The sequence below is a fragment of the Schistocerca americana genome, unplaced genomic scaffold (genome assembly GCF_021461395.2).
Source record: "Schistocerca americana isolate TAMUIC-IGC-003095 unplaced genomic scaffold, iqSchAmer2.1 HiC_scaffold_46, whole genome shotgun sequence".
Taxonomy (NCBI): domain Eukaryota; kingdom Metazoa; phylum Arthropoda; class Insecta; order Orthoptera; family Acrididae; genus Schistocerca; species Schistocerca americana.
Genome location: NW_025726192.1, coordinates 2,936,804 through 3,080,982, shown reverse-complemented (window position 1 = coordinate 3,080,982; position 144,179 = coordinate 2,936,804). Strand labels below are relative to the sequence as shown.

The following is a 144,179-nucleotide window of genomic DNA, read 5'->3' as shown; positions in this document are numbered from 1 at the left end:
TGCTGGCCGACACGGTTGACGTGAAACACATAATTCGGCACTTGTCACTTTCTGTTTCTTATCACTTGCGAATCGGCATTAGTGAGAGTCAACCCCACGACGATCAGGGGGACGTGCTCACTCGTCATACTCCAGTGAATTTTACCGTTTACAACTCACTCGACCACCATTCTTGCCCGTCTTTCCTGCTCTACTGCTCACTTGACACTCTACCATACTACTGCGCACTCAGCACTAGTCTCACTGCCTACTGCAGCGCTCGACAATCTACTCCTGTCCGCTATCGACCTGGGCGTCAGATACTAGCATCTTTGTTTGTGGGATCACGGATCCCTTACAGTGTTCAAGACAAGTTCTTTGGACCTTAATGATCTGTGATGATTCTTTTCTTTCCTAAGCTAAGGTCAAAAATCTGTTTTGTCTGCAGAAGTGTGCAATATGAATATTACACAAAGTTGATAGGAACATCTCACATAAATCTCCTCAGTGGCTGTAGATTTCACAATCTTGCAGGAGTGGATATAAGGGGAGGTCGTGGCAATGGTGAAAACTACCACCCACTTCCCAAACAACATATTATACTGGGGTGCACTTAAGAAGGCAGCAGTGTGGTGCATTCTGTGCAGAAAGAGATGGGGAATGCTTTATGGTGCTGTCTGTGTGTTCTCTCTCTCTCTCTTTCTCTTTGTCCCACGACTCACATTTCAGCCACTTCCAACCCTCGTATCTGGCACAGGCCACTGTGTCTGCTTCTGACTCTGCCTAGTAGAATTTATGCGGTCGGAAAGCTATCGCTGTTGCTTTCTAATGTAATACTTGTCATGTTTCCTTTATGCCAGCCATTGTGAACATTAATGGCTAAGTAACCTCATCATACCTAAATGCCTTGTATCGTACACGCACCCCAAAATGCACACTACAGACAGATGTGGCAGAATGACACGATGTCTTTATATTTCATACTTCACCAATTTCCAAATGCACACATAACTTTTGGAGAAGGAGGTAGCATGGAAACAGAAGTGTGTCAAAAATGCCAAGTTCTTCCAGCAATGACAAGCTACATTTAATAAAGGACACTTTTCATTTGCTCGTGCTAGGGTCTGCCCACAAGGACATGCTTTTGGTCTGATTGACAACATTCCAGCCGGGTAAAGCTGCACACCACTGGGTTGAACATACCAGCTGTCAACAGATCCGATACAACAACAACAGAAAGAATGACTTCCCGAACACAGTTGGAAATCACTGATAGAAACAGTATTCCCCTCATTCACATGTGTTTGCAGACCTCTGTTCAGTCATAATGTTTATTGAAATAATGATGGTGAGCACACACTCTGACAGAGTTCAACTTCGTTGTTACATGGTTGTTCAGCTTTTTCCTTCTTTCCTCCTCCCTTTTCTCTTCCCAAAATCTTTTCATTCTTTGACTGTGTTCCTGTTTCCTTTGATATGTACATATTTTCTCTGTTTTCTTCCTTCCCTTTACTTCAAGTTTTATGTTCATAATTTTGGTTCTGAATTTGTCTCTTTCATTCATCATTTCCATTCTGATTCCTGCTCGTTTTGGCATTCTTCTATCTCTTTAAACCAACTGGTTTTTTTGATTAAGGCATTTACTACATCCTAAATCCCTTTGTGAATCTGTCGCTGTTCATTGTGTGTATGTGTCCACAGAATGTTAGTCGGTGTTTTCTGATTGTGACTGAATCTGCCTCTGTGTTCTTATAATTCTCTGGTTGATCTCTTCATCCATATGCCATCTCTGTGCACTGCTCCAAAAAATTTTCTGAGGATTTTGCATTGTATTCTTTCTGCTTTGTGGTGCCTGGTCCACAGATTGTGGTCATTTCTGATGCGAAGAGTGCTTCTGATACTATAACTGTATTATAGCGCATGTGTTTGCCTTGTACTGAAATGTTTCTTTTATTACAGTGTGTCCATGTCAGTTTGTACACTTTATGAAGTTCTTTTGTTTGTTCTATGTTTTCTTCCTTCTTTGATCCACCTATTTGTATTGTTACTATTATATTGAATAATTTAATATATTTTTGTGTGTTTATTATTGTTATTAAAATTGTAGATGTCTGTCGTATGCTAACAGCGAGGTTGCTAGCGAGTTGCATTTTTGAGGGAAGCTGGGTGAGGGGGGGCGGAAACAATAACAAACTGTCACTCCCCCCCCAAATAACCCAACCCTGGATGCCAATACATTTGCTCTGTATAGGTGTTTCTGTCCAGAAGTATGAGTCAATTTAGCAAAAAAAAGCAAAGGAAAGCTTCATGTTCTGGCCCACATAAAAACCAGATGACCAACCACAGTGTAATCCTCTGCAATGGCATCACTGAAAGCAGTATGGTGGGAGGGGGAGGGGGGGGGGAGTCAGCACACCCTGTTCTGGTCACTGCCAGCTTTCTTGACCTCAGAGTCACTACGTCTCACTCCAACAGTTCCTCAATGGGCATCACAAGGCTTGGTGCACCTCGTTCCAGTCCTCCCACCAAGGAAAACCTCGGGCAGTACTATGGGTGAGTCGCAGCTGAGCAGCTGCCTTCCCCCTGTACCTGCAGTAGCTGCGAGAGGATATTTGTGTTACACATACGCTAAAACTGGTGTAGATGCCACAGGACACTCTTTGGAGTGTCACCTACAAGCACACGCTGCTACACACTTGACAGTGCTAGGTGGCCATGAGTTCTGGCTCAAAGTTCCTGCAACTGTGGTTGGAACTTCCCCAGTGTGACTCTCCCATTCTTTAATAGGGTATTTCAGTGTCCGGGGCACGTTCACATTGGACAACACTGTCCAGTACAGGCTGCTGTCTTCCACCCGTGCTCTCTTGCACTGAGCATTGCATCTTGCACAAGTGAGTCATAAGGACTCCCCTCTTCTGTATGTACACTAAAAAAGCAAAATTGTCTTTTCAGACGAAAAAGTAAAATTGTCTCATATCCACATTCTATCCTTAAAAGTATCCTTATGTCTGGGAGACGCAGATTCACCAAGCAGATCCCACCCGACGACCCGTAGCAAGACTGCAGCACAAGAGGCAGGAGTGCCATCTGTTCCCTTTGACGTTTCTGTCTTGCTTTGCCACCTATCAGTAAGTGACGAACCAGCTAAATCTGGACTTTGCTGCCACAAATCAAGAAGCAATGGCTCGGAGACAGCATGAGCTCATTGTCCAACTGACGGGTGGAAGCAACGCAACAGCAACAGCAACACCAACACCAGTCACACCACCAGTGAATATACTAGAGAGGCCCTCAATACCACCGCAGTAGTCCTCGAGCTGGAAGTGACAGCTCCGTGGAACAAAGATGGACCTTCGAAGCTGGTGGGTCCAAAATGCAATCAGCAGCAACATACACGAACAACTGAGCCTACTGACTCACACGGCAAATGCAGCGTGCTTTTACCAACACCAGTTCTGAGCATCGGTAATATGAGGGACCATACAAACAATTCTGCAGCACCTCAACTACACAACACTACCCCAGCCGCTACGCAGAACACTACACCGACTGGCTTCCCACTGGTCATAATACACAATTACACTTGCCCCGGCAAGCTAAAAAAGACATTTGTAGAATGTCACTCCCCACAATATACCAAACACAAAACTCACAAGGGACCATGTATCACTGTATGTATGCAACAAAACAGATTGCACAAATCTCCTGAAAATCGTCAAAGCTGGGGGAATTGAGTATCATAAATATAACACCCAAGGGGGGAAAACTCGAATGTACATCGTGAAAGGAGTTGACACCACAACCCTCAATGACATTCTTCATGGTATAATCACAGCTCTCAGCTGGGACTGTGAGAGCATGAGATGAATTCTTGGATTCGTGACACACAGATTGCAGCCAAACTATTTAGTGGAGTTCGATGACACAGCTTACTCCTGCAACTTTCTGACGCAGATGCTCCTGCTTCACATGGTCGTAGTAGAAATATACACACTTCCGTGTGTCCCCCAACAGTGCCACCACTGCCAGCAGTTTGGCCATGCGGCACCCGATGTGATCTGGCACACGGTGCCGCAAATGCACTGGTAACCGTGTAGCACGACACTTTAAACTTGGTACAACTATCAAATGTACCAAATGTGGAGGGGTCCATGTGCAAACTACAGATGGTGTGCAGCATACAAAGAAGCTCTAAGGTGCAAAAGTGCCAAAGACAGACAAGTGGTAACCAGAACAGCTCCAAGACACTCCCCACCCCCCAACCAGTAAGGTGTGGAATCTCTTTTACTGGCATTGTCAGTGGAAGTGGATGAACTGAGGATGCACAGAGCTCCACAAACTCACGGCACACTCCCACAACAACAGAACCACAACCCACACCCGCAATGCTAGAAACTGCCCCTGTACTGATGACAACACTGCCGGTCCCAGGCAACACCAAGTCAACTCTGTCTAGGCCAGATTGTGACACTTGTGATATCACAGAAGACACACCCAAACTAGGGCAACCACAAACACACGAAATAAAACAGAGGTACCCAAAAAACAAAAGAGGGGACACTATCACACCACAACAAATACACCAACAACAGACCAGACAAACATAGGAACACATTAAAAGGAACAATGTAACCGTAACTCACACTCTTGCCCCCCTCACCACAGCAATAACACAGGTGACCCCAGATGAAATACGAACCATGAATAACACACAAGCCAGCCCATCCAGTACACCAACATAAGGACCACCAGCCACCAACACCACTGCCAGCACCTTGGCTGACATAACAAACATTCTCACCACAATCAGAGGCATAGTGGAGACACTATATCCCACTCACATGGCTTAAGATCCTCTTGAGGCTCTTCATCGTAACACATGCACAAACTCATGACGGCTACACACAGCCAGTGCATGGCTGCTATACAAACTGCTATCACCACACTGCCCACACACTTCCATAGATAATACACCACAAAACACAAACAACAGTACTTTGACCTAGATGCTATTCTGGAATGCAGATGGGATTGGCAACAAAAGGGCAGAGCTAGCTGCATTTATGGAGGAGAAGGGAATCTGGAATGCTCTCATGAACGAAGCTGAGCTCCAGTTACACAAACAACTACTCTTCTCAAGATATTACATCTACTGTACTGACCACCTGAAGGCACAACTGTGGGTGGAACAGCAATCTTCATATATTGAGACAAAGAATACACAAATATTAAGATCCCTGAACCTGAAAGACTAGAAGCCACAGCTGTTAGGGTCAAGTCAATTGAGTGAACACTACATTGATATTGATATACAATTGATCTGGTAATATCATAACAAGCGATATCAGCACAATACTCAACATAGCATAGTGACTAATAGCCACTGGTGATGTTAATGCTAAACACTCTGCTTGGAACTAACAAAGATCAAACACCAATAGCAAAAAAACTATGCGAACATGCACTGCGCCCAAACTACATTACACTAGTGCCAGCTGAGGTGACACTTAAAACAGGGAACAGAGACTAAATGCGATAGACATTAGATGTGATAGGCATTATAGTCACAATCAACATTGAAATTATACATGATTTAGCCTCATCAAACACCTGTAATACTTTACTCGCAAGAAACACAGCAGTATGATGAATCTCACAGGATACTGAGCTACAAGCGTGTGAATTGGGCATTGTTCAAGGAAATGCTTGAAAAGTCGTATCCCACTAATTCCCAAAATTACACAAAGCAGGAAACTTGTTGAAGCTGTCAAAGCCCTTACCACCACAGTTCAGGATGCAATAGCAGGTACCATTACAGTACTTACACCACAAGAATGCTCAATGGCCCTGCTCCCAGAAATACAGGGGCCAATGTCAATGAGAGATCATCTCGGGAGATACTGGATGTACAAACAGCATATTAGCATTCTCCAGGGGATCATACAGGCTAAATTAAAACTTTTAAAACCACAAACTGGGACAATAGACTCGCAGGGCTGCACACCACATGACCTGGAGTGTGGCAAATAGCTGTCCACTCCACCAAGAAGAAATACTACACACCAAGTTTACAAATACCTTACAGACCAGCATACTCCATGGAGGGGAAGCATGAGCTGATGACCAGAACACTAGCAACATCATTCACACTGAATCTGGCTCCTTCCAATCCAGCACTGCTACTTGAAATGGACCAGGAGGTTACATGGCCTGTAACCCAGCCCAAGTGCAATGTAACAATACATACTGCTACACATGAAATTACACAGGTTATTAAGCACAAAACAACTAGAAAAGCTCCTGGTCCCAATCACTTTCAAAACCATGTCACCCAGGAGTTCACGAATAAAGCTATAGAGCATCTCGCACATATGATGAATACCATTCTACAACATCAACACTTCCCTGTCCTGATGTTCAGGAAGCCAGGGAAATACCACTCCCTACCACAAAATTATGGCGCCATCAGCCTGCTGAGCTCCCTAAATAAGATTGTTGAGAAGATGATTCTCAAACATCTTACTATGCACTGCAACACCAATGACTCGCTGAGACTGGAGCAATTTGGATTCAGCAATCACCACTCCACAACACAACAACTCCTCCGTGTAGTAGAACATATTACACACACCCCCAACACCATAAAGCTACAGGAGCACTGTTCCTGGTCTTCAGTCATTTACGGAACAATTGTCTCATTCGCAAACTCTGCACTGCTAGTCTCTCCGATGAGCTCGTACACCTTACACACTCATATCTCACTCACAGAAGCTTCAACACCGACATTCAGGGCAAACAGTCAACACAACACAGTATACAAGTGAGAGTACTCCAAGGCAGCATCCAAGGGCCCCTCTTGTCTAATCTCTACGTCAATGACTTTCCAACTGAACAAAACACAATGGCAACCATCTACGTAGATGACACTACCATCCTAGTGCAAGACTGGAAACCATCAGGCATAATTCGCAACTGCAAACAAAACTGCCTAGCTGGAACGACAGTGTGTTAAAGCAAATGCTGACAAGTGTGAAGCAGTTCTGTTCACTGACAAACCATAACAACTGCACAATCATTAAGTGTTCTGGCATACCCACAAGCACTGGAATGAAAATTAAGATCGCAAGAGCAAAGAAGGCAGTGAACACACCGTCAGCGAATAGCCCACTGGCAAGGACCACACCACAATGGGAGCAGGCCCCTAGACAAAGAGAATACAAGTGCCACTCCTGCCAGCCTCGGCCACTCAGTATTTGGACAGGATTAGGACAGTATACGGACAGGCCTAGCGCAGAATGCTACAATAACAGTTATTAGTGATCCACAAGCTGTGTGTCAAACTTGCACGAACATTGTATATAGCAAAGGACTCGGATTTATACTGCATGTCGCCTATTGCTTGCGACACCATTGTAAATTCCAGGTCAAGCATTGTCAAGCTTCTTATTTGTAATAAAAACTATTAATGTTGTTTGCTTGAATTGTTGTATAGCATTTTGAGAATGCAGCATCCTTTAGGCACCCTATATGAGATGAGTGGGAAGGACCCCACATTAAGACTGCAGACAAATAACACTACACACACGCCCAATATGTTTCAGTGTGAAAGTCAAATACTTCAGTGACAGGCCAACTGAGCAAATGCAAGGCTCAAACAGTGTTACTCTAAGCTCAACAGGTAAAGCACACTGAATAGGAGGATATCGAGGTCCGTGTACATGATACTGATTAGACCCATGATGATACATGCAGCTGCAGTCTGGGGTTACGTGGCTCTGACCGCCTGTGCCGCCTACAGGTGATACACAACGAAGTGCACCACAGTCCACACACACTGTCGACCTTCACAGAGAATACTGCCTTGAGACTCACACACAGATATTCAAAAAACAACCACACTACTGTACAGGAACTTGAGACACTCTGACAATCACTTCATTCTTAACCTGGGAAACTACGACCACAACCACGGGTGAAAACACAACTGCTGAAAAACACTTCTATCTAGGGACAATTAATCACCTGTGGACAGCACAAGCTCACAGACAAAATAAACACTGGTGAATCCCTGCATTACAGCAAAACTAAATGGCATTGCCAGCTGCAAATATCTAGCTGACCAACTGGCAATACGGGAAAGCAGTATTGCACACTAAACATAAACATATCCAAACAAACCTCTTTATGGCCAATTGACCACTCGTATAACGACCTTGGCATGTTCCAAGTACAGATGCTGCAGGTGGCCCAGGAGACACTGAGGTGCACAGCCCAGGAGTACCCCTCCTCAATAGGACTGACACCCGTAAAGAGCTTAGGGCTAAGAAAACTGTTTTATATTCAGGTGCAACACCCTTTTAACATCTCCCAGCCGAAATTAGGAGCAATCTGGAAATCCCCAAATATTCAAATTTAAAGTAAAAAATGTTTTATTAGCCAGTCCACCAATAATTTACCTGGATATGTGAATTTACCTACCTGTCCCACCTCAGATACACAACGCACAAACACTTTCTAACAGAAAACCATATTTAGCCATGCAACATATTCTCTAGGAGCAGACAGGAATGGTAGATGGTTTACTCCACAGAGGGAAGCTGGCAGCAGCTTTGGAATGCCTTTTGAAGTGGTGATTCCATCATAATAATAGCCTATGTGCAGGTACGGTTGGTTCTCCACGGAACAGAAACTACTGTACTGGTCCCAACGTGGCATTGACAGCATAAAGGACATTGCACAGGAAGGAAGTATATGAATTTATCAGAATAAGTTTAGATGACAGTGTCCTGTGTAGAATTAAATGCCCATTTAGCATGAAGTATTAAATCAAAATAGTGGCAGAGCAGTTTAAGTAGCAGAGCATTGGCTTTTTTCAAGTAGTTGCTTCTCTGTATATTTATAAAAATAAAATGATGTAGAACTGATCCCCTTGAATAATGATTAATGTGAGCAGATTAGTAGTAGATGAAAATGGTTGTTAGTAGTTCAGTGGCACTTCTCACTTACTCGTTTTACACCCCTGAAGGCTCTCATCGGTGATGGAGCTGTTGGAATATTACATGTGAATGAATGGCTGAACTCGATAATTTTCAAGGTATTCAATATTCTTGTACAGTGCATTCAAAACAAAGTTATATAAAAATGAAGAGGGATGTGTACTTCATAAACTGGCTTGACAACAAGTACACAACGAAGCAGTGTGATGTAGCTTACTCAAGCACCTCAGTTTCGCAGGAGACCCTGAGGCAACAAGTACACGCATCATGTTTGCTCACTGTTTTTTATTGCCTGTGCTCAAGCACAGTATGAAATGTATTAATTTCCTTCTCCAATCTGTGGCTGCTTCCCATCTCTAATTAATTTGTCGTTAACAGGATGTTAATTGTAATATTCCCTTTAATGAACTCATTTTCAGCAAATTGCTAAGCTGGTAATCTTCCTTTTTGTATTGAATAATAATAGTAACTCTGACATTTACATGAAGAGGCATACCAGCAGCAGCAGTTAGCTGTCTTTTAAACTTCATTTGATGCATCCACAACATTGGAGATATACTGCAACGTCAGTAGGACATATTTACTGAGAAAAATCATACACGACACACTTGCCTCCACTGAACGCATCCACACCCATTAATGTACAGGCAAAAATCCACAAAACCTAACATTCTAGAAGTGGAACAAAATGAATAATATTTTTCAAATACAGTGCTTAAAAAAGTTTCACACTGCCCCCACAGCTTGCATACTTTGTTTTTAACCCATTTGTAGGCACATTTTTTGTAGCAGCCCTGTAAAGTTAATTGTTTTGGTATCATTTTAGAAGTTTCAACTAAATTTAATTTTTGATTATTTTATTTTTGTGATTTAGGAGCAAAAAACTATAGTAGTAAGTATACTTCCCACTGTCTTTAGTAAGCTGTTATGAGTTACTACTACATGTGAAAAAAAGGAATTTTCTGTTTTTATTTGACTATCTATTTTACAATCCTAGAAACTTCATTTAACACTGCTTAAAGAAACAAGCTGAGACAAGTCACAATAGCATATATTGCAGAATGAAACAATGTGTTCTGTTGTAACAAGTGACAACAGCACTGATGTCATGACAAACAGACACCAGTTGTTTAGCATATTATCACAAAAGGTCAACCACATCCAGAGGAGGTACAACATTTTCCCAAGAGCATAGTAAAACAACTAAATTAGTGGTAAGTATGGTCAGTTGGTGGTAAGTATCTTTTCTGCAGTCCAAAAAAGAAATTAATTTTGTGGTAAGTATATTCCCCTTGTATCACGGAAAAATTACTTTGGTAGTAAGCATACTTCCCAGTGGCCTTCAAAACAACATTATTTGGTGGCACGTATATTTGCAACTGCTTCTGAAAGGAACAAGTGACATTTAATGACAATTAAAAGCTACATTTCATAACAGACAGAAAGTTCAGCTGGTGCAGCAAACTAACATCAGGTGCCAGGTGCATACAGAGCTCGTATGATGTGTTCTCAGGAATACAGTAAAGAAATACAGTTGATGGTAAGTACACTTCCCACATCCTGTGAAATGGTTAAATCAGGAACTTCTCTCAAAATATATCGAGCGAGGTGGCACAGTGGTGAGCTCACTGGACTCACATTCAGGGCAACTAACAGTTAAAGTCCATGCATTACTCTCCTGTGGCAACCTGTTCATCTCAGAGTAGCCCTTTCAACCTGAGACAATGTAGGTCGAATGAATGACGATACAGCTACAGTAGTTTGGTGCGTGTGGTAAACTTAGCAGTTAAGCTTTACCACGTAGTCATTGCTATGCGTCAGGCTCTCCATCCATATTTATACTAGAGAGCCTTTTTCACGTGCGTCGTCTGGTTTGAATTGATTGCTTATTTTTCTTTGATCTGATAAGTGCCGTTCTCTTTGTTATAGGTGTTTCCGTCACTCTAAGCTCAAAACGCATTATCATACTGTGCCATGCATTGTTTGTCGCATTCTGATTATGCGTGTTTACGGCCTGTCGCCGCTCGCGGGATGGCTTGCTTTTGCGCATGCTACTGCCGCTTACAATTAAAAAAAAAAAAAAAAAGAGAGAGGAATCATGTCATCAGTGAAACAATGGCAAGAGACTGCTATTTGTTGTTACTTACACTGCTGGTTTCTTTGATAATGATCAACAAGAACCATATAATAGACTGCATATGATAGATGTTCCAAACGAAAGTTAAGCGAAAAATTTTCTCCGTTTGAAAATTTTTGCAGACGCCTCTTTAGTGCATTACATTCTGCACAGAAATTAGAGCCATCTTAGATTTAAAAATCTAGTCAGTTGCCGTGCTTCACTTCTGACTGTATCACTATTCAGCATAGGAATAATACGAATATAAACATGACATGATATATATATTCCTCCGCGTTTGCTGTTGTCTGACTTTAGTTTCATAGTTTATTAGGAAGACAGGATTTAAATGAGATAGCAGGAAACATGTAGGAATACATGGCAAAATGTTTACATTCGAATTATTCTTATGGTGAAGAGAATACTGGATGTGATTCACAATTCATAAAAGTTGCTATTAACAACCATCTCTTGTCACAGGTAGGACAAAAATTCAGAACGTAGACTTGGCCATATTGACAAACATCCCAAACAGTCTTCCAGTCAGATTTTCATAGTACATTGAAAGGCTGCAACATTCGGAGATGAAGAATACGGAATTTGTATTTACTTCGTTGGATAAAGTATGGAAATGCAGTGGTTGAACGTTGGGGCAGAGAAAAAAGCTCGTCTTCCACCCCCACCCCTGTTTTTTTTTTAGTTTGTTTACTGACGCATAGGTTTTGGCGCCAGTATTTATCTTTGTGCCTGCAAAGCATGCCTGTGTAGTGCTACATATATTCGACGGCAGAAGTTAGTTGTGGCAGCACCTACCAACATTTTTCAGAACTTCCGCTTACTTTGCACTTGATTCTAAGCCGCAGGCAGTGTTTTGGATTACAAAAACCGGAAAAAAGTGCAGCTTAGATTCGAGTAAACACAATTATGTCTTTTGTGAATCTCGGGAAGCATACTTGCCAACCACTTAGTGGTTTTACAAAGCTTTTGGGAATATATATTACCATCTGTAGATGTACCTGGTATCTTGTGATAGTACACTGTACCAGATGCATAAAAATTGCTACAACAAACAGTTTTTGTTTATTGTCAGATCATTACTATCGTCACTTGTGTAGTTGGAAAAAAAAATTGCCTCATTTTCACAGAGGAAAATAGCAGCTCACAAAAGGGCTCTAGGAGAAATACACTACCACTACAGTTTTTGTACTAAACCACAAAAATAAAATTACAAAAATAAATAAATAAACAAACTGATCACATGTCCAATATAACATCAAAAAATTTGACGTTGCAAAGGGATTAAAGCGTTAATGCTTAAAGACTGCCCAGGCATTGTTACTTTACAGTAAGAATGCTTGTCAGCATGGAAAGTTACCACACAATTGGCAAACGCTACAGCGACATCAAATGAACATTCCACAGCCTTTGCAGTAACAAAATGTTAAAAATCAGCACTACAGAGATTGCTCAGAGCCAACAACAACTGATGACTGCTAACTTCAAATTATAGCTGCCAGGTAATACCTCGGGAACTTACTGTAACTGCACTGTGACTTTTTTTGCAGATAATGGGGAGAGCTGTGTTGACTCACACGGTACACAACCATCTCGACACATTCAGTGGGGTCTCTAGGTGTCCATTATGTACTACAGTACAAACCCCCGAGGAATGTAGTGCACAAAGAATCGTGGTGTACATGGAAACCGGTGGATGGCAAGCGACAATCTTTTTAAGGAGCACTAGTGAGAAAATTTAGAGAAATGGCTGTTGACGCTGACTGCAGAACAATCTACTGCGACTAATAGGCATATAGACAAGTCATTTTGCCCTCACTCTGTTTGTGGTGCAACAGGAAAGGAAATTACTAGTGGTGATACAGGGTGTCCTCCAGCGGAACTTGGATCAGTGGTATTGTATTCCTTTCACAATAAGTGAAGCATTTCTTTGATACCTGATGATCCTTGTAGAAGGGTGCGGAAATGGCCAGGTACCAATGCATGTCTCAAGTGTGAAGACCCACAGATTCAGCACATAGTTGAGTCAGTCTGGTTTTGGTCTGGTGTCACCTATGGATATCAAATGCCTCTAACAACTAGTAAGTATAATTTGAGAGCTGTGCAGTATCAGAACTGAATCCTCCAACCTACTGTCTAGCCAACATAATGTCAAAATTTCAGCAATGGGTCTCTCGACTAATAGTGCACTATGGCATAGGTCCTGTTCTTAGCATGCATTTATTGTAATTTCCTGCTTAATGCAAAGTCCTAAGCAATTGGAAAAAAGCACGGTAATTCCTGTATATAAGAAGAGTAAAAAAATGGACCCACAACATTACAATCCAATATCCTTAACAATGGTTTGCTGCAGAATTCTTGAATGTATTTTCACTTTGATTTCCACGAGACAGAAAAGCTTCTGTTCACAAATCAGCACAGATTTAGAAATCATCGTTCGTGTGAAACTCGACTTGCTCCTTTCTCACAAGATATCCTGCAAATCAGCGATGAAGGGAACAGGCAGATTCCACATTGCTGTTTCCAGAAAGTGTTTGCCACAGTGCGCCACTGCAGACTGTTGATGAAGGTCTGAAATTACAGATTAGGTTTCAAGATATGTGAATGGCTCGAGATGACTTCTTGTGTAGTAGAAGCCAGAATGTCGTCCTTGATGGTGAGTGTTCATCAGAGGCAGGGGTATTGGGGTTATTCTCAGGAGTGCTCCGGGGAAGTATGATAGGATCACTCTCATTCTCTATACAGGGTGTTACAAAAAGGTACGGCCAAACTTTCAGGAAACATTCCTCACACACAAATAAAGAAAATACGTTATGTGGACATGTGTCTGGAAATGCTTAATTTCCATGTTAGAGCTCATTTTAGTTTCGTCAGTATGTACTGTACTTCCTCGATTCACCGCCAGTTGGCCCAATTGAAGGAAGGTAATGTTGACTTCGGTGCTTGTGTTGACATGCGACTCATTGCTCTACAGTAACAGCATCAAGCACATCAATACGTAGCATCAACAGGTTAGTGTTTGTCAGGAACGTGGTTTTGCAGTCAGTGCAATGTTTACAAATGCAGAGTTGGCAGATGCCCATTTGATGTATGGATTAGCACTGGGCAATAGCCATGGCGCGGTACGTTTGTAGCGAGACAAATTTCCAGAACGAAGGTGTCCCGACAGGAAGACGTTCGAAGAAATTGATCGGCATCTTATGGAGCACGGAACATTCCAGCCTATGACTAAGCGACTGGGAAGACCTAGAACGACAAGGACACCTGAATGGACGAGGCAATTCTTCATGCAGTTGACGATAACCCTAATGTCAGTGTCAGAGAAGTTACTGCTGTACAAGATAACATTGACCACGTCACTGTATGGAGAGTGCTACGGGAGAACCAGTTGTTTCCATACCATGTACAGCGTGTGCAGGCACTATCAGCAGCTGATTGGCCTCCACGGGTACACTTGTGCGAATGGTTCTCCAACATTGTGTCAATCCTCATTTCAGTGCAAATGTTCTCTTTATGGATGAGGTTTCATTCCAACGTGATCAAATTGTAAATTTTCACAGTCAACTTGAGTGGGCTGACGAGAATCTGCACGCAATTGTGCAATCACGTCATCGACACATATTTTCTGTGAACGTTTGGGCAGGCATTGTTGGTGATGTCTTGATTGGGCCCCATGTTCTTCCACCTACACTCTATGGAGCATGTTATCATGATTTCATACCTGTGCTGCTAGAACATGTGCCTTTACAAGTACAACACAACATGTGGTTCATGCACGATGGAGCTCCTGCACATTTCAGTCGAAGTGTTCGTACGCTTCTAAACAACAGATTCAGTGACCGATGGATTGGTAGAGGCCGACCAATAGCATGGCCTCCACACACTCCCAACCTCAACCCTCTTGACTTTCATTTATGGGGGCATTTGAATACTCTTGTCTACGCAACCCCGGTACCAAATGTAGAGACTCTTCATGCTCATATTGTGGACGGCTGTGATACAATACGCCATTCTCCAGGGCTGCATCAGCGCATCAGGGATTCCATGCGATGGAGGGTGGATGCATGTATCCTCACTAATGGAAGACATTTTGAACATTTCCTGTAACAAAGTGTTTGAAGTCATGCTGGTACATTCTGTTGCTGTGTGTTTCCATTCCATGATTAATGTGATTTGAAGAAAAGTAATAAAATAAGCTCTAACATGGAAAGTAAGCGTTTTCGGACACATGACCACATAACATATTTTCTTTCTTTGTGTGTGAGGAATGTTTCCTGAAAGTTTGGCTGTACCTTTTTGTAATATCCTGTTTAGACTGGTGGTCCAAAACATTATGACCTGCTTAATAGCTTGTTTGTCCATCTTTGGGACAAAATACATAACTGATTCTGCATATCAGGGATCAGACAGCTTGTTGTTAGGTTTGAGGAGGTATGAAACATTAGATGTCTACACACAGGTCTTGTAATTCACGTAAATAACATATCACTGATTTGCATACGTGGTAATGATGCTTGATAGCGATCCAGATGGGTTCTTTAGGTTTACATCAGGCAAATTTGGCCACCAAGACATCAACATGACGTCACTATAATGCTTTTCAAACCTCTGTAGCATGATTCTGGCTCTGAGACACAGACATTTACACTGCTGAAAGATTACATCGCTGTCGGGGAAGACATCAAGCATGAAGGGACATAGGTGATTCACAGCTGTCAGCATGTCTTCGATTACTACATGCAAGTGCAGGAGAATGTCTCCCAAGCATAATGCTGCTCCCACCAGCCAGCATCCATGGTGTGCTGCACATTTGGAGCTGCCATTCACCTCAATGATGGTTTTTGTGGAGACACCTACCAACCTAGTGTAGCAAAAATGGGATTCACCCAAAGAGCCAACATTTCCATTGATTGATGGTTTAATCCGAATGGTCCTGTGCCCATTGCAATCACAACTGATGATGTTGTTGGGTAGACATGTGAACATGTAGGAGTGGTCTGCTGCGGAGCTCCGTGTTCCAGAATTTACAATGAACTGTGTGCTATGGAACACTTGTGCGTGCACCAGCATTGTGCTACAAATCACCATCTATCCACATTGCAGTCAGACATGCCTCCAAACCCCAAGTACTGTGAAGAGTCATGGATGTCTAACCATTTAGCACCTAGTGATAGATAGCTCATGAACATTTGACCAGCACTGCCGCTTTTGAGATGTGTGTCACAGGCTCAGCATAATAATAATCTGCCATTTATCAAAATCACTTATCTCAACTGATTTCCCCATTTGCAGCCCATATCTTCCCTAAAGTGAGCCCCCATCTGCGTCTGCTCTATTTACATATTTTTGTTACTGCATCACATGCCCCCAATGCCACCAGGCAGCATTCAACTCGCAGTGGGCAGTGGTCATAATGTTTTGGCTAATAAGTGTACATTAAGGATCTGACAGCCAACGTGGCCAGCACTATGAGGCTGTTTGCTGATGACGCTATTGTGTATGAGCAAATGTCGCCATTGAGTGACTATAGGAGGATATAAGATGACTTGGACAAAATTTGTGATTGGTGAGATGAATGGAAGCTTACTGTAAATATAAAAAAATGTAGGTTAATGCAGATGAGAAGGAAAAAAAAAAATCCCATGATGTTTGAATACAGCATCAGTAGTATGCTGCTTGACAGTCATGTCAATTAAATACCTAGGCATAATGTTCCAAAGCAGTAAAACATGAAACAAGCAAAATTGGTTGTAGGGAAGGCAAATGGACAAATTGGTTTATTGCAAGAATTTTAGGAAAGTGTAGCTTATCTCTAAAGGACACAACACTAGTGTGACCCATTCTTTAGCATTGCTTGAGTGTTTGGAATCTGCACGACATTGGATTAAAGGAAGACATTGAACCAATTCAGAGATTTGTCACCAGTAAGTTTGACCAGCACATAAGTATTATAGAGATGCTTCATGAACTCAAATAGCAACCCCTGGAGGGAAGATGATATTCTTTTCACAAAACACTATTAAACTATTTAGGTACCTCGTACTTGAAGCTGACTTTAGGTCGATCCTACAGTGACCAATTTACAATTCATGTAAAGGCCACAAAGACAAGAGAAATTAGGGCTTGTACAGAGGTATATAGACTATCATTTTTCCTAGCACTATTTGTCAGTGGAACAGGGCAAGAAATTACTAAGGTGGCTTGTGGGGTATGTACGTAATTTTAATCAGCATGATAGATACATTTTTGTACATGTTTACTTTCAAGGAACTTTGTTGTGCTGTTCTTTTTTAATAAAAACAAATACAAAGCTCGTGTGGGGTATGTACATAATTTTAATCAGCATGATAGATACATTTTTGTACATGTTTACTTTCAAGGAACTTTGTTGTGCTGTTCTTTTTTAATAAAAACAAATACGAAGCTCGTGCTTATTCACTCCATTCCTGGCTGATGAAAGTATCTATTGTAATTATCATCTTTCTCATGTTCCCAGTACCTCGGAAACTCTCTGTCAATTCCATTTCTTTTTATTTGGCATTTATGGTGTGGACATCTTGGAATTCACGAGCATCTATTCTGTTATCAGAAACATTACATTCTCTTCAGACCATTCTGCTGCTCAAAGATCTTGAGTTGAAGACAAAAGTTCACTGATGAAACACCAAAATTTAGCTCTTTCTCTCCTGCTCTCACCAATGCAGAGATGATGGAGACTTCGTTTGACAGTTCATCGAAGGACTGATAATGGGCAGAACATGAGTGAACACCTGTGAATGCTAACCAAATGCAACAGAATGGTGTCTGCTTGTGCTCAGCTACTGTTCAGAGCCACAGAGAATTCTTGTTCATTTGTGTCCGCTCCAGTGAAAAATGAGTTTCAGACCTGCAGTCCAGTCTTTTAAGTTTAGCAGGCAGATGGATCAGTCATGTTTTGGGCCAGTATGGTATACAGATGTCTGACACATATCATTTCTAATGAGGCTATTTGAGGGCTGTGCAATTTGATGACAGGATCCTCGAAACTACTGACCTGTCATATAGTCGACATTTGGATGATCATTGGTTGTGTTTCAAGATGACAATGCACAAGTACACCATGGGATATGAATGATGGAGGAAATCAAAGTCAAAATGAGGGCAGCTCAGTCTGTATTATTGTAAAATATTAGGAGAGAGAGAGTCACGGACATGATATGCGAGTTGAGATAGTAATCACAAAAAGAAATACTTTTTTGCTGTGGCAAGATCTTTTCACAAAATTCCAGTCTCCAACTTCATCCTCCAAATGCAAAAACATTTTAATTTTCATAGCACTCACCTTCATAGGGAAAAATGATCGTTATAATAAAACACAACAAATCAGAGATCACACAGAGCAATTTAAGTGTTACTTTTCCCCACACATTGTTCAAGAGTGGAACGGTAGAGAAACAGTATGAAAGTGGTTTGATAAATCCTCTGTCAGGCACTGATTTGTGAAATGCAGAGTAGTCATATAGATGCAGACATTTCATATCCCATAAGCACGGTGGTTGTGGAGGTCTAGTGGGTAGCGCACTAGACTCCAATCAGGAGGTCCTGGGCTCGATTCCCCATAAAACATAAACGTGGGGATTTTTCCTTGTTCCAGTGACTGCAGGATCGCCCCAGGTGACACCAACCTGCTATCAGATGACTCCTGGGGATGTTTCCCAGGGGTAAAAGGAAGCTGGGGTGATAGGCCATAACCCTCTCCCTGCTAGTGCCACGGTGAACAAAGGCTGCACCCTACCTGCTGTCAGGACAACAGCCCAGTCACTGCCTGCCATCATAGACCTTACTTTAACTTTTATGTTGTATGCGTCTGAACAATTACTTTAACACAGAACAAATACAGAAATGAACAAGACCAGAATAATTAACATATTCTGTTGGATTTTCTGTTGCGGCTATATCATAAATTAAACAACAACAGAAAGACATCTTCAATCAATTTTCTAAAATTCATGACATAAAAGTATTGTATAAATCATTAAAACTCTACTGTACTCTATCGAAATTGTAATACTCCTGGGTAGATGCCAACGTTAGCATGCAGCTAGAGCCAGTGTTGACATGATTTTTAGGCTGTTGTCCACATCCAACTAGATGAACAGCAGACTGGTATGCACACCCCACATCAGTTACATGATCCTCAAACATTTTGAAAACATTCTCACACTTTCACACACGATAATATTAGATACATACAGATACAGGGTACATACCTTTCACCCTGGTGTGGGTTGGAAGGTTGGGGGGGAGGGGGGAGGTGGCATGGAAAGGGCATCTGGCCACAATTTACCACTAATACTGCCAAATCCACATTAACATGCTGAGACTGTGATAGCAGGGGATAAAGACTAAGAAAAAGAAAAAGTAAAATGTATCAAAGTTGTGAGGTAAAAGTCTGTGCCCACTGCCAGAAGAAAATTCACTCCAGATTTAATGTTGCAACAGTGCATATGGAGTACATGAAATGATCACATTTACAGATCAATACTGCAAATGCTTCTCAGCTAGCATGTATCGACCCATGCCAAAACACACACATTAGTATGTGGTGTAGCCCTCACTGTTGACAATGCAGGCACTGACTATAGCATTCAGTCGATAGTACAGATGGCAAAAACTGTCCTGAGATAAATTATGTCACACATGCTCAATCTGTTCAGATAGTTATGTAAGAGTTGTTGGTTGACAAGTTGCACGAGTCACTTCTCATCCCATGTTCCCACATGTGCTCGGTTGGAGACAAACTCGTAGAACATGGTGGCCCGGGAAGTCACTGTTCATCTTTCTGAGAACACTGAGTTTTGTGGGCATTGTGTGGGTCAACACTGTACTGTTGGAACAGTACATTACCTTCCAGTTGCAAGAATGCAAAAATAACGGGTGTAACATCATTCTGTATGTACCAAGTGCAGAAACACCACAGACGAATGAGAGTTGTAGTTTATCGCCTGGGGTAGGGCCACTGTATCTTGGACTAATGCACTCTACAAGAGAGTGCTCACCAGATTTATGTCATTTGCTGATACGACCATCACTTGTCTGCAAGCGGAATCTGCTTTCATCACTTACAACCATGGCGTGCCATGCCATCCTCAAAGAGATCCTCTGATGGCACCACTCGAGCCATGCATGTCAGTGCTGAGGCACGATTGGAAGACGGGATAGATGTGTGCACGTCCGTAACGCAACTGGCAATAACTGCTTCGCAACAGTTTGTGTTGACACATCTGGGCCTCACAAGACCTTTTATCTGTGCTGTGGTAGCCGTACGATCTGCAACTGCTGCCCTTTCAGTACAACAATCCTAGTGAGCATCTGTGCTGTGTGGATGTCCAGAACCTCGACTACGTGTGTGAGAATGTTCACGTGACTACTGATACTAGCAATGTTGCATAACTGACGCAGCACATCCAACTTGTGTGGCAATTCCCCCGAAAGGACCATCCTGCCACTCGGAAGCCCACAATTTGACCCCTTTTTAAACTCACTCGTTGGCTATAAGAATCACGAGTGTGCCTTCCTGGCATGGTTGCCTGCTTGCTTCACATGTCTGCATCACACTGGCTGTGAGCATTTCCTATTAAAGGGTAGACACATATAGCACTCTGATAGCTATGCCATTACACTATCTGTTGGCGGATGACACTGAAACCATTGCCAGTACATCTACTATTCCCAGGTGACATGTGTTGTCATCAGAACAAAATTGACATTGTGTTTCCAGGTGTACAATATAAGCTGTATCAGCAGAAACATGTGACTAAAAAGATGCTAGCCTTACATTATTCTTGCACATTATCATTATCTTTGATGTTAATATGACAAGAAACATGAAAAATGCAATATTGAAAGTGAAGTTCATGGGAGAGATCTATGAACCGTTCAAAGTAAAGACAGGAGTGAGGCATGAGGATGGCCATCACCCACTCTATTTAACTCAGTTTTGGAGAAAATAATCAGGACATGGGACAAAAGAGACAGATGGGTGAAGACTGAACTGTCGCCCTCCAAGTGCCGTGCCAAACAAAGACTGCACTCTACGTGTAGTCAGATCATGTCACACACCACACCATGACTTTCGAAATATATATGCACATGTAGATAAAATGTCTGGCCTTTGCTGATGATATAGCCATCATAACAAATAACAGAAAAGAAGACAAAAAAGCTCTACAAACTCTTTATCAAATCTCAATCAAAACGGGACTCCAAATCTCAAATGAAAAAAACTTGTACATTGACACAATGTAAAGAGACAGACACCCACTGGTAACAAAGTATGGGAAGATATCACATGAAGAAAGTTTCCAGTGCCTGGAAGAGATTACACAGAAAATAAGACTGAACTCAACATCCAATGAAAAAAGAATCACAAAACTACATAAGGTATTCAGACTTATATGGAACAATTATAACAAAAGAAGTTTTTCCATCAATGCCAAATTAAGACACTGTAGTACAGTAGTTACCACAGGCCTTGTACACCTCAGAACAACAGCCATGAAGGGAAAAACAAAAATCAAAGAGATGGAAAAACAGAAGGAAAGATCTACAGGCCAGTTCAGAGAGAGGGGATCTGGATAAACATATTGACAAAAGAACTGTACAAATACAAACAGAGGATTAAAAACAGCACCAGGTAAAGAAGGACAAGGTTCTAGAGACACATACAAATTATGCACAAAAACAGACTTACCAAGAATATTTTTTATATAGTTATGACTAATAAAGTGAAAACCAACTGGGTATAGGAAACCATGGAGGACCTCAAGAAACAAAACATCTCCACAGAAGACATCACAGACAGGAAAAAATACAGAGTAAAAAACTGGAAAACAGAAATTTCAGCAGATATTGAAAGAGAAGAAAATGGGGAAGAACGGTACAGAAGAGAGGAAGAGGAATCACAATGAATATATGAGAAGTTTTTGAAAGACAAATGAAATATACAGAAAAAAAGCCTTGAAAATTGATGGTGCTCTCCTTAAGGGGGTATTAATTAACAATAATTCAATATAATAATAATAATAATAATAATAATAACAATAACAATAATAAGAAGAACTAAAAGAAAAATATAGACAAAGACTAACAGAAATACTGAAAACAGAATTGACAGCAAGAAACAAGACAAAAGCTATAAATACTTATGCCATACCAATATTGACCTACTCATTTGGAGTAGTGAAATGGAGTAACACAGACCTAGAAGCACTCAATACACTTACACGATCACAATGCCACAAATATAGAATACATCACATACATTCAGCAACAGAAAGATTCACATTAAGCAGAAAGAAAGCAGGAAGGGGATTTATCGACAGAAAAAAACTACATTATGGACAGGTAGACAATTTAAGAAAATTCTTTCTAGAATGAGCAGAAACTAGCAAAATACACAAAGCAATCACTCATATAAATACATCGGCTACACCACTGCAACTTCATAACCACTTCTACAACCCTTTAGATCACATAACATCAACAGATACGAAGAAAGTAAATTGGAAAAAGAAAACACTTCATGGCAAGCACCCGTATCATCTAACACAGCCACACATCGATCAAGACGCATCCAACACATGGCTAAGAAAAGGCAATATATACAGTGAGACAGAAGGATTCATGATTGCAATACAGGATCAAACAATAAACACCAGGTATTACAGCAAGCATATTATTAAAGATCCCAATACCACAACGGATAAATGCAGACTTTGTAAACAACAAATAGAAACAGTAGATCACATCACAAGCAGATGTACAATACTAGCAAATACAGAATACCCCAGAAGACATGACAATGTCGCAAAAATAATACATCAACGGCTTGCCTTACAACATAAACTTTTAAAACAACATGTTCCTACATACAAGTATACACCACAAAATGTACTGTAGAATGATGAATACAAATTATACTGGAACAGAACCATTATAACAGATAAAACAACGCCACATAACAAACCTGACATCACACTCACCAATAAAAAGAAGAAATTAACACAACTAATCGAAATATCCATACCCAATACAACAAATATACAAAAGAAAATAGGAGAAAAAATTGAAAAATACATCCAACTGGCTGAGGAAGTCAAAGACATGTGGCATCAGGATAAAGTTGACATTATACCAATTATACTATCAACTACAGGAGTCATACCACACAATATCCACCAGTACATCAACGCAATACAGCTACATCCAAACATATATATACAACTACAGAAATTAGTAATTATTGACACATGTTCAATTACCCGAAAGTTCCTAAATGCAATATAACACATACCATACAGTTGAAAGGAAGTGACGCTTTATCAAGGTCCACGTCACTTTCCATTTTTAACCAGACTTAACGTCTGAGGAAGTAAAGAATAACAATAATAATAATGACACTGTCTCTGTCTCAAGAAATTGATCTTCGAAGATCAGCTGAAGTTATCTCCCATGTCTTACTCTGCCTCTGTCCATGTGAATAACAGTAAAATTTAGGCTTATTTGGGAAAACAGCATCAAAGAAGTTGTTTATTACAAATGGAACAACAGTATTATAGATTGCACATGACAAAGATTTATTGTCACAAATTGATGTTATCACCACTCTTGATAAATCCTGTTAATACAGTACAATAAAAATAACAACACCCGATAAATCTCTGTACACACGCCACATTACCACAAGTGAAAACTACATGGAGTGGAAACAGGGAGATACTACGATGCAAAATTGTTTCCATCTTATGACCTTTTTGTTGTTGCTGTGGTAGTCTGAAGATTGCATTGCTGCAGCTCTCAATACTAATCTATCCTGTGCAAGCCTCATCACCTCCACCTCTACATATCTATTACAACACCCACCCGTTTAAACCTGCTAGTTGTCGTGAAGTCTTGATCTATTTCTACAGTTTTTATACCCCTTCCCTTCCAACACACACACACACACACACACACACACACACACACACACACACACACACACTAGCCACCAAGGAAGAGCCTACAGCTTTGATTCAACCCCCTCCCCCCCCCCCCCCCCCCACCCCCCCCAGTCGTACCCTCATACCTCCCTAACTATGCTTTGTTCGATACTCCATCTTCCACAATCACAACGAATTCCTCCATCCTCCATGAGATATATGCATCCTAAGCACCAATCCTGTAAAACTGTTGTCAACCTTTCTGCCACAACTCTTAGCCCTGCAGACGTCTTGGTACTTTCTAAAGGCCTCACCTTTAGCCCAAAACCTAAATTCAAGTGTGCTGGACTTGCAAAGGACCTTCTTTCCTTACCTAATCTCTGCAGCTGAAATTTCTTCAATGTGCGTTATGGAGGTATGAGGGTATGACTGGAAGAGGCGGGGGGGGGGGGGGGGGGGGGGGTTGAATCAAAGCTGTAGGCTCTTCCTTGGTGGCTAGTGTGTGTGTGTTGGAAGGGAAGGGGTATAAAAACTGTTGAAATAGATCAAGACTATGCTCCAGACTGAATGCGGAAAGGCATAATCAGTCTTAAATGATGATGATGATGCATCCCACTAATAACAGCCAACAAAAACCTCACATAGAACCTTGCTTAAAACAGTTCCAGCCTCCCTCCCACCCTGAACCTCCCATTCCAGCCAGTCATCTCTTGGTTATCTTTCAGGAATTCATCACTTCTAACCCGGCCTTACTTTCCTTTCCTAAATCCTCCCTAGTGAGACCAACATCACTCCTATCTAACACACAGCTACCCATATCCTTAAAATCAATCCGTGCCTTATCATCTTTCCTACAGATAAAAGCTTCATCACAGTGTTCATGAATCATAGTGACTATGTGGCTGAGAGTCTTCACCAACTTTCTAACACCTCTGCATACAAACCTTACAACCATGATCACATCCGTGAATTCCAACAAGACTCCAGCAGCTCTCCAAGACCTTAAGTCCATCCCATAACCTGACTCCTGGATCTATCTCCTCCCTCACACCACTCCTTCCTTTTTACCTATTCGCCAACCCAACTACACAGGTCTCTCCACTTGCCCAACTGTGGCTGGGTACAATCCTCCCACTGAAGATCACATGCAAACCATTGTCTGTAACCTCCCATCCTACAGTGAAGACAATGCTTACTTCCTTCACCGCCTTTCTGCAGTTCCTGTTTTGCTACCACATGACTCCTTGCTGGTTACTATGGATGCAACATCATTTTACAACATCCCCCATGCCCATGGCCTCACTTTCCAAACATCCTCCTGATACCAAACCCACCACCTCTTTCCAAATCCCCTTCCCCAAACACATCCTGACTCACAATTATTTCACTTTCGAAGACCAAGTCACAGGGTGAAATGCCTAAAGCTCGCACCACAAGTATGAAGTGCTATTGATTTGCGGCTTTGACTGAATGGATTGGTAGACAGGGACTCATTACTGTTACCCAATCAACAGATTGTAAAAATCCTTTCTTGTGCAGATGTACACTTTTTAAATGAAACTGTGCTTACTGACATTAACAAACTAAAAATATGGTAAATCAGAATGTCAGTGGGGTTTGTTGCAGGATTCTAGTACAGGTTGTCAATGAGATACAGTATTTTTAAAAGTTTCCACACCAATACTAGTTTGTGCCACTCAATCTGGGTAGTTGCTAGGTATGATGTTGTTTGCTTACAGTGTGTTTGTGTGTGTGTGTGGGTAGTTGCTAGGTATGATGTTGTTTGCTTACAGTGTGTTTGTGTGTGTGGGTAGTTGCTAGGCAACCTCTTCAACCAGTTATGTGGAAGTCATAGCCTAACTCTTAGCAACATAACAGATGAAACAAGTAGTTGATCCACATGTTACCTCTTGCACAATCGCATGTGGAAATGGCATTAATCGGGCAAGTGTCCTATGCATTCTCCATTGATGTAGGTGTATCCCTTTCTATAAAGAGCTGCATGGAATTGATCAAGAGAATTGTGTTAACTTCCATACATGGGCATTAAGACAGGATACTCCAGATGTATCATGTATCTTGTTTAGCGGTGAAGGAAATTTTAACAATCGTGGCCTCGTAAAGTGCTGAAATAAGCACAATTGGTCTGTTAACAATTGTCTTTGGCTGTGGCAGGTGGAATCTCAGCATCCTTGGAGTGTAAATGTGTGGTGTGAGGCAGTGAACCATCAGCTCATAGGCCCGTTTTTCTTAGAAAGAACACTGAATGCGCACAAGTATCACAGCCTCCTAACAAATCATCTTCCACGGATGCTAGAAGAGATTCCTCTGCAGACTAGGAGCAACTTGTGGTACCAATACGATGGCTGTACAACCCACAGTGCACGATGTACAACATGGCTTCACAAACTGTTTACAAATCATTAGATTGGATGCAGAGGACCTGTATCTTGGTTGATCCATTCGCCAAATTTCATGCCTGGAGCCTTTTTTTCTATGGGGAAAGCTGAAAGACTGTCTACAAGGGCATACCAACTACATCTGATGATATGCAATGATGTATTACTGCAGCCTGTCAGATTGTCCCTGCTGAAATACTGGTATGTGTGCAGCAGTCTTTCCATACCAGAATGGGAGCATATACTGGTGCTGCCAGTGGTCATTTTGAACACAGCCTGTGATGGTCAATTGTCTCATTACTGGTCACAATCCACATAACTAGTGTATGGACTTGGACTGTTCTTTGGTTTGTGCTACCGCAGCTAATGTACAAGTGTTGGTGTGGGAACTTTACAGCTAATGTACAAGTGTTGGCGTGGGACCTTTTCAAAATATGATATCTCATGAATGGCTCACACTAGACTCCTGCAACAAACACCGCTGATAGACTAATTTACCCTACTTTTAGTTAATACCGATAGGCATAGTTTCATTTAAAAAAGTTTATGTTTGCACAAAAAATGCACTTTCTAATATCACTACAACCTGTTGGTTGATTACTAGCATAAGCCCCCAACTACCAATCCATTCTGTGAAAACCACACGTCAATAGCACTTTCCATTTCTGCAATGTTTGTGGTGCAGGTTTTAAGTGATTATCCCTGTATAAACAAATCTGTAGTACTGCCATGGGTACTCGCATGGTGCCATCCTATACCAGCTTTTATATTGGCCATCAGGAGAAGTCCTTCCTATCCTGTCAACACCTAAAACCCATTGTCTGATTCAGAGTAATTGAGACATTTTCATGATCTGGACTCATGGTATAGACTGCTTCTTCCATAACCTAAAAACCTACTCCCAAATCATCTTAACCTGATTATTCTCAACTCAATGCGCCATATCACTAGACATCGATATCCATAAATACATGTCAAGTGGACCAACCACCAACAGTACCTCCCTCCACTTTGACAGCCGTCACCCATTCCATGTCAAAAAGGCTCTTCCATGCAGCCTTGTCACACGTGGACTCCCTATCCCCAGTGGAAAGCAGGAGTTGTCTAAATATGGCAATAGCACTACCAGAGCCACAGTATCCTATCCGTCTCATTCATAAATAGATCTCCCGTGCCATCTCCTCATTTCACACCTGTAACCCTGCTAACCAGACAATGGTCAGCACTCATCTAATCACCCAGGCCTTGAAAAGCTCAACCACATCCTTCACTGGGGCTTTGGCTATCTCAGATGGGGTATACTGTACTCAAGATACTACCCTATTCCTGCAAAGTAATGTTCCACTGCCCACACAATCTAGAGAACATCCTTGTCCGCCCCTAATCCTGTGAGTGACCCAGGTGCAAGACCTGTCCCACAGATCCACCCACCACCTCCTACAGCAGTCCAGTCGCAGGAATCTCCCACCATATAAAAGGCACGATCATGTGCAAAAGCAACCTGTTAAAAATCAGCTATGCTGCAATTACCATACAATTTTCCATGTAGGGATGACAAGTAACCAACTGTTCACTCGCAGTAATGTCCAGCACCAAACTGTGGCAAACCACAGACTTGACATTGCAGTTGCCAAGAGGCTGTACACCACTTCAACAACTGCTTCACTAGACATACCATTTGGATATTCCCTTCCAGTGCAAGTTTCTCTGACCTACACAGGTGGAAATTGTCTCTCCAGCACATCTAGTGCCATCCACCTGACCTAAACCTCTGCTAATTTGTTTCCCACTGTATCACTTCACCTTTTCCCTTCTCTCTTCTGTACCCACCAATCTTTTCCCATTCAGACAATGTACTGTCTTCTCCAATCACTCTGCCCCCCCCTCCCCCCCACCCCCCCCCCCCCCAACCCCCCCACCCCACCCCGTGCAGCTACTGCGGGTGTGTACATTTGGGTGTTTGTGTGGTTTCCAAACTAAACCATGTGCATTTTAGATATGTTAGATCCATATACTTTACCTGAAACTAATTCTCTGAGGTACTGAGACTACTGCTTCCTGGCTCTATTTTCAGCTAACACAGAAGTATTGTCTACAAACAAAAGTGTATGGGACAGGATATTTACCAGTGAATCATTCACACGGGACACCAAAAAGACTGTTGTGTGGCATGTAGACAACCCCCGAGATGGTCCACCAAGGCAGTGTGACTGCAGGAGCATACAGCAAAAACTCTACACAAAAGATGGTCCAGCACTTCTCAGAGCTTACAGTCAAAAATTATCAGGCAATGTGTCCATATTATGCAAATTAACGTAGGATTAACAAGTGACAAATGCAGTTACCAAAGCAAATTAGATGATGAGCATGCCGTCAGTATTATAGCTCTATAGGAAATGCATTTAGGTGATAATTCAGAAGCTACATGCAAGATTACGCAATATAAAGCAATATCAATACTCCTCTCAATTGTTAGGTGCTACCACAATAAATGAAAAAAGAAACAGCTCTTGGATTATGCTGGCTTAAGCTGTCAGAAAATTAGTGATGTAGAAGTAATTAGAATAAAACTCAAAGGCCTGGTTATTACATCAGTCCACAAATCACCTAACGGAAAGTGTCTGACACTAGTCTTACACACAGCAACTAGACAGCACGTATATGTTTAAGATTTTAATTCCAAAACACAACCCGGAGATACATAAATAGAGACAAAAATAGAGAACCATTGTTCGAATGGATCAACACACAAGAAATTATCTAAGTTTGATGCCAAGGAATTTAAAACGTTTTGGGCAGGCAGATGGAAACTGATACAAAACCTTACCCATCCATCTTTTCCACTGATGAGAACAAATTACCACTGAATCACTCAATAGTAGTACTGAAACATTTTTCAAGGAGTGTACATTGGCTCACAAAAGTTATCATTGGTGCTGAAATATCAGTTACAAAATACATTGATAAACCCACATGGAAATTTGAAAAAGCTAACTCGATACAATACACCCAGGAAGTGGCGTCGAGTATGCAAGCAGTAGTAAATCGTGCCGTAGAAAATCGTATTACATTTAGTTTAAAGTGCATAGTCTGCCAAAACAGTATTCATAGCGGTATTTGTTTGTGCTCTTTTCCACATATATGGATCCATCTATTGTGTATGAACAACAGAAAAGTGATAAATCCGAATTGTGTATGTGGCTTTGTTAAGTGCAGTGGTCGAAAAAGTGCAGTCAAGATGTATAATGCTGGTACTGAAGAACTCATCTCTGATGTGCTGAAAGAAGAACTCGCAATAGCTAAAAAATATATGAATGACATCGAATCGTTAATTAATTCTTTGAATGTCGATTTTAATCCTTTTGTGAAAAATGTACAAAGTGAAAACTACAACACTCTCAAAGAAACCGTTACTGAAATTCAAAGTGCTCCAATATCTGCTATAGTTACGAAAAACTCGTTTGCGCCCATTGCACAAGAGAAACACCGACAAATGAAATTATTGAGAGAAGACGAGACAAAACCAAAAGTTTATATCTTTGCAGACAGCCATGGACGAGATTTAGCCACTATTCTTACGAATATGCAATCTAAATTTTCCGTTACTGCCACAGTAAAACCCGGGGCTCCTTTCCAGCAAATAATTAAAGATTTAAGCCCTCAACCAAACGATGTTTGTGTAATTATTGCTGGAGCTAACGATGTTTATAAAAATGAGTCGAAAAATGCAATCACAGCATTGCGAAATGCACTGGAAAGAATCTCGCCAAGAAAAACAATCATCGTTAGCATCCCATATAGACATGACCTAATAAACAGTTCATGTGTAAATAATGAAATCAAATTCACAAACAGAATGTTTCAAAAGGTATGCAAAGCATTCAAGGACGTGAAGTTTTTGGACAGTAATTCCGAAGAGAGAAACCATTTTACTCGGCATGGAATGGACAGGAACTGGCTAGGAAAACGTGTACTCGCTAAAGCATTATTAGCAGAAACATTCAAACTATTTGAAAACACCACTCCTCCAATCATTCTAAAAGCACCTGTGCCCATTGAAACTGTACCATTGGAAGAAATACATACAGTGTCGTCAAAATACTCCTTCAAACCTAATGGAACAGCTGAAGGGAAGACTTCATATGCAGCAGCACCTGTATGTGAATCAACACAAACAGGTCTTTTATACAAAAGCAAGACAGCACCAGCAGTTACAACTCAAGTGGGAAACGTTAGTCCACCGCCAACTTGTGAAGCAGCAGCATTTAAGGAGGAAGAACAGTCATCAATAGCAGAAACAGCAACACCAACCCCCACAGGATCAAGTGTACAAGCCGACAGTGTAGAAACCTCACCAACAGGAGATCCACCCTCTATGGCAAAAAGGAGCACAGTAGTGACTGCAGCTGCTCCACATAGGATGTGCCTGAGATCAAGAAAGTCCTCAGCTGCAAATGGGGATTTTTTATGGTACTGGGGCAGAAGGGGGAAGGTTCCAATCAGAATGTAAGTAATATAGTTAATAACAACAAATGTGGGTGTTACCAGCACAACAGCTCCCTCTTCCCTGCAGAAAACTGTTCCTGTAATACTGGTATATCAAAAGTAATAAAACTCAGTCCTAGCAATGGTAACACCACAACTAATCATGTAATTAAAAATGAGCTCAAAATTTTTCACCAAAATATTCAAAGCCTGCTCTGTAAGTTAGACCAATTTATTGTAAATATTGATGAACCAACAGGCGCAAATTGTGCTCATATTCTCTGTCTGACAGAACACCATATCACTTTTGGCATTGAAATGCTCAATATACCAAATTATGGTTTAGCTACCTCATTTTGTAGAAAGCATATGTGCAAAGGTGGGGCAGTTATTTATGTGAAAAACAGCCTGTCCTTTGATACAATAGATGTAGAGAAATATTGTGTAGAGAAAGACTTTGAGGCATGTGTCACAGAAATAGTAGAAGGTAACAAGAAACTGGTAATCGTAGCAGTATACAGGGCTCCATCTGGTAATTTTAAAGTATTCATGAAACAATTAGATTCTGTGCTATTGTATCTCACAAGAAAAAATAGGGACATTATAGTGACTGGAGATTTTAATATAGATTTCCTAGGAAGCTCATCTTCTAAGACAGAGTTTGCAAACTTAATGCATACCTACAACCTTGTCTCCACTGTCAGTTTTCCCACAAGAACTACTGCCACTTCCAGCACTCTAATAGACAATATCTTTGTAGATATGAGTAAAACTAATCACATCAAAGTTGAAAAAGTCATAAATGGACTCTCTGATCATGATGGGCAAATACTCACAATTGACAACTTTAATACAAATCAGAACAAAGCTAGTGCACAGTGGAAAACCATTAGAAACATGAATGAGGAAAATATCCAAAAATTCAAATTATGCATTCGGGAGACTGACTGGAGGTATGTTTATCTTGCAAATGATGTTAATACAAAATATAATTTATTTACTGATGAATTATCAGATATATTTGAAAATGTCTTTCCAAAAAAGGTCTGTAGACTACAGAACAGGCAATCAAGCAAAAAACCATGGCTCACCAAGGGCATAAAAATATCATGCCAGAGAAAAAGGGAACTGTATATAATATCTAGACAATCCAATAATCCCCTGCAGATGAAATATTATAGGACATACTGCAAAATCTTAACTAAAGTCATTAAAAAATCTAAAAGTATGTGCATGCAATCTAAAATTAACTGTTCAAACAATAAAATCAGAACAATTTGGAATGTAATAAAGAGGGAAACAGGTACTTCACCATCTGACAATGAAAAATCTGCTGTCCTAAAAATTAACGATTTGGAAATAACTGATAGTAAACAGATAGCAGACACATTTAACAACCACTTTCTAAGTGTCACCTCTCAAATAGGTTCAGTGGTGACCTAAGAGAAGCTTTAGATATTCTGAAACTTAACCTCCCACAATGTTTTAATGATATAAATGTAACACCCATAACTGTTAATGAAATAAAAAAAATAATTCACTCATTGAAAAGTAAAGGATCTTCAGGTATAGATAACATCTCTAATAAACTGTTGAAAGCCTGCAGTAATGATGTAAGTGTAGTACTTGCTCACATTTGCAACATGTCTCTTTATGAGGGAGTTGTTCCAGAGAGAATGAAATATGCCACTGTGAGACCTCTTTTCAAGTCTGGCGATGCTACAGATGTAAAAAATTATCGTCCTGTCTCTCTCTTAACAACATTCTCAAAGGTTCTTGAAAAGGCAGTGTATAACAGGATTGTGGCACATCTTGATAAACTTAATATTATTAACCACAGACAGTTTGGTTTTCAAAAAGGGGTTTCCACAGAGTGTGCCATATATTCACTCACAAATGATGTCTTGGAGTCTATTAATAGTAAGAAGTCACCAGTTAGTGTCTTCTGTGATATTTCCAAGGCCTTTGATTGTGTAAACCACAAGATACTCTTGGAGAAGGTCTATCATTACGGAATCAAAGGGCCTATAGGTAACTGGCTAAAATCATATCTTCAAGACAGGAAACAAAAGGTGGTTCTACATGGCTGCAACAAAGGATCTCCTAATCTAGTGGATTCTGAATGGGGCAAAATTCAGCATGGAGTTCCCCAGGGATCTGTCCTTGGACCCTTGCTGTTTTTAATATATGTTAATGATTTACCCCTGTCCATTAGTAAAAATTGTGAATTCACAATGTTTGCTGATGATACAAGCATTGTCGTTGATGGTCAGTCTACTGCTGATATGGAGACTGATGTTAATGATATACTCAGAGAAGTTACAGCTTGGTTTTCAATTAATTCTCTTTCAGTTAATATTAAAAAAACTATTTTTATACAGTTCCACACAAAAATAAAACTCTAGAAAGTATAGTAATTGCTCATGACAACCAGGAACTAGAACAGGTGCAATCCACTAAATTCCTGGGGGTTCACATTGACAGTAGGCTCAACTGGGAACAGCATGTGTCCCTTACTCTAAAAAGGCTTTCATCAGCAACTTTTGCTCTAAGAATAATTACTCATTTTGGGGACATCAACATTTTAAAATCGTCTTACTTTGGGTACTTTCACTCATTAATGAGTTACGGAATAATATTCTGGGGTAATTCACCAGCCTCAAAAAAAATCTTAAATGCTCAGAAGAGAGCAGTCAGAATCATGTGTGGGGTTCCTCCACGAACCTCATGTAGAAAACTTTTTATACAGTTAGGTATTCTGACCACAACATGTCAGTACATATACTCTCTGATGAATGTAGTTAATAAAGACTATGCTCAGTATGAAACAAATTGTTCATACTATAACTACAATACTAGAGGTAAAGATGATCTACATGTTGAACTAAAAAATTTAACACTTGTACAGAAGGGAGTAAAGTATGCGGCTATAAAGACTTTTAATGCATTGCCTAATTATATTAAATGTACAATAGAAAATGAAACGCTGTTCAAAGGTATGTTAAAAAAATACCTGCTCGACCATCCACTGTACTCGTTAGATGAATTCTTTTCCAGAAGTAATGCCCTCCCTTAATAATAGATGTATTTAGTTATTAGATGGATGATACAATATTATGTTAATGTTATAGTGTTAATGTTATAGTTATAATGTTATGTTGAGAATTGCTATACTAGTTTAATGACAGCTTGTAATATCTATATCATTGAATTATATTACTATTCTGTAGCATTAATTGTATTTGTACAATTGTATTGACATGTTCTACATTCAGGCGAATCACTCGCATGTACGGATCTATGGAATACGCATATCAAATAAAAAATAAAAACAACTCGCACTGGACACCTCAAAAGGCAGAACATTGGGAATTATTGTAGATGTAGCTAAATGGAATATCTGAAGGGAGGTAACAAAATAATGTGTACTAGGATGGGACAAACCTGCCCAAGTCCTCTACAAAGGATACCAAGGGTCTAAATAATGTTTTGATAACATTTTGTATTTAAAAATATTTGTGTGTATAAATTGTTCATGTTGATGTAAATTTGACAATTTAAGAAATGGTCATGCTTAGGAACAATGTAAGAAATAGGTGTTATGTAAAAGCCAGTGTGCTTTTGTTTGAAACGAAAATAGCTGTGGGGAGTGGAAAAGGTGCGAAAGGCGAATTGGCGTGCTACCTTGAGCAAGTGTGGGAAGTAAGTCACACAGTCTGTAGGCGGCAGTGATTGAGGTAACTCCTTTGTGGAGCCGAAGCTTTGCCTGCAAATTTCCATAAAAATGCCTTGGTTGAAGACTGCAAACAGCTTACAGCATAGCTGCGAGTTGTTGAGCTACTGTATGTAAAACTGAATGAAGCCAAGAAGAGAAATTGAGCCCATACAGCAAGAAACTTGCAGGCCATAGTGTGGGTAGTGTAGCCGTCATAACTGTTCGCCAAACCCGAGCATATAGCCACCAGATAAGATTTTTTTCTATTTTTACCTTTGTACAGCATGAACCATTAATTTAAACTGTGATTTAATAATCATTCTTGAAATTTACGGAAACTGGCTCACCCTGTCATTTCATCCTAATCATACATCCGTATAGGGTTCCTTCCTGGTGTTTGATTGATCCGAGTGTCCTGTTTTACAGACTTATGAAGTGCCAAGTTAATATAAAGAGGAACCATTTAAATTGCTTTAGTGTAAATAATAAAAATGTTTTCTTAACTATTGCAAAGTGTTATAGTTTGCTTACATAAAATTCAATCAGAGTGAAGTGCCAAGTTAATATAAAGAGGCACCATTTAAATTGCTTTAGTGTAAATAATAAAAATGTTTTCTTAACTATTGCAAAGTGTTATAGTTTGCTTACATAAAATTCAATCAGAGTGAAGCCAAGTTACTAGAACCTGTTAGATGGCTATACAGAATTAGTTCAAAGAATAATAGCTTTTGAAAGTAAATTCCACCAAGAAAGAGGTTTTCTTTAAGTGAAATGTTCAGTTAAAAAGTGTGTGCTTTAGTGTCTAAGTATTTAAGTTTCTTGATTATGGAAAGTGCTTTTCTAAAGGTTGTTCCCCCCATCCCCGGCTAATTTTTTTTACCTTCCTTGAAGTTATCTACTGGGCTTTTTCTTTTTTTAAATCATAATGTATAAAGATGTAGCCCAAAATTGTTTAAGTGGGGTAATTTATTCGAAGAGCCAAACTAAACAGTAGCAAGAAAGTAGGCAAAATTCACATTTCTGCTTCTCCAATACTTCACTATTTCATTGCCAGGATAGGTTGGTGACCATTAAGTACATGTTTTAAACCACTAAATGAACTTGGAAATGAGTTGTCCTAGCTTCAGTATATTATTATTCATACTGTGTTTCTATCTAGCCACTGGGTAAGATCTTAGGAAAAGAAGTGAATAGTCCAATTTACTTATCCATTAGACGCAACACACGGTAAATCCTGTAAGAAGGATAACTCTATTGATTATCTTTTCCTATAAACAGGACTATCCGTCCACAGTGTATTTTATTTGGAAACTAAACTAAATTTTAGTAAGAGGGTTATACGTGGCAACATAGAGACAGGGTTTCTGTTATTTACATAAAAGCTTACTAATATCATAATGGTAATGTTACAAGGTCCTATTAATGTGTGGTCATCACATTTGTTAAATGTCTCACCACATTCCTATTGAAACTATTTACTCTTCTTGTAAATAACACCTATGACAAATTTATACAAATGTCCACTAAGACTTTGCTCGTCAACTTTCATTTAGGTAACAGCGATCTTTTAGATGTATTTAAATCAGTACTGTTAAGAAATACTGACTAGCTTTATTTTCAAGAATCTCAAGTTTAAGTTATACATACTGTTATCCTCCAATAAGAATCATTGGCCGATTCTTCATCTTTGACAGGTTCAGCATGCCTGCAATGCAAAACATTACCTTTTGTATTAACACATGAAATCCAATTTTTAAATTTAATAAATGCTTATACAAACATAAAGTTTCTTCAAAAAATGTATTTCTGACAACTTCCTGTCACAGATAATTTTCACTGAATGTTTCAACCCAGTTATATTGCTGATGAGAAGCAAATGTTGATCTTTTCCCTCTCTTCCTTCACCATCTCCTGTTTTGTTCACCTTGACATATTTCTACCAAACAGACTACCCCAATGGATCCACTGCTTATATTTAACACACACTAAATTCAGTGCAAATATTTCCTTAACACAGGATGTGCATTGATGAGCTTGAATTAATCAGAAAAATATAAACAGATACTAACCATTCCACAGCTCTTACAAAATACTTGCATTAAGTAATCATCAAAGCTACTTTTTGTACAGCAAGAGGACTAAAAGTCAAAATGGTGCTACATGCTACAGGCAGTGCAATACAATTTATTTTACTCATTGCTACAGCAATAAATGTACTTATAAAAATATTCAGACTTAGACTATAATCAAATACAGAGAGAGAAAATATTCTAACTAAAGAGATATAGCAGCCATAGGCAGAAACAAATAAAAAAACTGATACTAATCTTAGCTTTGAGGACCAAAAGTTTCTTCATCTGGAAAATGTAAAAAGAGAAATGAGACTGTTCAAGAAATAAGGATGATAATTTAGGATCTTGAGTCATGGAAGATGGATGGTTAAATGAATGAAAAAACTAGACTGGACATGATGAAATTCAGATGCGAAAGAGCAGCAGATGATGTAATTTTAAATGCTGAGAAATAAGATCTCTTCAAGAGGAGCCACCAAAAGGTCAAATAAGTGAAGAACAAGCTGAAAATACCGGTAAATGGGCTAAAATGGCGGCAAATAGATAAACGAAACAGAAAGATAGTGCTGAAGAACAGGCAACCAAACAACAACAACAACAACAACAATAACAATAACAGCACATTGTAGCAATATATAATAGCAGTCCCACAACATCTGGAGGAAGATTTTCCACTAACAGAACAATAAATTCATGAAGCCATCAAATCATTCCAAAACTTCAAAGCAACAAATGAAGACTCCACTACAGCAAAATTATTGAAATAGTCAGAACACACAAATGATCTACAACTGCTGTTTGAGAACATTTGGAAAGCTGAAGAGATTATTGAAAGCATTAATCCACAGCTATGAAAAAAAGGGGACACACAAAATGTCAACAATTGCAGAGATGCCTGACTTCTGCCAGTGGTATACAAAATATTATCAAAAATTCTCTGGACAGAGTTGTAGAAACTTTAGACAAATAACTGGGAGAATCTCAAGGAGCTCTAGAAAGGGAAGACCCTGCACAGAACAGATGTTTATTAGAAAATTGATAATTCTCCACAGACTGTTAATCACCAAACCAATAATAGTATCACGTATTGGTTTCAAGAAAACATTTGATTTGGTAGGCAGAGAAATTATGGGTAAAATCATCAAAGAATTTTGTGTTAAAGCAAACATAATCCTCAAAACACTAGCAAATAGGGTGACTGAAGCTAAATTTATGGGAGAAGTATCTCAACCATTTGAAATAAAAACTGGTGTTAGACAAGGGGACAGTTTATCACCTTTACTGTAACACTACATTCTAGAAAAAATAGAAAGTTATTGGAATTTGGAGAAAAAAATCACAAAATTGAACCAATAGTTTTAGGACGAAAAACAAATGGAATTAAGGTAAACTGCCTGGCTTCTGCAGATGATTCTGATATACTTTCAAAAAATCTGACAGACAGTTATTAAAACAAATCTTTTGGAAGAAATAGCAAAGAGAGCTGGTCCCAAAATTTCAGCCAAAAAAACAACATTGATGACAATTTCAAACAATGCATCAACATTCTTAGAAAAACAAAAATGTAAAATAGCATTAGTAAGTAAATTTAAATATATTGGACAAACTGTACAACAAAATGGACTAGAAGAATTAACAGTAGATGCAAGAGTCAGCAAACTGGAGAGAGCAAATCGTTTGACAAAGGATATTTACAACAAGAAATGTACAACTAAAAAAAACAAATTTAAACACTATCCCACAGTGGTATGACCAGGATGTTTACATGGATGAGGATGCCTAATGATGAACTATAAGCTGGACAGAACAGAGGTTCCACAAAGGAGCATTATTAGAAAATAATGGTTGTAATACAAGCTACAGATGGCTGGAAAATGAGAAGTAATGAGGAGATATACAAAAATTTTGAGAAAATATCAGAAGTAATGGCTAAAAGAAGATTAATCTTTTTTTAGAGACCTCTACTGAATGAGTAGTTCTGGAAGAAGGAATCAATGATAGCATGGATTACAGAAATAAGAAAGAAACAACATCAAACAATCAGAAATAATAGAAAGAAACCTTTTTACAGATAACATACTGAATGTAAAAGGATCATCACCTCTCCAAGATCAAAATTAATTTCATCCCTCTCAATAAGACTGTGAAAACCGGAAATAAATTTCATAAATATGATACTGCGAAGCTCAAAATCAATCAAAACGTAATGGAACAATGCCACCAGTAACTGACAGTTGAATCCCATAAATGGGCAGACATTGCCTCCATGATCCAACAAGCAGCTAATACTACAATCCTGACAGCTAAAAAGAGGAATCATACATGGTGGAATGAGGTTTGTGGTGAGGTGGTGGCCCAAACAGCAAGTGCATGGAAATAGTGGAACTCTACCAGGAGACCTGATGATTTTGATGTATTCCATGAAGTTCAAAAATATGCAGCCAGAACTCTACTGCATGAGAAACAGCAGTTAGAACAGATCGATCAGCGTTTCCAGATAAACAATGTCAGAGACTTCTATCAGACGTTCAAATCGAATTTGAAAGGATACCAAGCCCCTAGTTTTTGTTTTAGAGACGAAAATGGAAAGCTCAGTGTTGTGTACATAGTTCCGCGTATTCAGCGCGTACACAAATTTCCCACTAGAGTGCGCCCCGCTAAGCACAACAGCGCAGGCGCAGCACTCGTCCATCTCCCCACTACGAGATGGCGCTGCCATAGAGACGGACCAAATTCTGCTTCCGCCGATCCGCGTATTAATATGTAACGCAGCCAATGAGATTGCTGCTAACATAGAACACTTTCTCCTCGCGCATCACACTCACGCAGTGATACATGAACGTGCGAGGTATTATAACGGGTGTAAAGATCTTCGATCAGTCAGTCTGCATTTGTCTGCACCAGTCTGCATTAGTCTGTACCAGTCTGCATTAGTCTGTACCAGTCTGTACGAGTTCTACAATTGTCTGTGCCAGTCCATAGTCAAGATCCAGTCTGCGCCTAATAAGATTACCATATTCCTGTACATAGCCATGAAGATAAATGTATAGACACTTTTGTCAAGTATCCGAGATATATGTAAGAATAAGATTAACGTACCAATACCAAAGGAACTTCAGATTGTCAATTGTAAATAGCATCCAGAACCAAGTTAAATAATTTTTATATTTGTTATTATTTTAATAAATGTGTGTGAAAATTAATCAAGTTCTATTTAAAGTTGGTCACCATCAATCTGCTACTCTAAGTGTGCAAGTGGCATTTCTATCGTCTGACCTAATGGCAGAAGATAAACATGCCATGATAAGACCACGAGACATATTGCTGACACTCGCTTACTTCGTTAGAGCAACAAGTCAAATAATCTGATGGTGTGTGTACTGAAGGTCTTACAGTACGCACACCACACTCGGCCTGACCAACAAAGAGAACTGCAAGATAATGTCTCGTTACTTTGAAAACCTACTTAATTGTGATGAACCGAAAGAAAGATTCCCTGTATGTGCCCCAATCCACAAACTACCCCTCATCTCCATCTAGTAAAGAGGAGACCAAAGAGATCATCAACAACTTTAAGAATAATAAGGCAGCTGGAGAGGATTCAATAGTGGTGGAACTACTGAAGCTGGCAAATAATGAAACTCTAGATATACTAGTCCAACTTTTTGAGGAGATCTGGAGAGCTGGGATGATACCAACTGAATGGCAGTCAGCTTTAATCCATCGTATACACAAAAAAGGTGATAAATAGAATGTCAATAACTATAAGGGTACCTCATTAGTATCTGTTCCATATAAGATTCTCTCCAAAGTGATACAGAATAGAATAGAAGATCATTGTAACCAACTGATTGGGGACTATCAAGCTGGTTTCTGAAAGGGCGATTCTTGCGCAGAACAGATCTTTAACTTGAAGAACATGATCAGGTACAAAAAAAATTGGAAAAATAACTATGTGGTCATATTTGTTGATTTTCAGAAAGTATATGACTCCATCGATTGACAGGCAGTAATGAATATTTTGGAAAAGTTTGGGGTGGATAATACATCAAGAAAGCTGATCAAACAAACTCTTACTAACACAGTGTCAAAAATTAAATTTATGGGTGAGGTATCTGAACCTTTTCAATTGTGTCTTGGAAAAGGTCATTCAAGAGTGGAGAAAGTTATTAGCCCAAGGAGAAACAAATGAAGAGTGGTTCAGACTTCGTCCTAAGAACAAAGGGGTGTGCATTGGCTGCTTAGATTTTGCGGCTGACCTAGCCATTTTTGCTAACAACATAGAGTCAGCAGTCAACAAGATAAATAGGCTGTCAGAAATTGCTGAAAAAAGTTAGACTCCAGATCTCTATTCAAAAGACAAAACATATGACGAACATCTGTGATGGACCTGAATGGATGATAACCAACCTGGGAAAAAATTGGATGAGTTAAGAATTTCAGGTATCTCGGTGAAGTCATCCACCTGGAGAATGGATTAAAAGAAGAAGCAATTGTCGGGATGAGGAAGTTAGACCAAGCATACCAACTGACAAAGAATACTTATAACAAAAAGGCTATGAGTATATGGGCCAAGTTCCAACATTATAATACAGTTGTAAAACCTGAGGGCTTATAAGCATCCAAATCTTTGACCACGAATAGACAAGGTAAGCTGAGCGGCTGGAAAAGCGTGAGTGTAGGATATTAAGGAAAATCCTAAGGTAATAGATGGGTCGATGGACAATGGCGAATGAGAGCAAATGAGGACTCGTGCAGCAAGACAGAACCTATCACAGCATCCATTACGAAGAAATGATTGTTATTTTATGGTATCTCATGAAAATGGACGGTGATCGACTAACAAAAAGAATATGGAGTTTCATCCCATCTAAGAAAACGAGGCCGAGATGGTTCAAAGAATGTGAAAAAGATCTTAAGCAGATTGGTATCTCAGAGAGAAATTCCTGAAAGGAACAAATTTAGAAGATTGGTGACCAACTACCAAGGTTTTAACATGGCATCAACATCCGAAAGACAGTGAGGACCATTATCTGAAGAGCATAAAAAGGCACTTCTTGCAGGGGCTCAGAAGATACTGGCAGGAAGTCAAAGCTGGAGCAAGAACAAGACCTGGACACTAGAGTGAAGTCGGTTGTTACCACGCAGTCCGTAGAGACTCACCTCAATAAAAAAATAAGTAAATAAAAATAAAAGGCTTTCAATGCAGAAGAAATAGGGGATTGAGAACAACACGAATAGAATAAAGGGGGAAAAACATGAGGAGGAGATGGACGAGTACTGGAAAAACAGGAGACGACAAGGGAAGAAGAAGAAGTGAAGTTATTACATGATGAGAGATGGTGATTGGATTTGATTTGATTCAGTTTTCATTACATACACCGAAAAAATGAGATGATTCTCGAGGGTGTGGAACATGTCAGAATGTATAACACAAAACATTTTAATATAATGAATACTACCCTGATCATTTGTCATGAGATTGTCAAAATAGGTGAATACAATACAATAAACTGGAAAAGCTAATATTTACAGAATTAATACGCTGTCAGAATGAAACATTGTTATGCACTATTAATAAATTTATCATACACAAAATACTTAATATTGACTGTTGCAACCAAGTGCTGTCAAAACTTATATCTAACATATTTTTACTTAAGCTGGCCTAACAGTCTCTGTTAGGATATTCATCTATAGAGTAGAAGGCATTGCCTATCAAAAAGTCATTCAAACTCTGTTTAAACTGTGCTTTATCTGAAACCAAGTTTTTAATGGTTGCTGGTAATTTATTGAAAATGTGTGTTCCTGAATATTGGACCCCCTTTTGGACCAACATAAGTGATTTTAGGTCTTTATGTAGATTTTTCTTATTCCTAGTATTGATAATATGTATTGAGCTACTTGTTGGAAATATAGATATATAACTTGCAACAAATTTCATTAAGGAGTAAGTATACTGAGAAGCAATGGTTGGAATTCAAAGTTCCTCGAATAGGTTCTACACGATGTTCTTCAAAGACTGGTCCCAGATACTCCATTGCACCATTCACCGAACCTGATAACCCCGAGCCGTCAGTAACAAAAATTAAGTCTTGCTTAAGAGATTTACAACACTACATGCACTTGTTACCAAAGTCTCATTTACTTTTAGAGCTATCTGTTCCACTTCCTTTTTGGCCCCACTTCTCTCTGTCTTCACTATATCTGAAACAGTTCTTATTTTGTTGCCCGATACAATTATCATTTTCTCTTAATAAAGCTACTTCGATTTCTGGATTACTTGATTCAATATTTTGCAGTATTCTTTGTAATGCATTACAATTCTAATATCAGAAACGTTCCTAGATAGTAGATACAGTCTCCTTTTTGCCCCACATGATATCTTTATTCCTTGTATAATCCATGGTTTATCTTTTGACTTCTGTGTGATCTGAGTTACCTTTAGGGGAAAACAATTTTCAAAAGAGGAGGTAACTTTATTAATAAATGCTTTGCATTTTCCATTTGAGTCAGGTAAACATCTCTCCAGTTCATGTCTTTGAGCAATTTCCTGAATTCCTCAATTTCTGGCTTATTTATTATCCTCCTGTACTCAGATTTAATATTTTTTTATCCTGACAAGTTTCAACATTTAACACAAGATGCTGCACGTCGTGATCAGATAGTCCATTTACTATTGGTTTTGTGATATGACGTCTTTCCCCTAGATTTGTTCATAAAGATATTATCAATAGCAGTCTCAGAGCATTTACATATCCTAGCTGCAAAGTTCACAATAGGAACTAAATTGAATGATAATGTTAAAAACACCAGCAACCACTATTTCCCCTTCTTTTGTTTTTTACACAAGCTATTCCTTTCGCTTTGTGAAATGAAGCACTGCCTAGTTCCAAAACACAGGACTACTATGACAAGGTGAAATGTTCTCAGAGTGCTACATGTATGATAGTAAATGTAATCAGCACTATAGTTGTTTTCTGAGTAGTTATGCTGTGTGTGTTTCATTCAATCAGATGAAATGGAATAAAATCATCAATTTATTTATTTGGGCTCTTTATCACCAAGATACATTCAATGTTGGTTGAGGTTTATCTTTTGAATTCACTCCAGTGTAGATTGTCAAAATTTTATCAGTTGTCAATGTACTTGTAACACAGTTTCCGAATTTACTGCCATCCAGGAAAGTATCGCACTCAAATTATTCTCAGAGACTGAGAGATGGCTGAAACCGAGAGCAGAAAGCTCTGACATATTTAGTGATTAATGGAATATATATCAGAAAGGCAGGTTAGACACTGTAGGAGAGGGAGTGTCCATTGTCTCTATTGAGGTCAAAGCTGATTGTGACAGTGAAGTTATCTGGTCGCGTATAACAAGTCTAGGTGAAATCACGTTAATTAATGGATAATCAGCCACCCAGTTCAGCTATGACAGTTTTGGAGCCATTCACAGAAAGTCTACAGACAGTAGCACGTAAATACCTAGATCATGCAATACTAGTTGGAGGTGAATTTAGTCTACTGAGTATAGATGGTAGCCTATGGCTTCATTGCAGGGGGTGCAGTCAATCTTGTGAAGCACTTTTGAATGTGGTTTTCGAAAATTGTCTTGAGCACCTAGTTTGCCATGCCACATGCAATGGAAATATCTTAGACCTTGTAGTTACAAACAGGCCAGATATCATCAATGACTTCAGCATAGAGATGGGGATTAATAATCATGATAACATCATAACAACTAAGGTTACAAAAATTAATAAATCAGTCAAGAAGGCTAGGAAAATGTTCATGCCAGAAAGAGCAGATAAGCAGATGTTAGCATCTTACTTAGACAGAACTGACATCACTTAGTTCCATTAAGATGGACGTAGAGAGATTATGGTCAAAGCTTAAACAGATCGTGAATTGCACTCTCAACAAGTCTGTACCTAGTAAACGAATTAAGGATGCAAAAGAGCCACTGCGGTTTAACAATGAAATTTGGAAAATACTGAGGAAGGAAAAGCTACTGCACTCTTGGTTCAAAAGAGAATGCCAAATGGCAACAAGGAAAGGTTACTACCACTGTCATACCTCAGCAAAAGATCTGGCTGAGAAGCAGGGGAATTTATTGTCCTATGTAAAATCACTAAGTGAGTCAAAGAATTCCATCAAGTCACTTGACCAGTCTGGTGTGGCAGTAGGAGATAAATGTTTTAAATTTTGCATTTAAGAAATCATTCATGCAAGAGAATCATATAAACATACCGTCATTTGACAATAGCACAAAGACACCTAACAACAATCACCACAAGAGGCCAGCACTAGCACAAGTTGTTCACATGATATTCGTTGGACTGTTGCCTGTAAACCCGTCCCATGTCAGTGCTCTTGGAAGAGAGCTGTGGCAGTGACACGGCTCTGTTGTTGTTCCTGTGCAGTGATCTGCAAAGACGCGACGGTACGGGACGGGGGGTCGGGTCGAGATTCAAGCAGTGATTAAATACTTCATAAAGAAAGGTATGAAAGTGAAGGACATTCATGCCGATTTCCAGAAAACACCAGGGGACTCTGCTCCTTTGTCTTCAACTGTTGCCAAGTGGATAAATGAATTTCAATTTGGTCAGGAGAGCTTAGATGATGATCATCCATGAATAGGTCAGCCAAAACGTGTCACTACTCTAGAAATCATTGCAAAAGTCCGCATAATGATCAAGGAGGATCACCAATTTAGAGTGCATGAAATTGCTCACGCTTGCCAGATGTCATCTGAAAGGTATTCACAAGATGGGTGCCGCGACTCTTGACGCTGTGTCAAAAACGCATGAGAATGGACATATCACAACGATGTTTGGCCTGTTTTAGGAGAAACAAACAAGATCTTTTGTCCTGGTTTGTGACCACGAGGAAACTTTGGTTTACTACTATACCCCAGAGACAAAGCAATAATCAAGGCAGTAGAAATAATGCTGAATCTCCGCCGCCAAACTCCTTCAGCGGGGAAGGACATGGCGTCAGTGTTCTGGGATGCGCCACCAAATTCCTTCAGCGGGGAAGGGCATGGCATCAGTGTTCTGGGATGAGAAGGGGATTCTGTTTGTACATTATCTCCCCACTGGGCAAACAATTACTGGAGAATACTATGCTAACCTTCTGGACAAATTGCAACAAATGATATGCGAAAAAGGCCAGGTTTAATAAGGAAGAAAGTCGTCTAGCATCAAGCAAATGCACGCTCGCATGCATGTACCATCGCCATGGTAAAATTACACAAATTAAGGTATGAATTGTTGCCACACGTGCCTCTTCCCTAAACTTAAAATTTTTCTTTGTGGATGAAGATTCACTTAAATGAAGAATTGATAGCCTGAGTTGACAACTATTTTATAGGCCTGGAGGAAAATCATTGTCGAGATGGGATCGAGGTATTGGAACACTGTTGGACCAAGTGAATTAATCTACAAGCAGGGTACATTGAAAAACAAGAAAGTTTCAGTGACATAAGTACATTTTTTCTATTCTGTTTCAAGAACTTTTCAAACCACCCTTGTAAGCATCCCCGACGCCTGAAATAATTAAAAACAAATAAGTCGCCAGTTGCAGATGGAATCTCAATTTGGTTTTACAAAGAGTGCTATATGGCACTGGACCCTTACTTAGCTTGTATTTATTGTGAATCTCTCACCCAGCAGAAAGACCTAGCAACTGGGGAAAAAAATACAGAGGCGTCTCCTGTATATACGAAGGGCGAAAGAACAGACCCGCGAAATTACAGACCAATACCTGTAACATCAGTTTGCTGCAGAATTCTTGAACATATTCTGGGTTTGAATCTAATCAGTTTCATAGAGACCAGTAAGTTTATGTCCACAAATCAGTACAAAGCATCGCTCATGGGCAACTCAGCATGCCCTTTTGTCATACGACGTCTGTTCAAAAAATTCCAAAACTTTGTCCACAAAATTTTCTATGCTTATCTTTTAATTACTATGGATTGTCTCCTTCGAATTACTCTCCTCCACAATTGATACACTGCTCCCAATATCATTTCCACTTCCAGGAGCAGTCTTGACACACCTCTTGCTGGGTCGCATAAAGTGCCGTCTGCGAATTTTCTTTTATCTCATCTACCATTGCAGAACTTCATCCTTTTCAACTTTGGAAATAAAAAGAAGTCTGCAGGGGTCATACTATTCTCGCAAGGAACATCTCATTCTCATTTGTGAGATCCAAAAGTTTTTTTGGTCTTGACTCATGAGCCGTGGAATGAACTTGGCGGCAACACAATGCATTCCAAGATGCTGTGTCATTTCATAACATGATCCAATTGAAATGTTACATACTTCTACAATCTCTCAGACAGTGTATCTTCGACTGCCACACACAATTTCTTTGACGTTCCTGACACAAGCGTCATCAGGGGACATCTAAGAGCGTCCTGAACAAGGATTATTTTTGACTTTTGTAAAGCCATTTTAAAACGTGTGAATAATACATAACACCAAGTATGGCTTAAGCACTCATCGCTATAGGCTCCCAGCATCATTTGGTGTGTCTGTGTAAAGGTTTTCTTGAGTTTCACGCAAAATTTAATGCAGATGCATTGCTCCTCTAACTTTGCCATCACAAAATTCACAAACCCAGATTCCATATTTCTTGATTTCCGAGAAGCATTTGACATAGTGCCTCACTGCAGACTTTTAACAAAGGTACAAGCACATGGAATAGGTTCCCAGACATGTGAGTGGCTCAAAGACTTCTGAAGTAATAGAACCCACTACATTATCCCGACGGTGAGTGTCCATCAGTGACTAGGGTATCATTAGGATCATTCCAGGGATGTGTGATAGGAGCGCTATTACTCATATTTTCTATGTGCATAACTGATCTGATGGACAAAGTGGACAGTAATCTGTGGTTGTTTGCTGATGATGTTGTGGTGTATGGAAGGTGTCATCGTTGAGTGATTTAGGAGGATAAAAGATGACTTGGGCAAAGTTCCCAGTTGGTGTGATAAATGACAGCTAACCCTAAATGTAGAAAAATATAAGTTACTGCAGATGAGTTGGAAAAACTAATCCATAATGCCAGAATCCAGCATTAGTAGTGTCATGAATGAAGTCACATTGTTTCAATATCTGGACATAACGTTGCAATGTGATATGAAATGGAACAAACTTGTGAGGGTCATGGTAGGGAGGGCGAATAATCATCTTTCGTTTGTTGGGTGGATTTTACTACAGTGTGGCTCAGCTGTGATGGACATCACATATAGGATGCTAGTGTCTGGGATCCACAAGGGGTCGAATTAAAGCAGACATTGGGGTAATTCAGAGGCAGGATACTAGATTTGTTAACAGTAGGTCGAAACAACATCATACAAGTATTATGGAGATGTTTCTGGAACTCAAATGGGAATCCCTGGAGGGATTTTGAGGAACACTGTGCTGACTGCAGAACAATTCTGATTGCACCAACATACATTATGCGTAAGGACCACGAAGATAAGAGACGACAAATTAGAACTCATAGAGAGGCATATAGACATTCACTTTTTCCTCAATCGATTGGCAGATGGAACGGAAAAGGAACTGACTACAGTTGAAATAAAATTACTTGATAGTTGGCACTTCAAACGCCAATAAGAGTAGTCAGCGTCACACTTGAACTGTCTGCTGTTGCCAAACTCCACCAAAATTGGCCAGTCACTTCCAATTCCTGGTTCAGCATTCTTTCTTGATGTATTTGTATCCCGAATTACGAGCCCGACACTTTTATTATGTATTTCATGACACGCGATAGCTACACCAAAAACAACACACATTAACAATGCTAATGAAAGACACACATTTCATTCATAGCACTAACCAAACACTACTGAATAACTCAGCACAAGGTGTGATTCAGTATCATACATATAGTTATCATATTCACAGAGATCATCTTACATTAGATAAGCTTTTCACTACATTGTGTGAAACTGAAATTTTTAAGGTTGCAGTTCATAGTTGCAACTGGGTCACTACATTCACATATATAAATACTTCATGCAGTGCTGTGGCATAGCACAATGGTTGGCAGATTAATCTAATGTGTAGCATGTCGTAGGTTTGAATCTCATCAATGTAGCAAAATTTTTATTTCTAAATCTAACCAAAAGAGTGTGATTATTATTTTCATTCAATTAATTGGTTTAAATGTATTTTTTTATTTTTAATACTTTGCTGCATCATTTTTCATCATTGTTTTGACTGTTCTATTTGGTCTTATTTTTCTTCCTGTCACTATTTCTTCATTTGGAATCTGCCTCAGTCATCTATAATCCACGAACAAGTGCCCACATGGACTGTTCACTGGTTTCTAACATGGCAGCATGTGCAGCTAGAGTAAGGATAGTTACAGGTAACAAATGAAACGGAGAAATTTTAATTTGCTTTCAGCCCTGAAATTGAGTTTTTGTTGTCTTGAGTTTACCCTTAAGCGTTAGCTTTAATCGCCATGAACAAAGCGATCATGATATTAGTACTGCTGCAGACTGCTGACCACAATTTTCTCGGCTGGGTTAGGACACAAGTTTACAGTCAGGGATACAAAACGGGTCGTCTTCCCCAGTTCAGTCACTGGTCACTTTAAATCAATAGTCGACAGAGTATCCAACATTTCTGACATACCTTGCACCAGTCACTAGAAAAATTGCTCTGTGTTAAACGTTTAACATAATTTGTGAAGTGAGCCGCTTGTTTGTTGTCAACTGTAACCAAACGGTAGCTGGTAGCCAATGTGGCAACATTGTTGCGGCAAGTGATTGATGTCAACTATCAAGTAATTTTATTCAGACTATTGTAGTGAGACAGGGTACCTTCTGCCATGCACCATATGGTGGCTAGTGGAGTATGTATGTAGATGTGGAATCAGTCTTTCCTTCTCATCCCATCTGGAAAGTCTCCCCTGATCTGCAGTTCTGGGTAACTTTCTCAAAATCTACAATTTTTCCTAGACCTATCCTTCACCCCTCTTCCTTCCACTTCAACCCTTCTGCCTGAAGAATGAGCTACTGGCTCTGAAAGCTTGCCTAATTATAATCTTCTTTTATGTGTGTGTTCTGCCGCCACTTAGCAAGTAGATTGTTTATCTATCCAATTCAATTATCATGTAATCAAAAGCTGCATTTAACATGCCAAGTCTCTTTTACCAATCACTTTTAATATGTCCTACAGAATGTACTGTCTATCCTGTCCTTTTTTGAGATTACTGTTTTGTTGTACTTTTCTACAGGCATCATCTTACTTATTAGGAGTCAGTTCCTTCATGTTGTTGTTGTTGTGGTCTTCAGTCCTGAGACTGGTTTGATGCAGCTCTCCATGCTACTCTATCCTGTGCAAGCTTCTTCATCTCCCAGTACCTACTGCAACCTACATCCTTCTGAATCTGCTTAGTGTATTCATCTCTTGGACTCCCTCTACAATTTTTACCCTCCACGCTGCCCTCCAATGCTAAATTTGTGATCCCTTGATGCCTCAAAACATGTCCTACCAACCGATCTCTTCTTCTAGTCAAGTTGTAGAGCTGCATGTACTCGGGAAAAATTACGGCTGTAGTTTCCCCTTGCTTTCAGCCGTTCGCAGTACCAGCACAGCAAGGCCATTTTGGTTAATGTTACAAGGCCACATCAGTCAATCATCCAGACTGTTGCCCCTGCAACTACTGAAAAGGCTGCTGCCCCTCTTCAGGAACCACATGTTTGTCTGGCCTCTCAACAGATACCCCTCCGTTGTGGTTGCACCTACGGTACGGCCATCTGTCTCGCTGAGGCATGCAAGCCTCCCCACCAATGGCAAGGTCCATGGTTCATGGGGGGAGTTCCTTCATAGTCAACAGTTAAGGAATGGGTGGCTGAATTCATATGTAGCATATGTCTCTGTAAGATGACTCATGAACAACTTCCTAGAATTACAATCAAATATGAAAATGCTGAGAAAGAACACAGTGTGATATTGCAAGATCAGTAATTAAAAAGATGTGCAAAACATTTGATGCCGTGGCCATACCAGAAAGTGAGTGGCATGTCTGTTGAAGCCTGACTACAACCTAATGTGAAAAACAATTTGGGACAATCTGACACACAACTGATTCTATGCACCAATCTGTTCCCGTGGATGAAATGAAACAGCAGTTGCACAAAAATAGCCAAGGTGACTTAATCGGAGAGAAAGAGTGGTCATTGTTTTCTAGGATGCAAAAGGGATTTCTATTTTAGATTAGCTTGCAAGACTGAAACAATACCTCACAAATACAATGCAAGTATTCTGACTCAACTGGATGAAAAAATATGGAGCCAAGACCCAGGGGGAAAAAAAAAGTTTATTGTCAGTGAAATGCATATGGTCACAAAGGCACTTTCACAATAGGAAAACTGGGAGTTTCAAGTGTGAAGTCTTCAAATATCTATTCCATTCTCCAATTTTTTCACATTCTGACTTTAGCTTCTTCTTCTTTTCTTTTTGTATGAATGATTCACTTAAGACTACATGCGTCACAGCTCAAAACCGTTTTGTGAGTCAACAACTGGATATGTTTTCACTGGTCTGTCTCTTGTAACTCCGTTGGACATGGAGGTAGCAAATGAGGATGTAGGATGTCCATGACATACTGCTGTGCTGTCAGAGTGACCTGAAGTCATATCCGATGCTGCCCCACACGCCCTCTCCCTATGTCGTTGTCATACTCACTGACAACTGTCATCGCGGGTCTTGCAGAATGTCTCACTGCTGGTCACATGACAGGTGCAGGTGTGAAAGGGTTACTATGTGCTCGGCGTACATTACAGCAATTCTCCCATGGGCTCGTCAGACACGGTAAACCGGAAGCTTGCTGACAAGCACACCACCCTTACGTTCCCAAGCAGTCCAACATGGGGCCACTACCACATCTGAATGACTCACAAATCTGCATATTGCATAATTCAATCAGCCTGGCAAATGGAGACACCCAATTAGGCCCCTTCAAATTTTGTTGCGTGCTGATAATGCTGACTCACAGAAGTACAGGGCATCTGTGTCCTTCACAGGGATCACTCAACATCTTACACTCTTCACATCTCTTATAGCTCCTACCATTCTTGGTAACAATCCGAGACACAAACAAAGCTAATGCAATCTGGTGGCCTTTGTATCCATTTCAGAGAGTTGCGACTCTCATAATTTACCACTGGTATGCACACTCGTGAAACTACGTTGCTTCAGGGAGCTTCCCTTTTTTTTCTTCAAGCTGTTTAGTTCTTTGAATCCATTTTTCTTGTAGCTCAGAATAATTATTTTATTGTGTAGCAAACTTACAGACTAGCATTCTGGTCTGAGCTGTCGGAGTTGGCGGTCATGTGTGTGTGAGGTGTTGTGGGGCGGCGGATGTATAAGTTTGTAACAATAATAAAAAATCTGATTGCTGGATATATGCTTGCGTGTTGAATCAGTTTCTAGCTTTTAGAATGTTGTTATTGCTGTCTTTTGCCGTTCTCAACACTGGCTCTCTATTTACTCCGTGACCCCCAGAAAGTGATTTAATAAAACTTGGAGCCAGTAAATAGATATCCTAGTGCCCACTTTGCCTGAGAATGTTCTTATAGCTGCAGCTTATAGCTCTGAGGAATTAGGAGATTGTCCGGGATTTCTAATCAAAAACGGTTTTCCAAAATATTTGAGTATATTATGAAATTCACTAATAAAAACCACAAGTATCCCTACAACCTAACTAACAGAGCAGTTCAGAGTCTAATGCGCTGATGCAACTATAAATGTCCGAATTAAATGTTAAAAGAATGCTCGCCATAATTTGATGAAAATATTTCATCAAACGCCACGCTAAATATTTGGTAGAATGTCTGTCCCGCGACGGCACGTGAAAATACGACAATACGCAAACTGAAGCTAGTTAATGAAAATCATTCCAGAATTAACACTTCACATGAAATGTTCTCATGGTTCCGCGTATCTCTAGTAACTTAATACGGCACCCGAGGCTGTTTGTAGCAGATACACTGATGCGACGCGACTACCGACACAGATGGCGTGTCATTCAGCGTCTGGAGAGAACTGGGGCCTTGCTTCCTCGTGCAGTGTTCTTATATATAAAGCCGCGGTGCGGACGGCTGAGGGAACGCCTGATCAAATCCGCTATCCCGACTAGCCGCTGGGCTAGTAACGCACCACTTCAAGTTACATAATAATTTATAGCTTCTTTGGCTGATTGCCGAAGAAGCTCTTAATTTAAACGTGCATTCAGCACGCAGGTAAGTATTGATAATAACATTTTGACGTGGCTAAGTTAAATACTTTAGGCGAGAGAATTAATTTAATTGCCCTGCACGCACTAGATGAGCTCTGAACTGGCCCTGTTGAGATCCGCTATCGCTATAATTTTATAGGTATTAAAAAGAAACTTTACACATCTTCATAATCATAGCGGACCTCCAACCTATTTAAATCTAAACAACCTAGCCTTATTTATTAACCTACTTAATCTATCTCGCTTCCTTCAGTTTTGAGACGAAAACCAGAAAATCATGAATTTCCACTAAAATCTTAATATGTGAAATCCAAAGTACTGTTTTTATTAAATCATTATGAAAGATGAATCTAAATATAAATTTTGAAGTCTCTAGCTCTGTTCTGTTGCGCCAATGATTTTTCCAGAAAAACGTCCAAATCTCGGAAATGGCTGAAGTTATCGAACTGATATTTAACACACATTAATTTAATATTATTTCTGACATGCTAGAAAAGTTTTAGTTCATTTGCTTGATTTTTAAGGTATTGCGCAACATTTATGACGTCAGAGCTAGTTACAGCAGACTGGCTGACACTCAATGGAAACTGATGTGAATTTACTACAGCGTGAGTAGGCTGCTTCCCTACATCACCCTCTACTTAAATTTTTTGCTTATGAATGTTAATGAATGAAAAAAAATTTAATTACAAAAAGGGAAGCAAGAGTACAGTTTAACTCCCTATGAAAATTCAAAATTGAAATATAAACCTGTAGAAACATTAAAGAAAACTGATTACCTAAATTAATTATTTAAATTGTAGGCATGTTCACTGCCTTTTAAACAATGTCATTACTCAAATTTTTAAAGCAAAGTCATGAAATATTTTGGCATACATATTGCCTTAGACAAACAAACACATACAAATTGAAAAATTATGAAAATCTTAGATCCATTAAATACATTAAATACATCTTTACATACACAAATTCAAAGAAAATAACATGACACATAAACAGATGATTATCTCTTAGCAGTCTTTTTTAAACCTGAAAGAAAAAGTTCACAAATAATTTTTACACACGTGGTTGTAGCCGCTTTGGCTGGCGTCCTACACTTCCATTCACAAGGGTAGAGGAGGGGAAGTTGCTATGGTGTGCGTCCTTCACGTTCTCTCTAAATTACATGGGGAAAGGGGAGGGGTCACTGTGAGTTGTGTCCAAGTCACTCCACGCTTTCACGCAGCTACCAGGCTGCCATTATCTGGTTTGTCCTGTAGAACAAACAAAAAGAGTGCCTCAGACTCTGTTCACTTAATATCTGTGGGTGGGTCACAATGAAATGGGGATATATACATTTTATCCTTCAACATTTTTCTGGAACAAAGTTAACAGAACCTTTTCAATTTTACTCTCGTGGTTACTTAACTGTCATAAAATCGTTAAACAAATGGCTCAAAACGCCTTTAGTCATGTACTAGAGAAAATCTATGCTCAAGGCATACAGTGATGAATCATATTTAATCTGAATTTATTATTTCTGGGCCGGAACACTGAACCAATGCTCGGTACATCCTTGATACATTTGCATTTTAAGCACTTAACTGACTCATCTTTGATTACTTTATTCTTAGAGATAGTATGAGTATGATTAGTGGTTGTTTTCTCAGCTTCTTTGTACATGTGAGTAACTTTTGGTAATAGTACAGTTTTGAGTGTTCAAAACACACTACGTTTAGTTGACTACAAAATCCACTTATTGGTCCTCTGCTGTTGTCAGTTCCACATCTGCAATTAGGTACTTACTTACTTTGAAGTGTATTTATGCTGAGCTAAAATAATGTTTCACGTCTGTCAGTATGTTATTTATTTATTTTGCTAGTGTATGTACTTATTTAACACTCACTCTATTAATATTTAAAGCATAGGATAGCACATTTATTTCATATTCATAGTGTATTGCAGCTGATTAGTTTGCTCACGTGGCAATCCATTTCCACTCAATCGGACGCTGAAACCACAGGTAGTCTCTTTCAGACCTACCACTAAACTGCATCAAATAATTATGGACGAGCGTAATGCTATATTCCTTAAACCTATAGGACACCATGAGCTGCTCTGTCTCATTTAACATAAGGGTACCTATGGTCGCATTCACGCCTCCAACTCATAACCTCAATACGTGTAGGTGTATCCTGTCACACACTACACTAAAATAATGGCCAGCTCCAACCTTATAAATACTTCAGGGTCGTGTCCTTCACGTCTCAACCACAAACACTGTTCAATTCTATTATACTGCCTTTCCTTGCTACACAAGGTGAGTTTATCCTTACAACTTATCTGCATATATTTCATACCACTAAGCAATCTCTTTTACTATTTATTAGTCAGCTCTAAAGCATACACTAGGTCTCATTGACACTTCAGATGCTGCTTGTACATGAATTCATACATCTTTTTAAATTACTGTTGGTGGACCATTTCCAATAAAAGAACACTTTGTAGTTACTATATTACCAGGGTACTATACATAATTGTTACTCAAATACATTTGTATCTTAATTACGTCATACTTCCCTATTGTTTGTCACTATTAGGTTTGTCACATTAGGTATTTTTCTTCACTAATCGGTAGATAGAATGGTTGCATAACTCATGGCTTGATAGCCATGACAGAAAATTTTCATGTCTGGAAAGAAAAGGTCGAAAATTTTAGTGGATAGGAAAGAGGAAGAATGAGTGAGACCTGAAAGGGAAAGAAGATCTCACACAGCTGGGACTGCACAGCTGCCACACTGTGTAGAGGTTACAGAACAACCTCCTCCCTACAGCATTCATTAGCTTAATGCTGTATTGATAATTATACTGGAAAATTTAGTATTTGGAAAGAAAATGTCGAAATTTTTGAGGATAGGAAAGATGAAGAATGAGTGAGACCTGAAAGGGAAAGAAGATCTCACACAGCTGGGACTGCACAGCTGCCACACTGTGTAGAGGTTACAGAACAACCTCCTCCCTACAGCATTCATTAGTTTAATGCTGTAAAGAAGAGTTAGAAATTTTAGGTGGATAGAAAAGATGAAGAGTGAGTGAGACCTGAAAGGGAAAGATCTCACACAGCGGGGACTGCACAGTTGCCACACTGTGTAGAGGTTACAGAACAACCTCCTCCCTACAGCATTCATTGGCTACCTATGAATCTGCCAGGTCGATCTGAAAATACTTTATGATGCCTTTTTAGAACCTGTCTCAGTTCTTCCTTTTGATTGCCTGAAATCCTATCGATTTCCTGCAATTTAGCTTCTATTTTGTCTAAAATAATTGCTTCTTCTTCTTCTTCTGTGTTCAACTTATTGTTATTAAGATTAACATCCTCGTCCCAATACCTCCTGTTTTTCAGAACTCGTATAGGCAGCTCCCAAGTTTCATGATCAGTTACTACATGTTTATCACTAAAAGGTACTATAATTACTCCGGTTATTGGCAAGACCATTTTTAACTGGCTTCTTTCAAAGTCAACAACACTCTGATATTTCGACAAGAAATCTATGCCAATTAAAACCTCAATACTGAGATTGTTTACAATTAAACATGGATGATCAATTACATTACCATTTATGTTAAAGGGTAGCAAAGCTTCTTGCTTTACTGTTTTTGACACCTTGCCAGTAGCACCAATTATTCTTAGTCCTGATACCCTCATTACAGTAAGTTTGTCTTTACCAGGTAATGCATCAAAGAAGGACTGAGATATTGCACTCACCTCACTTCCACTGTCTAAGAGACAACGTACATTGATACCCAACATATTCACTATTATTATAGGGTGGCTTATTCTAGGTTGTACAGGTGGTTCCTCACATTCATCTAGTAGTTCCTTTTGGATTTGTCTCCAACTAAAGTGATCAACATCTGTCTTCATTACATTTAGGTCACAGTGTGTAGGGGTTTCCTGAATTACATTTTCAGCTGCCTTTTCCAGTCTGTCTATTAATTTTAAATCGAAACACCGCATGACTTCATTACATTTAGTTTGCTGAACATGACCCAAATTACTATAGTCTGAGCGATTCTGCGCCTCCAGACCGGGCATAACATTAGTTACAGCTAAACCACTTTCACCATTATCGTCGGTTTCCTTCTCAAGTGACAACTGGTCACAGCTACTGGGTTCATTGACCCCAAACAGCCTACCCTCTACATTCCTACTTATCTCCTGTCCTAAATCTATTAGTACATTATCAACATCCTGCACAGGCACTTTAGATAAGAGCACATCATCCTCATCGTAAATATAAGCATGAATTTCTTCTGCTTCTTCACCTGTCAATTCAGTATTTTGTAGCTCATCCCTACTGTTACACTGCTGCGCCTTCTCTTTCTCTTCCCACTTAGAAAGCGTTTCTAACACGGTATCTATCAAATACTGTGAGTGATCTAATATTTCTGTTGTATCCTTAGGTGCTACCGACATTTCATCCATCTGTTCAGTTTGAGTATTCTGATCTGTCTTACCCATTCCCTTAACTACTGGCTTAGGAAAAGTAACCGCCTGGTGAGCGCCAGTGTCCTCATAGACGGGAACTAGTTTTCCTGCCTAGGTCTACTACTGTTTCCTTTATTTTCATTATAGTTAGCTGGCATAGCCTTACTTTCCGTACTGTTGTTTACATGCATATTTCTGTTTGGAACAAAATTATTATCCCTTGGACGCCATTGTTGGTTCTGATAATTATTTCCCCAATTCCTATCTCTCTTAGGATGACGAACACCTACTGTTCTGATGTTTACATTGCCATTTTGCTCGTTCCTAAAATTACTATTATTATTATTGGCATTACGGTTATTACGTGCTTGCTCCTCATTGGCAGCAACACGTTCTACACGTTCCAAATATTCAATGAAACGATCCAGATTGTCTCTAGGGGCTGATATAATTCTAGTTTGCCAGTACCATGGCAGTTTGACTTCCAGACCTAGTATAATCATTTCTGGTTTTAGCTTTTCCGCCAAATGTGACAAACGTGAAATCCATGACCTAGCAAACTCTTTAATAGATTCCTTGCCTGCATTGAAGCGTTTTCCACTCCAAAATTCTCTCAACACTTCATTTTGCTTATTGCTAGACCAATATTCATTAATAAAAGCTGTTTTAAATTCCGCTAAAGTTTTACATTTCAACATAACATCAGCTGACCAACGCATGGCGTCACCTGCTAAATGGCTTCTAATAAATGAGATTTTCTCTCGCTCAGACCAAGTTGGTGGAATCACATCTTCAAAATCGTTCCAGAAATCTAGCGGGTGGATATTTTTATCTGGATCGAACTGCAAGAACTGCCGACACCCGATAAAAGCAGCGTTTGCAGCTACAACTTGTTGTACACTACCATTACCAGAAGTTACTGAAGCTACTTTACTTTCAATGTTAGCAATGTTAGTACTGATATTTTCTACTTTCATTTCAACATTATCTACTCTTTGTACAATATGAGTAGTGTCAGTTTTGATTGCTTCTACTTCTGCTTGACATATGTTTACTTTTATATTAACATCTTTAAATCTATCTGAGCACAGTTCAGATTCTGCCTCGATCTTTTCTGTTAACTTGTGCTCCAGCTTCGCATCTTCCATTTGGAAGTCTTTGCGAACCTCAGCAACTTCGGATTTAACTGTTTTATACATTTCAGAAAACTGTTGAGCAACCTTTTTCTTAATATCCTCATGATTGCAATCAATTTTACAATTCAAACTGTCAAGATCCTTTTCAACTTATTGCAACCAGCCTTGAAGGTATCGTCCATTACCTCCAATCGTTTATTAAAACTAGTTTGGCTGGCCACAATTTCATACTTTAATTCAGCATTATTGGATTCTAATTTATTGTCCATTGCCTCAAACCGTTTATTAAAATTTGTTTGACTGGCCACCATTTCAGACTTTAATTCAGCATTGCTGGCAGCTATTGCTTGTAATATAACATTTAAATCAACAGCCCCAGCATCTTTGGGTTGCTCACGAGCTGGCTTTTTATCACACTCAGGTGACGAAAAACTAGCTCCAACACCAGAATTATCAAAACTAACTGAAACTTCTGATTGATTAGTCATATCTAACTTCTCCTTCTTAAACTCTACCATCTCTGATGACTGTTTCATTTTTAATTCATCAGAGAAACTATCATCCACTAAATTTATCATTTCTACTTTCCGCTTTACTACAGGAGTCTCTATTATTGAATCATTGCCCCTTCCCACACTACTGCCAGGAGACAATACTTCATATTTCACCTTAACATTACTACTTTCATGCATATTTACACTCGAACCGTTGTCTGGATTTACAGTTCCCTCAACAGACATAGGTTCTGATTTAAGTTTAACCTCAGTTTCTTTTGACGGTTCCATCGCCGACAGTCTTTTAGTGCAGGTTAGTAAAATTTTTAACAGTTTTTCACTTAACTTAGTTCCTTCTGCACGACGTATGGCGTTGCCGGCGCGGCGTACCAGGATTCCTGATGCGACGTGGCACGTTAAACTGCAGACGGCTCTCCGACGGCTGTTGTGTGTTAGCGTGGCCCGCAATTGCAGGCTCTGCGTCGGCTGCTCCAGCGGACGACTGCGGTGCGGCGAGACTGGCTTCTCGCGATGCCGGCAGCACCGCTAGACTCAGTGCCAGCTCCGTCAATCCAGATGCGTTGTTAATCCAATTGCGTCGTCCACATGCACACGTAACACATTCACTGTTCTATACTCAGTTGCGTGTCGCATTTCACTCGCGAATCCGAATAGTTAAAAATCACTTTCACTTAGTTGTTTCCCGGCCGATGCACCATATGTGGGGCGGCGGATGTATAAGTTTGTAACAATAATAAAAAATCTGATTGCTGGATATATGCTTGCGTGTTGAATCAGTTTCTAGCTTTTAGAATGTTGTTATTGCTGTCTTTTGCCGTTCTCAACACTGGCTCTCTATTTACTCCGTGACCCCCAGAAAGTGATTTAATAAAACTTGGAGCCAGTAAATAGATATCCTAGTGCCCACTTTGCCTGAGAATGTTCTTATAGCTGCAGCTTATAGCTCTGAGGAATTAGGAGATTGTCCGGGATTTCTAATCAAAAACGGTTTTCCAAAATATTTGAGTATATTATGAAATTCACTAATAAAAACCACAAGTATCCCTACAACCTAACTAACAGAGCAGTTCAGAGTCTAATGCGCTGATGCAACTATAAATGTCCGAATTAAATGTTAAAAGAATGCTCGCCATAATTTGATGAAAATATTTCATCAAACGCCACGCTAAATATTTGGTAGAGTGTCTGTCCCGCGACGGCACGTGAAAATACGACAATACGCAAACTGAAGCTAGTTAATGAAAATCATTCCAGAATTAACACTTCACATGAAATGTTCTCATGGTTCCGCGTATCTCTAGTAACTTAATACGGCACCCGAGGCTGTTTGTAGCAGATACACTGATGCGACGCGACTACCGACACAGATGGCGTGTCATTCAGCGTCTGGAGAGAACTGGGGCCTTGCTTCCTCGCGCAGTGTTCTTATATATAAAGCCGCGGTGCGGACGGCTGAGGGAACGCCTGATCAAATCCGCTATCCCGACTAGCCGCTGGGCTAGTAACGCACCACTTCAAGTTACATAATAATTTATAGCTTCTTTGGCTGATGGCCGAAGAAGCTCTTAATTTAAACGTGCATTCAGCACGCAGGTAAGTATTGATAATAAAATTTTGACGTGGCTAAGTTAAATACTTTAGGCGAGAGAATTAATTTAATTGCCCTGCACGCACTAGATGAGCTCTGAACTGGCCCTGTTGAGATCCGCTATCGCTATAATTTTATAGGTATTAAAAAGAAACTTTACACATCTTCATAATCATAGCGGACCTCTAACCTATTTAAATCTAAACAACCTAGCCTTATTTATTAACCTACTTAATCTATCTCGCTTCCTTCAGTTTTGAGACGAAAACCAGAAAATCATGAATTTCCACTAAAATCTTAATATGTGAAATCCAAAGTACTGTTTTTATTAAATCATTATGAAAGATGAATCTAAATATAAATTTTGAAGTCTCTAGCTCTGTTCTGTTGCGCCAATGATTTTTCCAGAAAAACGTCCAAATCTCGGAAATGGCTGAAGTTATCGAACTGATATTTAACACACATTAATTTAATATTATTTCTGACATGCTAGAAAAGTTTTAGTTCATTTGCTTGATTTTTAAGGTATTGCGCAACATTTATGACGTCAGAGCTAGTTACAGCAGACTAGCTGACACTCAATGGAAACTGATGTGAATTTACTACAGCGTGAGTAGGCTGCTTCCCCACAGTGTGCTTGCTTGTGTGAATGAATGGTGTGTATTTCTATTTCTTTTTCTGATGAAGGTTGTGGCCAAAAGCTTATGTGTAAGTGTCTTAACTGTGCCTGTCTGCATTTTAACGTGCCATCTTTATGGTAATTAGCACTCTATCTTTTCCTACACTGCTGATATTCCAACCTGGAGTTTCCATTGTTTGAACTTACGGTCTACTGTTTTATGTTGCAGTGCACTTCTACAAGTGTAATACACAAATGTTGCCTTAGGAAAGAGTCACAATAACATCCATGTCTACCGTTTGCTATTTTTTACGAAATAGCACATCACACTCGAAATTTAACTTAGCCAATGAAATAAGTTTGAAGATTTATTGTGTGTAAGAGACACGAGGGCCCACTGTGTGGGAAATGTGGGAAGTTCTGTGCAGAGATGGAGTTATCCACAGACGCAGTAAGTCTTGGGAGCTATACGGGTGTTTATACATCGACACCTGCTGGGATGAGGGGCCACTTACTCTGAGGTGGCGCTGTGCCAGCAACGAGCTCGACCCATTGATTAGCACCACAGATGACAATGAGCAACCAGCTGCTTCTCTGTGCAGAGATATAAAATTTATCGATTTTGGACATCTTTTGACAATCTGTCACATGGAGAACAATGTTTACTCTGGCAATTTTAACACTAATCTAGTGTTCTGCAACATATTAATGTGAAATGTTGTCTATGATGTTGAAGCGTGTAAGTTAAACTGATATCTGAGAATTTGTTGTTTTTGTGGCATTATCTGGAAAATGGCCTCTCTTGCAGCTCCAAGCATAAATGTCAAGTGAAGAAGAATGATTAGCACAGCACACTGGAACCGAGTAGGGATCCGGTTTACTGCTCGGCCACTAAATTAGCATATCGTGAGTACACCAGAAGAGACGCTGTACACACTTGCATATACTACATACACAAGTACAAGCATCGATCAAGCTACTGCGAAACTGCACTCTGTGTGACTCATCACTACATCAGAATACTGTAAATGTGGTGATTCCAATTTCTTAAGGTCTCTTCCTGTTTGTTTTCATCAGTAGGATCTTATTTTTCAAGTATGTGGGAATCCAATGAGCTGCCTGTTTGGATACATTCTTTCTGTATGTCCCACAAGTTGGATTCCTTGGAGACACATTGTAACAAGAGCTTTTAGGAATTTGCCTGGAGATTTCACACTGGGTTCTGTGTGATGTATCCCATCCTTTATTCTTGGACCTAAGATTTTTACTACAATTTTACATTCTTCTAATTCAGTTTGCTGTTTTCATGTCTTGTGCTGGACAAAGAGTCTCTCTCATGCATAAAGAAATTCTAATTTGATCACTGTTGTACAATGTTAGATTTTAGAGTTCCAGGAAAAATACTTTTAGTTAACTGAGAGACAGTTTGTACTTTCTGAAGTCTGGATTCTATGGCCTTCTTTTCATTATGATGTTCAGTGGTCTTTTTCACCAAATTATTTAAACTATTTAACACCGAATACTATGTCATTGCCTATATAAGTTCACCCAGTGCCATTTTGGTATCAGCCAAGAATTTTTTCTCCAGGTGAAATTAGTAGTCCAATTTTCCTAGCTTGCTCCCTTAATATTTCAAATTGCTTTAGCATATCAGTGATGTCTTTGTCAATTAGTATTATGTCATCGGTATAGGTTACACAATATAATTCTATCTTTAAGTTAACGTTCTAGTCAGTGTAATAGTGCACCTGCTCTTCTCCATTATCTTACAATTTTCTTAGGGGCATAGTTGAATAGCAATGTGATATGCCATCCCATTTTCATATTCTTATGTCTGTCTTAAATTACACTGCTTGAAAAAAAGTGAGACACTCAGAAGGTGGGGAGAAAACAAATTGAAACATAGCTAATTTAGAGGGTATGTGATGTTATTTCAGTGATAACAAAACAGAGTCAAATTTACACAGAACTTATCAGTTTGAGCCCACTTATCAATACAGCAATGCACCCTGTCTGGCCTGGACAGTGCGGGAGGATGTCGTAAAGCTGCTGCATACCCTCCTGAGAAAGGTGATCCACAACTGTTGTAACTGGACATTGCAATCATGGATACAGGCAGTGGGATGGAGTTGACGTCCATGTTGGTCCCATAATGTTATATCAGGGACAGATATGGGGATTTTGCTGGCCACAGGAGTATATCAACATCACACAGACAATTTAAAGAGACACATACTACATGTGGACAAGCACCGGCCTGTTGAAAAATAGCACCACAATACTATTACACACTGCTGTACCATCAGAGTTCCCACGGCCATTACAAGCCGTGACCTGAAGTCATACCCAATGGCTCCCCACACCATGGGATTCCTTTGTGACCCACCCCCCCCCAAAATGTGGAAGAATGGGACCTCTCCCCATCTCCCCGGGTCACTGTCAAACTTCTCCACGATAGTCATTTGGAGCAGTGCAGGACTGGGACTCATCAGTGAACATAATGTGACGCCATTCATTAGCAGTCCGTACTTCTTGATCATGGCACCACTTCACATGCAGTCATTTGCTTGGGTGTTAATGGCAGCCTATGCGCAGGACGGCAATTCCATAGTCTGGCTGCTCCTAGCTGTATGACACAGCATGTTGCAAGGAGACTATTACAGTGAACTCCTGTTTATCCGAAATGATCAGGACGGTGGTCAGTTCCGATAACGAAAATTCCAGATAAATCAAAGTCCCCCTGTTTTCACATGTGAACACTCCAAATTGCGTCAATATTGCGAAATACGATCGTAAAACGTGCGTAGGGTATGTAAAACATTACTGATATGGTTGCAAATAACCCTACACTTTTTTACTGAAAAAATTGTGTTGACATGTTAAAAAGGCACCAAACTATGATTGAAAACTCAAAGTTTTTAAATACTGTATAACAAAGCTCGTTTATTTTGCATTCTTACAGAAAAAATCTCCCTTATTTGGCAGCAGGAAAAAACAGGAGTTTTAATTTTATTACCTACTCTTTTGAATAAAAAATAAACTACTGAACAAAATTATGAAACAAATCTAGAGATTACTCAAAGGAACGAAAAGTCTGTCCAGAGGAACTTTCAAGAAAAGTATAAAAAAAAAAAAAAAAAAAAAAAAAAAAACTTTTTAAGTTATGGACATAGAAGTTCTAGGATGCTTCATTAGAGTTTATTTTTTGGTAACGAAGTCACGAATGCCTTTTTTTCTTTTTTTTTTTTGCTTGAGAAACTATTGCTGCAACAATACATCTCCAACGTTGAAATCAAACTATTTCAGGATAAATCGTCTCCTCCTGTTGGCTGATGTACTCCAGGGCAGTTTGGATCACTTCGTAACAGAATGTGTGAGGAATATTTTTCTCTGATTCATCATCAGAAACATAGTCTTCTAACGCTTTATGATCGGTCACAATTTGGACGATTTCATCCTCAGTCACATGAAAAAATGCCATTTTCCATCCACTCTTCAATGTCTTCGAAGTGTGTGTCTTTACAACCAGCTTCTCCAGTAAATTCACCAAAATTATGTCAGCTTGAGTTTCGGTGTTGTCTCCTCCTTCCCACCACTTAGGTTGCCTTACGATCTAAGAGTTTTTCCAAGACCTAACAAGAGGAACTGGAGGAATTAGATTCCAAGCTTCAGCAATCAATGAATGACACTTAAAACATCAATTTTTTTAAGAGCTTCCACAAAATCATCTGCAGCATCAATCACACCTATTAAGTATTCCAGCATCTTGTGTCTGTAATGTTTTTCCATCGCCTCAAGAATACCTTGGTCCATCGGTTGACATAGAGATGTGACATTTTGTGGAAGAAATACAACTTTGATATCCCCATCTTGCAGATCACCTGGGTGAGAAGGAGCATTGTCCACAAGAAGTAGCGCTTTTCAAGGAAGTCCTTTTCCTTCCATGTAATTTACTACAGCTGAAACAAACTCTGCCTGGAACCACTCTCTGAAGATGGCACGGCACTGTTCATACATGCCTTAAGACTGATTCGTGTACCTCAGTGGGAAAGCTGGTTGGTTGGTGTCTAAATGCTCTTGGTGTTTTGGATTTGCCAATTAAAGTAAGACACAGTTTATGATTGCCAGTGGCATTACTGCAAGCGAGGACAGTAAATCTTTCTTTGATTTTTTTGTATCTGGAAGCCATTTCTTCTTCTTTAGAGGCAAGGGTTTTCGTTGGCAGCATTTTGTAATTCAACCCAGTTTCATCACATTTGTAAAGTTGATTGTCAGTATAACCTCCTTTGTCAATGATTGTGTGCAGTTTCTTCTTAAAATCAGCATAGCAGCTTCATCCCCAGATAATGATTTGGCACTGATGGCAATTTCATGGATGCCATGCTGCTTCTTGAAATGATCCTGCCAGCCATTACTTCCGAGGAATTCTTGCTTCTTTCCTTCTATCAGCTCATTAGCTCATTTTGACAAATTAGAGGACCTGAAACTGACACACCTTTGGCTCTTATTTATTCGTGCCACAAAAATAATGCCTCTTCTAACTGAGGATGTGCACCTTTTCTCATTGTTTTTCAAGATTTCACTGCGCTGCCCAATGCTTGGATGGAACAAAAATTTTTCAATTCCTGATCGATTTGTCTTCCGATCAGTAATTGTACTCCTACTCTGCAGCAACTTTTGTGGGTGGCTCACCAGCATCAATTCTCTGCAAAGTGTGATGCTCTTTTTCCAACAAGATCACATTCATTTTATGTTATGTGCCCTTAGTCACGTTCAGTGTTCTTTTTACAGACACTCGACTGAGTCCTTTATGGTTTTTGGCCCCTTTTATCTCTGGACACTTTAAGGCACATAGTGGGAGCACAAAACCTCAAATCAGACACACACAAATGCACAACTTGACAACACTCGAGATGCCCTAGACAAACTTTTGATTTTTGAAACCAGGCTGTGGCAGCCATCAAATGAAAGCATTCGATACATCTATGCCATTTCCTCTGTTCTACCCAAGCCCACGTGGCAACACAACAGGGTGTTGTACGTTCACTGTTAAACACTCAGCTTTGATGTACCGACAACAAGTGGAAAGAGTTAGGCGGCGCACTCTAATTGTCAGTTTCGACAGGCCTACGTTGCGCTCCATAGAACAATACTGTATGTACTGTACTTCCAAGGAGTTCCAATAGATGGCAGTGGCATGAAACCATGCAATACGAATAAGAAACGCACTAGAGCTTCAACCAACACACGCACGAATTGACGATACTTGGACTTTTGACACGCACCAGTGCACTGATTAGCAGTAGATTGCCAAAAAACACCAGCAAATGCTTGGCTCCAGGTGCACGCAAATTGAAACTTGTCAAGTGTCAATCTAGCTAGCCAAAAGTGTAGCTGCACAAGAGTTTACTGTACTTGTTCTCAGATGGCAGTCACAGACGTGAACAGGTTACAATGTACTCAGTACACTACACAGTGATGCTCCCTTGTAGTGGTCTGATGTAGTCAACTGGAACATTGATGATGAGTAAGCCCTTACTTTCCAACATCAGGCCACTGTCAGATCCAAATACTCCAAAAATACAGATGTTGCAAGGTTTAACCAGGGGACCAAATGGACATCCACAATGAGGTTTCTTTCAAACTCTCATCAGATAATGCTGTCTCACACCAATATGCAGCACCTTCATATCCTCCAGAGTGATGATTCAACATCTGACGCTATTCACATCCCTTATATACCACACGATGCTTGCTAAACAGCAATAAAAAAAAAAAAAAAAAACACTAATGAATAATGAAGGAAAAGACAGACTGTTACTTACCATAAAGAAGATACCTTAGGCTGCAGATGGGAAGAATTAAAAGACACTTACATAAAGCTTTCAGCCACAGCCTTCATCAGTAAGTAGTAATCTGTCTTTTCCAACATTGTTGATATTCCTACTGGAGTTTCCATTGTTTCAAGGACACTGATGCTTTTCTGTGAGTGTTTGCTTTATGATGTTTTCTGCATTTTAGCTTTTTTTTAAAAAAGAAAAAAAAAAGAAAGAAAGAAAAAAAAAAAAAAGATTTGTTGCTGGAAAACTTCTGAAGTCCAATAAAGGAGTTACAACAGCCATATATGGCTATCTGGTGGACCTTGCAGAACCAAATTCTAGGGCTGAAATATACTGTTGACCAATGGGCATTAATCAGAATGAATACTAAATAAAAAATTAAATTCAAGTTTACACAAAAAACACAGGTTCTATCACTGTTGCTTTTCATTCTATTTTGCTCTTATGTTTGCTATGACTTGTTAAGCAGAAATTTTCTTTCTATCTACAGAGTTACATTTGCTGTAATGTATCTTACCTCCATGTTGTTTCTTCTTTCTTCTCACTGCTGCCCCAATCATGGAAAGCAAGTCATCCTCACTGCATTTGCTTCGTATTGCATCTCTGAAACAACAGTTAAAACACCCGTTAAACAGTACCAGGCAATTACCACACAGTGAAATGTTGGTACACTAAAAAGGAAGAAAAACTTTGCAGAAATCTTCAACAGTAATCTTGTAGTCTGCAGTAGGCAACAGCAGGATAACAAACCCACTGGACAAGAATGGGAAAGTCATGATAGAAGTTACTTTTATTTTTATAAATAAACAGGTATCTTACACAAATGCTCAAGAGTATACATAGGATCTCGGGCTGAAGAGGTGGAGCAGAAACTGACATTAGTTTTGTTGAAGAGGGAGTACTGGAACACAGCACAATTTCTTGCAAAATGAAGCCAAATTTATTGATAAACTCTTAATTAATTGCCAAGCTCACTAATGTGACCATTTTATAACAGGTACTTACTGCTTGGAGTATATGTGACTTTTCAGGCTTGCCTAATAGATCTGTTGCAAAAACACTTTGGGTTCCCCACCAGATAACATTATGCAAGTCCCTCCCTCAATATTTCAGTGACACAACGTTTTGGCATCTTCAGGTGGTGGTGATTTCCACCATCACTGCTGCAAGATGCAACTGGCAATTTCCACGTGACAGCTTTGAAATTTATCATGTGGATGACTATGACCATCATATTTAGAATTCAGAGGATTTCATAGAATACCTGAAGATGCTTAAACTAGAACTTTCAGATCTTTTAGTTAGCTCAAATGTTATATCATTACTTACAAAAGTGCCCCTGCAGCCCTCATTAGAGGTTATTAGCAGCAAGTTTGAGAAAGAAATTGTGATGCTGTTTAAACATGTGCATACCTCATCCTATTTCTTATGTAACACCAACTACTTTAATCAAGTGGACAGTGTTCCCATGGGAGATCCTCTATTTCCCTTAGTAAATATCCAACATTCCTCCTTCTGGCAGAATGCTGAAGAGACATTTGTGGTGTGGCCCACATAATACAGACACTACCTATGTCCCTGCAGCATTTGCACTCGCTCCATCTGAATATTCAGTTCACTGTGGAAGTACAAAAAGATAGCAGCTTACCATTCCTGGATGTCACGGTTAGAAGAAAAGCTGACATAGCACTGGGGCTTAGTCTCTACTGCAAACTGATACACGCAGAGTTATATTTGAGGTCCAAAAGTTGCCGTCACCCTGCACAATGTGGTAGTGTCTTACACTCCCTGGCACATAGAGCACACGTGATTTCAGATACCGACAGTCTGCCTGGTGAACTGTAACACCTAAGAACAGTGTTCCAGCAGAATGTTTATTCTTGTAAACAGATTTGCAATGTGTTCTGAGCAAAGCAAGTTCAGTGTAGGGATGTAAATGAAGATACTTAGACAAGCACTGCAAATGGCTTTCTTGCCATATTTCAGTGGCATGTTTTCAAAATTAAAAGAATCGCTAAGAGAAACAGAATCAAGTGTGTTTTTCGTCTACCAGCAAAACTAAGGAATCGTTTGTGTTCAGTTAAAGACAATTTTGACCTTAGAAAACACAGATCATATATAAGATCTGATGCCATTATGGGAAACCTTATATAGGGCAGACACCTCACATTGTGCAAGAACACTGTGTTCAACAGCGCTGACAAAAATGCCACCCAGTAAATTAATGGTAGCAGAGCACTGCCTGAATACAGGGCACCACACGTTTCCCAAGAGGACTGAAATTGTATCCTCAGCATCATCACTCTAGGACTGTGTTTTTAAGAATGAGGCATGTATCCATACGGTGGGCAATCTTACCAACAGGAATATGGAATTTTGACTAAGCACTGCCCAGAATCCAGCACTGACTGCCATGAAATTAAAACAGTAGAAACCAGATCCTCCGATGTATGACCTGATGCAGTACCTTGCAGAGAGTTAATTCAGCTCTTAACCACACGAGTGTCCAGAAGTGCAGTCATTGCCCACAACACATAAGCAGAAGGCTACTATGAATGGCATTTCCATCCAACTGGGAGTGCCTGTCCACACATTCGTGCTCCTGCTTCTAGCCTGACAAATTTCAATTCTGCTGTGCGAATATCACCAGCCACATCTTGCAGCAGTGATGACAGGACCCACCACTACCTGAAGATGACGAACAGTTGTGTTGGTGAAATATTGTGAGGCTTGGACAAAGTTATTCAGTGGCAAATCTGAGAAGATTTGTATACACTATTTTTCTGTGACGCAGGTAATGTGCAGCAAAATGTGATAACTTTCTGCATTTTCCTTTTTGTACATTTCAAAATACCCCAAAAATTGGTGAGAAACACTGAACATATGACATAACCAGATGACACACCCCACAGCATGTGCAGCAGTCGGGGTTGAGTGTAAATGAATGATTGAGCAGTGCAATACTTTCATTTGAGTAAACAGAGCAAATTTCGAAAACATTTTGTAAATATGATCTGTTGTAAATGTAGATGTTAAAAATTATTGTCCCTGCTGTAATCAAGCAAAAGCAGTTCTGATTTTGTGTTTATTGCTTCTGTCCCTTCTCTTGTTAGTAAAGAAAACATAGGTCATTTAATGGCGATGATGCTATTCTGAAGTTTATACTCATCTACTTGTTATGCAATATGGTAGGTTTTCATTGTACTGTACTTTGCAAGAAATCAAGGAAACTGCAAGACCGGTAAATAAAATAATAAACTTCTATATATAAAAATAAAGATGAGGTGACTTACCGAACGAAAGCGCTGGCAGGTCGATAGACACACAAACAAACACAAACATACACACAAAATTCAAGCTTTCGCAACAAACTGTTGCCTCATCAGGAAAGAGGGAAGGAGAGGGGAAGACGAAAGGAAGTGGGTTTTAAGGGAGAGGGTAAGGAGTCATTCCAATCCCGGGAGTGGAAAGACTTACCTTAAGGGGAAAAAAGGACAGGTATACACTCGCACACACGCACATACCCATCCACACATAAAGACACAAGCAGACATATATATATCTGCTTGTGTCTGTATGTGTGGATGGATATGTGCGTGTGTGCAAGTGTATACCTGTCCTTTTTCCCCCTAAGGTAAGTCTTTCCGCTCCCGGGATTGGAATTTTACTATCATTACTTTTTTTTTTTTTTTTTTTTTTTTTTTTTTTTTTTTTTTTTTTTTTTTTTTTTTTTTTTACTTGTACCACACATATTCCACACGGTTCATGCTCACTCCTTCAATGATACTGCCCATCCTTCTCTAGTGTGTGAGTTGTCCCTGCTTTCCTGCGTGTTTGTTGGTTTAAACACCCTTGTTTCAAAAGAGAGTGACAGCTTAGATACAGTCTTGTCAACATTTTGTATTTTTATTTAGCAATTATTGTTTGAGCCTTATAGGTGAATGTCACAAGATATTGTCAACCACTGCATTCACTAGATGGGAATGGGGTTCATGGGGTTCATTTTTTAAGTTGCTGTTATCTTTTTCATCCTATCTTGGACTAGCTTTTCCATACTCCCACTCTATTTTACGTAGCCAAACAGTTATCCGCCCTTGCAAACTTGCTCCTTTACTACCAAGTCAACTAATACTGGGCAGCATAACAGAAGTTCCAATATCCAGTCTTTCACCACAATTCACCTACACACACTTTTCACTCACTGATTTTCTTTTTTCAATGTCATAAATATTTTGCTTTCACAGGCTGCTGTGCTTTGAACATAAAATTGTAGGAACATCTGCCTCACATGTCTTTTTTTTTTTTTTTAATTAAAGAATATGTTCCTTGCTTACTCCTATTTGCTTCTGATACATTTCCATTCTCACTTTTATTTTGTTTTGATCCATTTCTTTTTTCTTTGATAGACAAGTCAAACAACAATGGCAATATGTTGCAGCCCCCTGTGTTTCACCCTACTTACTATGAACTTACTTTTCTTAGCTTCCAATTTTATTAGTCATTTGGTTTTTAAGATACTTAAATTAATTGTTTGACCCTGTATTTTTATATCTTATTTTACCTTCAGTTGATAAAGGATTTCTGGTATGCTCACAAAGAGAGAGCTGATTCTTCCCACCCCTCACCCCCCTTACCATGTCCTGAAACAAACTTATCGCCAAGTCTTAGTCTAGTCATCAATTTAAAAGTGTCAGTTGTTGGTCCCATTGTCTAATAATTTGTACATTTATACACATGAAGTTCCAATTTTTATTTGGAACATATAGACTCTGATAATCATGAATCACAGTTGAAATGGCTCTGGGCACTATGGGACTTAACATCTGAGCCAAGGCAGGATTCAAACCTGCGACCGTAGCAGTCGCGCAGTTCTGGACTGAAGCACCTAGAACCGCTCGGCAACGGTGGCTGGCGAATCATAGTTACCATCACATGGACAGAAATACTGTGTTAACTTTAATACAACACAGGGACATAGCCAAAAATGTCTTTACATAATTTCCAGTTCTGATTACTTTCCTTTAATTTAATCTCACAAATAGGTTAGTGTAACATGATGCTGACAGAGGCAAATTATATATACTCACAAATTATTTAGCTAGAGGTATCTGGTTTGTATGTCTGGGAGGGAGGAGGGTGCAAGCTGAAAACTTCAAGAAAAGATTACTCATTTCATACCTGCTGGATTTAACTGCAGTTTATCTCTTCCATATACCAACCACATACCTAATGTGCATGCCAAACAGTTTGAAAGTATTATTCTATACTCAGCATTTGGAAATATCAGTTCCTTCATGAGAGAGGAAAGAGGGATAAGTTTCTGAAGGTCTCAAAGGTCACTCGGACTCCGTGACTAATGTGAGGACAAGAGGAACGAATGTGTCTATAAGAAGTTTTGGAATTTCACCTCCTGAAGGTAAAATACTGATCACTCTGTCAGTCTTCTAGTAATTTTATGGTTTCCTCGCATGAATTTTCACTTGGACATGATTATTCTATGTTTCATCACTCACCTGAGAGATATCTCTGAATACCCAAAGAGACACACCTCCAAATTGCCATCAGCTGTTATCTGTAAACGGTTGCACGTGCCACAGAAGTGTTCACTCATTGAGGTTATAAATCCCACACGTCCCTTGAAGCCCGGGACATGGTATGCCTGCAAAAAGAAATTGGAAGAAAATAGCTACTGCTGTTGTGTAAATACTATAAATGTGTTGCTCACCAAGTGGAGGAAGGAGAAAATGTGCATTAAGGGGAGTTTGAACGCCCTATCCTGACAATGTTAAATTTGGTGACTTAACTTCCCCGTATTTCAGGAACAACTGTAGCCATTGACAAGAAACTTTTACAGGACATTAAACTATATGTTCTGAGTCTTACAATAATTGCATTTCAGCCACTGCTTTTGGAAATGCAATTTTTTAATTACACAGTTAAAATTTTGTGTACTTTTTTGTATGTTATTCTAAATAATTTTATTTATGCATAATATTATGTTCTTCTTTTAGTTCAGAAGACTCAGAATACGTATGTTATTACTCCCTGAAAATTTTAATTCGCTACTCGAAGTAGTTTCTGAGATTTAGGGAAAATGCAAGAGAAAATCTAAATTTTCAAGAAGAGTTTTTAAAGTTTTAATAGACTGTAACTCAATATATGCTTAACATTTTATTTTTAGTCACTCAGAAGCACCCTGCACCATACTGTATATCATCCTCTTGACCTTTTTTAAGTTTTTTCTTGTTTTCTTCTTTCTGGACTCCGTAGTGGCCAACTGTGCTGCATACAGTGCTTTACCATTGCAAACCTTGTCCATCCATTCAAATTCTCTGATGCAGTTTGCTCCAGAATTAATTCCCATATGTTGTAGCACTTTCACGCTACCAATGTTGCCATCATTAAAAGCAATAACAGCATGACTGACCCCCACTTTAGTGTCTTCATTACAAGAAAAACATTTTTGGTCTACATCTACATCTACATCCATACTCCTCAAGCCACCTGACGGTGTAGGCTACCTTGAGTACCTCTATTAGTTCTCCCTTCTATTCCAGTCTCGTATTGTTCGTGGAAAGAAGGATTGTTGGTATGCCTATGTGCGGGCTCTAATCTCTCTCATTTTATTCTCATCGTCTCTTCGCGAGATATACGTAGGAGGGAGCAATATACTGCTTGACTCCTCGGTGAAGGTATGTTCTCGAAACTTCAACAAAAGCCCGTACAGAGCTACTGAGCGTCTCTCCCGCAGAGTCTTCCACTGGAGTTTATCTAACATCTCCGTAATGCTTTCATGATTACTAAATGATCCTATAACGAAGCATGCTGCTCTTTGTTGGATCTTCTCTATCTCTTCTATCAACCCTATCTGGTACGGATCCCACACTGCTGAGCAGTATTCAAACAGTGAGCGAACAAGTGTACTGTAACCTAATTCCTTTGTTTTCGGATTGCATTTCCTTAGGATTCTTCCAATGAACCTCAGTCTGGCATCTGATTTACCGACGATCAACTTTATATGATCATTCCATTTTAAATCACTCCTAATGCATACTCCCAGATAATTTATGGAATTAACTGCTTCCAATTGCTGACCTGTTATATTGTAGCTAAATGATATGGGATCTTTCTTTCTATGTATTCGCAGCACATTACACTTGTCTACATTGAGATTCAATTGCCATTCCCTGCACCATGCATCAATTCGCTGCAGATCATCCTGCATTTCACTACAATTTACCATTTTTGCAACCTCTTGATATACCACAGCATCATCCGCAAAAAGCCTCAGTGAACTTCCGATTTCATTCACAATGTCATTTATGTATATTGTGAATAGCAACAGTCCTACGACACTCCCCTGCAGTACACCTGAAATTACTCTTACTTCGGAAGACTTCTCTCCATTGAGAATGACATGCTGCATTCTGTTATCTAGCAACTCTTCAATCCAATCACATAATTGGTCTGACAGTCCATATGCTCTTAAATTGTTCATTAAACGATCGTGGGGAACTGTATCGAATGCCTTGCGGAAGTCAAGAAACACAGCATCTACCTGGGAACCCGTGTCTAAGGCCCTCTGAGTCTCGTGGACGAATAGCGCGAGCTGGGTTTCACACGATCGTCTTTTTCGAAACCCATGCTGATTCCTACAGAGTAGATTTCTAGTTTACAGAAAAGTCATAATACTCGAACATAATACATGTTCTAAAATTCTACAACTGATCGACGTTAGAGATATAGGTCTATAGTTCTGCACATATGTTCGACATCCCTTCTTGAAAACGGGGATGACCTGTGCCCTTTTCCAATTCTTTGGAACGCTACGATCTTGTAGAGGCCTACGGTACACTGCTGCAATAATGGGGGCAAGTTCCTTCGCATACTCTGTGTAATATTGAACTGGTATCCCATCAGGTCCAGCGGCCTTTCCTCTTTTGAGTGATTTTAATTGTTTCTCTATCCCTCTGTCATCTATTTCAATATCTACCATTTTGTCATCTGTGCGACAATCTAGAGAAGGAACTACAGTGCAGTCTTCCTCTGTGAAACAGCTTTGGAAAAAGACATTTAGTATTTCGGCCTTTAGTCCATCATCCTCTGTTTCAGTACCTTTTTGGTCACAGAGTGTCTGGACATTTTGTTCTGATTCACCTACCGCTTTGACATAGGAGCAAAATTTCTTAGGATTTTCTGCCAAGTCAGTACATAGAACTGTACTTTCGAATTCATTTAACGCCTCTCGCATGGCCCTCCTCACATTACATTTCGCTTCGCGTAATTTTTGTTTGTCTGCAAGGTGTTGGCTATGTTTATGTTTGCTGTGAAGTTCCCTTTGCTTCCGCAGCAGTTTTCTAACTTGGTTGTTGTACCACGCTGGCTCTTTTCCATCTCTTACGATCTTGCTTGGCACATACTCATCTGACGCATATTGTACGATGGTTTTGAACTTTGTCCACTGATCCTCAACACTATCTGTACTTAAAACAAAACTTTTGTGTTGAGCCGTCAGGTACTCTGAAATCTGATTTTTGTCACTTTTGCTAACCAGAAAAATCTTCGTACCTTTTTTAATATTTCTATTTACGGCTGAAATCATCGATGCAGTAACCGTTTTATGATCACTGATTCCCTGTTCTGCGTTAACTGTTTCAAATAGTTCAGGTCTGTTTGTCACTAGAAGGTCTAATATGTTATCGCCACGAGTCGGTTCTCTGTTTAACTGCTCAAGGTAGTTTTCAGATAAAGCTCTTAAAAAATTTCACTGGATTCTTTGTCCCTGCCACCCGTTATGAAAGTTTGAGTCTCCCAGTCTATATCCGGCAAATTAAAATCTCCACCCAGAACTATAACATGTTGGGCAAATCTACTCGAAATATTTTCCAAATTATCCTTCAGGTGCTCAGCCACAACAGCTGCTGAGCCAGGGGGCCTATAGAGACATCCCATTACCATGTCTGAGCCTGCTTTAACCGTGACCTTCACCCAAATTATTTCACATTTCGGATCTCCGTCAATTTCCTTCGATACTATTGCACTTCTTATTGCTTTAAACATGCCTCCCCCTTCACTGTCCAGCCTGTCTCTGCGGTATACACTCCAATCTGAGTTTAGAATTTCATTACTGTTTACATCTGGTTTCAGCCAACTTTCTGTCCCTAGTACTATGTGGGCATTGTGACCGCTTATTAATGAGAGCAGTTCTGGGACCTTTCTATAGACGCTCCTGCAGTTTACTATTAGCACATTAATATTGTTATTCCCTGTTGCATTTTGTCTACTCTTACCTTGCCGCATCTCAGGAGGTGTCTTGTCGGGCCTAGGGAGGGAATTCTCTAACCTAAAAAACCCACATGTGCACTCCACATATACTCCGCTACCCTTGTAGCCACTTCCTGCATGTAGTGCATGCGTGACCTATTCAGGGGGACCCTACATTTCTCCACCCGATAGCGGAGGTCGAGAAATTTGCACCCCAGATCTCCGTAGAATCGTCTGAGTCCCTGGTTTAAGCCTTCCACTCGGCTCCAAACCAGAGGATCACTATCGGTTCTGGGAACGATACTACAAATAGCTAGCTCAGATTCCACCCCGCGAGGCTTTCCGCCTTCACCAACTCCGCTAACCGCCTGAACGAACTGAGGATGACCTCTGAACCCAGACGGCAGGAGTCATTGGTGCCGACATGAGCAACAATTTGCAGTCGGGTGCACCCAGTGCTCTCTATCACTGCCGGCGCGGTCTCCTCCACATCTCGGATGAGACCCCCGGCAAGCAGACAGAGTGAACACTGACCTTCTTCCCCGACCTTTCCGCTATTTCCCTAAGCGGCTCCATCACCCGCCTAACGTTGGAGCTCCCAATAACTAATAAACCCCTCCCCCCATGTGCCTGCTCGGACCTTGCTGAAGGAGTGGCCACATGTCCACTCACAGGCAGAACGGGCGATGCCACACGGCCAGCCTCCACACTGACCCTCCACCTTGTGCGCCGCGAATGCCGCTGAACCCGCCACTCCCCTTGGGAAGAGGGTGGCACAACCGCGCCCGGTATCCGCAAAGATGTGTCGACAGCAGGGTCAGTGGGTGAAGCATGTAACACCTGGGGTGTACCATGCAACGCACCAGACTCACCACTGCCTGAAGACGGCTAACCGCGGCCATCAACACGTTCAGCTGTTTGCGAACAGTGGCCAGCTCCTCCTGTGTCCGTACACAGCAGTCTCACATCCTATCCATCTTAAGAAATCAATTTACTGTAGAGAGTTAATCAACTTATAACTAGACTGCTAATTCACTAAAGGCGGCTGATAGTTGACTAAACTGTGGTTACTAGACACTTCCTGTAGAAAACAATGAAAATAGCACTACCTGTCTCTGGACTGTATTGAAAACAAACACTAGCACTACTGGTACCATGGCTGACTAAACGGACTTTCTCTGACTGTATTCAAAACAAACACAAAATCTATGGAACACTATTACTAGCACTCGACAATTAAAGCTTCCTAAAAGCAAAAACACACGGAAGAAGAAGTTACAAGTAAGAAAAATAGAGTTAATACTTAAATCAGCATAGTTCGCTGCACAGCAGACGTGACGCAGACAGCAGTTACGACGACACTGACGCTATAAGATTATTGAACGACTCATTGGGATTTTGAGTCTGACAATGCAGACACTTCTTCAATAATTCAGGATTGCCAGGTCTCTGTAAACAGGTTTTATGATATCCACAACTGCTGCTGGGATATAATGTTTATGGCTGTATGACCTGTTTGAGTACTGGGCATTGCGGTAATTGCACCATGAACCAGATCCAGGAGGGCATGACCAACACATTCCAGTTCTGTGATAAGCTTCTCACCATAAGGCTGAGTGGCTACTACACTGTTATATGCATTTGAGTCTGCACAACCTAAGAACTTAGTGTAACACACTCCCCTTTAGTTTACAGATCGATTATAAATTTCAACAGCTGCACAGGCCTCCGTACGACTAGTTGTCCTTCATAATTTCTGTCACAGATATGCCCTTCTTCATTCCCTGATTTATACTTATAAGAATGTTTGGTTAAAATCTGGAAATCTATTAGCTTTCCAGTATCCACCACTGGTCACTGTAGCAACAGAATTCTTAGAACTTCAGCTGCGCTTCTACCAAGTGCCCCAAAAGCTACTGATATGTCAATCATACCATCGTTTATTTCAGCAGCTTCATTTGCAGCACCCTTAATTGACTCACATGCAGTGGATTTCACAGCAGCTCCAATAAATCCTGCATACTTGTCCATTTTACAAAGTGGGCGTGGCATATACATCACGACACACATTGTTTCTGCTGCAGTGTGTCCTTTGCCAATAGCTCTCAATCCATAAAACCACCTAACATTTATTTCAAAATAATTATCTTTACACTTATCAGAACTCCAAAATGAATGAGTATATTTACAACTGGCAGAATTAATGATAAGTTTCCTGGCTAGTCCATTTGATACCTCAATGTCTTCATGTAAACTAACTGGCCCTCCACATACATACAGCACACACATTCACATAACACCCCTGTTACGATGTGTAGATGTATCAGAATATAACCTAACCTACCATTTACATGAGTTTTGTTTTGAGATAACTGTGTTATCACTATGTTTTATTTTAATCTTCGAAGCACTAATGGGTGTTTCTCTAGATACTCATGAGTTTGCGAGTATTTCATTGTCTGTAACTTCACACACCACATGCTGAACACAATGTTTCTCTTTATTCAAAAATTTATTACCATGAAACCCACATTTCTTAAAAACACTTCATTTTGGAGTCATACTTTTTGAGAGATTTACCAGTCTATTCGTCACTATTCCTCAGAAAAATGTTAGCACTTCGATGTACAAAGCATGTTTATACTATGAAAAGATACGATACTATTTTTGACAGTGCTACCAATACAAACACATAATTTAACCTTTATAACACAGCAATCCACAGCTTTCTACAGGGTGGTCCATTGATAGTGACCGGGCCAAATATCTCACATAATAAGCATCAAATGAAAAAACTACAAAGAACGAAATTCGTCTAGCTTGAAGGGAGAAACCAGATGGCGCTATGGTTGGCCTGGTAGATGGCACTGCCATGGGTCAAACTCATATCAACTGCATTTTTTTAAAATAGGAACCCCCATTTTTATTACATATTCATGTAGTACATAAAGAAATATGAATGTTTTAGCTGGACCACTTTTTTCGCTTTGTGATAGATGGGGCTGTAATAGTCAAAAATGGTTCAAATGGCTCTGAGCACTATGGGACTTAACTTCTGAGGTCATCAGTCCCCTAGAACTTAGAACTACTTAAATCTAACTAACCTAAGGACATCACACACATCCATGCCCGAGGCAGGATCGAACCTGCGACCGTAGCGGTCGCGCGTTTCCAGACTGTAGCGCCTAGCACTGCTCGGCCACTCCAGCCAGCTGCTGTAATAGTCACAAACATATAAGTATGTGGTATCACATAACATTCCGCCAGTGTGGACGGTATTTGCTTCGTGATACATTACCTGTGTTAAAATGGACCATTTACCAATTGCGGAAAAGGTCGATATCGTGTTGATGTATGGCTATTGTGATCAAAATGCCCAAGGGGCGTGTGCTATGTATGCTGCTTGGTATCCTGGACGATATCATTGAAGTGTCCAGACCATTCGCCGGATAGTTACATTATTTAAGGAAACAGGAAGTGTCCAGCCACATGTGAAACATCAACCACGACCTGCAACAAATGATGATGCCCTAGTAGGTGTTTTAGCTGCTGGGGCAGCTAATCCACACATCAGCACCAGGAATTGCATGGCGATGACTTTAAACGTCATGTACAGTTCTGCCACTGGGCACAAGAGAAATTACAGGACGATGAAAGATTTTTTGCATGCATTCTATTTAGCGATGAGGCATCATTCACCAACAGCGGTAACCTAAACCGCCATAATATGCACTATTGGGCAACGGAAAATCTATGATGGCAGCAACAAGTGGAACAGCAGCGACCTAGGCAGGTTAATGTATGGTGTGGCATTAAGGGAGGAAGGATAATTGGCCCCCATTTTATCGATGGCAATCTAAATGGTGCAATGTATGCTGATTTCCTGCATAATGTTCTACCAATGTTACTACTAGATGTTTCACTGCATGACAGAATGGCGATGTACTTCCAACATGATGGATGTCCGGCAAATAGTTTGCGTGCGGTTGAAGCAGTATTGAATAGCATATTTCATGACAGGTGGATTGGTTGTCAAAGCACCATACCATGGCCCGCACGTTCACCGGATCCGACGTCCCCGGATTTCTTTCTGTGGGGAAAGTTGAAGGATATTTGCTATCGTGATCCACCGACAATGCCTGACAACATGCGTCAGTGCATTGTCAATGCATGTGCGAACATTACGGAAGGCGAACTACTCACTGTTGAGAGGAATGTCGTTACACGTATTGCCAAAGGCATTGAGGTTGACAGACATCATTTTGAGCATTTATTGCATTAATGTGGTATTCACAGGTAATCACGCCACAACAGCATGCGTTCTCAGAAATGATAAGTTCACAAAGGTACATGTATCACATATGGAACAACCAAAATAAAATGTTCAAATGTACCTACGTTCTGTATTTTAATTTAAAAAACCTTCCTGTTACCAACTGTTCGTCTAAAATTATGAGACATATGTTTGTGACTATTACAGCGCCATCTATCACAAAGCGAAAAAAGTGGTCCAACTAAAACATTCACATTTCTTTACGTATTACATGAATATGCAATAAAAAATGGGGTTCCTATTTAAAAAAACACAGTTGATATCAGTTTGAGCTATGGCAGCGCCTTATAGCAGGCCAACCATTGCGCCAGCTGGTTTCCCCCTTCGAGCTAGACAAATTTCGTTCTTTGTAGTTTTTTCGTTTGACACTTATTTCGTGAGATATATGGCCCGGTCACGATCAATGGACTACCCTGTATATAAAAAATTACAGATTTTATTAGGTCTTGAAGTAATGCGTGTAAAAATTTTAACATTTTCAACTAGTGTAGATTATATTTTAGAAAATAAAATAAAATACTTCCCACGCAAGTTTATAAGTAATATACATATCATTTTATTTGGAAAATTGCAAATTTTATAATCAGGTAAAAACCCGAAAAAGTGAAAAAGAATGTTTTCCGCTTCTAACTCCCCTTAAAGTTATGGAAATGTGCAAGCTTTCGGAGCCAGTGGCTTCTTCTTCTGGCAGAAACAATAAGGGGATGGAAAAGGGAAGAAAGAAAAGGATTGTCAAGGTTTAGGAAATGGGGAGAGTTGTAGAAAAGCTGCAGAGAAACCCAGGCCAGGACAGACTTACTGAATGGGATGAGAAATATGTAACTAAACCAGTCCATCTCTCATACCACCAGCAGATGTGAAGTATTATTGTGATTGGTAGTAAGTCATAAACATTAAATTATTTTCAATGTATGTTCATATGTAATACTGCACGTACCTTTGAGGTATCATTGGGCCCATTGGGCAGAGGATCAAAATTAGGCCACTGCTTTCTAATTATTTGGACCATTTCACTAAATGAGACCATCTTCCCATCATTCCATTTGTTGCCGCTGAAAGGCATGTACTCGATAAATCTTACATCAACATTTTTCTCTTTTGTTAACTCCACAAAACTGCACACTTCATCTTCATTAAAACCTCGCATTACAACACAATTTATCTGTTGAAGAAAGACACCATTAAAAACTTGGTATCAGATAAAGCATGGTTTAAACAGAGTTTGAAAGACTTTTTGATAGGTAACTCATCCTACTCAATAGATGAATATCTTAACAGTGGCTGTTAGGCCAGCTTAAATAAGAATGTCTGTTAGATTTCAGTTCTGAGAGCACTTTGTCATAACAGTCAAGATTATGTACTTTTTGTTTGATAAATTTATTAATAGTGCATAACAATGTTTCAGTCTGACAGCGTATCAATTCTGAAAATATTAGCTGTTCCAGTTTGTATTGTATTCACCTAGTTTGACAATCTCCTGACAAATGATCAGGGTATTCAAATGTTTTATATTTTTTATGTTATACTTTCTGGCATGTTACTCACCCATGAGAATCGTCTCATGTTTTGGGTCTTGGAACAAAAGCTGAATCTAATCTAATCTAACCTACAAAATAATGGTTCTACAAGTCTGTTGTTATATTTGTATACCTCACTGATTCTGTTAAATTAATCTTTTTCTCTCTTTTTAGAGAATGTCTGAATTTATCTTAGCATGCCAAGCTGTTAACCTTCTTAACAATTTATGAAAATTAAACTACATACATCTCCAATCTTTTTCCCCACTCCAACGCACACATCTTTTGCTGAAAGTATTATTTTAACAATTACATGAAACTGTGCTGCCATTTGTGAAACAAAGTTGAAAGTGTTCTCAAGATAAAAGGTCTTCACAAAAGGAGCATTTAGTATCTCTGCAGGTGGTAATACTGACAGCCATCATATAAACAAGCCCAAATGGTAGAACATCCTGCTTTACACATACACGCAATGGCAGAAAAAAGGAAAAGAGCACACCTTTCATTCAAGCATTGAATATATAAACTGATGAGACAAAACACTATGACCTCCTGTTTGATAATGTGTTTGTCCACTGTTGGAACACAATACAGCAGTGATTTTGTGTGGGACAAGTTCAACAAATTTCAGGTATGTTCCCAGCATTATGTGAGGTATGTTCCCAGCATTATGCAGCACCGCATGTCTAAGCACAGGTCATGTAATTCCCATAAATTGGAGATCAGTGGTTTCTGGGTGCAGAACTGGTATCTGATAGCATCGCAGATGTATTCCATCAGATTCAGAAGGGGTGAATTTGATTCTGGCCTCGTGACACTGAAAGTCATATTGTTGAAACATGTCACCTTCATTAGGGACAGGGTGCGGACAGTGCACAATAACGTTCACACAGAACAAAGCTGTTATGGAGCCTTCAGTTACTACCACAGGACCCATAGAAGACCAGGTGAATGTCCTCCATAGCATAATATTGCTCCCACTGGCCTAAGTCTGTAGCAAAGTGCACCTTGCAAGCACCAATTCACTCTGTTGACAGTGTATGTGCACAAAACCGTCAAGTAGGTGTAATGCGAAACTCGAATGATTCAACCAGATGACACATTTCTATTGATTCACTGCCCAATCTCAATGCTCCTGAGCCACAGAAATTGTAATTCAACTGTGTTGTCAACATGGGAACATACAGGGGTTGTCTGCAGCAGAGCCCTATGTTTAACAATGTGCAATGAATGGTGTGCTCTGAAATACTCGTGCTTCCACCAGCACTGTGTCATCAGACATGCCACAGAAATTAGCTTCCTCAGCCGAATGTCATCTTTTTCAAAGGAACCATCCCAGCATTTGTCTTAAATCATTTAGGGAAATCAAGGAAAACCCAAATTTTGATGGCCCGATGGGATTCGGGTCCGTTGTCCTCTGGAAGTCAAGTCCACTGTCTGACCACTGTGGTGGCATGACCTAGTCTTAATTAAGCCAGAAAATCCTGGGAAATGCTGACATACTTATTGATTTAAGATATAACAATTTAAAACAATCCTCTCATGAATTTCGCTACAATTTTCCGCTCTTTTGAAAAAAAATTTCTTTTGACTGTTTTGATGTTGTTTAGTATGTTTAAATAATGATGGCAGTCTCTATAAAAGGGCAGTTTGACTTTTAAGTTTAGTTATACTGTTTTAAACTACATCCTTCATCTATTTGTCCACCCAGAAGTGCTATAGGATATAACTTGAAGACTATGGTGAGGTGGCGGGGGACAGTCATGTGTTGAGAAGGAGGTGCTGCCAGAAATGAAGTGTGTGAGGTGACGTTATTGACACTGCATACAGGGAGAATAAAAATACTCTATTCCATATTCATTTACAATCTACGTCTGGCCCCCATATGGTTTTACTTTTCTCCAATAAGAAAAAAGAAATTGTCAGTAACTGTCTTTATAAGGTCTTAAAAGGAAACAAACAATAGAAATCTAGGCTGGAGTAATGACCATATTATAAAAAAGATACATTGCTATTCACTGTATACAGGAGATGTTAGGTCACAGACAAGCACAACAAAAAGACTACTAAACACGTAAGCTTTCCATCAGAAAGTCTTCTTCCAAAGTGGACAAAAAACACACACACACACACACACACACACACACACACACACACACACACACACACACCCGACCGTTGTTTCTCCCATGATGCACAGTTGCTCCCAGTCTGGCCCTAGCAGCCGGAGACAGTGGTCATGTATGTGTGATCTGCATTTGCGCGCATGTGTGTGCGTGTGTGTGTGTGTGTGTGTGTGTGTGTGTGTGTGTGTGTGTGAGAGAAAGGGGGGGGGGGTTGCACCAAAAGCTTACGTGTTTAATAATAGGTGGTGTTCCTTTCCCCCCCCCCCCCCCCCCCCTGCCAGCAACACATCTACACTATACAGTGAGTGCCAATCTATCCTTTTCATAATACTGTCGTTACCACCTTGCCAAGAGGCATATTGTGGAGTAATCTGAAGGGCTCTACTAATTTGTACAAGAGGAAGGAGAGCACAATCTCAATGTAAGTTTTTAGAAAACTGGTATGTGCATTACTTCTCCAAACCTTTCAGAAAGGATACGGTATGCACTTCATTCAGCAAGATGAGTAATAAACAATATTAGCAATACTGCATCAAACTTGTTCACTTTCATCTTTGGATTAAACATTCGATTTCAGAGAGTACAGAATTTGGCAGAATCAAATTTTGGGGATATGTGGAACTGGGACAATGGCATATTTGTTACCCATTCAACAAACTAAGCACTGCTGATTGCTACTTTTATTGTGTCTGCTGCTGCAATGCATATATGAAACTATAAGTGCAGCATCTATGATGGAATAAAATGTTATACAAATGAAACATACAGGTACAGTGAAATAGAGTAGTATGGCTCATCATTTCGGTCTCACAGATTAGCAGGTGTTGACTTGAAATATAATACTTAAGAAGTTGAATCCAAAGGAGAGGATGTACCGTATTTACTCAAATCTAAGCCGCACTTTTTTTCTGGTTTTTGTAATCCAAAAAACCGCATGCGGCTTGGAATCGAGTGCAAAGCAAGTGGAAGTTCTGAAAAATGTCAGTAGGTGCTGAAACAACTAATTTCTGCCGTGGAATATATGTAGCGCTACACAGGCATGCTTCGTAGGCACAAAGATAAATACTGGCGCCAAAACCTCTGCGTCAGTAAATAAATTAAAAAAAAAAAGGTGGAAGACAATTTTCATACATTATCCAACGAAGTAAATACAAATTCCGTATTGTTCATCTTCGAATGTAGCAGAACTTCAATGTATTACGAAAATCCGACCGGCAAGACTGTTTGGGATGTTTGTCAATATGGCCAACTCAATGTTCTGAATTTTTTCCTACCTGTGAGAAGAGACGGTTGCTAATAGGAACCTGATGAAATGTGAATCACATGCAGTATTCTCTTCATCATAAGAGTAATACGAATATAAACATTTTGCCACGTATTCTTTCGTGTTTGCTGCTATCTTATTTAAATCCTGTCTGCCTAATAAACTATGAAACTAGAGTGAGACAACAGCAAACGCGGAAGAATATACGTATCGTGTCATGTTTATATTCATATTATTCTTATGCCTAATAGTGATACAGTCAGAAATGAAGCACGGCAACTGACTAGATTTTTATATCCAAGATGACTCTAATTTCTGTGCAGAATTTGATGTACTAAAGAAGCGGCCGCAAAGATTTTCAAATGGAGAAAAATTTTCACCTAACTCTCGTTCAGAACATGTTCTATCATACGCAGTCTATTATTTGGTTCTTGTTGATCGTTATCAAAGAAAGCAGCAGTGTAAGGAACAACAAATAGTAGTCTCTTGCCATTGTTTTGCTAATGAGATGATTTCTCTCTCTTCTTTTTTTTTTTTTTTTTTTTTAAATTGTAGGCAGCGGTAGCGTGCACAAAAGCAAGCCATGCCACGAGTGATGACAGGCCGCAAACACGCACTATCAGAATGCGACAAACAATGCATGACACAGTACAGTAATGCATTTTCAGCTTAGAGTGACATAAACGCCTATAACAAGGAAAACGGCACTTATCAGATCAAAGCAAAATAAGCGATTGATTCAAACCAGATGAAGCACATGAAAAAGGAAGGGTACCAGTATAAATACGGATGGAGCGCCTGACGCATAGCAAAGGCTACCTGGTAAAGCTTAACTGCTAAGCTTACGACTCGAACCAAACTACTGTAGCTGTATCGTCATTCATTCGACCTAAATTGTGTCTCATATTACAATGGACCGACTTTGTTTCGATTTGGAGGTGCGGCCTAAAACTTTTCTCTCCCCTTGAACTTCGAGTCTCAAATTTCAGGTGTGGCTTAGATTCGGGAATTTTTTTTTTTTTTCTTTCCTTTATTTCGAGTCTCATTTTTCAGGTTTGAGTGCGGCTTAGATTTGGGTAAATACGGTAGGTGGTATTTCAACTAATTCTGACTATGAAATAAAACAAAGTACAGCAGGGAGCTCTGACAAATCAAAGAGCAGCGATGAAGATTCTGATGAATAGTAAAGTATGAGTTAAAAAATAAGATGCTACTGAGATCGTAAATTTTTGTTGTGTTGATGAATCTGTTAACAAACATATTCAAAAATGCACTGAAACATTGGCACATGTAGTGTTGGGAGGTGATAAACTGTCATTACTGTTAGAGGAGCTACGTATTTCTTGCTGTTCTACTCCTAAATGACACTGTATCTGAAGGTATAGAATGAATCTTCACTGGCTAGAGAAATGGGTAACACAATTTTACAAGTCTCTGCTGTCATGTAATCTCTTCAGGGAAATCATGACTGTACTAAGATTCGGTTTGTGGTTGACAAGGTCAGAGTCATTAAGAAATGCAAGGCAGCTACCATGTCAGTCCTAGAAGAGAGAGACGTAGCAAACTGTCAAAGCATGTACAGTCCCGGTCCATATGTTTGTGGTGATGTACTAACCAAGTAATACTGTGTGTCAGGCAGCGCATTACTCAAGAACCATCATGGAAAAAGGTGGAGTGGTAATTTATGTAAAAAACAACATATTTTACAATGCATTAGATTTAAAGAGCCATTGTATAGAGCAACAAATTGAAGTATGTGGTGTTGAGATTACTGTAAATGACTTCACGGCTGTAGTGTTAGCACTGTATAGATCTCCCTCAGGGAATTTGAATGTATTTCTTAAGCACTTAGATTCTTTATTATCCATACTGTACTCAAAGTCCAAGAACTTGATAATTACTGGTGACTTTAATGTTGATTTCCTAAATGAGAGCAATAGTAAAGCTGATTTAGTACATTTAATGGAGTCTTATAATCTGATGACAATAGTAGATTTCCCAACTAGGGTTGCTGTTAACAGTAAAAGTCTGATAGATAATATATTTATAGATAAGTCTACATGGAATGAGATCACTGTACATCCAATCCTTGGCCTTTCTGATCATGGTGGTCACTTGCTTAGGCTCAATTACATCAGTGTGTGCAACAGTTCCGAGCATTCTTGGAAATCTTTTAGGATAATAAATGAACAGGGCCTTAAAAAATTCAGTGATAGCCTAAAAGAGATAGACTGGAGCCGAGTTGATAGGGAAACAGATGTAAACAAAAAGTACAATTCATTTTTAAATGAATTCATGTCTGTATTTGAGTCCATCTTTCCCAAAAAAAGTAGTTAGAAATAGTCATATAGGCAATGCCAAGAAGTCTTGGATCGCTACAGGGATAACAACATCTTGTAGAACAAAAAGGATGTTATACAGTTCTCTCAGGACTTTTAATGATCCAAAGAAATGACAACACTACAAACTTTACTGTAGCATTCTCAAGAAGGTTATAAATAAATCTAAAAGTATGTGCATAAAATCAGAAATTGAAAGCTCAGAAAATAAAATTAAAACTATAAGGAATGTAATAAAGAGGGAAACTGGCAGGACAACAGGGAACATGTCTCAGGTAGAGATTAAAACAGGGGACAGTATCATAAAGAAACCTGAGTTGGTTGCAGAAATATTTAATAACCACTTTTTGAGAGCAGCAGAGAAGACAAGCTGTAATGGTTCTATGGAAGAATCATTGTCCCTCCTACAGAAAGCTATTAGCAACAGAATCCCACAGTTATCCTTATCTCCATTTACTGTAAGCGAAGTCATAAGAGTAATTAGATCATTAAAAAACAAAAATTCTGCTGGTGTGGACAATATTTCTAGTAAAATACTGAAACACTGTTATAAATTTGTTAGTCCCGCCTTATGCAACATATACAATGCATCCCTACAAGATGGGATTGTCCCTGACAGACTTAAGTTGGCTGTAGTGATTCCTCTCTTTAAAAAAGGGGATAAAAGCATTGTTACAAACTATCGCCCAATATCCCTATTAACTACCTTCTCGAAAATTCTAGAAAAACTCATGCACAGGAGGATTGTAGACCATCGCAAATTCCATAGTATCTTAAGCAAAAATCAGTTTGGTTTTCGTGCCGGTCTTTGTACTGAACAGGCAATATTCTCTTTCAGTAACCAAGTTTTGGAAGCCATTAACAAAAAAATGTCTCCAGTGGGTATTTTTTGCGATCTTACGAAAGCCTTTGACTGTGTAAACCACCAAATTCTTTGGAAAAAGGCAGAATACTATGGTTTAGGTGGTACTGTTGGCTTGTGGCTACAATCATATCTACAGGATCAGAAGCAGACTGTAATGCTAAATGGCTCTTCTGGAGAAATTGCCTCGTCTGAATGGGGCATGATAACGTGTGGTGTGCCTCAAGGCTCCGTTTTGGGCCCACTGACTTTCCTCATCTTTATTAATGATCTTCCTCTTTGTTCTGAGACAAACAGCAAATTTACCCTGTTTGCCGATGATACCACAATTCTAATTGACGATTTGACTGATCATGATCTTGAAAAAACTACAACTACTGTTTTTAATGACATCTTAAATTGTTTCTCCTCAAATGGTCTCTCACTCAATGCAGATAAAACTCATTATATGAGGTTCCATACATCACAAAGTAATCCCAATGAAATTGACATAAAATGTAGAGATCAACCAATACAGAAAGTTGAAGAAACAAAATTCCTGGGTGCTTACATAGACAGTAAATGTAATTGGTCAGTTCACATTCTTCATCTATGTAAAAAACTTAGCTCGGCAACATTTTCACTACGGGTAATTTCTTCAGTGGCTGAAGTTGACACTATTAAGGTTGCCTACTTTCGCTACTTCCACTCATTGATGTCATATGCTATCATATTCTGGGGGAACCAACCGCTTGCAAAACAAGTTTTCACCATCCAAAAAAAAAGCAATCAGAATAACGTGTGGGGTTAATCAAAGACACTCTTGCAGGTATCCTAACAACTGCCTCACAGTATATTTTTTCCTTGCTGACCTTTGTGTGCAAAAATTATTCCATCTACCAAGACAACAGTAAATTCCATGGTTATAACACCAGAAACAAAAACAATCTACATTTAGAAATGAAACGTCTCACTCTGGTACAAAAAGGAGTTTACTACTCCAGCATTAAGCTGTTCAATGCTCTACCACTACATATCAAATGTGTTCATACAGAACTGCCAAAATTTAAACGAGTTCTCAAAGATTACCTGACAGAGAAATCTTATTATACTGTGGATGAATACCTGAAAGAAAATGTATACCATCACTAAACTTATTGTGTCTAGAAGTAGTTCAATTGATTTAATTGTGCATTTGGGAATTAGCTCACTTTTTGTAACAACAGATTGGCTGTACATGTATTTACTCTTGTAGGCCTAATATCTGATTTAACTTTGTGCTCTTGCCTTTAACCTTTATTTGAAACTCCTTTTTCTGTCAAATGGTTGTTATGTTATCTAGCTGATATTGTATCTGTTACCGTATTTATAGTATGTCTTACTTAAACTATGTACAATTTGCCATTGAATTGCCCTTGTATAGTTTAAATTGAAACCTGTACAATTTGACACGTTCCATATCCTTGTGATTGACTCACTAACTGGATCTATGGAACAAGAAATAAATAAATAAATAAATACTGAAGTGTGATCCAAGTCGCACAAATATGGCTTTAATAATAACCTCCGAACAATATGCCTCTAAGGACTCAACAAGACACAGAACACTGATGTGCACATTACAAACTAGAATCACACAGAGAGTCAGTCAGCACTGTTCCACACTAATATATGTGCGAGTCACCAGCAGATGGCACGGCAGGGACCGCACGGCACGCTTGGCTCCCAGAGACGGCCTCCAGCAGCCAGCCTGCAATGATCAGTCGGTGACCAATTTAAAGACGCATGTACGGCAACACCACTCTCGGTGCACTCACACTGACATGTACTAGTAGCACGATACAGCAGTGATGAGTAGTAGTACCCCTCCTGTCTTGTGCGCCTTTTATCTGGCTCTACAATTTACTTTCCTAGACCCACACAAATGCCTGATCCTCCTAATTCAATTTGCTCTGCAGACTATTTAAAACTTTTGAAGAAAAAGGAGCCACAATTGCACTTTGTGTGCCAGTTACTTTCCAATACATTGGCACCAGCTGATCTTATTTAAGAATACTCAACTTTCGTAGCCATACTTACAGCACATCCTTTGCTTCCTGGCCTAAATCCAAGTTAACTCCCAGCCCCCCCCCCCCCACACACACACCCCTCTCTCCCCCCCTCGCAAATCAGCTAGTTGTGTGGTGTTATCTCACGTCACACCCTAGTCTATGAGTGCCCAGCTGTCTGGCACCTGACCCCCCTACCTGCACCCCTAGCTAGCCCACAGATGGCTCCCCACTCTCCCACGAGCCACTAAATGCTTCCCTCCAAACCCCTCCCATCTCTCTCCATCTCTCACATTGCCTCAACCCACCCCATCCTACCCCACTCTAAAGCCCCACCTCACTCCAGAACACTCACCATGGGCCAGTAAAGAGCTGGCAGTTGAGCGACCACAGCATAAGGAGACATGCATGCGCATGTGAGAGAGTGTGTGTGTGTGTGTGTGTGTGTGTGTGTGTGTGTGTGTGTGTGTGCGTGTGTGTGGGCGCGCGCACATGTTTTCCCTACAGCTAGAAAAAGAAAGTGCATTCTGGAAGCTCACCAAGTAACGTACCTTTTAGTTTGGAAGGTAGAAGACGAGGTACTGGTGGAAGTAAAGCTGTGAGGACGGGTCGTGAGTCGTGCAAGGATAGCTCAGCACTTGGCCACGAAAGGCAAAGGTCCCAAGTTTGACTCTTGGTCCGGCACACAGTTTTAATCTGCCAGGAAGTTTCATATCAGTGCACACTCCACTGCACGGTGAAAATCTCATTCTACATACCTTTTGTTCGTGTGCCTATCGATGAGACAGTGCTTCTGCCTTTTGGTGAGCCATCTCCTTTATTCCTAAATAATTCGTAATTTTCAACAGAAACTTTCTGTACCTTATTGTTGCATCCTACATTACAATATGCAATTTCCACAATATGTGGTCATCTGTGAATATAATGGGGGTAACAACTGTAGGAGACCAAAAACTGACTGCAGTAAGCAAGTTCAAGTTATTGTACGCTGCAGTAGTTACCCAGAGGTGAAGAGTTTCACAGAGAATAAGCTAGCATGGGCAACTCCATGAAACCAATCTTCAGATGGAAGATCACAACAATAAAAACATTTGATTCAGCATACAACAGGCTCCAAACAGCATACACAACCTGTATGCTCAGAAACACAGAAAATCATATTGGTTCCATCAGCAGGAAACTTCAGCCCGTAATTGTTATGGAACACTGCGGCGATTTTGTTCATTAATAAAACCCAAAACTGGGGAGTAATAAGAGAGTATTGTTGTAACTTCTTATCAACCTGGTTACCAAAATACATATTAAGAACACTGGTAAAGTGTTATTTTGAAGGGGTCACTCCAAAGCGCCACGAAAGTATTTGAGCAATGTATAAAATTAGAGAATCAGTGCACAATATTGAAAGCCTATCTACATTATCTATATCTGCATGACTAGTCTGTAATTCACAATTAATTGCTGGCAGAGGGTTCAGAGAACCACCCTCAACCTATTTATCTACCATTCCACTCCCCTACAGCATTTGAGGAAAACCAAACACTTCAATATTTCCGTACAAGCTCTGATTTCTCTTATTTTATTACAATGATCATTTCTCCCTATGTAAGAGGGCTCTAACAAAATATTTTCACATTCGGAGGAGAAAATTGATGATTGAAATTTTAAGAACCTGCTCCAGCAAAATGCTTTTGCTTTATTGACTGCCACCATAATTCACATGTGATATCTGCGGCATGCACTTTCCTGTTTGCTAATAATACAAAATGAGCTGCCCTTCTTTGAACTTTTAAATGATGTCCTCTGTCAGTCCTATCTGGTAAGGATCTCACACCATGCAGAATACTCCAAAAGAGGACAGACAAGTATAGTTGTAGATAGTCTCTTTAGTAATCCTAATCTTCTAAATGTTTTACTATTAAATCACAGTCCTTTGTTTGCTTTCCCACCGCGTTATCTATGTGAGCATTCCAATTTAAGTTATTTGTAAATGTAATTCCTAAGTATTCAATAGACTTCACAGCCTTTAGACCTGCGTGAATTATCATGTAACCAAAATTTAGTAGATGCCTTCTACTACTCATGCGGATGACATAACAATTTTTATTATTTAAGGTCAGTTACCACTTTTTGCATCATATGGATAGGTAGCCTAAATCATTTTGCAGTTTGTTTTGATCATCTGATCACTTTACAAGACAGTAAATGATATGCAAGACTGTAAATGATAGCATCATCTAAGAGGACTGCTCAGATTCTTTCTTAAATTGTTAATGTAGATCGGCAACAGCAGGTGGTCTATAACACTTCCTTGAGGAATGTCAGATATCACTTTTGTTTTACTTGACGATTTTCCATCAATTACTATAAACTGTGACCTTTCTGACAGGAAACCACACATCCAGTTGCACAACAGAGACAATACACCATAGGCACACAATATGATTAGAAAATACTTGTGAGGAACTGTTTCAAAAAGTCTTCTGGAAATCTACAAATATGGAATCAATTTGAGAGCCCCAGTCGGCAGTACTTATTACTTTGCGTGACTAAAGAGCTAGCTGTGTTTTAAAAGGTCAATATTTCTGAATCTATCTTGGCTATTTATCAATGAATCATTATCTTTGAGATAATTCATAATATTCAAACACAATATATTTTCCAAAATCCTAATGCAAATCAACATTAGTGATATGAGTCTGTTATTTAGCAGATTACTCCTCTTTTCTTTCTTGAGCATTGGTGTGACCTGAGCAACTTTTCAGTCTCTAGGTATGGATCTTTATCAAATGAGTGGCTATATGTTGTTGTTGTGGTCTTCAGTCCTGAGACTGGTTTGATGCAGCTCTCCATGCTACTCTATCCAGTGCAAGCTTCTTCATCTCCCAGTACCTACTGCAACCTACATCCTTCTGAATCTGCTTAGTGTATTCATCTCTTGGTCTCCCCCTACTATTTTTACCCTCCACGCTGCCCTCCAATACTAAATTGGTGATCCCTTGATGCCTCAGAACATGTCCTACCAACCGATCCCTTCTTCTGGTCAAGTTGTGCCACAAACTTCTTTTCTCCCCAATCCTATTCAATACTTCCTCATTAGTTATGTGATCTACCCATCTAATCTTTAGCATTCTTCTGTAGCACCACATTTCGAAAGCTTCTATTCTCTTCTTGTCCAAACTATTTACCATCCATGTTTCACTTCCATACATGGCTACACTCCATACAAATACTTTCAGAAATGACTTCCTGACACTTACATCTATGCTCGATGTTAACAAATTTCTCTTCTTCAGAAACGCTTTCCTTGCCATTGCCAGTCTACATTTTATATCCTCTCTACTTCAACCAACATCAGTTATTTTGCTCCCCAAATAGCAAAACTCCTTTACTACTTTAAGTGTCTCATTTCCTAACCTAATTCCCTCAGCATCACCTTACTTCATTCGACTACATTCCATTACACTCGTTTTGCTTTTGTTGATGTTCATCTTATATCCTCCCTTCAAGACACCATCCATTCCGTTCAACTGCTCTTCCAAGTCCTTTGCTGTCTCTGACAGAATTACAATGTCATCGGCGAACCTCAACGTTTTTATTTCTTCTCCATGGATTTTAATACCTACTCCGAATTTTTCTTTTATTTCTTTTACTGCTTGCTCAATATACAGATTGAATATCATCGGGGAGAGGCTATAACCCTGTCTTACTCCCTTCCCAACCACTGCTTCCCTTTCATGTCCCTCGACTCTTATAACTGCCATCTGGTTTCTGTACAAATTGTAAATAGCCTTTCGCTCCCTGTATTTTACCCCTGCCACCCTTAGAATTTGAAAGAGAGTATTCCAGTCAACATTGTTAAAAGATTTCCCTAAGTCTACAAATGCTAGAAACGTAGGTTTGCCTTTCCTTAATCTTTCTTCCAAGATAAGTCGTAAGGTCAGTAATGCCTCACATGTTCCAGTATTTCTACGGAATCCAAACTGATCTTCCCTGAGGTCGGCTTCTACTAGTTTTTCCATTCGTCTGTAAAGAATTCGTGTTAGTATTTTGCAGCTGTGGCTTATTAAACTGATTGTTCGGTAATTTTCACATCTGTCAACACCTGCTTTCTTTGGGATTGGAATTATTATATTCTTCTTGAAGTCTGATGGTATTTCGCCTGTTTCATACATCTTGCTCACCAGATGGTAGAGTTTTGTCTGGACTGGCTCTCCCAAGGCCGTCAGTAGTTCCAATGGAATGTTGTCTACTCCAGGGGCCTTGTTTCGACTCAGGTCTTTCAGTGCTCTGTCAAACTCTTCACGCAGTATTGTATCTCCCATTTCATCTTCATCTACATCCTCTTCCATTTCCATAATATTGTCCTCAAGTGTATCGCCCTTGTATAGACCCTCTATATACTCCTTCCACCTTTCTGCTTTCCCTTCTTTGCTTAGAACTGGGTTTCCATCTGAGCTCTTGATGTTCATGCAAGTGGTTCTCTTATCTCCAAAGGTCTCTCTAATTTTCCTGTAGGCAGTACCTATCTTACCCCTAGTGAGATAAGCCTCTACATCCCTACATTTGTACTCTAGCCCTCCCTGCTTAGCCATTTTGCACTTCCTGTCGATCTCATTTTTGAGACATTTGTATTCCTTTTTGCCTGCTTCATTTACTGCATTTTTATATTTTCTCCTTTCATCAATTAAATTCAATATTTCTTCTGTTACCCAAGGATTTCTACTAGCCCTCGTCTTTTTACCTACTTGATCCTCTGCTGCCTTCACTACTTCATCCATCAAAGCTACCCATTATTCTTCTACTGCATTTCTTTCCCCCATTCCTGTCAATTGTTCCCTTATGCTCTCCCTGAAGCTCTGTACAACCTCTGATTCTTTCAGTTTATCCAGGTCCCATCTCCTTAAATTCCCACCTTTTTGCAGTTTCTTCAGTTTTAATCTACAGGTCATAACCAATAGATTGTGGTCAGAGTCCACATCTGCCCCTGGAAATGTCTTACAATTTAAAACCTGGTTCCTAAATCTCTGTCTTACCATTATATAATCTATCTGATACCTTTTAGAATCTCCAGGGCTATATATGATTTCTAATGGAGCTATTGTATCAGCATTCTCTGAAAGAAACATAACTGCTTTATGACACTGAGGAGAGCTACTACTAAGTTACTCACAGTTGCAGTTGTTCTTGATTTGAATACTGCAATAATAACTTTGTTGTCTTTGGTGAAGAAATTTCAGAAATCCGTGTTTAGTAACCCTGCTTTAGTAGCACTGTCATCAGTAATACTACCACAGCTATTGCGCAGTGAAGGTATTGGTTGTGTCTTGCCATTGGTGTACTACACATGCAACCAGAACCTCTTTGGATTTTCTTCCAGATTTCAAAACGAAGTTTCACTATGGGAACTATTAAACACATCTTGCACTGAAACCCACCCTAAGTTTCGAGCTTCAGTAAAACATCGCTAATCTTGGAGATTTTGCATTCTTTTAAATTTTGACATGCTTTTTTTCATTGCTTCTGCAGCTGAGTTTTGACATATTTTGTGCACCACCCTTTTAATTTATTTGGTATCCTTTCAATTTATTTGGTATATATCTCTTAATTGTTGTCGATACTATTTCTCTGAATTTAAGCCATGTCTGGTCTACACTTACAAAGTCAGGCTTGAAGGAGTAGAGACTAAGTAGAGACCGTCTCCTTGGAAGGCATTAAGTTAATTTTTATATGCTTTCTCATTAAATGCCCTATTGTGTAGGGCTGAAAATTAATAGGGATAAGGTAAACAGAATGTGCAAAGTAAGTGGAAATTACTCGTCTCTTCCCCGATTACAGTGCAATAGAAGATAATACAAGATGTTGACAGATTGCCATATCTCGGTAGCTTTATATGTAATAATGAGGTCACAGATGCAGAAATCACCAGCAGAACTGGAAAATCAGTCCATATGGCAATTAGGTCTGTAATATGCCAACAAAGCTTTGACTACACTCCTTTATCGTTTATATGTGTGAGACTTGGAAAATGTCAGTAAAATCAGCACACAGTCTCCATGTTTTTCACCAACAATGCTAGAGATGAATTCTGAAGATGTTAACCCAACCAAGTTACAAACGATGAAGTGCTGAGAATAAGAGGTCTACACAGCCTGCACAAAATTATTGTTGAAAGAAGACTGAGGATTGCAGGTTATGTTCTACGCATGTAAGGTGGAAGAATCCCAAAATCAACACTGTTGTTGAAATCAATGGACAGATACAGATGTACAGGAAGACCTTTTAACACCTGGAACTTTTGCAATGAATCTTCAATCCATGGACACAAACTTGGAGGAAGGTGAGAACTTGGCAGCTGATCAAGTCAACTAGTGGAAACCAGTTCCTTGTATGGTACACAGCAAATCTGAGTAAGTTAGTAAGTAAGTAAGTAAGTAAAGTACAACTGGGGATTTTGCAAAACTGTTGGATGATCGATATTATTGTCTAGATTTGACACTGTTGGACTTCTACCTTTTCCTTGATGTGTATTCTTCAAATTGTGAGTTTTACGAGAAAGCTGATAGATACTTACCAATCAACCTTCCCTGACACGAACTGACATTGTCTCTTTATAAATTCTACTGTGCTAACAATTATCTACTGAGAATCCTCGACTAGGTCTCCGCAGCTCAAATGAGCCAGTTTCTTTTAAATTTCTGTCTTTGGCTATAATTGTCTTCCAAGTATGGTGACACAACATCCTGTCATGAAACTTTTGCCTTTACACTTGTTTACTTTTCTGGACACTGCCTTTTTCTGCACTGTGCACTAAATACACTATGTGAGTAATGTCCAATCTCCAACAACCAATCGTGAACTGTAAACAGCTGTAAACTCTACCAGGGCACATAACAAACAATTAACATTTGTGTTTTAGTGTTCTAGGCTGTGAGGTCATCAGCGGACAAATAATTTAGTACCTATTCCTGGACAGCCAGAGTGGCCATGTGGTTCTAGGCGCTACAGTCTGGAACCGAATGACCGCTACGTTCGCAGGTTCTAATCCTGCCTCGGGCATGGATGTGTGTGATGTCCTTAGGTTAGTTAGGTTTAATTAGTTCTAAGTTCTAGGCGACTGATGACCTCAGAAGTTAAGTCGCATAGTGCTCAGAGCCATTTGAACCTATTCCTGACGTGCTGTTGTTTGGAACAACAACTGACATGATCCAAAATATTACTTTCTTTTATTATAGCTTCACTTTTATTTTGTCTAATGATTACTAATTTCAGTATCAAATTCCATCATCAAGCCACTATATGATCAGAAAGCATAGTGTATCGTTAAAATATTGTTTAATAAACAGATTACCATTATATCATCATTCCTTAAAATAATGTCCAAAGTGGAAGGACAGATGATTAATTTTGAGTATATACTAAAGTCAGAGTACTGAACCGGATATGAAAGAAGGAAAACCAGAAGGGCAGTGAGAGACGGGTGCCTTCTATCACCTTACTTCCTTAATATGTTCATCAAGGAAGTAATAACAACAACAAAGAAAAGATGACCAGAATCAAAAGGTAATTTCTGGAATACGCCATGGAAATGTGATAGGACCATTACATTTACAATGTATATAAATGATCCAGTAGAAAGTGTCAGAGGCTCCTTAATATTGTTCACAGGTACTACACTTGTCCATCAGAAAGTAGCAATAACAGAAGACAGTATCAATTTGCACAATGACCTGCAGAGGATTGGTGAATGATGTAGGCTCTGGCAGTTGACCCTGCACATAAATAAATGTAACATATCACACACACACACACACACACACACACACACACACACACACACACACAGGAAAAGAAATCCAATACTGTACAACTACACTATTAATGACAAATTACTGGAAACAGAATCTACCATAAAATATCTAGAAGTAACTATCCAGAGCAACCTTAAAGTGGAATGACCACATAAAACAGCAATAGAAAAGCAGATGCCAGACTAAGATTCACAGGAAGAATCTTAAGTGAATGTAAATTACCCCTGTGTCCTTACCCAGTAAGACTGACAGAAGAGAGAAAGAAGATCCAATGAAGTGCGGAGTGTTTTGTCACAGGATCATTTAGTCGCTGTGAGATCATTACAGAGATGCTCAGCAACTCCAGTGGTAGATGCCATAAGAGAGCAGTTGTGCATCACGGAAAGATTTACTACCCAAATTTCGAGAGAGTAGTTTCCGAGAAGAGTCTGACAACATAATAGTTTCTCTCATATACAATTCACGAAATGATCACGAGAAGAAAATTTGAGAAGTTAGAGATAATACAGAAGTGTACTGACAGTCATTCTTCCCAAGCACTGTTCACAAGTGGAACAAGGCAGAGGGGATCAGTTGGTGGCATGAGACGTACCCCCTGCCACACACAGTTAGGTGGTTTTTGGAGCATGATGTCGATATGGAAACTTAATTGCATGCATATACACTGCAGATTGATGACATCACAATAGTAAATCAGAGTAGGAACTAAATAAAATGTTTCAGGCCTTAAATCAAGAAGTGGTAAAACTAAAGCTAAAAATGAATACAAAGAAGACAAAAGTTATGGCTACAGACAAGAAAGGAGGAGGAGGTAGGACTGACACAAGAACAGGCAATGAGCAACTCAAGAAAGGAACTGAAATTCAATATCTCAGTAGCATTTTGCAAGAAAACAATCAATATTTCAAGGCATTCAAGAAAAGAATAGCACAGGTGAAGAGTTCCTTCCAAAATAAGAAGAAGCTGCAACTGAATAAACATATCAGCTTCCACATTAAGAAAATATTTGTAAAGACCTTTGTGTGGAGTGTTCTGACACACAGATGCAAAATCTGTACATTAGAATAGCCAAAGGAAGCTCGCCTCAGACCTGCTGAAATGTGGTTCTGGAGGAGAAGTACAAGAACTATCTGCATTGACAGAAAAATTAAAGGAAATAGGAGAGAAGAAAGAACCACTGAAAGTTATAGGCCAGGGCAAAGCAAAATACACTGGACACTTAACTGGAGACGATAATCTTTTAAAAAACATTTCTGAAGGCAAGATCGTAGGTAAGAAAACAAGGGGATGACTGAGAACATCCTACTTAAACAATATGATCAATGAATGGGATTTTCTTCACACATGGAGATGAAGACAACTGCTGAAGAGAGGAAGCTGTGGCTGCAGAGACAAGGTTTAACCTTTTGGAAGAGTAAGGACAAACTAATACAAAATATGAGTCTGCATGGTAGCTACATATGGAATAAATGACAACTTCTTGTGTGCAGTCATCAAGTCACTTACCTCAGTAGGTGTCTTATCTACTAAAAGTAAAGGTCACTGTTGTGCTTTCAATAGATGTGAACTGCACCCTGAAAATGGTATGTCTAGTTTGCAGTTGTACAGAAGCTTTTTATTTTGCAAAATGGTTCAAATGGCTCTAAGCACTATGGGACTTAACATCTGAGGTCATCAGTCCCCCAGACTTAGAACTACTTAAACCTAACTAACCTAAGGACATCCCTGCCTGAGGCAGGATTCGAACCCGCGACCATAGCAGCAGCACGGTTCTGGACTGAAGTGCCTAGAACCGCTCGGCCACAGTGGTCAGCTTTTATTTTGCACAGAAATGTTTGATAATAAGATGAACTGATGCTGGCACTTGCTACTGAAACCAGTAGTACTTAGACACAACAAAAATGTGACTACAGAATTAAGAATAATTTTTCCAAACAATCGAGTATTTTTACCAAAACAACACCACAATAGTGGAAACTTATTTTAAACTAAAGACACAAAAGAAAAAAAGAGAAACTGTAAAGATCTTGAGTCTCATAAGACTCTCTTGGGAGGAAAATATAAGATTTTTAATTGGTAAACTTGCAAGGCATCCTTTTTATGTTGTATAAACTACGAAACTGTTAGCATCGTCAGCTAAAATTTACTTCTTCTGTCTTAATATACCTTCCTTCACTTACAGCTGCAGTGTGGAGACAGCGGTGAGGGTGGGAGCGGGGATGGGGGCGAGGGTGTGGGCATACTGCTTTAAAATGGTGATTCTTGTATTGATATTCTTAACAACAGATTTATATCTTTTGTTTATGAAAGTCTGCATGCGATGACAGCTGCACTAGTAATACCTTCACAGGGTCGTATTCAAGTTGCAAGGATAGATCTATGCCAACCATGACACGCTCCCAGCCTTTCCTCCTCGTGATCTGGTTGTAGCGTTGGGACTGCAGGGTGTCTAAGCTGATGTTCAGACCGTCAAGCCCTGCCCTCTGCAAGGCAACCAGCTGTCTTGTCAACATGAGGCCATCGGTTGTCATTAAGACACTTTCGAGATCTTTTATTTCCTTCAAAGCACCCGTGAAACAGCAAATTATTCTAAAGAAACTGAAACAAATAATTTGTAACATTGCTGCTGCATATGAAACAAAACTCCAGTTGATAAATTGAAAATACAAATTCCTCAAAAGTTAACTGTACATTTGCCCTAATACAAAGAGATAAGAAGGGTTAATAAACTGAATTGAAGAATGCAAGTTAAGATAGCAATGAAAAAATAATTAGAGGCATAAGATCACCTACTGCAACAGGGAAATGGGAATCAATATGAACCATTACCCAGCTACTGTCAACTGATTCCATGTCTCCATGCACACTGTATAAACCACTGTGGGTTTGTCCGACAAAGTACATTGTTGTACCACACATTATGGTTTTTCCCCATTCAATGCTCATGTGGAGTGTGGGAAGAATGATTCTTTAAATGGTTCTGTGCATGCTGTAATTAATCTTGCCTTCATGGTCCCTATAGGAGTGATACATATGCGGTTATTGTATAATCCCTAAATACCTCACTTAATACAGGTTCCTGAAATTTCATAAGTTAGGTTTTGTCATATATTTGGCGTCTATCTTCACTTGTCTGGCATTTCCAATTTTTAGTAGCTTCTTGATGCTCTCCCATGCATCAAATAAATCTATGATCAATCATGCTACACTATTTTGTATACATTCAATGTCTGCCATTAGCCTTATTTGTTATGGGTCATACTTAAGCAATATTCTAGAATGGGCCACACAAGTATTTTGTAAGCAATGTCCTCTATAGACTGATTGCATTTTCCAGTATCTTACCAATGAATTGAAGTCTGCATTCTGCTTTGCCTACAAGTGAGTCTATGTCACCATTTCATTTCATCCAGATATTTGTATGAGTTGACCAATTAAAACTGTGATTATTTGATAATGTAGTCATACAATACTGTCTTTTTTTGTTTTGTGATGTGCTCCAATTTACATTTCTGAAAACTTAAACTCAGTTGCCTATCTTTGGACCAAATTGAAATGTTATGATCTGACTCAAATTTGTGCAGATTTTTTTCAGGCAATAATTCATTATCATCCAGGAAAAGTATGAGGTTCCTTATAATATCGTCTTCCAGAACATTAAGGTACAACATTAATGTAATGGTATAAATTACTATAACTGTATAAATAAGTTTATAAGTGTGTAAAATACATTGAACTATTTGTTACAACAAAATATTGTACCGGTATACTCAGCAAGATGTTAAATCAGCAGATAGCTACATTTTATGTTCAACATTTTGTGTACAGCATATATGCTGGAAAGGAATTATACCCAAATTAAATAAATCTGAAGAAATGGTAGTGTGTGTCTGGAAAAAAAATCCGTAAAAACTCATACAGTCCAATTTGCTATTATGTCACTGTTACTGAAATATAATACAAAGTAACTGAATTCGATGAACATTCTCAGAGTGCAATATGCCTCAGAGTGAAATGCACAGTAATGTCAACATTATTTTTTAGGCTATGTTTGTGAAAATGGATGAAAGCAAACCACACATTTTGTTCTCAATCTGCGGAAGCATTATGCACTGTGAAACACTGTACTGCTGTTATACATAAAAGCTGTCTCATTGCCAACATCTTTCCCCTGCTGGCTGTTCTACACTTCTCATAACTAATTCAACACGTTGTAAGATATTTTATGCTGTATGACACCACAGTCCAATCTGGTTAGGATAGCATAAAAATAATATATGAATTTCAGTATTGAAACTGGAAAAGCAGAACAGCTCTCATCACACTGGATATCAAATCGAGGTTGGATTACAGCCATGGGTACATCATTTCATGCTACTCAACTGAATGTCATATGTCAGAGTTCTTCAACTGTAGTGGCTGGCGACTGGTGGCTGGCGGCTGGTGGCATACCCATCTCTTGGCATCCTGTGAACAGACGTTCTCCACAGGTGACAGATTTGAAGAAAATGCTGGATACGGCAACAGTGGAACACTCTCTGTATCGAGGTAGCTCAGTACAGCTCAGGTGATGTGTAGTCTTGCATTATCTTGTTAAAAGATAACATCAAAGAAAGACTTGTAAGGGATAGAACAATTTATCAGCTTCCTGAACATCCTTCCAACAGCGAGGAAAACAAAATAAACAAGAAAGAAGAACAAAAATACAACGCTGCTGACATTCCTAATTTAAACTAGAGGTATGTGATGCTGTAAATATGATTCCCAATTACCAAATTGTGAATACGCCCGATTTAAAAATTTATCACCATAATGTGCAATCCCTGCGTAATAAGATCGATGAAATTAACGTTCTATTAACACATGAACTTAATGATATCTCAGTGTTATGCATTTCTGAGCACTGGCTTAACCCAGAATTAATCCAGAATACTAAAATAAACAAATTTGTCTTGGCTGCTTACTACTGCAGGAAAAACAGCAAACAGTGTGGGGTAGCAATTTACACAAAGGATAATGTAGATTTTATTACACTACCTGACTTAACTAGGGCAAATGTCGAAAAGGATTATGAAATTGCAGCTATAAAAATTACTCAGTTCAACCTGGTTATTGCTACAGTTTACCGATCACCGTCTGGGAATTTTGAACTTTTCTTAAACAAAATGGAGTCATTGCTAAATAAAGTAAATAAAATGGATTGTGAATTTATAATCTGTGGTGACTTCAATATTGACTTCCTCATGAATAGTGGAAATAGGGAGACCATTTTGAACCTTGCAACGTCCTTCAATTTAAAGGCTGAAGTAAAAGCAGCTACCCGAGTATCAGAAACTTGTCAAACAGCTCTTGATCAGTTTCTAGTAAATAAGAGTTTACACAACACCTCACTAAAAATTTTCAATGCAGGTTTTAGTGATCATCTTGCTCAAATATTAAGCATAAAAGTACAAGGCAGTATTATTAACAACATGTCTTTTAGAACAGCATATCGAAGCTATAATCAGCATAATGTGAACTACTTCAACAACTTATTACACAAAGAAAAATGGCTAGGAGTGTACAAAATGAATGATATTAATGAAAAATTCGACACTTTCATTGATACATTAACCCATTTCTTTGAACTTGCATTCCCACTGAAAACATTAACCATACGGGGAAACTCTAGAACAAACAGCTGGATCACAAAGGGAATAAGGGTTTCATGCCAGAAGAGAAGACTACTTCATGAAATATGTAACTCGAAAAATTCCTCACCTGTAGTACGCGCATACTATAAAAAATACTCCAAAATATTAAGAAAAGTAATAAAAGCAGCAAAAATAATGCATAATGATGAAATCATTTATAATTCAGCTAATAAATCAAAGGCTATGTGGAGTGTTATAAAAAAAGAATGTGGAGAATACAGACAACCTTGGAAAAATATAACACTATCACATAAAAATAAAAAAGTAACAAACCCCTTAGAAGTAGCTAACACATTTAACAACTTTTTCACAGGTGTTGCTGAAAATATGTTACAATCAAACTTTAAGAGCATCCAGGCAAATGAATATAAAATAAGTACATGTAGAGGATCAATGTACATCGGTTCTGTTTCACAAGATGAAGTAGCTAAAGCAATAAAAGGACTAAAAAATTCCAAATCGGCAGGTATTGATGGTATACCTGCAACAGTGTTAAAGAAGAGCGCATCAAACCTAACTGAAGTACTCACACATTTATGCGACTGCTCACTTCAGGCAGGCACTTTCCCTGATGTGTTAAAAACATCAAAAGTTATTCCTGTATATAAAAAAGGGGATAAAGACAATGTAAATAACTACAGACCCATCACAATTTCCTCCTGCATCTCTAAAGTACTGGAAAAAGTTATGTATGAGAAACTTATGAAATTTATAAATAAAAACAGCATCCTATGTAATGAACAACATGGATTCAGAAATAAGAGGTCAACGACAACTGCTGTCTATGAGTGCATCAATTTCATCCTAAACCTGATGGACAAAAAACAGGAAACAATAGGAGTCTTTATTGACTTGTCAAAAGCTTTTGACATGGTGGACCATAAAATTCTGCTATCAAAGCTAGAAAGATATGGTATTCGAGGTCTGTCCAACAAGTGGATCAGTTCCTTCCTGACAAATCGTATGCAGGCAGTGTGCGTCAAGCACACAAATATTGAACTAAAAACTGTATCTAATCACTTATCTGACTATAAACAAATAAAATGTGGTGTACCCCAAGGATCCGTATTGGGACCCCTTCTGTTTCTTCTGTACATAAATGATCTAAGCTTAAATATTGATGCAAACAAATCAATCATATTTGCAGATGACACCACGATTCTACTAAAAGGAGATGACGATGAACAGTTACAGCAGACAGTAAACACAGTCACGAAACAACTTAGCAGCTGGGCACAGAGTAATCGGCTTGTAATAAACAGTAAGAAAACCGTTGCTCTTAAATTCCACAATGTTCCTAACAAGGACATGTTTATCCCATCAGTCTCTATCAATGACGAACCAGTTGGTAACAGTACTGAAACCAAATTCTTAGGACTTTGGCTGCAGAGTGACATCAGATGGAACAAGCATATTGAATGTCTCAATGCAGAACTGACCAAAACACGTTATCTTCTTTGTTCATTAAAATCATGCTGTAGTGAGAAAACAGTATTGAATGCATATCATGCGTACTTTCATTCTCGTCTTAGATATGGGGTCACCTTCTGGGGAAACTCTAAAATAGCTAATAGCACTTTTAAACTACAAAAAAAGGGCCATTAGAATCTTGTTTGGGTGCAAGCCTAGAGACTCTTGTAAACCCCTGTTTAAGAAATCTGGTATTCTCCCATTACCGTGTGTATACATTATGGAAACCCTTTTGTTCTTTAAATTAAATGTAATAGGCAAGGACCAGAGGCTAAAAAAAACTGTGATATACATGAGCACTTTACCAGACAAAACAGGAACTTACATATGACTCAAATCAGCATAGCACTGTGCCAAAAAGGTACTTTTCACATGGGAGTTAAGCTTTATAACAAACTTCCTGAAAACATAAAAGCTATCACTGAGGTCAATACATTTGGAAAATCTCTAAAGTCATATTTACAGCATCACTGCTTTTATTCCATTGAAGAATATTTAAATTTATGAAATGTGTTATATAAATACTTGTGTGTAAAGTGTATTATTGTAAGCTTAAATATGTATGCTTTGAAATTACTTTCAGCCTGTATATTTATAACTTGACTTGTCCAATGTCTTATGCATAAGCTGCTATGTAGACAACAGGACCAATAAAATACAATCTACAATCACGGAGCCCTTGAAAATAGGGCACAGCGATAGGCCTTAACAAAACACAAATGCAATGACTGATGTCCAAATTACTGGATATGTGAACCAGAAGTTGTGACATGTATCCAGTTGCACCCCATACCATCACATCACATGCTGGACCCGCATGAGAATGACAGGTACAATCTGGCCAGGTCTGTTGGCATCAGAGCCTCCAAACACAAGTACATCAATTGTGACGATGTTGCAGAACCGAGACTCGTCTGACATGATGACACAGTGCCATTCCTGTGTCTGGCATTGTTGTCAGTTGCACCGCTGTCAGTTCACCTCTCTCTAGAGCTGCAATAAGGGCTTGACAGTCTGTGCTGCTCCAGATGCCATCACATTGTCTGTGTGGATATCTGTCTCACTGTATACAAGCCCACTTCCTGACTAAATGTACACAACTTCACTGCAGGATCACGTACGCATGAGCGAACACTTGTCTGCCCTCTCAGGTGCTAGTTGGGTGGCACTACTGAGGCCCTGCAAGGCATTTAGCATGGCCCTCCTGAACCTACCAATTCTATGTTGGCACAAAATGAGATTCTGAGCAATGCAAGCAGCAATATAGTGAAACAATAAACCAGAGTCTCAGCAGACCATGAGCCTGCCACTGCCAAATCTGGAATGCTGATAAACATTTCTCCTTCTTCCATTATGCTTAACACGGTCTTCGTGTAAACAACCAACACTGAAATAGAATTTCTGAATGAGAAACCCGCTCCATAAGCTTTTCTTGCATGCAGAATATGCATGGGAATGCTGAAAAGTAATGCCTCTGAATTTTTTATTCTGTTCTCAATATCGGTCGAGGTATGACACGTCACGCATATTACTTGGTCAACTTTCCCACTTCACTGACTCATGGCACACCCACCTCCCGCAAACAGATGGAGTCGGCATAGGCAGCCCACTCTGACCAGAGATTGTGAATATGTTTACGGTGCACTTCGAGGAAGAGGCCCTGATGTCAACCAAATGGAAATCCATCTTCTTCTTTTCTTCTTCTTCTTCTTCTTCTTCTTCTGTTGTGTGGATAACACACTTGTCATCTGGCCTCATGGAAGAGACAAACTTCTTGACTTCTTTGTACATCTGAACTCCACACGCCACAAAATCAAATTCACTATGGAGACCAAAGAAGAAGGAAGACTACCATAGCTGGACATCATAGTCAGGAGAATAATGGACAGCACCCTGTGCCACAGCGTGTATCTGACTCTATAAAACACAAACTCAGTTCTCCCTATGGCACTGTGAATAATTTCAATAACAAAAAGTGAGATGAATGTTGCAGCTTACAATTAATTTCCACTTTGGCTTTGTATTCAAGATCAGTCTTACCTGAGAGTGCAACATTACATCTTTAGTTAATTTAATTATATGTTCATTAGATTTTGGTTATAAGGCACGTTTTGCTGCCTAATGTTTTGTCTCCAAACACTGGAAACAATCCATGGAAGAAGAGGAGTATGTAAGACATTGTTGGACCAGGTTGGAAGAATCTGTGAATTTCAATACTTTGTAGAAGAGCTCAATCATTTGAAAATAGCTTTCAGACCTTGTGGCTATTCTAACAGATATACATAGGGCACTACATTCTAAAATATTTGCATCTTTCAGTGAAAAACAAGCAACTAGAGGAAAAGTTCTCTTGCCACTTGTAAAAACAGTCGCAGATCGCGACCTCTGAGTGCTATAAAGAGAAGGTATTGACGCAGTGCTTAAACCAAACAGAAGACCACAACTGCAGCCATACTCAAGCAAATTGCTATGCAGTAGTTTCAGTGAATTTGACAATGATGTGGCTGCTCTCATAGTGGCCCAGTCATATTGTGGGGTACGGAATGCCAGTGACAGGGCTGGAATTGTAGGTGACAGATGGGTTTTTGGCAAAGCCTTGTATCAATACCTCCTTAATTATTGAGCTGAAAAACTGTAAAAAACATTCATGCAGTAAAATCACACAAAAAAATTTCCTATTTCTGCAGGTATTGTGCCTTCTGTTTCTTTTTCATTACAAAAACATATTGATTCAAGTTTATAAAGTCACAACTATGTCACTGTGATTTGTGTAACACACATTCTGGAACATGTTCCAGGAATGTCATGAAACAGACAGCTTTAAATAATTACTCTAGCTCATCTTTCAAGACTTGCATGCCAACAACAACACCATCTATCCAATCTCTTTTTATTTCACTTTCATGAAAAGATTTCTCCACAAAGGATATCATCTGCCATGTAGGTAGTGCAAGAGGAAATTCCACACTAACATTTGGGTAATCAAGTGGATTCTGTGTCTTGTCAGAACCAAGTACAATCAACCCAATTTCATCTTTACCACTGGTAAATATCTGGAAACATATTAAATGGTAAAAATAAGTTTTGTTTATAACAAGTTGTATACCAATAAAAACATCACACACAGATACTCTTTATAATATTATTTAATTGGATAGATAAAAAATCTACTCACCAAGCAGTGGCAGAACACACACATAAAAGACTGTTGTGATAGGCAAGCGTTTGGAGCCAGTGACTCCTTCTTCAGGCTGAAGGGTTGCAGGGGAAGCAAGAAGGATGAAGGAAAAGGACTGGAGAGGTCTAAGAAAAGGGGTAGATTTTGGGAAAGTCACCCAGAACCATGGGTCATGGGTGACTTACGGTACAGGATGAGAAGGAAAGACTAATTGTTGGGGACTGCATCGGGCAAGATTCGGAAACCTGAGAGCTTAAAGGTGGAAGACAGGGTAATATGCAAGACAGAGATTACTACTAAAACTGTATATGGTTAATATGAGTGAGAAGGTAAGTGTATTGTATGCAACAGTTGTGGGAGGGGGCAGTGAAAATAGACGGGAAAGACAATGAAAGATGTAGAAAGCTAAAACGGAGTGAAGCAAAGAGTAATTACAGTGAAGAAAAGCTGAGACAGGAGAAATTAACGTAAATTAAGGCGAGGTGGGTGGTGAGAACCAAGGACACGTTGTAGTGCTAGTTCCCACCTGCGGAGTTCTGAGAAACTGGTGTCTGGCGGAAGAATCCAGGTGGCATGTGTGGTGAAACAAGTGCCGAGGTCACGTATGCCATGTTGTAGAGCATGCTCTGCAACAGGATATTGTGAGTTTCCAGTATATACACTATGCCTATGCCCACTTATCCTAACTGATAATTTGGTGGTAGTCATGCAGATGTAGAAAGCTGAACAGTGTTTACATAATAGCTGGTATATGACATGTGTCGTTTCTATTTTTCGCCTAATCCGAAATTCTGGGTGACTTTTCCAAAATCTACACCTTTTCCTGGAACTCTACAGGCCTTTTCCTTTACCCTTCTTCCTTCCCCTTCAACGCTTCTGTCTGGAGGAGCCATTGGCTCCGAAAGCTTGCCAATCACAAATAATTTATTGTTTTTGTTGTTATAGTTACTCTTTATAACCTACTTAAAATACATCACGTACCTTCCTCTCCACAATTCTTCGAACACATAGTTTTGCCTTTTGCAAAAAATCACTGCGTTTCTGTATAACATACTTGGAGTCAAAGTGTCCAACATCTATTACAATTATAAACAGAAGAAAGAAAGTCATTGTATTTATTGGCAGTATTACGCAATCAAATATTTTGAAAGAGTTCCAGTGGTATAAATTTACAAAATCTTACAAATAAATATATACGTTTATTCTTTAAATCAATTCTTAGCAATAACATAATAGTATAAATTGCAGAATCAATATAGCCAATTTTAATGTAATGACTGCAATACAAATACAATATAACAGCGGTAAGTTATAACAAATGAGAGAGAGAGAGAGAGAGAGAGAGAGAGAGAGAGAGAGAGAGAGAGAGAGAGAGGCATTTAGACAATGATTCATTACAGTGTGAAACTTATTAGAATTAAAATGAAGCCATAGTGAATTATTACATTCCAAAACTAACAATTATTGTGTTCTTTCACCCCAAAATAATACATTCATTAGGCAATGTATACTTTTAATTTCAGAAATTTTTACAGCTCTGAACTTCACTGCTTCGATGAATTTATTACATGTGTCAATGAATGAGGGTTGATAACACTGCTTTAGTCATTCAATTGTTCGTCATGTGATATTCGCAATGTTCTTAATAACTTCTTATGTAAAGTTCTATCATCAAAAAGATAATCTACGTAAGTTTTAAAAGTCGCGAATCTTTAAACAACAACTTGAAAATGGGTATATCAGTATTTTGTATACATTCTAGCATTGCTAGATTTACTTTTAAATTTTAAAGTATATGAGCAGATTGAGCGACTTTCCATCCAGAAAATTTGCTGTTGGCAAGACCTCACTACAAAGAAAAATGGTCTTTCCGGAGTCAAATGCTAAAAAATTCATAAATACCAGCATTGTAAGTGATACAAACAGGTATTAAGCACCGGGCATAAATATCATTCTGCTTGACGAGAAAAAAAGTAGGTAGATGAAAGAGTAAATTGGGTGCAAGGATTGAACATAAACTAACCCAAATTGCACAAAAAAAAAAAACATGAGGGTCACTGGTCAAGAATTGAGCACTGCCCCCCCCCCCTTCCCCACCCCTTCCTTTTACAGGCTTACTTTCACTTTTCAGATGAGACCATGTCCCCCATATGTGAAGAAAATAGCCAATATGTAAAGAGAATTACAGATAAAGAGTTTTCTAGAATGAGATTTTCACTCTGCAGCATAGTGTGCACTGATATGAAACTTCCTGGCAGATTAAAACTGTGTGCTTGACCAAGACTCAAACTTGGTGATCGTAGCCCCAGACCTGTGTTGCCGTTTTGGGAGGTAGATCTCATATCTGGAAAGAGGAGATGACAGTTAGGGTACTATGGGTGAGCAGCTGCCATCAATTTTTGATGGTGCAGAACCCACAATAGTGGAACTGCTGCCTAGTCCAAAGGCACCTGTTACCAGTCTTACCCCACAATAGTGTATCGAATCCAGACGTAATGTCGAAGCTGATAAAAAGTCATATGAGAGATTCCTGTAATCTAGGTGTGACTGCACCAATGCTGCATACAGCCATATCAAAGTAGAGTGGACCACACCGCTGAGGCATAGAAGAGCATTCAGGTGCGACCTACATGTCTGCTTTAGTTGGCAAAGACGGGGAAGCCATGTCAACTAGGCATCAAAGACCGGACCTAAAAAACACGATGACAGAAATGCATAACGTAGGTCATGGCAGCCAAAAAATGGATGCTATGAGTGAAAGCCCAGGATTGTGCTTGGTGTATTGCTCCCTGCATTCTGCCTCCAGCAATAGCCGTCGCGGACGAACAAAAATGATGGGGACAAAATATGTCATGCAGCTGCCGCCAGATCATTGATAGCCACAAAAAGGAGAGTGACACTCAAAACAGAACCTTGTGCAAGCCCCTTCTCCTGCAGGGGGGGGATGCTACAGGAGGCACCAACCTGTACCCAAAAAGTGTGACATGGAAGAAAGTTCTGGATAAAAATCAGGAGTGGGCCATGGAGGCCCCACTCCTTTAAGGTGGCAAGGACGTTATGGCACCATGTGGTATCATAAGATATACACGCAGATCAATGAAAACTGCAACAAGGAACTGATGCTGAGCAAAAGCTGTTCAGATAGCACACTTCAAGTGGACTAAATTATCTTCAGTAGAGCGCCCTTGGCGAAAAGCACCCTGGATCGAAGCCAAAAGATCCGGGGATTCAAGGACACAATACAGCCTTCAACTAACCATATGTTCAAGTAACTTGCAGGACACTGAGTAAACAATCTGGACGACAGCTGTCCGTTTGAAGAGGCAATTTATGTGATTTCAAAATTGGAATAACGGCATTTTCTCGCTACTGGGAAGAGAATTCTGCATTGCCCCAGGGATGGTTAAAGAAAGGCCAGGTACACTGACGGAAAAATTTGCAACACCAAAAAATAATTAATGTAGAGTAATGAAATACCAGGAATATATTTGTTGAGACAACGTATGTAAAGTGATTAACGTTGCAGGATCAATGGGAGTGTGAGACAAGCCACTGCAAATGTAAATGCAAATGCTGGTACGCTATTGTACACGTGTCATGTGTCAGTTTGTGGGATGGAGTTCCATGCCTGTTGCACTTGGTTGGCCAATATAAGGACAGTTAATGATGTTTGTGGATGGGTTGAAGCTGTCATCAGATGATGTCCAATACGTGCTCGATGGGAGGTAGAGCTGGTTATCGAGCAAGCCAAGGCAATATGTTGACACACTATAGCATGTTGGCTTACAACAGCAGTATGTGAGCAAGTGTTATCCTGTAGGAAAACACCTCCTGGAATGCTGTTTGTGAATGGCAGCACAACAGGTCAAATAACCAGACGGACATACAAATTTGCAGTCAGCGTTCGTGGGATTCATACAGACAGTTTTGTCAGTGGAAAAGCGAAAGCCATTGTTGATGCTCCACGAGTAAAGACAATCAAGACATTGCTGAAGATGCCACTAAGTGAGACAGGTTCATAGAGAATTGCAATAGAAGGCAAAATCGTCAAAAAAAAAGAGAGCCGGAGATGCCCAGTGGGAGACAGGCCATTATAGGGTTTATGGTGATAGCAAAGAGAATGACACTCAGAATGGAACCCTGAGACACACCATTTTCATGGATAAAGGTGTCCAACAAGGCAGACCCTTCATGCACCTCGAAAACTCGGTCTTTTAAAAATGTCTGAAGGAAACAGGGTAGGTGGCCACGGAAGCCCCACATGTGAAGAGTATGGACGTTACTAGCTCTCTAGCAGGTGTCATAGGCCTTTTCCAAATCAAAAAACACAGCGACAATCTGGGATTTCTGCAGAAAACCATTCATGACATGGGTGGGCAAAATAATGAGATGGTCCACTGCAGAATGCCGTGTTGAAAGCCACACTGTGCATTCATAAAAAGTTGTGAGACTCGAGCCACCATATCATCCGGGCATGAATCATATGTCCCATCACCTTGAGAACACACTGGTAAGAGAGATGGAGTGGTAGCTAGAAGGAAGAGTGTGTGTGTGTGTGTGTGTGTGTGTGTGTGTGTGTGTGTCAGAGAGAGAGAGAGAGAGAGAGAGAGAGAGAGAGAGAGAGAGAGCTAATTTCGGCAAGAGCTAGATTTTCATCAATAAACTGAGTTGAAGCTGCTGTTGTGGTCATCATCCAACTACTGCTTTGGTGCAACTCACCAGCCTATTCCTGCCTTTGTAAGCCTCTTCATCTCTGCATAGTATTTCAACCTAAATCCACTTAGAATGGTGAACCACCATTCAGAGAATAACTTTTTAACAACACAGTTTGACTTCTGTAAAGGCTTCTATACTGAGAATCCAACATAATATCTCACAAATTCAATTCCAGTAGAATTAAATAGTGGAAATTATCCCCTCTGTCATCTTGCCAAAGCCTTTGACTGTTTAGATTAAAAAATTCTGAGAGGGGAAGCTAAAATAGTATGGCATTAAAAGTCTTCCCCTTGCATGGATTGAGTTGTACTTTAACTACAGAAAATGGAAGGTCACATTAACAAATGATAAGACAGGAATAAGATTAAACTCAAAAAGGGAGAACATAAAATATGGTGTGGCACACAGTGTTTGCTGCCAAGTCCGCAAAAATGATTTACTTGGGGCACTGGAGGGCTTTGGAAAAACTCTAATGTTTGCAGTGTCACAAACTTATTGATGCAAGATCTAAACTCATCCATACCAGAAACATCCAGGATAATAACAGAACAGGCTTGTATAGATCCACAGGTACCAGCTTAATGCCTAAAAACTTGTATTGTGCAGTTCTAAAGAAATAAAAGTGACTTACAGATACGAATATCAAAAGTAGGGATAAATGGGTAACTAGGCTCCCGTGTTCTAAGTTCCTGGAAATGCAGATACCACTCACATGTGAGACCAGCATGTGAGTCAGTTAACCGAGAAGCTCAGTTCCGCCCATTTTGTGCTTAGAAATCTCTTACTGTATCAAACTGGACAAAGGATTGCTAACACACTTTCACTCAGTTTACTCATATGGCTTAATCTTCTGAGGTACTTCAGCTAAGCGGAAAAAATTATTTATTCTACATCTTGAAAAAGCTTCTTCAGGGACCCATGGATTCTCACACTTACATGCCTATAGAAGTTATATTCCCTAATGGTATATGTGATTAATAACAAGATTTAGTTTAAGATGAACTCAGCAATTCAGAACTGCAATACTAGAAGCAAAAATAATTTCCATATATAAAAACCTAAAATCAGGTTTGCCACAAGTTTCTCCAAGTGAAATTCCCTGATATTTCTCTGATTCCACAGACACGTTTTAGAATTTTTCCCCGACAAATTTTGAGGTCTCAAGGGGAGGTAAAGACATAAGTCGACAAAAGAATGTAAGGGCTTTGTATTTCTCCCCCATTTTGTTTTAGGGTGCAAAAACAACTAGGGTCATATGTGTCCATGCCAAAACTGTGAAACACAAAGATGAAGAGAGGAGTTAAAAATGATTACATGTCAACGTTTAATGACGGAAGATAGGACAGCTAGAAACAGGGACGTGGAGAAAGGTCTATGAAGTACGCAATAGTGAAATGGAGGCCCAGAACTAAAAATTAAATGGCCTTCACTATATTGCTACAACTGATAAAAAGTAAAACAGAGTCGACAGCCCACGCATTGTTCACTAAAATGGCCAATAACTCAGATGGCAAACCCAAAAGGGAATGTAAACTCTAAAAAAAAAAAAGGGCATCCCCCCAGGAAACGCCAGACAGTTAAAAGTTGGGTGCAATGTGCACAAAGTAGTAGGGGAGCACCACTTAACAAATGGTGATGGCTAAAAAGGCAGTGCCCAATATGCAACCTAGTTAAAATGACCTCCTCGCCACAGGAGGACTGAGAGGAGGTTGTCCAAGCCACTGGGAGAGGCATAATAACCCAGAGCTTATTCCTATGAATGGAGGACCAGTGGCGATGCCAAAGTGACACCACCTCCTGACAGAAAGTAACAAGAGATCATCAGAGGGAATGCAAGAATTATTGGGCTGAAGTACAAGGAATGCAGCTTTGGCAGCAGTGTCAGCAACCTCTTGGACCGATATGACCTGGAACACACATAAACATCACAGTGGCTCCATAAAAAGTGAGCAAGTGGAAGCTTTCCTGGAACCGGTGCACTAAGGGATGGACAGTCTACACTGCACAGAGGCTTTGAAGGGTGCCAAGAGAGTCTGAGCAGTGACACAGTGAAAAGAGTATGTCAGCAGATGTACTCGATGATCTGATACAGGGTGAAGAGCTCTGCTGTAAATACTGAGCAATGTGCCGGACGTCAGTACCAAAAAATGTTGGTTGACGTTGAAGGCACACCTGACACCATGGTCAGTCCAAGAGCCATCAGTGTACACAAAGATACTACTGCAAAATTCCATGCATAGGTCGTGAAACTGAAGGCAATAGACCGAGCCTGGTGCAGTGTCTTTAGAAAGTGAATGAAGGTCAAGGTGAAGATGGGCTGCCGCACGAAGCCAAGATGGTGAAGGGTTCACACCCATCGAAAAAGCTGCAGGGAGCATGAAGTGGGAGGACCAAGATAGTTTTGTATAAAGCAGGAGCCTCAGGAATTTTGTAGTTTCAATGAATGGAAGAGCAACAGGCCCAAGATGTAAAAATGGTGGGAGAAACCAGCTGTGCTACCAGAAATTCATACAAATGTTTTTGTCAGTAGAAAAACTTAAGCCACTGTCCATGCTCCATAAGTAAAGACGATCAAGACATTGCTGAAGACACCACTCAATGAGACAGGTTCATGAAGAGCAGCAGTAGATGGCAAAATTATCAACAAAAAGAGAGCCGGAGATGCCCGGCAGGAGACAGGCCATTGTAGGGTTAATGGTGACAGCAAAGACGACGACACTCAGGACAGAACCCTGAGGTACACCATTTTCCTGGATAAAGGTGTCCGAGGAGGCAGACCCCATACGTACATAGAAAACTCGTCTTTTAAAAATTCCTCAAGGAGATGGCGCAGTTGGCCACATGTGTAGAGAGTACAAACGATACCAGTCCTGAAACAAATGTCGTAGGCTTTCTCCAAATTGAAAAACAAAGCCAGTCTGGGATTTCCACAGAAAACCATTCATGACATGGGTAAACAAAGTGGGTGATAGCCAGAAGGAAGTTGTTTGTCCTTACCGGGCTTAGGTGTGGGTATGACAGTGCCTTCACAACAGTGGCTGGAAAACATGCCCTCTGCCCAGGTCCGGTTGTATGTATTAAGCAAAAAGTGCTTGCCCACAAGAGAAAGGTGCTGCAACACTTGAAAGTTAACAGTGTCTGGTCCAGGGCGGAGGATTGAGATGAAGTGAGAGCGTGGTCTAGCATCCTCATAGTAAAGGCAGCACAGTAACACTCAGGATTCTGAGAAGAGATGTTATTGCCCGAGTCTTCTCTGCTCATCTCCTATAGAGGTAGGCAGGATGATAGTGGGAGGAGCTCAAAATTTCTGCAAAATGGCGACCCAAGGTGTTGGAGATAGCAATAGGGTACACGATGATATTGTCTGCTACTGTCAGTGTGAAAATTGGGGAATGGATCTTGCTCCCAGAGAACCGTCGGAGGTTGGTGCACACGATGGAAGAGGGGGGTGAAACTGTTAAAAGAACTAGTGAATGAAGTTCAGCTGCCTGTTTGGTTATCCCAAAGAATGCGAATTACATCACAGCAGGCTTCAGTCCACCAAAGGACTGGGACACAGCATGGTAAAGAGGAAGTGTGAGGAATGGAATGTTCTGACGGTAAGGATAATGTTTGTAAGAAATTCCACCTGGTCATGACAACTGCGGAAATCGTGTTCATTGAAGGTCGCCAGGGAGGAGTAAAGTCTCCAGTCAGCCTTAGTGAGCTGCCATTTCGATGTGCACGGAGGTGGGGTAGGAGTTAGCAAATGGATAGCACACAGGAAATGGTCGCTCGAGTAGGTGTCAGAAAGAACGGACCGTTCAAGATGATGTGCAGGACAGGCAGTGAAGAAGGAAAGGTCCAAATGGGAATAGGTGTGTGACGAGTCTGAAAGCAACATGGGTGCTTCTGTGCTAAAGAAGAAAAGGTTAAGTTGATTAAGAATGGCAGCGAAGAGGGCACCTCTCAGATAGGTTCTGGAAGAGCCCCAAATGGGATGGTGTGCATTAAAGTCCCCAAGCAGCAGAAATCAGCAAGGAAGCTGTCCAATAAGCTGGAGGAAGTCGAACCTGGTGACATTGAATGACGGAGGGATGTAAATGGTAGAAAGGGAAAAGCTCAAGTGAGGAAGGAATAGACAAACTGCAACAGCTTGATGACAGGTAGTCAGGGAGATGGATGGGTTGACTATGAATGTCATCCCATAAGAGCAGCATGACTCCCCCATGAGACAGAATGCCAACCTCGAGCGGAAGGTCAAAACAGACCAGGAAGAAATGTGAAAGCTCAAAGCAGTCGTGAGGATGAATTTTGTTTCCTGAAGGCAGAGTACAAGTAGAAGCTGCAATTCTAAAAGCAGTCATAAATCCTCTTTGTTGGATCAAAGGCTGCAAAAGTTCCATTGGAGGACAGTCACGATGAGGACAATAGGAAGGGGTGTCACCTCGGCAGCTGCCGAGTGCCAGTCTGCGAAAACTCACTGCTACAGGGCACAGAGGCAAGAGGATCCTGCTCCATGTGGTCCTACAGAAGTGTCGGCTTTCTTCTGCTGTCGACATGAGGAATCCAGGGCACAAGAAAGGTTGGTGGGGCACACTGGCGAAATGGTGGCCGGCCAGGAGAAGGTATCACATGGCGACACCGTCAAAGAGGATCTTTGGGTCAGCGAAACAGAAGACCATTTGCCTTTGGTGGACTTTTTCGAGCCTTTCCAGTTGGCAGAGGGAGACTCATGTGTTGATTGGCTGGAGGGATGTAGCAAGTCTTCAAGGGACTCTTCCTTCTGTCCTTTCCGGCCTGCCGGTTGTGTAGCTGGTGAGTTGCACAAATACTCTGAGAATCAACGCTAATGAGGATAGTAGCAACTCACGGTAAAGATGATTGCTGAGCCACATCCAGGCATGTAAAAAAGACAATAACATTCTCACAACTAAACTTCCGCCATACCCTTTGTCAGAAAACAAGAGCACACAGATATTCAGACAGTCACCCAGACACAACTCATGTATACGTGATCACCACCTCTGGCTGCTGCGTCAACAATCTCTGAGAATCAGATTCAAATAACCACTCCTCCTGCCTCCCTGTCTCTTGTCGATAGCTGCTAGGCTAGTGGCAAGAAGTGGTGGTGGTACTGATTGCAATTCGAGGGGAGTGGTATAAAGGGGAGAAGCAGTAAGAATAAGGGAGTACGGAAGTTACGCACGTACTCAGCTGAACCCAGCCAGTGATGACACATGACATCTCAGTAAACAAACCATTTCATCTACTGAGACAAAAACAAGATTTTTCCAGTGCTCTTTTCAAAATTCCCTGATACATTTGAAATTCCTTGATTTCCAGAACATGTGGCAACCCTGGAAATACACATGATTGATGTGCCATAATAATATTTATTTCATATTAATAACCATCTAAGCTGTATTATTACACATTTATTGTGTTATGACCAGATTTGTTCACTAAACATATTCAGGTGGCCTACATGTGTAAAGTCATGACACAAATGGGCAATTTGAAGATGTTCAATCAATGAAACCAACTGCAACATGATAAATATGTAATAACACATATAATCATTAATATTGGTCTCAGCTGTGGTGCTCAGCATGATCAAAGTCATTTATTTTACAGTTCGTTATGAATCAGATTTTGGCTTTTTTGGACATCATCAGAAATTGTCTGAGGATGACACAGAATGCCAAAAGCTGGTTTATAACTGACTATAAAACAAATACTATTGTGGAAAATCAATTATGTGAATTTAAGCATTAATATATCTATGTTCCCTCAAGTACCAATGGCATATTTCCATGTAGACTGTGCACCTCTTCGTACGGTTCAGATTACAGCTTTATATTCTGCTAGAAAAGTGTAACAGTATGACAAGAGACGGACAGGCAAACAAAAATCCCCAAATCCTTAAAAATGAAGTAAAAAAATACCCCATGAGACAAGGTGTCCATAATTTATAAGAATACCTGGGCTCCAGAACGTAAATTCTGCATACTAATACTATTATATAGATCCTGACTTTACCCATATATAGAGAGCTGACAGTAGTCTGCGTCCCATTACATGAATGTTTTGTTTGAAGTATTATATAAAAATAGCAGCTAAATAGTATAGGACGAGCAGTGGATATTTTCAAAATCGCTGTTTTACCCCTGACATAACAAATCTACAAGTAATTTCATAATTATCAATTCGAGCAGAGTAGCACTAGCCATAATTTGTTGTTAGCATATTTTACAGACATAGGCAGCAGGGGATTACCAAAAGTTCTTGTTCTCTTATTTGCTTTAACCCGTGGCATCTTCAAGATGGTGACAGTCCTATTTCAAGCGTTTTCAATATGGAGACCACGACATCTATCACTACACCCATGAACAAACATAAACAGGCCCTAACAAGTGGAATATTTAACACCAGAAATAAAGTGAAACTAATGGGGGAACCGCTCAAAGTAGGGGTTTTGGGCAGTGTCAATCACCACACACAACAATAAGGATGATGACACCATTCCAAAATAAATATCAAACCAAAAATTATGCACACAAAATCCTCAACAAACCCTCAACAATCATCCCACCCCAAAACTGCGAATAACAGCTATTGGTATCATACATTTTGCCTGAACTAAACAGCTCCAATGAAGACAGTGATACTAGAAACCCACACATACACTGAAACTTTCACTTGGTCTATACGGCTCAAACATAGCCAGAGATACCATGAAACCAGACACAAAAACCTGGTACTGCAAATTTCACTTGACCTATATAGCTCAACCAAGGTGCACAATACTACCAACTGCCACAAATCAACAACACCAGACCACACTCCATAAAACCCACCGATATAAGCAAATAAATACCCCCAAAAAATAATACCAAATTAATCAAACATAAATTACCTCAATGAACCGTAAACAAATCCACTACATTACAAAAAGGAAAAAGGTCTTACCAACCACAGTTTCCCCCCCTCCACTCTCTCTCTCTCTCTCTCTCTCTCTCTCTCTCTCACACACACACACACACACACACACACACACACACACACCTAAGCACCACTTACCAAACAACTGATGCCCATCCCATACATACATACATACATACATACACACATCAAAAAACGTTTTGCATCCCCTCGGTTCCTGAACCTGTGCAGAAATTTGCAATAGAGATCAACATCATTTCCGCCCTTTCTATTGATCATGAAAACCACACAGTGCATGTTGTACCACCATACAGCGAGACTCTCAGAGGTGTTGGTCCAGACTGCTGTACACACGGGTACCTCTGATACCCAGTAGCACGTCCTCATGGATTGATGCATGCCTGTGTTCGTCGTGCCATACTATCCACAAGTTCATCAAGGCACTGTCAGTCCTGATTGTCCCACTCCTCAACGGCGATTCGGCGTAGATCCCTCAGAGTGGTTGGCAAGTCACATGCCCATAAACAGCCCTTTTCAATCTATCCCAGGCATGGTCGATAGGGTTCATGTCTGGAGAACATGCTGGCCACTCTAGTCGAGTGATGTAATTATCTTGAAGGAAGTCATTCACAAGATGTGCACAATGGGGATGCGAAATGTCATCCACAAAGACGAATGCCTCGCCAATATGTTGCCAATATGACTGCACTATTGGTCGGAGGATGGCATTCATAAAACTTTGAACATAGCTGCTAAGGTTCAGTGCCCGTGTCAGAATTATATTAGAACAAATAAGCCCTCGGTCACAAATATTAAGTCAAAATTGACCAGGTTTCGATGCTACTATGAGCGTCGTCTTCAGAATTAGCCTGACTGTTCTAAAACATATTAGGTATATAATACATTCATAAAATTAAAGTTTGTACTTCATCTTTTCCAGTCAGTACAAACTTTAATTTTATTAATGTATTATATACATAATATGTTCTAGAACAGTTAGTGTAATTCTGAAGACGACGCTCATAGTAGCATCGAAACCTGGTCAATTTTGACTTAATATTTGTGACCGAGGGCTTATTTGTTCTAATATAAGGATGGTATTCACTTATAGCACAGCTGTCATGGTGCCTACCATGACCACCAACAGTGTGCATCAGCCCCCCATAATCCCACCCAAAACAGCAGGGAACCTCCACCTTGCTTCACTCATTTGACAGTGTGTCTAAGAGTTCAACGTGACCGGGTTGCCTCCAAACACATCTCTGACAATCGTCGGAAGGCATATGTGACACTCATTGGTGCAGAGAACGTGATGCCAATCCTGAACAGTCCAATTCAGCTTGTTATTGGGTTCATCTGTACCGTGCTGCACGGTGTTGCAGTTGCAAAGATGGACCTAGCCATGGATGTGTGGAGTGAAACTGCACATAATGCAGCCCATTGCACACAGTTTGAGTCGTAATGTGATGTAAGGTGGCTGCACGAAAAGCATTATTCGACACAGCGGCATTGCCGTCAGGATTCCTCAGAGCCATAATCCGTTGGTAGCGTCACCCACTGCAGTAGTAGCCCTCGGGTGGCCTGAGCAAGGTATGTCACTGACAGTTCCTGTCTCTCTGTTTCTCCTCCATGTCTGAACAACATTGCCATGGTTCACTCCACGATGCCTGGACACTACCCTTGTTGAGAGCCCTTCTTGGCACAGTGTAATAATGCAGATGTAATCGAACTGCAGTATTGATCATCTAGGCATTGTTGAACTACAGACAACATGCCCTGGATTCCTCATGTCGACAGCAGAAGAAAGCCGACACTTCTGTAGGACCACATGGAGCAGGATCCTCTTGCCTCTGTGCCCTGTAGCAGCGAGTTTTCGCAGACTGGCACTCGGCAGCTGCCGAGGTGACACCCCTTCCTATTGTCCTCATCGTGACTGTCCTCCAATGGAACTTTTGCAGCCTTTGATCCAACAAAGAGGATTTATGACTGCTTTTAGAATCGCAGCTTCTATTTGTACTCTGTCTTCAGGAAACAAAATTCATCCTCATGACTGCTTTGAGCTTTCACATTTCTTCCTAGTCTGTTTTGACCTTCCGCTCGAGGTTGGCATTCTGTCTCATGGGGGAGTCATGCTGCTCTTATGGGATGACATTCATAGTCAACCCATCCATCTCCCTGACTACCTGTCATCAAGCTGTTGCAGTTTGTCTTTTCCTTCCTCACTTGAGCTTTTCCCCTTCTACCATTTACATCCCTCCGTCATTCGATGTCACCAGGTTCGACTTCCTCCAGCTTATTGGACAGCTTCCTTGCTGATTTCTGCTGCTTGGGGACTTTAATGCACACCATCACATTTGGGGCTCTTCCAGAACCTATCCGAGAGGTGCCCTCTTCGCTGCCATTCTTAATCAACTTAACTTTTTCTTCTTTAGCACAGAAGCACCCATGTTGCTTTCAGACTCGTCACACACCTATTCCCATTTGGACCTTTCCTTCTTCACTGCCTGTCCTGCACATCATCTTGAACGGTCCGTTCTTTCTGACACCTACTCGAGCGACCATTTACTGTGTGCTATCCATTTGCTAACTCCTACCCCACCTCCGTGCACATCGAAATGGCAGCTCACTAAGGCTGACTGGAGACTTTACTCCTCCCTGGTGACCTTCAACGAACACGATTTCCGCAGTTGTCATGACCAGGTGGAATTTCTTACAAACATTATTCTTACCATCACAGAACATTCCATTCCTCACACTTCCTCTTTACCATGCTGTGTCCCAGTCCTTTGGTGGACTGAAGCCAGCTGCAATGCAATTCGCATTCTTCGGGATAACCAAAAAGGCAGCTGAACTTCATTCACTAGTTCTTTTAACAGTTTCACCCCCCTCTTCCATCGTGTGCACCAACCTCCGACGGTTCTCTGGGTGCAAGATACATTCCCCAATTTTCGACCTGACAGTAGCAGACACTATCATCGTGTACCCTATTGCTATCTCCAACACCTTCGGTCGCCATTTTGCAGAAATTTTGAGATCCTCCCACTATCGTCCTGCCTACCTCTATTGGAAATGAGCAGAGAAGACTCGAACAATGCCTTTCTCTTCTCAGAATCGTGAGTGTTACTGTGCTGCCTTTACTATGAGGAAGCTAGATCATGCTCTCACTTCATCTCAATCCTCCGCCCTGGACCAGACACTGTTAACTTTCAAAAGTTGCAGCACCTTTCTCTTGTGGGCAAACACTTTTTGCTTAATACGTACAACCGGATCTGGGCAGAGGGCATGTTTCCCAGCCACTGTCGTGAAGCCACTGTCATACCCACACCTAAGCCCGGTAAGGACAAACAACTTCCTTCTGGCTATCACCCACTTTGTTTACCCATGTCATGAATGGTTTTCTGTGGAAATCCCAGACTGGCTGTGTTTTTCAATTTGGAGAAAGCCTATGACATGGCCATCCCTTAGTGCACCCGTTCCAGGAAAGCTTCCACTTGCTCACTTTTTATGGAGCCACTGTGATGTTTATGTGGGTTCCAGGTCATATCGGTCCAAGAGGTTGCTGACACTGCTGCCAAAGCTGCATTCCTTGTACTTCAGCCCAATAATTCTTGCATTCCCTCTGATGATCTCTTGTTGCTTTCTGTCAGGAGGTGGTGTCACTTTGGCATCGCCACTGGTCCTCCATTCATAGGAATAAGCTCTGGGTTATTATGCCTCTCCCAGTGGCTTGGACAACCTCCTCTCAGTCCTCCTGCGGCAAGGAGGTCATTTTAACTAGGTTGCATATTGGGCACTGCTTTTTTAGCCATCACCATTTGTTAAGTGGTGCTCCCCTACTACTTTGTGCACATTGCACCCAACTTTTAACTGTCTGCCGTTTCCTGAAGGGATGCCCTTTTTTTTTTACCGTTTACATTCCCGTTTGGGTTTGCCATCTGAGTTATTGGCCATTTTAGTGAACAATCCGTGGGCTGTCGACCGTGTTTTACTTTTTATCAGTTGTGGCAATATAGTGAAGGCCATTTAATATTTAGTTCTGGGCATCCATTTCCCTATTGCGTACTTCATAGAGCTTTCTCCACGTCCCTGTTTGTAGCTGTCCTATCTTCTGTCATTAAACATTGACATGTAATCATTTTTAACTCCTCATTTCATCTTTGTGTTTCACAGTTTTGGCATGGACACATATGACCCTAGTTGTTTTTGCGCCCTAAAACAAAATGGGGGAGAAATACAAAGCCCTTACATTCTTTTGTCGACTTATGTCTTTACCTCCCTTTGAGACCTCAAAATTTGTCGGGGAAAAATTCTAAAACGTGTCTGTGGAATCAGAGAAATATCAGGGAATTTCACTTGGAGAAACTTGTGGCAACCCTGATTTTAGGTTTTTATATATGGAAATTATTTTTCTTTCTAGTATTGCAGTTCTGAATTGCTGAGTTCATCTAAAAATTACTCTTGTTATTAATCACAAATACATTCTTTTGTCGACTTATGTCTTTACCTCCCCTTGAGACCTCAAAATTTGTCGGGGAAAAATTCTAAAACGTGTCTGTGGAATCAGAGAAATATCAGGGAATTTCAATTGGAGAAACTTGTGGCAAACCTGATTTTAGGTTTTTATATATGGAAATTATTTTTGCTTCTAGTATTGCAGTTCTGAATTGCTGAGTTCATCTTAAACTAAATCTTGTTATTAATCACATATACCATTAGGGAATATAACTTCTATAGGCATGTAAGTGTGAGAATCCATGGGTCCCTGAAGAAGCTTTTTCAAGATGTAGAATAAATATTTTTTTCCGCTTAGCTGAAGTACCTCAGAAGATTATGCCATATGAGTAAACTGAGTGAAAGTGTGTTAGCAATCCTTTGTCCAGTTTGATACAGTAAGAGATTTCTAAGCACAAAATGGGCAGAACTGAGCTTCTCGGTTAACTGACTCACATGCTGGTCTCACATGTGAGTGGTATCTGCATTTCCAGGAACTTAGAACACGGGAGCCTAGTTACCCATTTATCCCTACTTTTGATATTCGTATCTGTAAGTCACTTTTATTTCTTTAGAACTGCACAATACAAGTTTTTAGGCATTAAGCTGGTATCTGTTGATCAGTACAAGCCTGTTCTGTTATTCTCCTGGATGTTTCTGGTATGGATGAGTTTAGATCTTGCATCAATAAGTTTGTGACACTGCAAAACATTAGAGTTTTTCCAAAGCCCTCCAGTGCCCCAAGTAAATCATTTTTGTGGACTTGGCAGCAAACACTGTGTGCCACACCATATTTTATGTTCTCCTTTTTTGAGTTTAATCTTATTCCTGTCTTATCATTTGTTAATGTGACCTTCCATTTTCTGTAGTTAAAGTACAACTCAATCCATGCAAGGGGAAGACTTTTAATGCCATACTTTTTTTGCTCCCCGTCACAGAATTTTTGATTTCTAAACAGTCAAAGGCTTTGGCAAGATGACAGAGGGGATAATTTCCACTATTTAATTCTACTGGAATTGAATTTGTGAGACATTATGTTGGATTCTCAGTATAGAAGCCTTTACAGAAGTCAAACTGTGTTGTTAAAAAGTTATTCTCTGAATGGTGGTTCACCATTCTAAGTGGATTTAGGTTGAAATACTATGCAGAGATGAAGAGGCTTACAAAGGCTGGAATAGGCTGGTGAGATGCACCAAAGCAGTAGTTGGATGAAGACCACAACAGCAGACTTCAACTCAGTTTATTGATGGAAATCCAGCTCTTGCTGAAATTAGCTCTCTCTCTCTCTCTGACACACGCACACACACACACACACACACACACACACACACACAAAAACACACACACTCTTCCTACTAGCTACCACTCCATCTCTCTTACCAGTGTGTTCGCAAGGTGATGGGACATATGATTCATGCCCGGATGATATGGTGGCTCGAGTCTCACAATTTTTGATGAATGCACAGTGTGGCCTTCAACAGGGCATTCTGCAGTGGACCGTCTCATTATTTTGCCCACCCATGTCATGAATGGTTTTCTGCAGAAATCCCAGATTGTCGCTGTGTTTTTTGATTTGGAAAAGGCCTATGACACCTGCTAGAGAGCTAGTACCCTCCATACTCTTCACATGTGGAGCTTCCGTGGCCACCTACCCTGTTTCCTTCAGACATTTTTAAAAGACCGAGTTTTCCAGGTGCATGAAGGGTCTGCCTTGTCGGACACCTTTATCCAGGAAAATGGTGTGTCTCAGGGTTCCATTCTGAGTGTCATTCTCTTTGCTATCACCATAAACCCTATAATGGCCTGTCTCCCACTGGGCATCTCCGGCTCCCTTTTTTTTGACGATTTTGCCTTCTATTGCAATTCTCTATGAACTTGTCTCACTTAGTGGCATCTTCAGCAATGTCTTGCAGTGGCTTATCTCACACTCACATTGATCCTGCAACATTAATCACTTTACATACGTTGTCTCAACAAATATATTCCTGGTATTTCATTACTCTACATTAATTACTTTTTGGTGTTGCAAATTTTTCCATCAGTGTACCTGGCCTTTCTTTAACCATCCCTGGTGCAATGCAGAATTCTCTTCCCAGTAGCGAGAAAATGCTGTTATTCCAATTTTGAAATCAGATAAATTGCCTCTTCAAACGGACAGCTGTCGTCCAGCTTGTTTACTCAGTGTTCTGCAAGTTACTTGAACATATGGTTAGTCGAAGGCTGTATTGTGTCCTTGAATCCCCGGATCTTTTGGCTTCGATCCAGGGTGCTTTTCGCCAAGGGCGCTCTACTGAAGATAATTTAGTCCACTTGAAGTGTGCTATCTGAACAGCTTTTGCTCAGCGTCAGTTCCTTGTTGCAGTTTTCATTGATCTGCGTGTATATCTTATGATACCACATGGTGCCATAACGTCCTTGCCACCTTAAAGGAGTGGGGCCTCCATGGCCCACTCCTGATTTTTATCCAGAACTTTCTTCCATGTCACACTTTTTGGGTACAGGTTGGTGCCTCCTGTAGCATCTCCCCCTGCAGGAGAAGGGGCTTGCACAAGGTTCTGTTTTGAGTGTCACTCTCCTTTTTGTGGCTATCAATGATCTGGCGGCAGCTGCATGACATATGGTGTCCCCATCGTTTTTGTTCATCCGTGACGGCTATTGCTGGAGGCAGAATGCAGGGAGCAATACACCAAGCACAATCCTGGGCTTTCACTCATAGCATCCATTTTTTGGCTGCCATGACCTACGTTATGCATTTCTGTCATTGTGTTTTTTAGGACTGGTCTTTGATGCCTAGTTGACATGGCTTCCCCGTCTTTGTCAACTAAAGCAGACATGTAGGTCGCACCTGAATGCTCTTCTATGCCTCAGCGGTGTGGTCCACTCTACTTTGATATGGCTGTATGCAGCATTGGTGCAGTCACACCTAGATTACAGGAATCTCTCATATGACTTTTTATCAGCTTCGACATTACTTCTGGATTCGATACACTATTGTGGGGTAAGACTGGTAATAGGTGCCTTTGGACTGGGCAGCAGTTCCACTATTGTGGGTTCTGCACCATCAAAAACTGATGGCAGCTGCTCGCCCATAGTATCCTAACTGTCATCTCCTCTTTCCAGATACAAGATCTACCTCCCAAAACGGCAACACAGGTCTGGGGTTACGATCACCAAGTTTGAGTCTTGGTCCAGCACACAGTTTTAATCTGCCAGGAAGTTTCATATCAGTGCACACTATGCTGCAGAGGGAAAATCTCATTCTAGAAAACTCTTTATCTGTAATTCTCTTTACATATTGGCTATTTTCTTCACATATGGGGGACATGGTCTCATCTGAAAAGTGAAAGTAAGCCTGTAAAAGGAAGGGGTGGGGGACGGGGGGGGGGCAGTTCTCAATTCTTGAGCAGTGACCCTCTTTTTTTTTTTTTTTTTTTTTTTTTTAACCTTTGCAGTTTATGTTCAATCCTTGCACCCAATTTACTCTTTCATGTACCTACTTTTTTTCTCATCAAGCAGAACGATATTTATGCCCATTGCTTAATACCTGTTTGTATCACTTACAATGCTGGTATTTATGAATTTTTTAGCATTTGACTCCGGAAAGGCCATTTTTCTTTGTAGTGAGGTCTTGCCAACAGTAAATTTTCTGGATGGAAAGTCGCTCAATCTGCTCATATACTTTAAAATTTAAAAGTAAATCTAGCAATGCTAGAATGTATACAAAATACTGATACACCCATTTTCAAGTTGTTGTTTAAAGATTCGCAACTTTTAAAACTTATGTAGATTATCTTTTTGATGATAGAACTTTACATAAGAAGTTATTAAGAACATTGCGAATATCACATGACGAACAATTGAATGACTAAAGCAGTGTTATCAACCCTCATTCATTGACACATGTAATAAATTCATCGAAGCAGTGAAGTTCAGAGCTGTAAAAATTTCTGAAATTAAAAGTATATATTACCTAATGAATGTATTATTTTGGGGTGAAAGAACACAATAATTATTATTTTTGGAATGTAATAATTCACTATGGCTTCATTTTAATTCTAATAAGTTTCACACTGTAATGAAACATTGTCTAAATGCCCCTCTCTCTCTCTCTCTCTCTCTCTCTCTCTCTCTCTCTCTCTCTCTCTCTCTCTCTCTCATTTGTTATAACTTACCACTGTTATATTGTATATGTATTGCATTCATTACATTAAAATTGGCTATATTGATTCTGCAATTTATACTATTATGTTATTGCTAAGAATTGATTTAAAGAATAAACGTATATATTTATTTGTAAGATTTTGTAAATTTATACCACTGGAACTCTTTCAAAATATTTGATTGCGTAATACTGCCAATAAATACAATGACTTTCTTTCTTCTGTTTATAATTGTAATAGATGTTGGACACTTTGACTCCAAGTATGTTATATAGAAACGCAGTGATTTTTTGCAAAAGGCAAAACTATGTGTTCGAAGAATTGTGGAGAGGAGGGTACGTGATGTACTTTAAGTAGGTTATAATGAGTAACTATAACAACAAAAACAATAAATATAATGGAAGGAAACATTCCACGTGGGAAAAATTATATGTAAAAAACAAAGATGAGGTGACTTACCGAACAAAAGTGCTGGCAGGTCGATAGACACACAAACAAACACAAACATACACACAAAATTCAAGCTTTCGTGACAAACTGTTGCCTCGTCAGGAAAGAGGGAAGGAGAGGGGAAGACGAAAGGAAGTGGGTTTTAAGGGAGAGGGTAAGGAGTCATTCCAATCCCGGGAGCGGAAAGACTTACCTTAGGGGGAAAAAAGGACAGGTATACACTCGCACACACGCACATACCCATCCACACATAAAGACACAAGCAGACATATATATATCTGCTTGTGTCTGTATGTGTGGATGGATATGTGCGTGTGTGCGAGTGTATACCTGTCCTTTTTTCCCCCTAAGGTAAGTCTTTCCGCTCCCGGGATTCGAATGACTCCTTACCCTCTCCCTTAAAACCCACTTCCTTTCGTCTTCCCCTCTCCTTCCCTCTTTCCTGACGAGGCAACAGTTTGTTGCGAAAGCTTGAATTTTGTGTGTATGTTTGTGTTTGTTTGTGTGTCTATCGACCTGCCAGCGCTTTTGTTCGGTAAGTCACCTCATCTTTGTTTTTTACAAAAACAATAAATTATTGATAAAATTATTTAATTGAATAGATAAAAAATCTACTCACCAAGCGGCAGCAGAACATACACATAAAAGACTGTTGTGATTGGCAAGCTTTCGGAGCCAATGGCTCCTCCAGACAAAAGCGTTGAAGGGGAAGGAAGAAGGGTAAAGGAAAAGGCCTGGAGAGTTCCAGGAAAAGGTGTAGATTTTGGAAAAGTCACCCAGAACTGCGGATCAGGCGAAAAATAGAAATGACACATGTCATATACCAGCTATTATGTAAACACTGTTCAGCTTTCTACATCTGCATGACTACCACCAAATTATCAGTTAGGATAAATGGGCATAGGCATAGTGTATATACTGGAAACTCGCAATATCCTGTTGCAGAGCATGCTCTACAACATGGCATACGTGACCTCGGCACTTGTTTCACCACACATGCCACCTGGATTCTTCCGCCAGACACCAGTTTCTCAGAACTCCGCATCTGGGAACTAGCACTACAACGTGTCCTTGGTTCTCACCACCCACCTCGCCTTAATTTACGTTAATTTCTCCTGTCTCAGCTTTTCTTCACTGTAATTACTCTTTGCTTCACTCCGTTTTAGCTTTTTACATATGTCATTGTCTTTATCGTCTATTTTCACTGCCCCCTCCCACAGCTATTGCATACAATACACTTAGCTTCTCACTCTTATGAACTCATGTACAGTTTTAGTAGTAATCTCTGTCTTGCATATTACCCTGTCTTCCACCTTTAAGCTCTCAGGTTTCCGAATCTTGCCCGATGCAGTCCCTAACAATTAGTCTTTCCTTCTCATCCTGTACGGTAAGTCACCCATGACCCACGGTTCACGGTTCTGGGTAACTTTCTCAAAATCTACCCCTTTTCTTAGACCTCTCTAGTCCTTTTCCTTCACCCTTCTTGCTTCCCCTGCAACCCTTCAGCCAGAAGAAGGAGTCACTGGCTCCAAACGCATGCCTATCACAACAGTCTTTTATGTGTGTATTCTGCCACTGCTTGGTGAGTAGATTTTTTATCTATCCAATTAAATAATTTTATAAAGAGTATCTGTGTGTGATGTTTTTATTGGTATACAACTTGTTATAAACAAAACTTATTTTTACCATTTAATATGTTTCCAGATATTTACCAGTGGTAAAGATGAAATTGGGTTGATTGTACTTGGTTCTGACAAGACACAGAATCCACTTGATTACCCAAATGTTAGTGTGGAATTTCCTCTTGCACTGCCTACATGGCAGATGATATCCTTTGTGGAGAAATCTTTACATGAAAGTAAAATAAAAACAGATTGGATAGATGGTGTTGTTGTTGGCATGCAAGTCTTGAAAGATGAGCTAGAGTAATTATTTAAAGCTGTCTGTTTCATGACATTCCTGGAACATGTTCTAGAATGTGTGTTACACAAATCACAGTGACATAGTTGTGACTTTATAAACATGAATCAATATGTTTTTGTAATGAAAAAGAACCAGAAGGCACAATACCTGCAGAAATAGGAAATTTTTTTGTGTGATTTTACTGTATGAATGTTTTTTACAGTTTTTCAGCTCAATAATTAAGGAGGCATTGATACAAGGCTTTGCCAAAAATCCATCTGTCACCTACAATTCCAGCCCTGTCACTGGCATTCCCTACCCCACAATATGACTGGGCCACCATGAAAGCAGCCACATCATTGTCAAATTCACTGAAACTACTGCATAGCAATTTACTTGAGTATGGCTGCTGTTGTGGTCTTCAGTTTGGTTTAAGCACTGCGTCAATACCTTCTCTTCATAGCACTCGGAGGTCATGATCTGCGACAGTTTTTACAAATGGCAAGAGAACTTTTCCTCTAGTTGCTTGTTTTTCAGTGACAGATGCAAATATTTTAGAATGTAGTGCCTTATGTATATCTGTTAGAATAGCCACAAGGTCTGAAAGTTATTTTCAAATGATTGAGCTCTTCTACAGAGTATTGAAATTCACAGATTCTTCCAACCTGGTCCACCAATGTCTTACATACTCCTCTTCCTCCATGGATTGTTTCCAGCATTTGGAGATGAAACATTAGGAAGCAAAACGTGCCTTATAACCAAAATCTAATGAACATATAATTAAATTAACCAAAGATGTAATGTTGCACTCTCAGGTAAGACTGATCTTGAATGCAAAGCCACAGAGGAAATTAAATATCCGCTGCAACATTCATCTCACTTTTTGTTATTGAAATTATTCACAGTGCCATAGGGAGAACTGAGTTTATGTGTTTTATAGAGTCAGATACACGCTGTGGCACAGGGTGCTGTCCGTTATTCTCCTGACTATGATGTCCAGGAATGGTAGTCTTCCTTCTTCTTTGGTCTCCATAGTGAATTTGATTTTGTGGCGTGTGGAGTTCAGATGTACAAAGAAGTCAAGAAGTTTGTCTCTTCCATGAGGCCAGATGACAAGTGTGTTATCCACATAACAGAAGAAGAAGAAGAAGAAGAAGAAGAAGAAGATGGATTTCCATTTGGATGACATCAGGGCCTCTTCCTCGAAGTGCACCGTAAACATATTCACAATCTCTGGTCAGAGTGGGCTGCCTATTGCGACACCATCTGTTTGCGGGAGGGGGGTGTGCCACGAGTCAGTGAAGTGGAAAAGCTGACCAAGTAATATGTGTGACGTGTCATACCTCGACCGATATTGAGAACAGAATAAAAAATTCAGAGGCATTACTTTTCAGCACTCCCATGCATATTCTGTATGCAAGAAAAGCATATGGAGCAGGTTTCTCATTCAGAAATTCTATTTCAGTGTTGGTTGTTTACACGAAGACCGTGTTAAGCATAATGGAAGAAGGAGAAATGTTTATCAGCATTCCAGATTTGGCAGTGGCAGGCTCATTGTCTGCTGAGAATCTGGTTTATTGTTTCACTATATTGCTGCTTGCATTGCTCAGAATCTCATTTTGTGCGAACATAGAATTGGTAGGTTCAGGAGGGCCATGCTAAATGCCTTGCAGGGCCTCAGTAGTGCCACCCAACTAGCACCTGAGAGGGCAGACAAGTGTTCGCTCATGCGTACGTGATCCTGCAGTGAAGTTGTGTACATTTAGTCAGGAAGTGGGCTTGTATACAGTGAGACAAGTATCCACACAGACAATGTGATGGCATCTGGAGCAGCACAGACTGTCAAGCCCTTAATGGAGCTCTAGAGAGAGGTGAACTGACAGCGGTGCAACTGACAACAATGCCAGGCACAGGAATGGCACTGTGTCATCGTATCGGATGAGTCTCGGTTCTGCAACATCGTCACAATTGATGTACATGTGTGTGTAGGCTCTGATGCCAACAGACCTGGCCAGATTGTATCTGTCATTCTCATGTGAGTCCAGCACGTGATGTGATGGCATGGGGTGCAACTGGATTCATGTCACAACCTCTGGTTCACATAGCCAGTAATTTGGACAGCAGCCATTGCATTTGTGTTTTGTTAAGGCCTATCGCTGTGCCCTATTTTCAAGGGCTCCGTGATGTTATCTTTTAACAAGATAATGCAAGACTACACATCACCTGAGCTACCTCGATACAGAGAGTGTTCCACTGTTGCCGTATCCAGCATTTTCTTCAAATCTGTCACCTGTGGAGAACGTCTGTTCACAGGATGCCAAGAGATGGGTATGCCACCAGTCGCCAGCCACTACAGTTGATGAACTCTGACATATGACATACAGTTGAGTAGCATGAAATGATGTACCCATGGCTGTAATCCAACCTCGATTTGATATCCAGTGTGATGAGAGCTGTTCTGCTGTTCCAGTTTCAATACTGAAATTCATATATTATTTTTATGCTATCCTAACCAGATTGGACTGTGGTGTCATACAGCATAAAATATCTTACAATGTGTTGAATCAGTGATGAGAAGTGTAGAACAGCCAGCAGGGGAAAGATGTTGGCAATGAGACAGCTTTTATGTATAACAGCAGTACAGTGTTTCACAGTGCATAATGCTTCCGCAGATTGAGAACAAAATGTGTGGTTTGCTTTCATCCATTTTCACAAACATAGCCTTGAAAAACAATGTTGACATTACTGTGCATTTCACTCTGAGGCATATTGCACTCTGAGAATGTTCATCGAATTCAGTTACTTTGTATTATATTTCAGTAACAGTGACATAATAGCAAATTGGACTGTATGGGTTTTTACGGATTTTTTTTCCAGATACACACTACCATTTCTTCAGATTTATTTAATTTGGGTATAAATCCTTTCCAGCATATATGCTGTACACAAAATGTTGAACATAAAATGTAGCTATCTGCTGATTTAACATCTTGCTGAGTATACCGGTACAATATTTTGTTGTAACAAATAGTTCAATGTATTTTACACACTTATAAACTTATTTATACAGTTATAGTAATTTATACCATTACATTAATGTTGTACCTTAATGTTCTGGAAGACGATATTATAAGGAACCTCATACTTTTCCTGGATGATAGAGTTGTCTATAATGAATTATTACCCAAAAAATATCTGCACAAATTTGAGTCAGATCATAACATCCAAAGATATGTAAATTGGAGCACATCACAAAACAAATAAAAGACAGTATTGTATGACTACATTATCAAATAATCACAGTTTTAATTGGTCAACTCATTCAAATATCAGGATGAAATGAAATGGTGACATAGACTCACTTGTAGGCAAAGCAGAATGCAGACTTCAATTCATTGGTAAGATACTGGAAAATGCAATCAGTCTATAGAGGACATTGCTTACAAAATACTTGTGTGGCCCATTCTAGAATATTGCTTAAGTATGACCCATAACAAATAAGGCTAATGGCAGACATTGAATGTATACAAAATAGTGTAGCATGATTGATCATAGATTTATTTGATGCATGGGAGAGCATCAAGAAGCTACTAAAAATTGGAAATGCCAGACAAGTGAAGATAGACGCCAAATATATGACAAAACCTAACTTATGAAATTTCAGGAACCTGTATTAAGTGAGGTATTTAGGGATTATACAATAACCGCATATGTATCACTCCTATAGGGACCATGAAGGCAAGATTAATTACAGCATGCACAGAACCATTTAAAGAATCATTCTTCCCACACTCCACATGAGCATTGAATGGGGAAAAACCATAATGTGTGGTACAACAATGTACTGCGGTAGCACACACCAAAGAACAGTCCAAGTCCATACACTAGTTATGTGGATTGTGACCAGTAATGAGACAATTGACCATCACAGGCTGTGTTCAAAACGACCACTGGCAGCACCAGTATATGCTCCCATTCTGGTATGGAAAGACTGCTGCACACAAACCAGTATTTCAGCAGGGACAATCCGACAGGCTGCAGTAATACATCATTGCATATCATCAGATGTAGTTGGTATGCCCTTGTAGACAGTCTTTCAGCTTTCCCCATAGAAAAAAAGTCTGCAGGCATGAAATTTGGCGAATGGATCAACCAAGATACAGGTACTCTACATCCAATCTAATGATTTGTAAACAGTTTGTGAAGCCATGTTGTACTTCATGCACTGTGGGTTGTACAGCCATCGTATTGGTACCACAAGTTGCTCCTAGTCTGCAGAGGAATCTCTTCTAGCATCCGTGGAAGATGATTTGTTAGGAGGCTGTGATACTTGTGCGCATCCAGTGTTCTTTCTAAGAAAAACGGGCCTATGAGCTGATGGTTCACTGCCCCACACCACACGTTTACACTCCAAGGATGCTGACATTCCACCTGCCACAGCCAAAGAGAATTTTTAACAGACCAATTGTGCTTATTTCAGCATTTTACCAGGCCACGATTGTTAAAATTTCCTTCACCACTAAACAAGATACATGATACATCTGGAGTATCCTGTCTTAATGGCCATGTATGGAAGTTAACACAATTCTTTTGATCAATTCCATGCAGCTCTTTATAGAAAGGGATAAACCTATATCAATGGAGAATGCATAGGACACTTGCCCGATTAATGCCATTTCCACATGCGATTGTGCAAGAGGTAACATGTGGATCAACTACTTGTTTCATCTGTTATGTTGCTAAGAGTTAGGCTATGACTTCCACATAACTGGTTGAAGAGGTTGATAACATCATACCTAGCAACTACCCAGATTGAGTGGCACAAACTAGTATTGGTGTGGAAACTTTTAAAAATATTGTATCTCATTGACAACTTGTACTAGAATCCTGCAACAAACCCCACTGACATTCTGATTTACCATATTTTTAGTTTGTTAATGTCAGTAAGCACAGTTTCATTTAAAAAGTGTACATCTGCACAAGAAAGAATTTTTACAATCTGTTGATTGGGTAACAATAATGAGTCCCTGACAACCAATCCATTCTGTCAAAGCTGCAAATCAATAGCACTTCATACTTGTGGTGCGAGCTTTAGGCATTTCACCCTGTGACTTGGTCTTCAAAAGTGAAATAATTGTGGGTCAGGATGATATTGGGTAGGGGGATTAGGAAAGAGGTGGTGGGTTTGGTATCAGGAGGATGTTTGGAAAGTGAGGCTACGGGCATGGGGGATGTTGTAAAATGATGTTGCATCCATAGTAACCAGCAAGGAGTCATGTGGTAGCAAAACAGGAAATGCAGAAAGGCGGTGAAGGAAGTGAGCATTGTCTTCACTGTAGGATGGGAGGTTACAGACAATGGTTTGCATGTGATGTTCAGTGGGAGGATTGTACCCAGCCACAGTTGGACAAGTGGAGAGACCTGTGTAGTTGGGTTTGTGTAGTTTGGCGAATAGGTAAAAAGGAAGGAGTGGTGTGAGGAGGGAGATAGATCCAGGAGTCAGGTTATGGGATGGACATAAGGTCTTGGAGAGCTGCTGGAGTCTTGTTGGAATTCAAGGATGTGATCATGGTTGTAAGGTTTGTATGCAGAGGTGTTAGAAAGTTGGTGAAGACTCTCAGCCACATAGTCACTATGATTCATGAACACTGTGATGAAGCTTTTATCTGTAGGGAAGATGATAAGGCACGGATTGATTTTCAGGATATGGGTAGGTGTGTGTTACATAGGAGTGATGTTGGTCTCACTAGGGAGAATTTAGGAAAGGAAAGTAAGGCCGGGATAGAAGTGACGAATTCCTGAAAGATAACCAAGAGATGACTGGCTGGAATGGGAGGTTCAGGGTGGGAGGGAGGCTGGAACTGTTTTAAGCAAGGTTCTATGTGAGGTTTTTGTTGGCTGTTATTAGTGGGATGCATCATCATCATCATTTAAGACTGATTATGCCTTTCCGCGTTCAGTCTGGAGCATAGTCTTGATCTATTTCAACAGTTTTTATACCCCTTCCCTTCCAACACACACACACTAGCCACCAAGGAAGAGCCTACAGCTTTGATTCACCCCCCCCCCCTCTTCCAGTCATACCCTCATACCTCTCTAATGCACATTGAAGAAATTTCAGCTGCAGAGATTAGGTAAGGAAAGAAGGTCCTTTACAAGTCCAGCACACTTGAATTTAGGTTTTGGGCTAAAGGTGAGGCCTTTAGAAAGTACCAAGACTTCTGCAGGGCTAAGAGTTGTGGCAGAAAGGTTGACAACAGTTTTACAGGATTGGTGCTTAGGATGTATATATCTCGTGGAGGATGGAGGAATTCATAGTGATTGTGGAAGATGGAGTAATGAACAAAGCATAGTTAGGGAGGTATGAGGGTATGACTGGGGGGAGGTTGAATCAAAGCTGTAGGCTCTTCCTTGGTGGCTTGTGTGTGTGTGTGTGTGTGTGTGTGTGTGTTGGAAGGGAAGGGGTATAAAAACTGTAGAAATAGATCAAGACTTCACGACAACTAGCAGGTTTAAATGGGTGGGTGTTGTAATAGATACGTAGAGGTGGAGGTGATGAGGCTTGCACAGGATAGATTAGTATTGAGAGCTACAGCAAACCAATCTTCAGACTACCACAGCAACAACAAGAAGGTCATAAGATGGAAACAATTTTGCGTCGTAGTATCTCCCTCTGTTTCCACTCCATGTAGTTTTCACTTGTGGTAATGTGGCGTGTGTACAGAGATTTATCGGGTGTTGTTATTTTTTATTGGACTGTATTAACAGGATTTATCAAGAGTGGTGATAACATCAATTTGTGACAATAAATCTTTGTCATGTGCAATCTATAATACTGTTGTTCCATTTGTAATAAACAATTTCTTTGATGCTGTTTTCCCAAATAAGCCTAAATTTTACTGTTATTCACATGGACAGAGGCAGAGTAAGACATGGGAGATAACTTCAGCTGATCTTCGAAGATCAATTTCTTGAGACAGAGACAGTGTCATTATTATTATTGTTATTCTTTACTTCCTCAGACGTTAAGTCTGGTTAAAAATGGAAAGTGACGTGGACCTTGATAAAGCGTCACTTCCTTTCAACTGTATGGTATGTGTTATATTGCATTTTGGAACTTTCGGGTAATTGAACATGTATCAATAATTACTGATTTCTGTAGTTGTATATATATGTTTGGATGTAGCTGTATTGCATTGATGTACTGGTGGATATTGTGTGGTATGACTCCTGTAGTTGATAGTATAATTGGTATAATGTCAACTTTATCCTGATGCCACATATCCTTGACTTCCTCAGCCAGTTGGATGTATTTTTCAATTTTTCTCCTGTTTTCTTCTGTATATTTGTTGTATTGGATATGGATATTTCGATTAGTTGTGTTAATTTCTTCTTTTTATTGGTGAGTATGATGTCAGGTTTGTTATGTGGTGTTGTTTTATCTGTTATAATGGTTCTGTTCCAGTATAATTTGTATTCATCATTCTCCAGTACATTTTGTGGTGCATACTTGTATGTGGGACTGTGTTGTTTTATAACTTTATGTTGTAAGGCAAGCTGTTGATGTATTATTTTTGCTACAGTGTCATGTCTTCTGGGGTATTCTGTATTTGCTAGTATTGTACATCTGCTTGAGATGTGATCTAATGTTTCTATTTGTTGTTTGCAAAGTCTGCATTTATCTGTTGTGGTATTGGGATCTTTAATAATATGCTTGCTGTAATATCTGGTGTTTTTTGTTTGATCCTGTATTGCAATCTCGAATCCTTCCATCTCACTGTATATATTGCCTTTTCTTAGCCATGTGTTGGATGCGTCTTGATCGATGTGTGGCTGTGTTAAATGATACGGGTGCTTGCCATGTAGTGTTTTCTTTTTCCAATTTATTTTCTTCGTGTCTGTTGATGTTATGTGATCTAAGGGGTTGTAGAAGTGGTTATGAAATTGCAATGGTGTAGCCGATGTATTTATATGAGTGATTACTTTGTGTATTTTGCTAGTTTCTGCTCGTTCTATAAAGAATTTTCTTAAATTGTCTACCTGTCCATAATGCAGGTTTTTTATGTCGATAAATCCCCTTCCTCCTTCCTTTCTGCTTAATGTGAATCTTTCTGTTGCTGAATGTATGTGATGTATTCTATATTTGTGGCATTGTGATCGTGTAAGTGTATTGAGCGCTTCTAGGTCTGTGTTACTCCATTTCACTACTCCAAATGACTAGGTCAATATTGGTATAGCATAAGTATTTATATCTTTTGTCTTGTTTCTTGCTGTCAATTCTGTTTTCAGTATTTTTGTTAGTCTTTGTCTATATTTTTCTTTTAGTTCTTCTTTAATATTTGTATTATCTATTCCTATTTTTTGTCTGTATCCTAGATATTTATAGGCATCTGTTTTTTCCATCGCTTCTATGCAGTCGCTGTGGTTATGCAGTATGTAATCTTCTTGTTTAGTGTGTTTTCCCTTGACTATGCTATTTTTCTTACATTTGTCTGTTCCAAAAGCCATATTTATATCATTGCTGAATACTTCTGTAATCTTTAGTAATTGGTTGAGTTCTTGATTTGTTGCTGCCAGTAGTTTTAGATCATCCATGTATAGCAAATGTGTGATTTTGTGTGGGTATGTTCCAGTAATATTGTATCCACAATTTGTATTATTTAGGATGTTGGATAGTGGGTTCAGGGCAAGGCAGAACCAGAAAGGACTTAATGAGTCTCCTTGGTATATTCCACGCTTAATCTATATTGGCTGTGATGTGATATTATTTGAATTTGTTTGGATATTAAGTGTGGTTTTCCAATTTTCCATTACTATGTTCAGGAACTGTATCAATTTAGGATCTACTTTGTATATTTCCAATATTTGTAGTAACCATGAGTGGGGTACACTATCAAAAGCTTTTTGGTAATCAATGTATGCGTAGTGTAGCGACCTTTGTTTAGTTTTAGCTTGATATGTCACCTCTGCATCTATTATCAGTTGCTCTTTACATCCTCGTGCTCCTTTGCAACAGCCTTTTTGTTCTTCATTTATAAGTTTGTTCTGTGTTGTATGTGTCATTAATTTCTGTGTAATGACTGAAGTTAATATTTTGTATATTGTTGGTAGGCATGTTATGGGGCGATATTTTGCTGTGTTTGCTTGATCTTTAGGTTTCAGACAAGTTATTCCACGTGTAAGTGTATCAGGGAATGTGTATGGGTCTGCAATGTCACTGTTAAATAATTTAGTTAGATGTGAATGTGTTGAGGTGAACTTCTTTAGCCAGAAATTTGCTATTTTATCTTTTCCAGGGGCTTTCCAATTGTGAGTAGAATTAATTGCTTGGGTGACTTCATGTTGCAAAATTATCACTTCAGGCATTTGTGGTATCATCTTGTATGTGTCTGTTTCTGCTTGTATCCACCGTGCATGCCTGTTATGTTGTACCGGGTTTGACCATATGTTGCTCCAGAAGTGTTCCATGTCTGTTATGTTTGGTGGATTGTCTATTTTAATGTGTTTGTTATCTATTGTCTGGTAAAATTTCTTTTGGTTTGTGTTGAATGTTTGGTTTTGTTTCCTTCTATTTTCACTTTTTTTGTATCTTCTGAGTCATTTGGCTAATGCTTGTAATTTCTGCTTCTTTTCGTCTAATTGCTCTGTCGCTTCTTGTTGTGAGATTTTACCCAACCTTTTTCATTTTCTTTCCGAGATTTCATTTCTTATAAATTGTGTTAGCTGTCCGATGTCTTTTCTCAGTTTTTCTATTTTGATCTGTAGCCTGTGTTGCCATGCTGGTTTTGTGGGTTTCTTGTGTGTGTTGGTTGGTTCTGATCTCTGCCTAGTGTGTATATTTAGTGTAGTGAGTGCTCCTGTATAAACCAGTAGTTGTAACTCTTCCATAGTTGTGTTTTCATTTATTTTGTTGTGTATGATTGTGTTGATAGTTTTTAACGTTGTTTCGACTTGTAGGTTATTTGGCGGTCTTTGCAAGAATGGTCTAATGTCTGTATTTGTGTCTTTGTATTCTATATATGTCAGCTGAAATTTTTCTTCTATATCTAACATGTGTGTCACTTCATGTTCTATTTGTGCTTGTTCTGTTGGCTGTCTTAAGATTTCGTTTTCCTCTGATTGTTTAATTGATGCGTGTTGTTCTTTGTTTGTTTGCTCTGGGATGTTTGAGTCCATTACTGTATTTTCTTCTTCTTCTGATTGCACATTATTTTGTTCCAGTATTTTTTGTACTTGTTGTTTGATGTTTTCTAAAGTACAACAAATATTATTATTATTATATTGAATTATTGTTAATTAATACCCCCTTTAGGAGAGCAGTAAAGCACCATCAATTTTCAAGGTTTTTTTCTGTCTCTTTCATTTGTCTTTCAAAAACTTCTCATATATTCATTGTGATTCTTCTTCCTCTCTTCTGTACCGTTCTTCCCCGTTTCCTTCTTTCAATATCTGCTGAAATTTCTGTTTTCCAGTTATTTACTCTGTATTTTTTCCTGCCTGTGATGTCTTCTGCGGAGATGTTTAGTTTCTTGAGGTCCTCCACGGTTTCCTATACCCAGTTGGTTTTCACTTTATTAGTCATAACTATATTAAAAATATTCTTGGTAAGTCTGTTTTTGTGCATAATTTGTATGTGTCTCTAGAACTTTGTCCTTCTTTACCTGGTGTTGTTTTTAATCCTCTGTTTGTATTTGTACAGTTCTTTTGTCAATATGTCTATCCAGATCCCCTCTCTCTGAACTGGCCTGTAGATCTTTCCTTCTGTTTTTCCATCTCTTTGATTTTTGTTCTTCCCTTCATGGCTGTTGTTCTGAGGTGTACAAGGCCTGTGGTAACTACTGTACTACAGTGTCTTAATTTGGCATTGATGGAAAAACTTCTTTTGTTATAATTGTTCCATATAAGTTGAATACCTTATGTAGTTTTGTGATTCTTTTTTCATTGGATGTTGAGTTCAGTCCCATTTTCTGTGTAATCTCTTCCAGGCACTGGAAACTTTCTTCATGTGATATCGTTCCATACTTTGTTACTAGTGGGTGTCTGTCTCTTCACATTGTGTCAATGTACAAGTTTTTTTCATGTAAGATTTGTAGTCGCGTTTTGACTGAGATTTGATAAATAGTTTGTAGAGCTTTTTTGTCTTCTTTTCTGTTATTTGTTATGATGGCTATATCATCAGCAAAGGCCAGACATTTTATCTACATGTGCATACATATTCCGCAAGCCATGGTGTGGTGTGTGACATGATCTGACTACACGTAGAGTGCAGTCTTTGTTTGGCACGGCACTCGGAGGGCGACGGTTCAGTCTTCACCCATCTGTCTCTTTTGTCCCATGTCCTGATTATTTTCTCCTCATGCCTCACTCCTGTCTTTACTTTGAACGGTTCATAGATCTCTCCCATGAACTTCACTTTCGATATTGCATTTATCATGTTTCTTGTCATATTAACATCAAAGATAATGATAATCTGCAAGAATAATGTAAGGCTAGCATCTTTTTAGTCACATGTTTCTGCTGATACAGCTTATATTGTACACCTGGCAATACAATGTCAATTTTGTTCTGATGACAACACATGTCACCTGGGAATAGTAGATGTACTGGCAATGGTTTCAGTGTCATCCGCCAACAGATAGTGTAATGGCATAGCTATCAGAGTGCTATATGTGTCTACCCTTTAATAGGAAATGCTCACAGCCAGTGTGATGCAGACATGTGAAGCAAGCAGGCAACCATGCCAGGAAGGCACACTTGTGATTCTTATAGCCAACGAGTGAGTTTAAAAAGGGGTCAAATTGTGGGCTTCCGAGTGGCAGGATGGTCCTTTCGGGGGAATTGCCACACAAGTTGGATGTGCTGCGTCAGTTATGCAACATTGCTAGTATCAGTAGTCACGTGAACATTCTCACACACGTAGTCGAGGTTCTGGACATCCACACAGCACAGATGCTCACTAGGATTGTTGTACTGAAAGGGCAGCAGTTGCAGATCGTACGGCTACCACAGCACAGATAAAAGGTCTTGTGAGCCCCAGATGTGTCAACACAAACTGTTGCGAAGCAGTTATTGCCAGTTGCGTTACGGACGTGCACACATCTATCCCGTCTTCCAATCGTGCCTCAGCACTGACATGCATGGCTCGAGTGGTGCCATCAGAGGATCTCTCTGAGGATGCCATGGCACGCCATGGTCGTAAGTGATGAAAGCAGATTCTGCTCCCACACAAGTGATGGTCGTATCAGCAAATGACATAAATCTGGTGAGCACTCTCTTGTAGAGTGCATTCGTCCAAGATACAGTGGCCCCACCCCAGGCCTTATGGTCTGGGGTGCGATAAACTACAACTCTCATTCGTCTGTTGTGTTTCTGCACTTGGTACATGCAGAATGATGTTACACCCGTTATTTTTGCATTCTTGCAACTGGAAGGTAATGTACTGTTCCAACAGTACAGTGCTGACCCACACGCTGATCACGAATCTCAGT

At 39.8% G+C, this 144,179-nt stretch overlaps 1 protein-coding gene across 1 annotated transcript; it reads right to left on the bottom strand.

Moving 5' to 3' along the window:
- Positions 1-36,316: 36,316 nt before the first annotated feature.
- Positions 36,317-110,158, bottom strand: LOC124583616 (molybdenum cofactor biosynthesis protein 1-like). The gene is made up of 7 exons (XM_047131342.1): positions 110,030-110,158; positions 108,703-108,923; positions 101,050-101,305; positions 81,702-81,926; positions 72,681-72,826; positions 67,685-67,770; positions 36,317-36,372 (listed from the first exon to the last, which is right to left on the bottom strand). Exons 1-7 carry the CDS (start codon positions 110,156-110,158, stop codon positions 36,317-36,319), a joined length of 1,119 nt encoding a protein of 372 aa, XP_046987298.1.
- Positions 110,159-144,179: the final 34,021 nt, after the last annotated feature.

What these genes read in the sequence shown, in the direction of transcription:
- LOC124583616 (XM_047131342.1), bottom strand. Translation starts at nt 110,158, where the DNA reads ATGACTTTCTTTCTTCTGTTTATAATTGTAATAGATGTTGGACACTTT. An exon ending in GTCTTGAAAGATGAGCTAGA is followed by an intron (nt 101,306 to 108,702) that starts GTAATTATTTAA and finishes TATTTGTTTCAG; the next exon opens with TTTCTTTAGAATAATTTGCT. An exon ending in TTGAATACGACCCTGTGAAG is followed by an intron (nt 81,927 to 101,049) that starts GTATTACTAGTG and finishes TTTCTTCAACAG; the next exon opens with ATAAATTGTGTTGTAATGCG.